Source organism: Homalodisca vitripennis, chromosome X, assembly GCF_021130785.1.
Source record: "Homalodisca vitripennis isolate AUS2020 chromosome X, UT_GWSS_2.1, whole genome shotgun sequence".
Classification (NCBI taxonomy): domain Eukaryota; kingdom Metazoa; phylum Arthropoda; class Insecta; order Hemiptera; family Cicadellidae; genus Homalodisca; species Homalodisca vitripennis.
This window is the reverse complement of record NC_060215.1, coordinates 145653259-145797437: the sequence shown is the minus strand read 5'-3', so window position 1 is coordinate 145797437 and position 144179 is coordinate 145653259. Positions and strand designations below refer to the sequence as shown.

General features: G+C 33.2%; 2 protein-coding genes and 1 pseudogene across 2 annotated transcripts; 1 reads left to right on the top strand and 2 right to left on the bottom strand.

Moving 5' to 3' along the window:
• Positions 1 to 12660: 12660 nt before the first annotated feature.
• LOC124369657 lies at positions 12661 to 27843 on the bottom strand (annotated as a pseudogene).
• A 27589-nt stretch (positions 27844 to 55432) lies between these two features.
• On the bottom strand, positions 55433 to 57803 carry LOC124369977 (putative GATA zinc finger domain-containing protein 25). Its single transcript, XM_046828214.1, has 3 exons — positions 57577 to 57803; positions 57028 to 57261; positions 55433 to 55631 (listed from the first exon to the last, which is right to left on the bottom strand). The coding sequence occupies exons 1-3, from the start codon at positions 57602 to 57604 to the stop codon at positions 55624 to 55626; spliced, it is 270 nt and encodes an 89-aa protein (XP_046684170.1). The 5' UTR covers positions 57605 to 57803; the 3' UTR covers positions 55433 to 55623.
• Positions 57804 to 90978: 33175 nt separating this feature from the next.
• LOC124369976 lies at positions 90979 to 134414 on the top strand. The gene is made up of 6 exons (XM_046828213.1): positions 90979 to 91053; positions 105332 to 105450; positions 109471 to 109607; positions 123179 to 123249; positions 130827 to 130910; positions 132325 to 134414. Exons 2-6 carry the CDS (start codon positions 105334 to 105336, stop codon positions 132561 to 132563), a joined length of 648 nt encoding a protein of 215 aa, XP_046684169.1. The 5' UTR covers positions 90979 to 91053; positions 105332 to 105333; the 3' UTR covers positions 132564 to 134414.
• The last annotated feature ends 9765 nt before the right edge of the window (positions 134415 to 144179 follow it).

Sequence of the window (144179 nt, the reverse complement as noted above, 5' to 3'; positions counted from 1 at the left end):
CTGTCGGGAGGCAGGTCGTATCGAGGTGGTAGAGGCGACACTAGGATATTAGAGGAGATCCTGCAACTCTTGATTACCTCCTCCATATGCTGGAACACGATGTCCTGTCTTCCGGCAGCCAAATCGTTGGTTCCGGCGACGAGGACGTAGCAGTGGTTCTCTGGAGGGGCGTGGGAAGGTGCGATCTGGAGGAGTCCAGCGCCGGGCTTGCAGACTCCGATGATGTTGGTGTGGCCGGCTGTCTGTGATCTCATAATGGCAGAGAGGGACGGCTGTGGCTATCGCCTAAAACAGTCACATTTTTGAACGGGAGGATAGTTTTTTTAAGTTTTGGGTGTTTTTTTTTTCCTTTTTGTATCGTGATCATGTTTTTTTGAAGATATGTGTTTTTGTTTTTTATTTGTTGTTTTTTTCCTGGCGTTTTTCTTCTTCCTACTCACTACTGTGAAGCTTGCCGTATCCTCATTCGTTTAGGTCTGATAGGGCCATGAATCTGTTTCCTACAGTTATTTGAGGAGCATGAGCAGGTGACGTATGTGGCTGTTTCGCTGTCCCGTCCGGTACTGTACTTACTTTAGCTAGCTTAGAACATCCCAGCACCATATGCAGGGCCATCAGCATGCTCCTGATCCTCCTCTAGAACCAGTCTTCTCTTTCTTCTAGCTGTTCTGGCTTCCTTGGTCATTAGTTGTGCAGCTTTGTCGGCTTTCTTGAGTCGCAAAACATCAAAACCACGAAGCACGAGCAGTGAGTTTTTACTCAAAGTTAGGCCTAATTCATTGTAGATATCCAACTTACTGGAAAATCCATCATTTAAACTTAGCACTGCATCCAGTACACCTAACTTCAAAGTGTTCAGTCTCACAAACACATTTTTGGGGACTTTATTCCACACTACGTTATTAAAACTTTCGTTAGGATTTTGAGTTTTTTGGTGAAGGCCCTTTTTAGAAGTTTGGGGTTTGCTAAATCCTTATAAATTTGTTTAATTGTGGCCATTATGTCACTTGGTAAAAATTGCTTATGTTTGTAGGGCTGATTTAGAGCTAACCCTTTGTTATAACCGCACCAAGAGTCGGCACCCTTTGGTGGAGTAAAATTTCATGCCAAAAGCGCCTGTAGTTACTTCGTAAATAATTTTTTTTGCGTACTTAGGATAATCTTGCAACAAAAAGTGTTATATTTTCTGAAACTGTACAAGTCTGAGTAAAATGAAAAAAAACAGAAAACTAAAAAAAATTCGATTTTTTGCCTTTTTCGCTCCCCTTAAGATGGTGGATTGTGACATGTATTTTTAGGTCTGAATTTCTATGCATATTTGCATTCCAAAACTCTTTAATTATACACTGTAAACTGCAAACTCCGCTTGACAATATATTATACATACAAAAGATGGACAGGAGAATTGCATCTAAGAAAAGTATGGTAAGATAGAATCGGATATAAAATCGCTGATATGTTTGAACATTTGGCGATCAAACTTTTATCTACGACAAATGCTAATAACAGTATTTTATTTTAAAATTTAAATACAATATTTTACGTAAGTCTTTGAACAGTTAAACTAATTTACTATTTTGTATAATTAACAAAGAAGTACTATTAAAATTGAAAGTACAAATACAGGAATCGCTGACAGAGACACTTAAGTTTTAAAACGTTAGAGATAAAACCTTTAGGTATAAACAAAGACTAAAACAATTGACCACAAAAGCAGTACTACATGTGAATAAATTATATTCAGTTCTTTATTTCAAGAGAAAAATAATATACTTAAAACACAACCAACTTATTAGTAAAACAAAAAAAGGAAAAGTTATTAATACAATCAATTACTCTCAATACATAATACAAAGCGTGCATTTAATATTATATCACTGGAATACCTACTTAAATCTTTACTATTACTAGATCACACCTCTGCCACTTTGAAACAATGTTAACACAATTAAAATATTAAGACATTTCAATCTCGCCATGTTCAGTTAAAGCATGTTAAAACAAAACTCACACCTGGTTTGGCAAATACTCACAAAACATCGCACTCGGAGTGTATGGTATCCCTACGGAAAAAATGAAGATATAGTAAGTGCAGTGAAAGAGGCAAGAAGGCACTGGATTTGAACATTTCTGACTCGATGGTGGACGCTTGACAGAGATTGGGAAATAAGCTAAAATGAGGCAATCCATCCAGAACAATAGTACAGTTCGTGAGGCATGCGGCAAAAGAGGAATTCATCCAAAACTGCTAAGGAACGTACTCCGGGTATGGGCCACATACGAGAACAACTCGCTGTCGGAGAATTCTCGCCATGACAAGGGCAGTCTGCAAAGAAAAAAATACAAGTTTCATTAGGTCCGGAGTGCACAAATCTTCTTTCGGAGAAAATGCAGCCGTATAACTAGTACATGATCAAGCTGATTTCAGTAAACTTTAAACCCCACAAGGTTAACAATAATCTATGTTTGAATTCACTGTATTGTTTAGATTTTGGTTTTTTCATGTAAATAGATATAATTAACATGTATATATGTTTAGTTAAAACTAGATTACTTTATCTTTTATTGTGCTTAAACGTTTTACGTGATATAAACAAAAACACTGAGAAAATAGTAAATAATTAAATAATCATGATAATTTCAATATGATACGTCAAAACATAAGAAGAATAAGAAAAGATTTCTATATTTTTTTAGCTGAAATATTCAAGGCAAATTTAACTCGAGCAATAATAGTTATAAGGGAAATATGGATTATGCAAAATGAAAAATAGTTCTTTTGAATACCGAACTGTGTAAGTTTGATACAGTGTTAATAAGGTTTATAAGGCTGGGGATCATTTTATAATATGTGAAAACAAATATTACGAAATCAAATCAAATTAGTGTTAGTAAACGGTATCTTTCAATTGCTTAAGTTTTTATTTAATTCGTTTCTAAAACGTATGTAATATTCCTTTGGATATTTTTATTTCGGTAATTAAATAATTAGAAAATGTTTTTTGTTTTCAATTTTGGAAGAAGTATAATAATTGGCCCACAGATAAATTATCTTCAAACATATATCTTCTACACTAATTACCTTTTTACTTTATTGTCATAAATTCATTTTGTGATAAAGTTAGTAAAATTATTTAAACTAGGAAATTGATTAAACGCATTCATACCGATTTTGAAATAAGAAACCGAAACTGAAATAAAACATGAACAATTATACAAGCCTTTTCGACTTAAAAAATCCAAATTTAAACAGCCGTACGCACTATTACAATGACTAGTCACCTGAATCGTCATCTTTTGGTAGGAAGATCTTTCCCCTCAACCCCACTGGTACCGGTCATCACTGTCACCCTTTAGCAGCCTCCCCGTCCCCAAGAGCCGCCTCCTCGCTGGTGTTAGGTCCTCGTTCACGTAGATATAGTTGTGAGCCGTCCTGTTACCCATCCGATGATACGCATCAAACATAGAGTCCACGACGTCCATGCCCAAGGCCTTCCTAACCTCCTTAACTGCACTCAATACGTCCTCCTGAAGTTGCATAGGGACACCATATATTTCCACGAAATTCACTCTCGAGTACTTTCCATTCCCTTTACTCGTTTTTCCAAGAAACCCACCCTATTGCTCAGCTTTATATTACGTTTCAGAAGAATATCAGTGTATTCAAAAATCCCATTGAGCGCGTCATTTTCTACTTTGATCAACCTTGTATTGCTATCTAGATTTTCATTTAACAAGTCAATTTTTCTGTTAAAACTTTCTTCCTGACTTTTCTGATTTGCTTCAATTTTGAATACTTTCTTAGTGATGTCTTCCAGGGAAAGCTTACCTTCCTGGCCATCTACATCGACTCGCCGGCGCTTCCTTTTCTGCTCAGGACAGTTTATACATTTCCAAGTACCAGCCGTTATACGCTCCATTTTGGCTTTGTTTAAATCTAGACAATTGCAATGAAACTCCTTACCGCACTTACAGCATGCCAATGTCTTCTTTTGTTTAAGGGGCTTCATACAAATTCCACAACTGGCCATTTTTCTAAAAGGAGATGAAAGTGAAAAGGTTTCAAAACCCACCACTTAATATTTCACCTGATCGCAAAAACTAAAGGCTTTATAAGTTCAAGACAGGAGCACGATCTCACGACTATTCTTATCTGAACGCCGCCGACACAGCACTGTAACTAGATACATAACCGATATAGGTAATGGGAATTTCATTACAGTTTTACTTCTTCTGCCGATAGTGGAGTATTGTGTTTTACCGACGATGCATGGAATTAATTAACTCACCTCTTGAACGAAGATTTATGTGCCATTCAATGGTGATAACGAACCATATGCTATTGTATCCAGAAGAAACTAAATTTATCTACTTAAAAATGGACGTACATGTTTTAAATAATATCCTACAAAAATGTGCTGATTGTTGCTTTAACAGACACATTGTGCTCAGTATGGTTATATTAACAATACTAAATAATTATGAATTATTATTGATCAAAAAATAAATGAGAAAATCATGTAAGAAAAATCAAATAGCCATAAGACATGATTTTATAAAATTATTGTACAATGCAACAAAGCAGACTATTTGATTATGGACTGTTTTACTGGTGTAGAACTAACTAGACTAATATGAATCCAATATTCATTCAAACTAAAGATATTTATGTATATTCTAAAGACTTTTTCCATAATTTTCATGTATGTTTTATGACCAAGAGCATTTATCTGTTCCAAAACTACACCTAACTTTTCATAAAATTTTGTTTTTGTTTTTGTTTGTTTTTTTGGGACAAACATATTATTAATCGGATTCTAACAGATGTAAAATTAAATTTATCTATTTATGAAAAGAATTCACTTTTCGTTTAAAATATTAGTAATGCTCATTTTCACATTAATTACAACGCATGGAATCTCTAAATAGGCATTTCTTTTCTAGCTGCCCTTATAATTTTCTAACATTGTCATAATTTAATATAATAGCAATTTATAACTAAAATTATGAATATCGTCTAGGAAATTACGGTTCAGATATCAAACCTTAATTTTGGTTTGACGTCTGACAATAGATTTAATACAATTTTTTTTATTTCGGGCTTATTGTAGAGGGTCAACTTAAATGAGAGTCAAGACAATAGCCGCATGAGCCTAAAATATAAGATTATTCGAATTGGGTTTAATAGTCACGTGACTTTACTAATTACAAAAAATCCTACAAAAACAAACAATCCTGCAAACAAAGTTCAACGATTAAAATCTAATTCATATATTTGGCAGGGTTTATTGTATTGCTAAACAACATGCTTCATGAGAAAACAATAATCGAGAATTCCAATTATATGTTGCTCCTCCTGCTTGCAAAACTTTGCTACAATAATCTGGTGATTACAAATATTATTATTTAAGTATTAACCTACATACTTAAGGTGTCGAGCACATATTTACAATTGTAATTGTACATTTGCCTAATCCATAGTTTTCTCAACGCTATTAATTATTATCGTTTAATTTTATTACATTCTAATTTTATTAACAAAATATAATACAATCTTTCGTTAAGTTTAGATCATAGGTAAAGATATAGTGTGTTGCTTGATCCCCTCCACACCCCACACACACACACGCACGGACACGCACTCACATACACACAAAAGTTTTTGATGTCGTCATTCAATAGTTATAGAAATTATTTTTAAATCATTCTATTATTACCATGTACGATGTATCCTTTAAAAACAATGAAATTTGTGTTTATTAAAGTAATAACATTGATATTCCTACATAACGTAATATTTTTATACCTTATAACAGAAAATAAATATTTAGTTGGGATATTTTTCTTGATGAAAGCAAGCTTCATTACTAAAAGGAAAAATTTTCATTTATAAATAATATATAGAACTGTTATAATAATTAAATAGATGGAAAACTAAACGATTAATACGACAGTAAACAGCAATAAAATACTTAGTTATATTTTTTAAAGCGCAAAACTACATTTATTTCATAGACATTAATTCTTAGCAATAAAAAATAGAAAATATTGAAAGCATATAAATAAGCTTCACAGACCTAAGATGTCTGCCTTGTCTTTGTCTCTTAAAAATATCATACACGTTAAAGTTCGCCCTGACTAGGCTAGACAAGTTTAAAGTGAAGCACAGCAAATTAAATTTCAACATATAGTGTTGGCTTCCGTATGAATTGAAATGAAGTCACACATCGGAAACCTCATCTCTTTAAAACGAATATGAACCAATAATAAAGAGGCTCATTCCCGTTTCCTGTGTTGCCCCCAACTTCTGCCTTGACGGTTGTCGTTTACAATTGACCTCTGGTCAGTTCCCAGTGGTTCAGTCGCAGACCTGTTGTGAGCGATATACTTCAGTTTGATATTAATAGCTTTTTTATTAAGTTCATGTTTTATAGATTAGTGTGTTTGGAGTTTACAATTGACCTCTGGTCAGTTCCCAGTGGTTCAGTCGCAGACCTGTTGTGAGCGATATACTTCAGTTTGATTTTAATAGCTTTTTTATTAAGTTCATGTTTTACAGATTAGTGTGCTTGGAGTTTACAATTGACCTCTGGTCAGTTCCCAATGGTTCAGTCTCAGACCTGTTGTGAGCGATATACTTCAGTTTGATTTTAATAGCTTTTTTATTAATTTCATGTTTTACAGATTAGTGTGCTTGGAGTTGGCTAAAGTTTTGGTATGATTTACTTATTTTAAAGTACATTGCAATTATTTGTTAGGTTAGTTGTTTACCTGAGCAAGAGATTATATTTCAGATATCATAACTTATTTTTACTGATTTATTATATCACTGAATGATGGCAAATGTCTGACAATTGTTATTACACAACAAATACACATACAATTTAAAACGCTCATCCATTCCTAAATGAAGCTTCAGTTTGAACTTTCAGGACATCCGGTATTAATAAAATGGAGTCGTACAAAAATATTCTGGCTTATGTCCGTGATATATAACACAATAAACTGTACCACTCTAGAATCACACCTTACTCAAAACGGTTCTGCTGTAGAGGAAGTTCTTCGTATATTTACATAAAAGGGTCCACAGAATAATTTAAACTATGCATGGAGACTAGAAGTGTCTCCTCACTTTAACGTATTCGGTACATAAGGCTTTGTTTATTGTTTAAATATTCCGCAGTGGAGGGAGAGTTAACTCACCCTAAACCGGATATCTCATTATCAAAAGTCAATCAGTAAATCTAATCATATTAATAATGTAACTCGATTGTGATTCCCTTGTGTTATCTCCTGTAATGTATTTAATCAATGATTTGATTATCATAACTAGATAAACACTCCCTACCAGTTAAAAAAAATAATAGTTTGTAGAGTAAAACTCGTCATATCCGATCTTGACGGCTCCGAGCTGTGCTCGGAACAAAAAAAATCGGATAACTCTAGGAGCGAAACGTCATATTTTAAGAAATTTCGTGTATATATTTGACGCAGTCGATGCTTATATTAATGCACAAAAGTGCATACATTATTGCAGTTCTAGATTGTTTCTGATTTCTTCTACCTTGGAAAATGCCCAGATAATTTGGTTTCCTTCATAATGTCAGAATTTTTATTTATCATCCGTATACAGGTTGAAAATGGGACTCGTCACGCCATTGCAGAATTAATCAATTGCGGAGCGCGGCGTAATTGCATGAACTAAAGAGTACGCGATGGGCTTGGATGTTAAGAAATTGGCCCGTTATCGTACTAGAACTAGACAGCGCCGTTATCATCCATCAAAAGAAGCCGTTAAGGTTCTGAGCTAAGTTTCTCTGAGACTGCGTGAGCTGAAAACTGGAGATTGTCGTTTGTCACTCTCTTGTCTTCTCCTCTCTGATTGACAACTGAGGTGAGCAAAGTGAAATATTATCTTTATTACCACTTCACTATATTAATAGTAAATACATTTCATTTGAAATGTAGATCAACTTAATTTGAAGGTTTAATATGTGGCTATTACGCTTAAAGCTATACAGAAAATCAATTTAGTTTGGAGTCTTTAATTGAATAAAATCCTAGTTTTATCAAGAGTGTATTATGATACGTAACTAATTATTTACTAGGAGTTAAATTTAATCTAAGTAGATTAAGCATGATTTAATTTAATTTAATTGATATTAACGTCTTTTCTTTGTTTGAAGGTTATTTTTGACGATGGAAGGATTGTGAAGGAAACAGGATTTTTCCGGACATTTGCCATCGTTCAGTGAAACAAGCTTGCTGTTTCCTTAACGTCTTTTACTTTCGAATACTATGCTGTTTAATAGCAGCTGTTTAATAACATAATTAATAAAATTCGCGAGCTTAATAATGCACTGTTGTTAAGTCGTGCTTTGAAACTGAATCTGGAAATACATTTCTTGAAACTGTGCTTTCACCCTAAGAAAAGGTATGTTCTTTTTTTTAAACTTTAAGTTAAAACTAATTGTTTTTGTATTATTGTACTACTTATTACTATAAAGCTAGTTGTGTACAAAGATATTTTAATGTTCATTATTAAAAGTGTAATAACCTATCTTATTAACTCTTCTAATGATAATTAATTTGTTAAAATAAGCGAATGTTCATAATCTGTTATCATGAAATATGTGGCTCTGTGGTAATTATAAATTAACTTTTAAGCGTTCTGGAGTTTTGGTACACTTATAATTGTACCGCTATCATCCTCACAGTTACAATTAATGAGTGATGTAGGTGTACCGCTATCGCTGTATCGACCTTATCATACAACAACCGATAAGTCTATTAAAGTAACGCAACATATTATATGATTACGATTATTATCTATGATTAAATGAATGTTCAAAAATCGCGAGTATCCGTTTAAAACTTATAATTGTTTCTAGAGGGAGTTTGGGAACCTGTCACTGAACTGACAACTGTCAACCCTACGGCTTCTTTTATTGTGCAGCTTACGGTTAGAATGTTTAGGTATTTATACAATTTATTTGTTAGTGAATGTTATTGCAGTATTTATTCTGTTTTGGTGGCCACCTAGTAGATATATTAAACTGAAAAATTTAATATTTATTGAGATATTTAATCTTTACAAGACCTAACGATCGCAATTCATTACAATCTAAGGAATTTTGCCTATTTAAACAACTATAAGATTTTTTATCTTTTGGCTGGAACAATTTTTTAAGTCTTAACTCTGCTTTAAACCTCTGTCTATTGTTATTATTGATTTTACATCTGTATAGGTCAGTTATATAATTGATAATTATTCGACTATCAGCAAAGCTCAATTTAATCCAATTATTTCATAACCATAAAACGATAAAATAATCAAACAGATTGCAGTTCCCGTGGGTCTAAATTAATTTATAAAATCTACGGACGTCCGTATTCATTAAACATTCACATTCAAGACACATAAAAACATATACTGAAAAGCCGATCTAAACCGAAATCAATCTTTACGAAAGTCCTTTTACATCGCCGGCTACAATAAGCTACTGTAAACTAACTATAGACAGGCGGAGACAATTTCTTCATTCTCACCACGAATCATACTGCAAATGAGGTGGCGCGCTTTTTATAAACAGCTATAAATACTTACAAAAATTCTAACAGCTGTCTCTTTATTGTAGCCTCTAGCAAAGAGTACAATATTCTCACAATACGGTTCAGTAATAAATGTGTAAATCTTAGACCAATTCATGCGTTTACTGATATTAAAAACACGAAGAAAACCTGAGGACACGGCCTTAACCATAAGGGTAATGTCGAATGATTCGAGATGTATAGTTCTACAGTTTTTGCGATTTATAGAAATACATCATTTCATTTTTCACTCATCTCAAACATAGTTAATTATTTTTCGTTTATACGGATATTGTGCCTTTTTATTAATCTTGATAGAAAGGTTTGAGATTCTAAATGTAGGGAAATACACCACGCACAATAAAATCCACATATACTGCAGTAATTAAAATTCATATTTTCTATCGCTAATCAGTTTTAAACTTTTATTTCGGTCACAAGCATATTTCTAATTATTGACATTTGTAAAGTTTGAAGGTTAAACTAAAACAAATTCTGAGGTAAATTAATAACTCTGTATAATACTACTACTTACCTTCTACGAACAGAAAGAATCCTCTGGGGTGCTTCATGCATACAGAAAGGGCGGTCCTTGTCATGTCTGCAAATGAAGGGTCGCCCTCGGCCGTTCTGTCTCGATCGGCCTCGAACTCCATGTGTGAGAATGAGAACAAACCTGGAAAAAATAAGAAAAGGTTTACCAACACAGCAGTGTTATTTACTCCCTCTTGTTCACTTCATTGGAATTTAAATTTACTACAATCATCATGTATGTGCAGTAAGCGGCCTGAGTGGATGTATTTGTTCAGCGGGGGCGGGATTGGTGAGGGGTGAAGTGGAGGAACGTAAGTAATAGCAAAAATTATTGACTCAATTCTCAGTTGTTTATTACTCACAATTTCCGCGTTTTTTATTGTAAATTGTAAAAGATCGTCTCTGTAATGATGAAATATTCCTTACTGTTTGTAGTTGACACGATTATATTTTCTCACACATAGCGTAGGTGTGAAGGGTTCATTCAATGTGAATGTTGAGTTAAGCTCCTTTTCACCTTCCACTTAGCGCAGCGTCTGGAATCTGACGCTGTGAAAGTATTGATTCTTGGAACCGAAGACATCCAAAACAATTTGGTGACCAAGAAGCTTAAGACGAACTTTTTACATCTTTCCTACACAGATAGTACCAAATAATATGTAATCTAGATAGAGGTTACAATTATACTTTATTAATTTTTTTAGAAATCGGGTTTTTCATTTATTTTCTTTATGTGGACAACTTTATGGTGATATTGAAAATATGTAAACAAATTAAATAATAACATGATAAAGCAACATTGCAATTTGAAGACTTCTTGTTTTTTGTTTTGAAGATATTATATATAGTATCAACGCAAAATAAATAAGAACAATCTATATAGAACAATGCTAACTTAAAAAGTCCCAAAATCGTTTCTTTTTAATTCAGATCCGTTTAAAGATGATATTTTCTAGTTGTTTTTGATCATTTAAAAGTAAAATAATTGTTTTTTTTATGATGAATTATGGAATATTTTTAAGAAAATAGTTTTTTTATGAATTATTTATTATTATTGATAACGTATTACCAAACGTTAGTTTTATAACATTTGTATTTTCATTTAGAATTAAAAAACATTGAGTATCATATTCAGTTTTTTAATGACGATAAACACAAGCAATACGACGGTAAAATACATCTCATTAAAAAAATACAAAACGTGTACGCACACACACTTAATACACGTCACGTTTTCTTAACGTAATTCCTATTCAAACTGGACACAATAGGATTAAATATTTATGCTAAACATTTTTGTTTATCTCTTTGTTTAAACGTTTTTCGAGGCCATAAATTGCATTACCAAAGAATAATAAACTTCCCCATAGAGTTCCTTTTTCATTTCAGCATTGAACTAAACTATAGCTACAGGAATGGGTTTTTTATATCTAAATTACCTTTTTTTGATATTTTAAATATATTTTTATGTTAATTTTTTTATTTTATTCTGTTATTCGGTTTAAACATTACGTATGAAACAAATATATATGTCAAATACAATTATCATTTCTTTCTAATCCTATTTAGACATTTAATTGCTGTCGTACATGCACACCAATTCAGACTAATTCTTTATAATTCGTACCACATAATATAATGTAAAATACGTTTAAAAGTACAAACATTCTTCAAGTAAAAGATTTCTAACCTATCACATAAGTTTTTAAAATCCATTGAGGTCACGCAGATTTTACACGATATACAGTATTTTAAATACTTCAGTTATATTCTTGTGGCTATTGTTATGCCCCGAGTAATCTACAAATTCTTTATATTCCTTAAACTTAGCTTCTACCCAGAATGAAAATTAAACTAGTTAATTTAGTAATAAACTTTTAAACCACCGGTTAATTTCTAGCCCGAACAGAATTTGTTCATATATTTGGGTATTAAATCATCTTATAGAATAACTAACTTGCACTTATTTTATGTTCAAATATTCGTGTGGTAAAGTATTAACGTTTATTTTTTTATTATAGGATCTCCGATTTTTTATCGTTTATATTTACACTCATGAACATTTCTGTCCCCCATCCACGTGTGTAGTCTTTGTGGGGGAAACATTCTCTAGTTAAGAATGTTTATAGCGTTTAAAACTTTTGTTCTTAAATAATTTGTTTATATTAAATTAAAACAAATTATGTTATTTAAAAACTAACTGACATAACCAGTCTTAACTGATAGCTTACATACTGAAGTTTTAATAGTGTTTCTCAACGATTACAAATAAAATACATTATAGATATGAAGAACGTTAAACGGACATGGTTCAAAGGTTCCGTCCTAAAAATGTAAGAAAATTCTTTTTTGGTGCATTACAATTACAATGTGTTCTACAACATAGGTTCTGTATGGTTTCTTAAGCCTTGGTATAAGGGATAAATGAGAAAACTATTTATAACCCTAACATGAATGTTAATTATTAATTATGTTTATAATACACCAGTATTAGGTCTTTAAGTTACGTATAGTCTGTTTCACCTTCCTGTTGAACCCACTCAATGAGGGACTCCACCCTCAGTGCAGTTTCCGGACTTCCCTCTGATGTCCAGGCCGACAGTCTCGAAGTTCGCCTTTACACCGCAGAGGTGTGCCGTAGCGCAGGCGGACGACTCGCCGATCTGAGCGTCGAGATGTTACGTCTAAAAATAGAGTAGTATAAATAAAGTCTTATAATGCAATTACCGGGAAGAGTTTTAATTTCGCTCTTATCGTTATCCTCCTCCTTAGAATATAATACATCCCAGAACCTAAGATGAAGTAAAGTAGGACCCCTCATATCCGACCACACGGCGTGACCGACTCCTCGGGATATCCGACCGAATCCGATTGTTCCCGGTATCAGGCGATAACTTTATTCATTAGTCCAATTAAAAGTATCACATTGCGTTTTATTTATTTTCATAGAGATAATATGAAGCTAATATAAAACTAATATGAATTGTAATTAAAATCTAGTTCACCCCTCAAATAAAAAGGAATATAAATAAAAATTGAATTTCCAAATATCATACAACATCATGTAAAAAAATATTTCAACAAATTAAATATTCTTTCACGAAATGGTATACTTGGTTTATAAGGTACAACGTTAGGCATTGTTAAAGGATTTTATCGAACATCAATTTTTTAAGGTGTCTGTGCATTTATTTTTAAATTATAATGCAGAATAATACATTAGCTGATCCACAAGCTACTGTAGTGCATAATCTATTGTGTTGTAGGAGTGACGTAGTTCATTTTTATGGAACTGCTCACTATTGATAATAAATATTAACTTCATACTTCAAAGGTGTATTGGGATAGAAGAATAAATTTACTTTTATGTATGAAAATTGAATTATACAGTATGTCTCTCAGGATCGGAGTTTAAACATTATTTTCTGTAAGCATAACTTTTGTGATTTTCATCAATTAATACTTTATACAGTACGCTGTATAATTTTATTTTAGCTGAAATCATTGCACTAATGATGAATATACTGTTACATACATTACTGTATGAGTGTTTATCTTTAAATATATGCACGATTTTGCTAGGGTTTCGCTCATAAGGTTTCTCTCCGACTCATGTGACGTCAAGATCGAATATTACAACTTTTACTCAACAAACTGTTAGGTTTTTTTGGCTGGTAGGGAGTGTTTATCCAGCTATAATAATCAAAACGCTGATTAATTACAATTATAGTGGAGATAACACGAGGAAATAAATATCGAGTTACATTATTAATCTTATTTTATCTATTGATTGACTTTTGATAATGAGATATCCGGTTTAGGGTGGGTTTACTTTGACCCCCACTGCGGAATATTTAAGCAATAAACAAAGCCTTGTGTACCGAGTACGTTAAAGTGAGGAGACACTTCTAGTCTCCATGCACAGTTTAAATTATTCTGTGCACCCTTGTATGTAAATAAATGAAGATCTTCCTCTACAGCAGAACCGTTCTCAGTAAGTTGGTGTTTCTAGAGTGTTACAGTTTATTGTGTTAAATATCACGGGCATTAGCAATACTCTCTTTCTACTACTGCGGTTTATGTATAATGGATGCGCTGAACGTTCCAACTGAGTATTATTTTGTGAAAGGTTGGGATTTTTTAATTTTATTGTGAAGACGTGTAGAGACACATTAATTATTTTTTCCGGACATTTTCCATCGTTTAGTGATATACAAAGGTAGGAGATCGCCACACCAAGTGTCGTAACAGACTTCGCTAAGGTTACATGCATTAATTCAAACCTGTAGTTTATTTTAATCCCGAGATGTTCGGCGGACATATTAATACATAGAAGATGTTGACAAAACATGACGCACCACAGAATTTATTCTTATAGAACTGTATGTTCATACAATAGTTAGAGTCTACATAGGAAAGTTGTACTGGCATATCTTGCTACAAGATTCATTAAGATTTTTGTTCAATAAATTGTGTTTTATATAAGTTGTTTAAATGATAGATGTATAAAACTCTAAACACAAATTCACTATAAAATAATTCTGTATGTGTTAGAATAGTTAGGCTGCAAGTGTTAATATGTCTAATGTTTGAATCTCTTATGTTTTATTGAGTTTGTTTACACATATATTTATTTTGCTATTTTCTCGTTGCAATCAGCATTACCCATTAGACAAATGTAAAAATATTTGCCAACGCCCAGCAAAATCCCACGGAGTGACATGCACCATCACCGAATACAGTTTTCCACATGTAGAAGTGAAGCTTCATACAAAATTGTAAGTCTATAGGTCAGTTCGTGTATGAGATATCGTGTGGGCAGAACCACGAGTGATAGGCTACGCTAAGGCTCAGCAAAATCCCACGGAGTGACATGCACCATCACCGATTACAGTTTTCCACATGTAGAGGTGAAGCTTCATACAAAATTGTAAGTCTATAGATCAGTTCGTGTATGAGATATCGTGTGGGCAGAACCACGAGTGATAGGCTACGCTAAGGCTCAGCAAAATCCCACGGAGTGACATGCACCATCACCGAATACAGTTTTCCACATGTAGAAATGAAGCTTCATACAAAATTGTAAGTCTATAGATCAGTTCGTGTATGAGATATCGTGTGGGCAGAACCACGAGTGATAGGCTACGCTAAGGCCCAGCAAAATCCCATTGAGTGACATGCACCATCACCGAATACAGTTTTCCACATGTAGAGGTGAAGCTTCATACAAAATTGTAAGTCTATAGGTCAGTTCGTGTATGAGATATCGTGTGGGCAGAACCACGAGTGATAGGCTACGCTAAGGCTCAGCAAAATCCCACGGAGTGACATGCACCATCACCGAATACAGTTTTCCACATGTAGAGGTGAAGCTTCATACAAAATTGTAAGTCTATAGGTCAGTTCGTGTATGAGGTATCGTGTGGGCAGAACCACGATTGATAGACTTCACTAAGGCCCAGCAAAATCCCATTGAGTGACATGCACCATCACCGAATACAGTTTTCCACATGTAGAGGTGAAGCTTCATACAAAATTGTAAGTCTATAGGTCAGTTCGTGTATGAGATATCGTGTGGGCAGAACCACGATTGATAGACTTCACTAAGGCTCAGCAAAATCCCATTGAGTGACATGCACCATCACCGAATACAGTTTTCCACATGTAGAGGTGAAGCTTCATACAAAATTGTAAGTCTATAGGTCAGTTCGTGTATGAGATATCGTGTGGGCAGAACCACGATTGATAGACTTCACTAAGGCTCAGCAAAATCCCATTGAGTGACATGCACCATCACCGAATACAGTTTTCCACTTGTAGAAATGAAGCTTCATACAAAATCTTGTCTATAGGTCAGTTCGTGTATGAGATATCGTGTGGGCAGAACCACGATTGATAGACTTCACTAAGGCTCAGCAAAATCCCATTGAGTGACATGCACCATCACCGAATACAGTTTTCCACATGTAGAGGTGAAGCTTCATACAAAATTGTAAGTCTATAGGTCAGTTCGTGTATGAGATATCGTGTGGGCAGAACCACGAGTGATAGGCTACGCTAAGGCTCAGCAAATAAATCACCAACACTAAGTTACGATATCTGACATAAGATATCTTGCTCAGGTGGGTAACTAACCTAACACATAATTACAATCTAGCATAAAATAAACAGAGATTTGTTATACGCATAAGGTAAAAATGGCAACACATATATTATTATTACTCTATTTCATACACACTACCTATAAACCTGTACTTAATAAAACACATTATTTTTTATATATATATATATATATATATATATATATATATATATATATTATACTATGTTATTAAACGAACTGAAATACAACCGCAAACAGAAAAATCCGAACTTCTGTTATGTTATGTTGTGAACAGTCAACCTGGAACTTAAACTTCCACCAGTCTTTTTATTTTTTTGTTCTTAACATTTTTTACTAAAACTCTTGTCGAGCCAAACGACAATCACCAACAACCGCAATATATGCTGACTTGTCCAAAATATATTGCTTTAACACAGTCAACCAATAACATAATTTCTGTTGACGCTATATTGAATTTCAATGAATAGTCAAGAGAAAACCATTGTTCACCGATCTCTTCCTTTTATTGAGACCTTAAAAATTGGTGTCATACAATGGCATATTTCCGTAATCAAGTTAAATAATACAAAACGTCGGGTTAAAAATTCTTAGACAGCCTAAGATCTATTTACTGTACGCTGTAAAAAATTTTAGTTAAATGTTTCCTTCATTCATTATGAACATTCTTAGAGGAGAATATTCTTTTTATTCGTATTTCTACTTTTTTTAATCTTGTAGTCTGAGTATAAAATACACTTCATGTACGTGTAAATGAAGTATTAGTTGACTTTGTTAACTTCTCAATATTTTATAAAGGGGAAAATAACCAACATTCATTGTACATAATTAGAGCTTTAGTCTAAAGTACGATTAATTTCCTGTATTCTACGCTTTGTTCATTGATAGTTTAGGTTGTTCTGTATTCCTTCTAAAATACTTGTACAAGTACATAAAAAAATACTTTATAGACATTTGATGACCTGAAGACTGATAAAAGGTCCATTTAATGACTATCTGTAACGAATCATTTGTTTGTTGCGTACTTTGTTAATCCTAAAATTTTGTTTAAGGAAAGAATAGACAGCCATGTTTTATATCGATAGCTATAAGTTTAGTGCAGTATTCATTATATACGCTGTAAATGCATTAATTGAGGTATTATCGTAGTCCTCAATGCTTTGGAAGGATAAATAGTTTAGACTGAGCTTAATGTACATTTTATGCACGTCCATAGCATACATTTGATGACGCTTTTACATTTCTTCCCAAATGCTATTAAAGGGACAATATTTATTTCCTAGTGCTTGGGATATACGTTAGCGTAAGATGCATGTTAAGTAAATCTCATACAAACTTACTTTCTGGTTGGTCTGTATTCATTCCAAAATTCTTTTAGAGATAACATACATAGGATATTTTACCTATTTCTTGGACGTTTGTTTACGTTATTCTGTATATTTTCTCAGAATGTAATAACAGAGGTAAAATACACAACATTGCTTTCACACTATATTGTTTCAGACTATATTGGACATTTTACGTGCACCACCGTTACAAACACTGTTTAAGATTGTCTTAAATTCCTTCTAAAATTTTCAACTGAGGAAAATGCCTAAACTTTGTTACTATGTGCTGGCGTAAATTTCACGTAAACCCTTTAAGATTTGTCTTCATTCCTTCTCTTAAAGATGTCCAATACAGACATTACGATGATATGTGCTTATAAAACTCATAATACTATACCCAGCCAATAAGCTGGCGTTGTTTGGAATTACACATATATTTAAAGATATAAACCAAAATTTACCAGGTGAGATCCAACGTTCTGATGAATATTAATAAAATGTTCATGATTATAGGTTCAACGTATGATCTAATTTATATACAATATTTTAATGTCAGATTACAATTTTACAATATAATATTATAGTATTGATCTTCCAACGAAGATAATCTGGACAATGTATTCATATTACGGTGCGTTCATATTATGATCCTGTTCAAAGCTTTTGACCAAAATCAGATTTCTGACAGTGAAACAAAAAAGGGGTTAGTTCATTACACAGGTTCGTGGACAGTTTATTAAACCCCACGATATTTCCGCCAAACTATGATGTACATGACAACAGATGATTACGTAGCGTGATTGGACTGACAGCAGCCTTTTCACCATTTAAATGACTCTATCGTTACCCATGACTTGTGTGGTTAAAAACGTTATCTTCTTTTAAAGGGTGGCCAACTGCCAAGAATGTAGACTTTCAAGGTTAAAGCCCTTAAATTTTCAGTTTGAACAATAACATTGCTTAACCTGGATAGTGGATTGCTTCTAGATATGTGAAGGCCTTTCCTGAGATATATATGCTCTTTGATTACATCCACTATCTTAAAAGACAAAGATTACCTCACAACTAACAAAATCAGATACCTTCCTATGGGAAAGCTGTCTAATCCATCCTTAAGCACAACAATGTTTTTTCTCTTCTTTTGTGTTCAGAATTACACAACTGAGGACTCCTCAGAATGGTTGACGTTCTGTCACTGTTCACTGCTTTAAGCTTAAAAATGCACCAGAGCTGTTATATCCCTAAATTCCGTCATAATATATAACTGAACAAATAGTAACTGTGTTGATCCTACCTCTCTCGTACACACTATCTAATAAAATAACTCATACAAATCCTGGACATCTTTTTATTAGAAATACAGTACTTCGACGCTTTAAAATTTGCGTTGATTTATTGTCTTGCCTTGACACCGCAGATAAAGATTCCCACAAGTAAACTACACAGTTTGGAAAACTGCAGAAGCTCGTTGGGCTCATCAGATAACTAACGGGCTCGACGCTTGCAATTGTCCCCATATTCGTCTTTGACCCATTATTGTAAATTATTAAAGTGGAGGGTTGTTGGAAGGGAGTCTCTTCATGATCACTAGCATGAAGGAAGTTGGTAAAGAAGAGGTTTAGGATTGATATCAGATTAGAGGCCATATATCTCTGCGTTGTTGTGCTAAGTAGCAGTGTCAACTACTGAGCCAGAGACGTACTAGTGTCCTTCCTGGGCTAAGACAGCACTCCAAGGCAGTGACTGAAGAACTTTGTAAAGTTCCAGTGACAGCAGACATTAACCAAGTTAGTTACCCAGTACGACGTATTAGTTAAGGGAACGCGCTTAGCTCAAGTAACAACCACACAACTATTCCTGTGTTCATACGATAGTACTATACGTATCTAGTCCAAGAAACATTTATCATACCATTACATCATCGCCATCATATAACCTGCAGACATATAAATACGATACATATGAAGTTCGTACAGACAACACAACTGTCATAAGAAACAATTACTATTCACATATCATATCGAAACACAATATCGAATGACTTACTCAAATAACATTGAGTAAATATTGCCAACCCAATCTCCGAAAGTGCTCACTGTTTGTCCTGGTGTATCCAAGCCATTGTCAATTTACATTTTCTGTAGATACCTGTCGCATTCTTCATAAACAGGCAAATTTTGAAAATTAATAAAATAAAATAATTAAAAACCACTCCCTTTCTTAAATGTATCGGATGAATTTAACGTTCCTAATAGGAACCCAATATTGAGTTTTGTTTTGTTATTTATAAGTATAAGAGATTCTGAACAGAGTGGAGTTTACAATGGTTTTCAAACAACTTCACCGCTTTTATTCACTAGCATAATTTTAAGAATAATTACCGATTTTTACCAGTTTTCATGACATACCTTTGCTAACGCGACTGCAAAGAACTTCTCCCATGCCAGGTGGCTGCTTTCCCTATGTTGTCCCTGCCGCTGCCCCTTAAAGTTCCTCGCTGCCGTGAGTTTAGCCAGACCCAGTCCTTCCCCAACTAGGAGTACCACATTTTTCGCCGATTGACGGCGGATCTGCAGCGACAAGCGCAGCTTTAGCTTCTTCGAACCAGAAGTCTCGGTCTGAGTCGACAAGCGTTTTTGTTTATTTACAACTTAGCGATATTTTTTTGTTCAACCGTACAACTGTTCTGTTTATAACTCATCATTACAAAGTAACTGTTACATTGCTTGATAAAAATGCTTCCCATACTGTCAGCTAGTGAGTGATCAATACAAACCATCAACATTTACAAATAACTTAAACTATACACTTGAGCTACTCGTTTTTATAATAAGAGTAAACACGAATTTCACATTTTTAGTCTTGTATCACATCACTGTTTACAAATTTATTACTGATGATATAATAATGTATATATATTTGATGAAGATTAATTGACCTTAATATTTAGTTTGGCATTTTTAAACCTCCAAATGATCTCAATATATTGGCTCCAGTTATCGTGTAAATAGTTCAAGCGAACAAGATATTCGGAAAATTTGTTAAAAGTCAATTCTTATATTTGAATAGTAAAAGTGTACAGTATATATATATATATATATATATATATATATATATATATATATATATATATATAAGGATATTTAGCCACTACTTATGGAAACATGGTAAAATTTCAAACATGTTAAGATTTAAACATAGTTTGATCAGTAATTGCATCAACATACATTTTCGGTACTTCTTTTACGACTTTTTAAATACACGGTTTGTCTTTATTTTTAGACAAAAACTATTAATACCTACAAAGAGAGAACTTAGAATTTGTGAACAAGGTTTTACGATTCCGCTGGACAAGTATGCAAGTGTTCCATCTACACTTTTCTACAGCTTTTAAATTATCACTGAAACCTACAAAACCCCATGATTTGAATCATATGGTTTACATTATAAGAGGCCTTTTAAATAATTGAATTATAATGGAAGAAAATAGTAAAAGTTGAATGATGCCGATTAAATTTTGGATATATAGTCTTTAGAGTTGATTGATTTAAATTTCTTTTGTTATTTCTCTTTTGTATATGGCATGCGTCATTTACATATACCTACAAGAAAACGAGTAATATTAAAGTACAATATACATCATAATACAGAATACCCTGTACAACATTGTAGATATTGATTGCCAACATGAGATACTCAACTAATCACTTTGTGCCACCTTATTTAACCACAGTTAGGGGGGTTTGAAATAAGACACGTATACAATCCGAGAACATTTAATACGTATAAAACATTATAATTCTGAACAGGTACATATATACCTAAATATATATAAGTCACCGATGATTAATTGCTTCCGAGGAGGAACTTGTTTTGGAAATAAACTTTCCGTATCGGAGAAGATGGAATCTAAGTTGAAGTTGGGAATTGCAGAGTTTATAGCAATGAGAATGTCTTCGCCATCAGTCTTTTTATTTGTTGCAGTATATCTATCGCATATTTGAAATGATTGTTTATAGAAACCAAGTTTACTATCATAAATGTCGGTTAGTAACTAATGTACATTGAATTAACAAGTTTAATGATATATTGTTCATTGTTGCACCAAGTAATATAAAATAATAACAATAACAAGATCCCGGTAATCATTGATTACCCAATTCACTTTAGAAAAATCTCACTAACAGCTTCATTTTAACAATTTTACTAAACTATTTCTGAAATGTAATGGTAATACCATATTGTATTGAGTTTATACAAAAAACATTACTGTATCAGAAGACAAAAACGCTAAAAAGAATAAACTACAACAGTAAGCACTTCATGGAATGTTTGAAATGATTATTTGAAATAAATGGCTTTCAGTAAAACATGGAAGAGAACGCATTCCATTCTACATTAGTTTTCAAATTAAAAAATTCCTTTCAAGTATTAAAGTTTATTTTGGTAATCAAATGCAATTTTTTCTCTCGAGAGTGTTAATAAGCACTCTTTATATATCTTATCAGGTAGGGACCTGACTTTCCGAAAGCATATGTCCGTCACCAAGGTGTTAGCAAGAGCATTGCCTATTATTCCTATTAATAATATATTATTCTGTGCAAGTTACGTGTCCTAAAGCGCCTCTATCAAGTCTACTCAAGAGGTATGTCAAGTTCGATAGTTCACGTCCACGCTGTGTATTATAGCTGTCGTAAAGCGCCTCTATCAAGTCTACTCAAGAGGTATGTCAAGTTCGATAGTTCACGTCCACGCTGTGTATTATAGCTGTCGTAAAGCGCCTCTATCAAGTCTACTCAAGAGGTATGTCAAGTTCGATAGTTCACGTCCACGCTGTGTATTATAGCTGTCGTAAAGCGCCTCTATCAAGTCTACTCAAGAGGTATGTCAAGTTCGATAGTTCACGTCCACGCTGTGTATTATAGCTGTCGTAAAGCGCCTCTATCAAGTCTACTCAAGAGGTATGTCAAGTTCGATAGTTCACGTCCACGCTGTGTATTATAGCTGTCGTAAAGCGCCTCTATCAAGTCTACTCAAGAGGTATGTCAAGTTCGATAGTTCACGTCCACGCTGTGTATTATAGCTGTCGTAAAGCGCCTCTATCAAGTCTACTCAAGAGGTATGTCAAGTTCGATAGTTCACGTCCACGCTGTGTATTATAGCTGTCGTAAAGCGCCTCTATCAAGTCTACTCAAGAGGTATGTCAAGTTCGATAGTTCACGTCCACGCTGTGTATTATAGCTGTCCTAAAGCACCTCTATCAAGTCTACTCAACAGTATGTCAAGTTCGATAGTTCACGTCCACGCTGTGTATTATAGCTGTCGTAAAGTGTCAGCACATATGTAATTTCCACGCCAACTTATTAACTATCTACAGATTAGTTGTAAGGGGAAGCTTTAACTCATTGTGGTACAGGTATGTTAAATACACCCGTTAAAATTTGTGTACGAATTAACTATTAACTCGCACACGGTGATTTTAGAGTACAATAACATTACATACAAAGATTATACAGATTGCATACATATCATTTATAGTATTTTCATTAATTAATCACAAAATCGGTAATTATAAAATATCCCTTACCGCGAAACCTATGAGCGGCAGATTCAGCAGGCCTTGTTGCGAACTTTAACATGTTAGTACGCAGTCAGCCTCATAGAAATATATCAGATAGTAATTACATTTGCAATTTATTCTAAATGTGCAGTTGATAACCTTCTTCAGTCTATGCCGTCAATTAGAATATCTAATAATAAGATTAATGTTATTTATTTATTATTTATCATCAAAATGTTACGGCAGTACCCATATTAATTCATAGTTCATAGGATATACCAGGTACATTTTATAAAGTACAGTTGCGTAATACAGTAGTGTTAAATCAAAGCTGATTCACTCACCAGCTGATGGCTAAAGTAAGAGTACCTGTTTCCTGCTAATCTCCCTGCATTTGTCTTTTGACTCTCGTTTTGGGGGAAATAGTGTTTAGACTTTTATATAAGAATTATCTAACTGGAGCCTTAAATTGAAGTTTAAATAATTCATAGTCCAACCTAGACCTCACATAGCAAACAGGACATGAGTTTGACAGTATTACAGGAAACAGCTGATCAGTCAGCGGACGGATGAGGTAGCACAATGTGTTTCCAGCTAATCTTCTCAAACGTCTCTTTTCTTATCTGTATTTATTAAAAATAATAGAAAGTCGGTAAAGTCCAGGTCATGTCATCATCGCACCTAAAGAAATAGGATAACAATGATTTGGATAATAAGCAAACATTTGAGAAACCCTATGGTTTTGGTCCTTGAACTTAAAATCCCTAATTTTTTACAGTAATGACGCCTGAAAAGAGGACAATTCCAGCTTTTTGTATTTTATTTTATTTTTGTAACGTATAACTATGGCAAATGTCTGAAGTCCTTGTATACTTTCAAATCTATCAACAATAATGAGTGTTTAAACAATAATCAGATTATATTATATTCAGACACAATTAGTAACAAATAAATAACTGAGTGGAACAGGACTGCAAGAATCTGAGTCATATCTTAATAGCAAAAATCATGGATTCTACCCTTATCTTATAACCAATCTTAATTGTTGCAAATATTATTATTTAAAATTAGAAACATTGGTATATACTGTGCTTCAAAAGTACAAATTCTACTCATATTTTGTTGAAGTAAAATTAGTTTACTTCTAATGTATAAAACTTTAAAATAAATATTAGTATATATTTATATTCCTTGTAGATCGCTCTCATTTTATATATACGAACATACTCGTACATACTCAGTCCTTCTCCGGAAGTCATGACATTAAAAAGCCTATAGTTACTTTATTTTACGAATAGTAAAATAATTCTTATGTTTAACTTATTAATTAAGCTACTGGTTACTTTGTTAGTAGATCAAACTTTAAAATTTTCTGTTTGCCTCAATTTGATGACTTATATGAAGGCTAGTAACGAGATGAGCTTGGAATCATTGACCTTATCTTTCCAATATATTCTTGAGATACCCATGTACTGCAGGTTCTGATGCCATTTACTCTTATTGTCCACTGGTACGTTAATAGTGGTAGGGACAACTTTATGGGTTCAGCAACATCGAACAACTGTCTTTGAGAAACTTCCTTCTCAGGTTGTTGTCGCACTGGCTCCCTGAGAATATGAAACTGCAAAATTATTTCAACGCTCTATCAAAACACTTCTTGGTGTCAAACACATTTTATTCACTTCGGGAGTTTACGAGTGCACTGGAAGATTGATTCACTGGCTCTGTTGTTTTGTTTGCTAAGTGTGAAAGAAGTGAATATACGATATGTCTTTCCCGAGTTAGTGGCAGCTCGCTGCTCTTTGACATTTTAACTTCAAAATCAATTTTTGGGCCAAGATAAATCTATGTTATAAGGTTAAAGTCTCTATAAACCTTTCTCTCAAGAGTTATCACATATATGAACAGGCCGACTCCGATTTTAAGAAGATCCTGTTTCCTCCTTTATATCTTATATTTCTCTGAAAGACAACAAACAATAAACCCTCCGAGTTCTACCACAACACTTTTGTTTCCTTGACTATTGTGTTTCAAAAATGACACAATAATGGTTAAATTGTTAATATTTTGAGTTATGATCAATACATCTTGAGAAGCAGTCCTGTCAAATTAATTAATCTAAAAAAAATTAGGTTTTGATGAACAAAAAATATTTCAGCAGATGATTTAATCTGCAATAATTACAAATATAATAAACATTATGTTCACTCTCAAAATAATTTATTTTTCTATAAAAAATTATTCAATAGTTCAATATATAGCCTGAATAATTATTTTCACTTCCCGTTTGTTTCCAGTGTTTTGGAAAAAACAAAATATAACACTTAAATCCAAGGATCGTAAGTAAAAGCTAATGCAGGGGTTTCATTTTTGGGGTGAAGCTGCAAAACATCGGTAGAAGTGTAAGTTTAACAAATAAAATTTGCCACCATCTCACTGAAATAACAATGCTAGCTCCTTTTACCTCAGGTTTTGTTTCCAATTTCATTATAGCTTAACATATTTGTTATTAATAGAGTGTAAAATGTTATTCTTATGAAAACATTGTTTCTACCTTTATGATATAATCTATTATACTAACATTTGCTTTCAAATTGGCTCAAACACAATAATGATTATAATATGAGACCTTAAGTAAATATGTAGACCCATTTTTCCCTCTAGCAAGCTGTATTCTACCGATGGAGGATCCCTTATGATCATTTAGTGACCCTAAATCTCATATTAATTATACTTCATTCAAAATAACCTACTTCATTAATTTATAACGGCTACTAAGCAGCTTAATAAATCTAATAACCACTTTAGTACATGTTATAATTTACACTTTTTTATGTGTATTTTTTACATGTTTAATTGATTTATGTACAAACACTTATATATATATATATATATATATATATATATATATATATATATAGATGGAAATAATTATTTATCTTGTTTATTTGATTTTATAGTTATGGTCATAAAAAGTGGTGTTTTTCTGTGATGTTCTGTTTTGTAAACTTTAATTATTATTCAGTTAACGCTTGAAGAATATACATTACATATAAGTATGTATGAGTGAATACTCAATCCAGTCATCATATAATTTAAAATGGCCGAATACTCTAATCAATTTTTAATTTTAAAATCAATGTTTTCTTTATATATTTCTCAGATGTTCATGCTTTATTTCCTTGAGCTTTCTTTTATGTAAATATAATATAGAAAATTCTAAAAAATATGTAAAATTATGGGTTATTACATGTAAAATATTTATTGATATATATAATGTTTGTTTTATTTGCTTATCGAGTTTGTTATCAGGTTGTTTATTAATTGATACAATGTATTTTTGAATTTAAATTTAGAATACGATTTCCATCTCCAAGTTGGTATTTTAAATAATAGTTGTAGTATGTGTTTACGTATTTTTTCTTAGATTTTCCTCTCAAATAGCTTAGGCTAGAGAGGATGAAAAATAACTGGAATGTAAAAAAATTGTTATTCTTGAATAAAAAAAGTTTGAATTTTAATTTCAATTATATAAGGAAACTACTGCGTCAAATCTAATATAACGCAAATGACACTGGATATCTGTACATTTAGACTAAATTTTACTAAGTTTAGATGTAACTTAATAACATCGTAATAATCATGATACACATCATAATACTGTGTTTAAGCAATTGCACCGTGATCCCCATTCCCTTACAGTGACAGGACCTGCGCAGCTCAATATCGCCAGGTTTCCTCGTAAAATTTATTTTTCATGTATATTCACACACACACACACACACACACACACCACGAATTTTCTTAAATACTACGTATTAATACAAAAAAAACAAACAAACATAAATTTGGAAGTTAAAAGATATGTTTAAGAACATTTATCGTAATAGCAATATATTTCACAAATAATTTAACATATCACTCATTTTAAAAGTTCTAGTTAAACCACATATTCCAAATTACAAATAATACGTCAACTCAGATCTCGGATACCTAAGGATAAATTGTATAGAAGAGAACAGTAACATAACAGTGTTAGTAGCAGACTCAGGCGCTGGCTGACAGCTGAGTTAACATTATGAGTTCCCGGCTAATCTCCTTGTGTTTGTCTTTTGACAAACTAATCTTATTCCGTCTACTCTTTTGTGAATCAAAGTTTAGTCTTTTCATAGCTAAGTATCTAACGGGAACTCAATTTTAATTAGCTTGTCTAAAATACGCTGTCGTAAATAAGTATGTACTATTAATTTAGAAACTACTTCTTATGTTAATTGGAGTCTTTAACCTACAATAGTAATTTTGAGGAAAATTTACTATTTCCTCGTTGAGACTAAAGAACCTTGATGTTGTAACGACCCTAATTCGTCCCCGTCCTTAATCCTCGCCCGCTCTAATTGAAACCCTGTTTGCCGGGGTTCTGATTCCCTTATTGCCCGCGACATTTTTATTTTCCGCCTTTACTATTACCAAAGTACCGTTGTTCCTAGCCTATCTTAATCTTAGCGTCCGTTCACACGGTCCTACGTCTAGATCTACACCCTTAATTTTCTTTCCACCAATAAATCCGTATTTCCGCTTCACCTAATACATCTCCTCTACTCTCCTCCTATCCGTAAACAACCACTGTCATCCTAATTACCCCTGCGTCGTGTACTAGTTCCACGTACCTCTTGTACCCTGACCTTTGCCCGAACCCAGCGGTTAACCATGTTTCCGCTTACGATTACACATTTCCTCTCTTCGTGTCCTACTAATTCGCTTTGGGCGTCGCCTTCAGGTAGTCGGCATCGTCCTATACACACCTCGTCTTACAATTCATTTGTCCTTCGCTTTCCGACGTTACAATAAGCCCTGTCCTATTTTCCCACGTTCAGTCCGCACCTCAGTCTCTTGACTTGACCCTGCGCCACCGATGAAACTTCCCGTTACCCTACCGCCTTCCGCTTCTTTCCCCATAGACCTTACCCTCTCCTAAACACCCCTACACGACCACCTAATTCCTACGTCCCATACGTCCTGCAACGCCGCTTTACACAAGTCAGCACATTTTTCCCTATGCCGACGGACCCCTAACGACCCCATCCGGGCAATAAAGAATACGGTCGAGTATTCAGAAACAGCAGCGCCGCCGTTTCAAACAGGTTGGAACAAGCAGACCATATAACCCTACGGAAATATGTTGCCGGCACCACAGCTAGGCAATAGACAATATTGAGGGTCCTGCGCATGCGCCAATCCGGCTGCTATATAAGGGAGACCATCATAGCCACAGCTCTCATTCGTTTCTGGAAGTGCACCACGTGTACAGTTCTCATTGTTTCCTGGGAGACCACGACAGGAAGCTCTCCGTTCCTCTGAGACCGACCACGTTTCGCGACTATCTAGTAAGAAAATCACCCTGCGCTAGAGCAATCCAATCGTCTGTCCCCGCTAGAACAATCAAAGCGGAACGTTTCGTCCTGCGCTATAGAAATCCGAGCACCTCTTCGTCTTTACCCGCTAGAGCAATCCAAGCGGAACCTATCATCCTCCGCTAGAGAAACCCGAGCGTCTCTATCCCCTTGCCCGCAAAAACAATCCAAATGGAACATTTCGCCCTGCGTTTGAGCAATCCGAGCGCCTCTTCGTCTTTCCCCGCTAGAGCAATCCAAGCGGAACCTATCATCCTGCGCTAGAGACATCCGAGTGCCTCTATCCCCTCGCCCGCTAGAGAAATCCAAGCGGAACCTTTCGCCCTGCGCTAGAGTAATCCGAGCATCTCTTTCTCTTTTCCCCGCTAGAGAAATGCGATCGGAACCTTAGTTCTTTTGCTACACTCTTTCCCAACGCTTTTGTTTCCAAATTGCTATTGTCCATAATCCTCCTCATACCGTACTTGGAGCCTGGGCTGTGATGATACCGAGCGTTCGTATTGAGTCCCCTTAGGTTGACTCTGCTCTCAATCTGAGCCTTTCGTTTCACCATTCTAACTACCTTCTCCCGACCCCTGGAATACTTTACCCCATTTCACGACTGAGACTTTCTGGGTCAGTTGCGATACGTTCGTTACAATGTTCACACACCTCCTCAGAGATTTTAGGTTGATAAGAATATGAATCGTGGTTTGAGTTGAAATGCGGGATGTTGTTAGTTGAAGCCTTAGAATCGGGATGTAATACATGGAAAATATATATTCACGTTACAAAACATCTTCAAAATTCCTAATCGGTAGTATTTAATCATAATTGTGGATCTTTTTATTTTATCATAATTGTGTTTGTCACGATATAGGGCGAATAAAAGACTCCTATTTCTATTACGCGATTGTTAAAGTTGTTCATTAAAGATTCCTAAACAGCAATAATTAGTTAGCATTGGGCATGTATATTGTGCTTTCGTATTAAACGTATTTGTCTCTCTCTTAGTTGATTTTTAAAATATAATAAGAGAGTTTCCAAAAATACATACTTACGAACAGAAATGCATTTATTTAGAACTAAATTACAGCATTTGAAGCTTAAAGGAAATAGTAGTATTACATGTGATAACAATAAAATTATAAAAATAATGGCCAATCCAGGCAGCATTGACAGGTCTCTTAGGATGAACAAACTTACTCGACTACTGGTTATAGGTAAATTGTAGTGACGACAGTTTTATTTTTGCTCGGTTTATTGAGGAGGGCGGTTACAGAATTAATTTAAATGAATTATAAAAATGTAATAAAAAAGAATCATCATATCATAATAATAAATCATATTATGCACTTTGCCTTGATCATACACAGTAAAACACTAAGTCTCCTTCTTTATAATTATGTAAGAAGATTAGTAGGGAAAGTATGAATCCATTATCGCTCAATCTTTCTTGTTACATTTTAGAATAAACGAATTCGGGGAAATCTTTCTTCCAAATTTGATACCAGCAGAATTCTTTTAAGTCTATTCTCGTAGAAAAATTTAAATACATTATAGTCATAGCTAGAGAGAAAATGCATTTCTAATATATTAACTAATTGAACTGCCGTGTATTTGTGCTTTCGTGCTTACTACATTTCCCTAATATTTAGTAAGTGGATTGGATTTTATAACTTTTTCAATAATTATGTTAATAGTTGGATTATACTTCAGTAATTATTTAAGTAATTTATAAGTAAAAGTGTACTAGTTACTATATGTCGAAAGTATTTCCTACATAATTTTTAATAAATTTGAAACAGATAGTGTCACATCCAAGGCATCCATACTCATCGTTCCTGCATGCCATTAACATGGCATAAACCCGGTATTCATTTATGCCGGAAATCATACATTGAACGTCACACATTACAGCGATATTTTATGTTGTCAGCTGAAGTTATTGGAAAGTACTTAACCCCAAACCAGCAAAGAGGCAGAATCAGAAGAAGCTATAAACGACCCAAATTAGGAAATAACCAATCACGTATCTAGAAACAGGTGATTTGCCTATCACAGATAGCGGTGAGCGTGGGCAGCTGCAGCCGTCAGCACTTGGGGACAGATGGGAGGTTCCTGGAGGACTGACACCCGGGATTTGGTGGAAGATTGGCAGCAGAAAGGATAATACACGTCGAGGACAAGTGCGGAGTGCGAAGGGGATCGTGTGCCAGTAAAACCAATTGTCCCGGGACGGTAGTCCATACTTTGTACTTAATGTAAATAGATAAAATTTATGTATACATAGTCGCTTTACAATTTGTTACAATTTTAATTATCTACCAGTATAAAATATAAGATATACAGTTTTGTATGGAGAATAGTTTCAATTTGTGTTTTATTTAAATTAAGTTTTATTATTGATTTTCATATTGTAACATAATATAAACTAATTAAATATGATATATAGCTGGATGTTTTATAATTGTGTTATTGCCTATTTAGTTGTGTACAAAAATCATCATGGTCTTATTTTTATTGGTAAAACTGCTATTAGAAATATGTCTAAAGGAGTTCAATAATATCCAATATTTTCCTAGATGTATGATAAGATTTTCATATTTTGAATTAACATATAAAATTAATGCAATATTAAAATATATAGTTTCATTTGTGAACAGTATGTTTAGTTTGCCTCTCAGTAACGTATACTTCTAGAGTTGAAGATTTATTTTCAATTGTAACATGGTAAAATCATAATAACTCTTGATTTAATTGCTATTAATATCTGGGACAACCTTACCTTATTGTAATTTACATTTATCCTTCAATACAAATGCTATTAACAGCCGATATGTAGAATATTACAAGTATATCCGAATATCGAAGGACATTTCTGATAATTTATAAACTATCGCTGGACAATATTGAGATACAAATAGATCAAGTAAGGATATGACAACTGCAATGACGATGTTATTACAGTCTAAAGTCTAATACAACGCAATATCATCAATTAACCATGTATAAATACAAACGTTTATCAAAATTTCGATTCGTTCTATATTCAAAAACAATAATAAATATATAATTTATGTACAATAGCAATTATAAATACTTTACGCATGTTATGGTTATAACCAGAAATGCATTAAACCCACTACCAGAAACTATTCAGCATCAGCATTAAGGCAGGCCCGTTTTACACCTTGCCAGCGCCCTAGGCACAACGAAGAGCAGCGCCCCTTTTTATAACCTTGCCAGCTGATTTTAAAGTAATGTCGTTTTTAGTGCACATCAACAATAAGCCAGTAAGCTTTTCATCGACCATCCACTATCTAATTTCTGACTTCCTCCCTTCTTCTGTTGAGCTGCGAAGCTATGTTGTCAACAATGTCAATAAACAGCCCAGTACGAAATATTGCTCGAGGAGATGTTTCTTCCATGCTTCTGTCCTTCTTTTCATCGGGCAATAATTTTCTCTTTCTTACTTTGTCGTATACAGCTTTTTCTTTTTCTAAAAGTTTTCAATGCTTTGGACTCGAATTCATCAAATAAATCTCTCTTTTCACTCAAAAACGAGGATAGTGCTTCAAGTTTCTTTGTATCATCAAATAGGTGTACATTTTTATTTTGAAGAGTCTTAATTGTTTTATCAACTCTTTTGATAATTTCGTCCAAGATCACAGTTAATAATGTAGTTCGGAAATTTTCAAGTGTTTTTAAAAACCCAGAGGCAGTGCATTGTGGTTCTGATGTCTGAGTATCGTCTTTATTTAGCTCTCCAAGAGCATCTTTTAATTCATGTCGACTTATTTTTAAAGCTCGATGGGCGTCTGCACTAGCAGATAATGTTTTGTCACTCAGGGGTTTACCATTAGCTTTCTCTGATCTTTCTTTGATTTTCCTTCGTTTCTCTTTTCAATACGACATTTTAGGAGGTTCCACCTGTAAGTGGATGCCGTGAAAAAGCCATACAGCCCTTGTACGAATGTAAAAATTATTGTGGCTTCTGGACACGCATTCTCGGCATCAAAACACCCAGCAAGGGACTAAACGGAACTATCAGCTGTTTTTGTGGCAATCCGTAATAAATGAGTATATATAGTTCATTTTCACTCATTACTTTCAAGAATGACAAGTCAAGCCGTATGTTGTAATTGTTTAAAGAAAGCATATTTCTTATAATTGAACTTTTATTTTAGAGGAAATTGTAAATAGAATGTTTACATTTGAAAATTAAATATCTTGCTTTTTAAAATTTGTTAATTTCAATTCCTTTGTCATCTACCACCGTACGCTGTAACGTTGGTTGAACAATGTTATGTAGAGTGTCCAAACGCTGGCTGACACTCCACCTTAGAGTGTGTCAATCTTCACATTGTCAAAGATGAAGAGGATGGTCCAGATTCATTGTTATTACTGATGATCGAAGGCTCTAATAATAAAACTCACAAGATTAGAATCCACTAAACCAGTTAAACGTAGAAATTTAGTATACGAAAGTACCAGGATTCTGCCTGCATATCTGTATAAGGAAATAGTATGTTCCAGATATTACCGCTAGACATGTGATAAAGTTGAGTAGTTGCCTTGTGTGCCATTCTAATCAGACACGTAATAGTTCAGTGGCAGAGGAGCATATTTCCAGGTGGATCAGGGTCTCCATCTTCTCGCTCGTGATCCTCAGAGTGTCCTCTGGGTAGGCTAGGGTGTATGCCAAGGTAGACGGGGCTGAGATACGCGAGTATTTTGTGTTATAGAAGATCGCATGTTCACCAGAGTGTCAATCAGACTGCTGGGAGTGTCACGGAGATATCTGATAGCTGCTACTGCTATCAGTTCCACATCTGTTTGGAACACGACAGAGCATGTTAGCACATTAAATTACTTAATAGACAGTGCAAACTAACCTGGAATGTCTGGTTATGACAAACCACTTGCTTAAGTTTATTAACGCGTATTCTAGAGGAAACAAAGATCCGTAGTGAACTTATCAAGAAGGTAAAAAAGATTGAACTTAATTATAATGAACAATTCAGAATTATATTTTTCCATTGTCTTAAAATGAAGTATTAGGATAAGTAGAACATTTACTTATCCTGTGTGAAGTATTTTTATTGTAATACGTATACTTGTACCATGCAACTTAAACAATATAGCACAAAGTATATTTGAAACAATTAAATTTGAAAGTACGCTCAAAGTGTAACCAAGAATAAAAATATGAACAGGTAAGTATAAATTTTTATTATTTCAGTTGCATGTTACTTAGCTTATATATTTAATGTCCCATAGTAAATCAAATCAAATCAAATCAAAATCAATTTTATTTCAAAATTTGCAAACAAGCACAGTACACATAATATAAATGAAATTAGTCCCACATGGGCCATAGAGGCTTGTGCGTGGTGACGAGTCTGTTTCTAGTTGCTATGCACAGCGGTATCATACATAATAGTTATCCTTAATAACAATAAATTATTTTACATCTATTTTCAAAACAATTATTAAGTATGAAATCTGAAATAATCTGTGTAATTTATAGGCCACAGACAACATTAATTATGCCACAATACCCAATAGTCTAATTATTTGATATAAAAGATCATATAAAAATAAGGTATGTTATTTGCTATAGTGCAAATAATTAAAATGGAACAAAATTAATTACTAACGATACTTATGTTAAATTTGGTTTATTAGAGGTGTTCAAATCCATCGGAGAGGCGAAACGGCGCAAGACGGCCATCGTAAAAATAGTGAAAAACAGTTTGTTGCGTGTAGTAAAGTAAGTTAGTCCAGTAAATAAACGTGATCATATATTTTAGTCTAGTATATAGATGAGTAGGAGCTGTTAATAAGACGATAGGTCATGTAGAACTGTTGTAGAACCTTTATAACTCATGTCTTATTTGTTGCGCTTATCTTACAGTAGAGAAATGTAGTTTACACTCTGATGAGTAGTTCTAGGTTCAAAAGATAACTTAGAATAGTATAATCCCCTATTAAGTGTCCCGTAATCATTACGTAGGAAGTTCTGTAGTATATAATATTAACTTACGGTTTATTGAAGGCAATTATTTCTCGTCTCAATACTTCTATTGTCTTGATAACTTTACTTTAATCGACTATCAAGCGTCCCGTATTCGTTAAAGTAGAAAGTTCCATAGTATATAATATTAACTTACGGTTTATTAAAGCCAATTATATCTCGTCTCAGTACTTCTATTGTCTTGATAACTTTACTTTAATCGACTATCAAACGTTCCGTAATCGTTAAAGTAGAAAGTTCCATAGTATATAATATTAACTTACGGTTTATTAAAGGCAATTATATCTCGTCTCACTACTTCTATTGTCTTGATAACTTTACTTTAATCGACTATCAAACGTTCCGTAATCGTTAAAGTAGAAAGTTCCATAGTATATAATATTAACTTACGGTTTATTAAAGGCAATTATATCTCGTCTCAGTACTTCTATTGTCTTGATAACTTTACTTTAATCGACTATCAAGCGTCCCCCAATCATTGAAGTACAATGAGAACTTAGCTGTGATAAATGCCAGTTAATATTCTGTTCAGTACTTCTGTACGGCCAACTCCATTAAAGCGTTGGGTCACGTCCTTCGTATTGGGTTTAAATTTCAGTCACACTCGATTTCTTTGCTCTCACAATCCGACCTATTCCAACTAAGGAGATTCTTTTATTCTGTATTTTACTGCTCAGCCATTAGCAACTTAATGTTTTTGCGAGGAAGACGATCGATATAATCAGATATTGCTGGACGGTTTTAAAGCCTTAACAGACTTGTACTACGAGAGTTGCCCAAATAAATAACTTGCTCGGTCCGAGAATGGAATTCAATTCACATTACATTTAAAGAGTATCAGGCAACTAAAGTGGCCAATAGGAAAATACTGATCGAGTGGCTAATCCTCTAAACCGGTGTTCGTGGCCTTTAATTCACATTTAAATATATTTCCACGCTTGAAAAAGAAACCTTAGGACATCATTAGCTAACACAAAAGTATGAGTAACGATAATCAAGACGAGATCGGAACACTTTAATTATTCTGGCTGTGTAATGTAAATTTAAATTTTTTAGCCATCGTAACGTATAAATATGTTATATAAGAACCAAGAAACACAAAAAACAGCTTTATACGAACGTAAATAGTGCCATATTTTATAGTTGCTTATTTTTGAAAGTTAACAAGAATGTCAAACCTTGACATCCAGTTTAAAGAAATTAATATTACTTGGAGTATACGATTGAATACTAGTTGTAGCATGGAATTAACCAAATTAGACACTTACTAATATTGGGGTTTTAATATAATTTATAACTACAACAAAATAAGTATTTGGCATTACCTATAATGAGTTATACTAGCAAATTTTTTTGTTAGGACAAGGAGCTTATAAATTGCACTTAGTCCTGTAATAATCTTTGCAATGTTTCCGGAGTGACAGGATATTTAGGATAGGTAAGGTGAGGGAGTAGGGGCCACCTTCTATCGAGATCCATGAGGAAGAGTTAGGGCACTACATCTCAAAGTCATGTCTTCCCAGAAGAAGGGGAGCTCCCCACAATCGACTATACCTATTGAATTGCCCATGAACCCCAGAATCTCGACGTTTGCGGTTAGTGGTGTGCCGCTCCTGGACATCCATAAGGTTGCCCAGATTTAAGTGACACATCGGTTTTTGCTGTGCCCAGTAGTGGGTTCAATAGGTATAAACCAACCAAAGTGAATCCTGGTAATATTACCAACATACGGAAGAATAGAGTTGAATTGCTTCTAGTAAGGCGAATGCTTATAATCTGGAAAACGGTTTATTTCAATATGGCCTTTAGTCTTTTAAATACTTAATTATGGTTGAATTGTATTTATTTCTGATCCATCCTTGAGGCTGTAAGGTAATAGATGGTGTATTCCCGACAATATTAAGATATAAGTCTGCTGATGAAGACATTGTATTTTCAGACTTGAAAAAAGAAGGCGAGCCTCATACAGAGGATAGCGCGGAATAAACAAAATGTGTTCTGCTCATGTCTGTGCTGCATAGCCCGGACTGCTTTTGGCATTGTTCCCCTCAACTGTAACAGTTATGGTACAGAAGCAATATGTACCTCATACAGATGTTATCGCACATTAAACACAATGTATTCTACTCATGTCTGTGCTGCATAGCCCGGACTGCCTTTGGCACTGTTCCCCTCAACTGTAACAGTTATGGTACAGAAGCAATATCTACCTCATACAGATGTTATCGCAGATTAAACACAATGTAATCTATTCATGTCTGCCCGGACTGTATTTGGAACTGTTCCCCTTACAATACAGCATCATATACCTCATATATAAATACAAAGCTAATAATATCGATTGCTTTACAGCATTTGAGAGTGTTGTACATAAATTAAGGAATGTTTGTATATAATAATAATCATTGTGTAACATTTATTAGACAGATTAAATAAAAAAAAAAACAAATAAATTATTAAAAGAATCCAGTCGCATACACATTATTTAGCCTCATGACAATTTGCCACATAGCTAAGACATAGTGTAACCACAAATCACCTTCCATCTTCTTATATAACAGGATAGTAATATACCAACTATTTACTCGGCAACTTACCCCAAGCTAAGACGCGATGTTACTTTATATTGCCTTCTAATATTTTGTATTAAAGATATAGCACATAGTTATTCTATAGCTCCTACAAATAATGAAAAATAATACGAGAATGTATAAGTAAAAGGAACATTTCTGAAGAGAAGATTGGTCTTGTTGTCAAATTATCTGTCAATAAGTTCTTAAGACGGATGGAAAAACTGTGTAAAGACCGACAGAGTGGTAGAGTCAAGATCTAGCTGTATCATGTGAGATGTTACGTGTATCTTAGGTTTGATGCACAGGTTACCTGAATCCCCATATCTCATCAGTGTTTTACAGTAGAACAAAACTATTTTTTTACGGACCAACTCTTGAAAGCTATGAGACTCGTTAGCACATTTCGTTGGCAATGACGGGTAAGCACAATCTCCTAAGGAAGATTTGGTTCTTAGCGTTTCAGATAATCCATCATTCAAGTATCGGAGGACATTCTCCTGGGACTTTACCTTCCACCAGCAATCTATGGTTGATAGTAAGAACCACTTACGGCCTAAAAGTGGCTTTTACAAGTGAAGAGGGATATTTTTCTCAATTTTAAATTCATCCAATGGGAGAAATATGTGTTAAGGGACATTGGACATAGGTTTGGACACCACTAGTGCAAAGACGAACTATCTCTGTTCAAACTTAAAGCTCAGATAAGAAGAGATTTTGGGTTTCCATAGTCATATCCTACCACACGCTAGACATACGTCGGGTGAAAGAGAACTGTTAGGCCAAAGATTTTCATTTGAGAGAAAAAAGAGAGAATGAGAGGGAGGAGTGATAAATGAGATGTCAAGTAATTTTGTATGAAAAAGCCAGGAACATAAATTACTCCTGAAGTAATTAAACATCTGAGCGGAATGCCTAATGTGGCCTTAGCAATAAATGGGACAAATAACATTTTTCCAATTATATATTCACTACATTATATCCATTCAACTATAATTGAACCTCGGTTTCTATTTTTGAAAAACCTATTTATTTTTCAATTCATTGAAGTATAATATATCTTAATTCATTTATTGGTATAGTAAAAATAACTAAACACAATCTTTATGACTATGAGAAACCCATTACTTTCAACCATCAATGTTAAAATTTTGTTGTTATTGCTTTTTTACAGTTACCCCACGCTCTCATGTTGGTACCTAAACAGAACAATTCGTTACGGTGGACTAACCTACATCACGATCTTATGTTAGCAATACTCTATAGGCTGATGTGAGGTAAGATTACTTGTAACTTAAGTTTAATTCAACGAAACTATTTAATTTTTAACATATTGTCCAAGTCTAGCAAAATTTGGAAACTTCGTTCATGTTTTGATCGGTTTTATCACTAAAAAATTTAATACAAAATGTTATAAGCTTTCATTTTTAAATCGAAAATCTTTAACTAACTAGGGTATTATAATAATAGTTCCTTTTTGAAATTATAATGTAGTAACTCCAATTTCCATAAATGGGTTTTAATACTAGAAACCACATTATAAGTAACTTAAAGTGAGTAAGATACGACAGTCATGTTAAGTTGACCTTACTGCTCTTATTCACCCTGATAACCCTGATCACTGACAAGTTTCAAAGATTTCTACAAACACACTATATTACACATATACACATAGTCTTTATCCCACAGATCTGTGAATCCAGGATAAAATTACTAAGAAATTAACAATTATTTTTATCGTGATTTCTTCAGAGAAAGTCAACGTAAAACAATTAAACGTAAAAAATTAAATAAATTTAAAATAATAAAAAGCAAGGACTTTAAAATAAAAATTGTTTCAAATTATAACGACAACTACAAGCTGAGACAATAATTTGTACTTCATTCTTCTGTTTCAAATTGTGTATTATATTGTTTAGAACATTATTATACTTCACGTGCAAATAAAGACTTCTTAAATCCACCGACTAATCATGCACAACTTTGACATTCATACTGCAATCAGCTCATACTTTCTCTTTAAAAACTTGAAAGATTATATCGATAAACTGATCATCCAAGCAACCTCGAGGAGTATGATTGTAATAAAAATTCCCCACCATAGAAATACTCAAGAAACCTTTATTTATATTCCCCGTGACATTTATTGGCATATACTGATTACACCAGCAACACAAGCAGATGTTACAAATTCAAAACATTTCCTGGAATATCTATATTGCTTTACTCCACCTTATCAATCTCAAAGCCGATCAGCTGGTTCGCCAGCATATATATCCCACCAGTCTTCTTACTTTTTCAATCACACATCTCATCAACAGGTTCACCAGCAAATCTGTCTCGCTAAACTCCTTACCTTATCAATCTCAAAGCCGATCAGCTGGTTCGCCAGCATATATATCCCACTAGTCTACTTACTTTTTCAATCCCACATCTCATCAACAGGTTCACCAGCAAATTTGTCTCGCTAAACTCCTTACCTTATCAATCTCATACCTGTTTAGCTGGTTCACCAGCAAATATATCTTGCTAAACTTCTTATCTTATCAATCTCATAGCTGATCAGCAGGTTCACCAGCAAATCTCTCTCGCTAAAGTCCTTATCTTATCAATCTCATAGCTGCTCAACTGGTTCACCAGCAAATCTATCTCGCTAAACTTCTTATCTTATCAATCTCATAGCTGATCACAAGCAAATATATCACGCTAGACTTCTTACCTTATTAATATCAAATATGATCAGCATGTTCAGCAGCAGATCTATCTCGACATCCTTATATTGTGATGGAGAATCCACCGGCGAAACTGCGAACTGTATTTGGAAAGGATAAAACGATTCTTACAATGGAGTCGGACACGTTACGACGATTTGAAACTGTGCTTTTTCTCAGATTTAAACAAAGTTAAGCAATAAAAGATTCAGCAATAATGTCTATGATTATTTCGAACGTTTTTCTCGCAAAATGCAACATTAAGCTGCTATTGGCTGAGCTGTAAAATATAGGATAAAAGAATCTCCTTAGTAGGAACAGGCCGGATTGTTGGAGCAAAGATATCGAGTGTGACTAAAATTTCAAACCCAATACGAAGGACGTGACGCAACGCTCTAATGGGGTTGGCCGTACAGAAGTACTGAACAGAGTATTAACTGCAATTTATCACAGCTAAGTTCTCATTACACGGGATAGTGGCGAACGTTCTACTGTAATGATTACGGGACAGTTGATAGCGGATTATACTATTCTACTTTATCTTTGGACAATAGAAGTACTGAACAGAATATTAACTGGCATTTATCACAGCTAAGTTGATAGCGAATTAAACTAATCACTGTTATCTTTGGGCAATAGAGGTTCTAAGCAGAGTACCATTTCTCTATTGTAAGATGGATGGGTCAAATAAGACTTGACCTATGTTGGTTACAGATATCTACATGAGCTATTGTCGCATTGACAGCTCCTGTAATTGAACATTAAATCTTATCTGAAACAACCAAGATTTATCCTTTATGTGTATTTGCAAATACAACTGTTTTAAATAAATAATGTTTCGTTAGTATAAATACAGAAATATTTCATATTTTACACCAAAGTGGTTAATAAAATAGGAAATATTATGTTTCAAAACACTAAACTTAATATTTTACTGCTCATGTTTCGAAATAAAACTTTTTATTTCAACGTGATTCCGATATTAGTTTTAATTATCTATAAAAAAACAGTCTGGATTCAATGCGACATCTCGAAACGTAGATTCACAGATGGAATTTACATAGAGACAACTTGTATAATAAAATATTGCTCATTAAGATAACATAAATACTCAATAAAAATATTAATGATTTTTATTATCCAGATGAATAACAAAATTTAAACACTTCCGGAGGTCAGTTTAGAATTATGTTATCATATGCAACAAGATTTTTAGAAAGCTTACTGCAAAGATATGGAAATGTTGTCACGCCTCCTGCTCAGCTGGGGCGAAGGGGGTGTACTCAGGAACCAAACGCAGCTCAGATTACAGCAACTTTATTAACTTAAACAACAACACTTCCGAACCCACGGACATCACGACCATCACTAGGCTAAGCCCTACACTAGATCGGCCCTCAGGGAGCTCGGACGTCCGCTCGCGCCGGTGTCCTCTCACGTACACACCGCCTCGGGCGCTCACCTTGCTGACCTCCCCCTCCAGTACTTCCAGACGGCGGGAACATGGGCCCCGACGTCACACACCCCCAGCCAAATTAAGGGTGGTTTTTGGGGTGGATGCCCTCTAGGAGTTCGTCTTCTTCATTCTTCCAGGCCCTGGCAGCTGGTCCCTTGGTTGTGTTCAGCTGGGCGGCTGGGTCACGTGCACAAGTTACCATGGCGTCTACCCTCACGTTTCGCCGCGTATCGCTAACAGTGTGGCTAGCGGTCGGGGTTCTCCAACAGTCAATAGTTGTCTTTAGATGTGGAGGAAACACATGGGGAACAACGACACTGCGGCAGCCACTTCTCAGGGACAGTCATTTACACTGGCACATAAAGTCTCTGGCGTTGGGACGGCTCGATCACACATAAAGTCTCTGGCGTTGGGACGGCCCGATCACGTAGTAAAGAAATGTCTCTTCTACGCCAATCTAGATCACATGACGTCATCACTCAGGAATGCGAGATCACTGACCGCGCAAGGTCGGTCACTGACCTCGCAAGGTCGGTCACTGACCTCGCAAGGCCGGTCACTGACCTTGATGACCTTGGATTTCAAGGTCGCCCGATGACCTCGGCCTTGAGTTGTAAGAACATTTCGTCATAAGACCTGTGAGTCGTGATACGACTGTGACAACACACACGGCTGTGCGAGATCATTTGTATGTAGGTGCAAGACATGCGCAGGAAGTAGTTGTTTGCCTTTTCGGAGTTTTTTGCTTCATTAATATTAATAAAGCGGATGACTAGAGTGATTAAGCAACGTGTGATGCGGCCTTGAGGTTTCTTTATAAGCTGAGGAGGACGTTCTTTTAGCCGGCAGTACAAGGTTGTTTGTTACATCAGCATAGGAAGTACCAGTGTGATTAAGCCATGCGTCCAGAGATATCAGGTGATTAAAAATATGTTATTATTATATAAGTATACATTATTGGCTTGATATGATTGGTTAAAAATAATATAAATCATGATTCATAAGAATACTTTTTTTTATTGACGTCATAATTTTAGTATAAAACGGAGTTATTTGTGACCGAAATCATTAGTAACGAACAACATTTCATATAGTGATTATTTAGTTTTGTGTGTGTGTGTGTGTGTTAATACAGGTAATTAAATATGGAACTTCCTAAAGAAAGGTTATTTCAACTTACCAATGTTTTTAAAGTTTTTGTGCGAGAACGTTTAAATGAAACAAAAGTTGTTTTAGAATTAAACAATCAAACTTTCATATTAGATATTGATAATTGGAAAAAGTTTAAAAAATATTTTTCTGTTATTGATACTGAATTTAGATTGAGACATAATAATTTTGATGATGATGATGATGATGATATAACTGATTGATTTGATTATAGAACAGTATCATTTTCCAATCCTGTGGTTAGTAAATGTTATATGTTAGAAGAGTATGAAGATAGAAAATCCGAATGGGAACAAATTGCAAGAGACAGAGATCGTTTTAGAAAAAGAATAGTTAAATTTGAAAAAGTTTTTAAATCAATTTTGAAAAAGCCAAGTGCAATGTGAGTGGAAAACTTTCATGTGAGTGTGTGTGTGTGTGTGTGTGTGTATTAATAAAAGACAAATTGTGAAACTTATTTAATGACGTCTTAAGGTCGCCAACTTTGTGAATAGTAATGAGTGATTTAATAAACCATTATAGTTCTTCACTTCCACTTGAGATAAAATTTAAAATATTGCTTAATCTTTCATACGAAGATGTTTATTTTATAGAAAACGATTATTTTTGGTATTTGTTTTGTAAAGAACACTGTATTGAAAAAGAACATGCAATATTTTCTTGGAAAAGTAATGTTATTCTTAATAAAACTTTAAATAAAGATTCTACGCATGTAGTTTCTTTTTACGCATCTAGATTGTATTTAGGTCAAATTTATTCGCACGAAATTTCTTCAGATTTTGTAGCTTACGTAGGTAATCATTTATATAAATGGTTACATATATTTTATAAAAAAGGAAATTGTTATGTTGAAGATGGATGTATTACAAATTATGCAATATTTTTAGGTGATACTAAATTTAGTGTTTCTATATTATTAGATATTAATATACTACGAAGTGTTTCAATAGATTTTTTGAGAGTTACTTTTTATGATAATCTTAGAATTATAGACTTTTCAGAACACAATGAATATTGTTATATATCAATATATAAAAATTTTCCAATGAATAATATCATTTTACAAAAATTGAATAATTTAATATGGTTACTTATAGAAAATCAAAACGTAGTTGGTTTTTTAGTTTCAATGAACTGCTATTGTTATTGGTTAAATATGCTTTAGCGATAGTATTTAGCTCATATTCATTCTACTTGTTGAACTGAACAGGTAATATGGAGTATTCTTACAGTAAAACTTTTATTGTTACAGGAGATATGAAAGTAGTTGTTAGTGGCTGGCAAAACCAAGTTCAAATTTGTATTGTAAATAAAGATAATAAAAATAATTTTGCTTATATGGATCTTGATAAATGGACTGAATTTAAAAAAACAAATTAATACTATTGATGGTGAATTTTGGAAGAGATTAAATTATCAATATAGTACTTAAAATATATTATTTTAATTTTTTGTTTTATAGGATGGAGTTTATACTGGACTTTCAAGGATTCAAAAACATTATCAACGACTTTGTCATAAAAGAGCTTGCTCTAATATCAACGAACGAGCAAGTGTACCAACTGCAGTTATTTCAACCACCGTGTAATTTTAATAAACTCCCTACACATTTACAAAAACAAGTTAATTGGCTAGAGAAACAACATCATGGTTTACAATGGAGTTCAGGTATTAAACATTATTCTGAATTGCAAGATGTTTTTAAAAATATAAAAATACAAGGTAAAATTTATGTAAAAGGCAGTGAAAAAGAAACGTTTATAAATAAATTGCTGTCCGAATTCAATGTTGAAGTAATTAATCTTGAAAATCTCAATTGTCCTAGTTTATGTAGTTTAAGAAAACAAATGAATGTAGATATATTGAAGCCATGTGTGTTTGGTCATAATTCATCGAATTGCGCATATATAAATGTACATGCAATTTTAAATTGGTGGAAGAATACAAAATATGTTAAAGAACATTTGGAAAAAATAAATACAGCAATTAAACTTTGTTCCACAATTGGTTACACAAATTTGTCAAAAGATCAATTAGAATATCTACCAAAAGAATATATCTTAAATCACATTGTTAATATTGATTGTATTAATGATAAATTACCAGTTTATTTGAAAAATGACAAGGACATATTACAATCACAACGTTGTCAAAAGCATTTTTTCCCAAAAATTTGTGAAATTGATGGTCCACAACCGAAAATAAAGGACTGTTACTTTTGTAACTATGGTGAAAATTGTATATAGTAAATAAATAAATGTGTGTGTTTTTGAAAAAAATGTGTTTGCTTTGTATTTATCCTGCAATTATCCTTTATAAATACTGAGAGAGCATACAAATATAAACTAGTGTTATCTACTTTTTCATATCAGCTATGAGTGTAAAAGAGGAAATAGCAAGAGAACTGCACAGACAAGCACGTAAAAATTTTCCTCGACGATATGTAGAATTGAAGGGATTAAAAGATTTATATCAAGCGGATTTAGTTGAAATGATACCTTATTCTAAATGTAATAAAGGTTATAAATATATAATGACAATGATTAATTGTTTTTCCAAATTTGCAATAGCTGTTCCATTAAAATCAAAAAGCGCTACTGATGTTGCGCTAGCATTAGATCCAATTTTATCCAAATTTCCAATGAAACATATTCAAACTGATGCAGGAAAAGAATGGTTTAATGTGAAAGTTCAATCTTTATTCAATAAATATAATATTAATCATTATAAATCTTTTTCTGATTTAAAAGCAAGTATCGTAGAACGTTGGAATCGCACATTGAAAAATAAAATGTGGATTTCGTTTAGCATCCAAGGTAACTATTGTTGGCTAAGTATTTTACCTAATTTGGTAAAACAATATAATAATACTGTACACCGTACAATAGGAATGAAACCAATTGAAGTTAATAGTAAAAATGAAAGAAAGGTATTAACTAGAATTATAAATGCAAGAAAAAAATTTTACTTAAAACAAACATTTAAGGTTGGTGATCGAGTCAGGATAAGCAGAGTTCGTAATATTTTTGCAAAAGGTTATTTACCAAAATGGAGCAATGAAATTTATACAATATGGAAAGTACAATCTACATTTCCTGTTACTTACACTTTGAAAGATGATAGAGGAGAAATAGTACAAGGCGGATTTTATCAACAAGAATTAAGTAAAACTAAATTTAACGATATTTATTTAGTAGAAAAGATAATAAGACGTAAAGGTGATAAAGTTTTAGTACGCTGGTTAGGATTTGATGAATCACACGACAGTTGGATTAATAAAAAAGAATTATTAAAATGAAATTTATTAAACAAACTGTTCAGTTACCTATATTGAATTTGGATAAGTTAGTAGAAGGAAATTCTGGTGAAATGCAAAAAAGTAAACGACACGGTGATTTACTACCTGATACAATAAGATGTATAATATGCGGACCTTCTAACTGTGGTAAAACTAATTTAGTTTTAAACTTATTATTTTCGTCAAAAGGATTATTTTTTTCTAATGTTTATATTTTTTCAAAATCTTTATTTCAACAAAAGTATAAATTTTTACAATGTGTATTGGACAATATAAGCGAAATAGGATATTTTTCTTTCTCTGATAAAGATGAAGTTCCATTTCCTAGTGAAATTAAACCGTATTCAATTATGATTTTTGACGATGTTATTTGCGATAGTCAAAAAAACATAAAAAATTATTTTGCAATGGGACGTCATTGTAAGATTGACACTTTTTATATTTGTCAAACATATAGCTTTATACCAAAACAATTAGTACGAGATAATGCAAACTTGATAACACTATTTAAACAAGATGATAAAAATTTACACCATATATATAATGATCATGTAAATATAGACATGACATTTGAACAGTTCAAAGAAATGTGTATCAAAGTATGGAATCGAGGAAAAAATAAATTTGTAGTGATTGACAAGGATAGAAGTTTAAATAATGGACGATATCGTTCGGGTTTTGACATTTTTATAACAGGATTTTAATAAAAGCTTCAAACTAGCTACAATTCCATTATTGTAGTCACATGTTTTGTTGAGTTAACGTCATGGAGAAATTTGGTGATTCTTGGTTTCAAAACAAAACAAAAGACGATGTGGTTAAGGAAATACATAAATTAAGAAAAAATATAAAAAATAAACATAGATCGATTGAACGTAAACAACTTGACACGGAAGAATTGTGGGAAAAACAATTGAAACCTGTATCAGAACCATTAAAACAACTAATAAAAGAAGAAGAACAACAACAACAAGAAGAGGATAATACTAAAAGAATTGAACGGAAACGAAAATTATTTAAATCCGAAATTGAATCTGATTCAGTTCCTGTAAAAGTACGAGTTGTAAATCCTCCTCAAGGTTTAAAAAGAAAACAAAAAATTAATTTACCAACAAAACATGATTTTGAAAGTGATTATGAATACGATGATGGTACTTTAGACATTCCAAAATCTAAAAAAGGAGCAATTCAAATTCCGGATGATGATGATAACAGTGATATGGAAACAGTTGGAACGGATGAAGAGGAAGAAATGGAAACAACAACATCAACAACAACAACTGCTGTTACTCCAGCAAGATCAGACGTTTTTGAAAAAATATATCAAACCCGGCCTACGGGTGAGGAATTATTAAAAACACCCGAAGGAAAACAACTTGCTAAATATTATATTGAAAAAACTTTTACAGGTAAAATAGCTAAAGAATATTTTTCTAAATTAATAACAGGCACTAAAAATATTGATCATAATTACGGGTTACATGTTGAGGGTGATAATTGGAAAATCGGTGATAAACTTGTAGATATCGACGGTGATGATTTAATTATTGATGGAATACGATATGAAGGAACACGAGGACTTTATGAATTAATATTTATGAACAATCCTAATGCATATATTTATTCTGAAGATGATTTAGAAAACTATTATTTAATTATATTGCAAACCAATGTACATAAATCTAATTATTCGTCTTCAGGAAAAATAAGATCAAATAGAGGCATCAAGTATAAAAATATTATTTCTCGAATATTAAAGAGAAGAAAACCGAAATCAATGAAGACCACTAATACCGATGAAAGTCGCAATCAACAACAACAACAAGCGGCCTCAGGTAGTGGAATAGTATTGACTAATTTTTCTTCTTTAGAAAAAACAAAATCACAGTCAAACAAAGATAATAATTTTCCAATACTTAAGAAAAGAAAAGCAAATTCTGCGATGATGATGAACACTTATACAGATGAAATTAATCACAAGGAAACGGCAGCAGACAGTGGAATAATATTATCTAATTTAAAACCAGATGTAATTTACTATGATGATCCTAACGAACTGGTCGATAGGTTGAGAATGTTATTGGCTTCTCAAAAGGCGGGGAATACAGCACATTCAAATGAAATAAATTCAATATTAGAAGAGTTGTATGAATTAAGAGATAAATTATTTTAATAAATAATGATTACAATACTTGAATTTTTCATTTTTATTTCAACCTTTGTATCTGATAGTAGCTATGAGTGTTGATAAGTTTGGTCACTTTTCGAATGGTATTGGTAGTAGTTCTAGTAGTAATCTGAGAGGACCTAAGGGTGATGGATTCCATATCGACGGTGATGGAAACTATGATGTATTAAATAAGAGAATTTGTAATCTAGGTGATGCGGCAAAACCTAATGATGCAATAAATTTTAGTATTTTCAGCGATGCTATTCAAAATTGTCTTACAATAATAAATGATAAAGTTGAAGAATTAAAAACTGATTTTCGAGGAAAAGTTAGCGATTTAATTAAACATCTTGAAACTAAATTGAAAAATGAAATAAAAAATGGAGAGCAATCGATTTTCAATATACAAAATTATTACATTGCGCTGGTTAAAAAAAGAAGGATCGTCAATGTTAGTGCCAGTATTAATGATAACGATGTTGTGATAAGACAAGAACTAAACTCAACTAGAGAAAAATTAGAGCAAACCGATAGTGAAATAAAAATAAACACTTTAGATTTAAAAAACTATTTTGAAAATTTTATTAAAAACGATTTTATAGCTTTAAAAAATGATTATTATAATTTTAAATCACATGTTCGTGATACGATTCAAGAAATAGTAGAAGAACTGGAAGACAACGATAAATAAGTTTAGTACAATTATATATATTATGGCTAGGAAAAAAAACAGTTGTGCTAGTAGTTATCAAGGCTCGGGACTGATAACATCACTTGCCAATGCAGCAGGTTCAGTTTTAAATAAAGCAATCGATATTTTACCGGCGGAAATACACTTACCAAATTACCAATTTTGTGGTCCAGGAACTAATTTGAATAAGAGACTTGCATTAGGTCAAAAAGGAATTAATAAACTTGATTCATTGTGCCGTGAACACGATATAGCGTATGCAAAGTATAGTGACAATAAACATAGATCTATTGCAGATCGTATATTAGCTGAAGGCGCTTGGGAAAGAGTTAAAGCATCTGATTCAAGTTTAGGTGAAAAAGCAGCCGCATGGGCAGTTACTAATATCATGAAAGCAAAAACCAAACTAGGAGGAGGAAGAAGAGGAGGTGGAAAAAAGAAAAAGTCAAACAATTGTTCTAAATGTAAGAAAAAATAAAAAGGAAAGTTAATAAAAAGAAAACGGTTAAAAAAGGCAAAGGTCTATATTTAAGACCGTATAAAGGTTCTGGTCATTCAAAAAAAAAAATCACAATGTACTCGTCAAAAATAATCGATCGTTTAGGTAATAGACCATTAACGAATAAAGATATAATAAAATGTGCAAAAAAACTTAAACTACCACATTTCAGAGGAGTTTTTATGCGCGATTTATTACCAATTAGAATACGCAATAAAGAATCCGCAATTATAAATTTAGACAGTTATGCAGGACAAGGTACACACTGGGTATGTTTTCACAAAATAGGTTTAAATGTTGAATATTTCGATAGTTTCGGGAATTTACGTCCACCAATTGAAATTCAAAAATATTTAAAAAGTGTTGACGGTAACAAAGTGAATATAAAATATAATTATTTTCCTAGACAACGAGCCGGCACAGTGAATTGTGGTCATTTGTGTTTAGACTTTCTAGCCGTGCGAAGATGATTTGTGTTACTGGAAAATATTCAAATTTAAAATGTTCTCTTTTTCCACCACTGGATTTGAGTTCGTCCGATGAATGGGAAATGGGATTTTTAGATTTAATGACATATAATTCAATTCCAAATATTGAAGAAGATATAAATAATAAAATCAAGATTGGTACAGACGTGCTGAGTTTACCAACTGGTGCATACGAGATAGAAGATATTAAGAAGTATATTACAAAAGATTTAGAAGAAAAAAATCTTCTACCACTTTTAATCTTGTTGCGAATAATAACACACTTAATTGTGAAATATTATGTAATCAAGTTGTAGACTTTACAGTTCCAAATTCTATAGCGAATCTATTAGGATTTACAAATAGTCAAAAATTAGAAGCAAATAAATGGCATATATCACCTAATCAGGTCGCCATTAATAAAGTGGATATCATTCGAATCACTTGTAATATTGTTAAAGGATCTTATAGAAACGGAATAGAAGGCCATGTGCTTCATGAGTTTTATCCTGCTGTAGCACCCGGTTATAAAATTGTTGAAAAACCAAATATTGTTAAATACTTACCAATTACAAAACAATCAACATTAGATGAATTTTATATAACATTAGAGGATCAAGAAGGTAATTTAGTGAATTTTAGAAACGAAGAAATTAATTTAAGAGTTGATATAAGAAAAAAATAATGGGTATTGTATTTCCGATCAGAGAAAATAATAATAACAGTATTACAACTGGCGTTTCTAGTATAAGAAATAATAAATTTAAAAAAAGATATTAGTCATGTTCGATCTTTGAAACCGTTAACATTGAAAAATTTAATTTTTCTACAAAATCTTCCGGAATTTAAACGAATTAAAAATGAGTAATATATTAAACGTTAATGAAAATATAGAAATTGATGAATCGCTTATAGAATGGGAATGGCATTCTCACAATCCATACACATCTAATTCTTTTAAAAATAGCGATGAAATTCGTATTCCTGTTCATCAACAAGATGCATATACGTGTCCTAATAAAAGTTTTTTACTAATTGAAGGGAAAATTATTAAATCTGCTGATTTAAAAGATGATACTACTTCAAGTCTAGTTAATAACTGTATGGCTTTCTTATTTGATGAAATTAGATATGAAATTTGTGGAACGGAAATTGATCGTGTAAAAAATGTTGGTATAACTAGTACTATGAAAAATATACTTACACTGAAACCGGGAGATGAAAACTGGATTAAAAATGCAGGCTGGAATCTACCTTCGATGGACGTTCTTGCAGATAAAACTAATTTTTCATTTTGTGTACCGCTCCAATTATTATTGGGTTTTGCAGAAGATTATAAAAAAATACTTTTGAATGTAAAACAAGAATTAGTGCTGATACGCGCTTCAACTGATAAGAATGCAATTTTTCAAGCTACACCAAGTCTTCACGAGTGTTCATTTCAAATAAATAAAATTGTTTGGAAAGTTCCTTATGTTCGTGTTGATGATAATATAAGATTGTTATTACTAAAAATTACTGACTCTGATCAGCCAATAACAATGGCGTTTAGAAGATGGCAAATACATGAATATCCTTCACTTCCTGTTTCTAAAGCTCAGACTTGGACTGTTAAAACTACATCTTTGGTGGAAAAACCTCGATATGTAATAATAGGCTTTCAAACAAGTAGAAAAGATAAAAATGATAAAATTTCATCATATTTTGATTTTTGTAATTTGGAAAATGTAAAACTTTATTTGAATAGCAAGTATTATCCTTATGATAATTTCAATGGATGCAAAGCACTGATGTATGAATTGTATTCAAGATTTCAGTCTTCATATTATGTAGGAAGTGATAACCAACCTTGTCTGAGTAAAAATGAATTTCTACAAAAATTTCCACTTTTTGTTATTGATTGTTCAAAGCAAGTTGATACAATAAAAACTGGAGCATTGGATATAAGAGTTGAATTACAAGCGAACGAAGACTTTCCAACTGGAACTGCAGTTTATTGTTTAATTATAAATGATGCAATTGTACAATACACACCATTATCAGGAATTGTAAAAAAGATTATGTAAAAATAAATGAAATTTTTTTTTAATAAATATTTGATGTTGTTATTTTTTGCCATTGGGTTGCAAATAAAAACAATAGTAAATGGTTACATAGAAATAATTTATTTAATAAAAACATAACTTGATAAGGTTAGTACATTATACATAATATATATACACATACAGATATGATGTTGTTATTTTACCCTTGGAATACAAATAAAAAACAATAATAAATGGTTACATAACACGATAAGGTTAGTACATTATACATAATATATATATATATACATACAATAATGAACAAGAAAACAATTGTTAACAACTATTTTTTAACTTTAATAATTTATGGCCATACGCTAATGTGTGAATACAGTCGTCTGATATAAATCTTTTGTCATCATTTCCATTTAACGCTATTTTGTTTATTGTAATTGTTCTTAAAATATGTTTTCTTGATTGAAATATTCTCATTTTTTTTCTTAAATTACAAGACATAAATAAACAATTTTTGTAGTCGTAGAAATTAATATGTTTTTTTTACTACTGATTTAGTTACACCTTTCGCTTTTTTAAATTCAATTTTTTACAATTTTCTAAATAATTATCGTTCATCGTTCTATACGTGTACAATTTGCTTCTTAATCCTACGAATTCAACTATTGGAACACTCATGCACTCGTCTTTAAAACAACCTAATTTTTTCTTGTTGTGTTCAAAAAAACATTTATGTTCTTTTGGATAGTCTGACATATCAAAATAATTTTTAATTTCTAAATTAGTCAAATCTTCATAAAAATCAGTAGTAAAAATTTCGTAAAAAAAAGAATCAGTATCTATATAGAGTAAATTAATTCTATTAGGATAAAAAGGTTTCATTATATTATAATGAAAATTATACATGTGATATTTGCTTAACTCTAACACAGTGAAACCTATATAAATGGGTTTATTAAACAATACAGTATCTTTAACACATTCTACAGCACTTAAATTTTCAGAATAGATTATTCGGTTCTTAAAACTCGGTTTGGATATCAGTTTTGTTAGTCTTTTTTCGTTATTCACTAATTCTAGATTTAATCTATCACGTACATTTTCAATAGATTTTCCAAACATAGCGTTATTGAGTAATTTATAAAAGTCTTTTTCAAATTCATTTTTACTCTGTTTCCTTTTGTCAGTATTAAACATTATGTATGGTTTTAACCATTCACTTTGATTGAATTTTAAAACTCTGTGTATTCGTTTTAATACTAATCCGTTTTCTATTGCTTGTTTCAAATTAATATAATGGCAAACATAGTAATCTTTATCTAAAAGCGTTGACAATAATTTAGGTTGTTTAGATTTTGGAGGTGGTTTTTTTTTTCTGGTAAAAACGGTAAATCATTATGTTCTTCGTGCAAATAAGAAGGGTAACCGATACTGCACTCAACAATATAACCTACTGGGCTATCGTCTGAAACTGATTGCACATCAAATTGAATGATCTCTTCCGTTGTTAACCATTGAAATCCGTCTTTTGGAATATGTCTAATCATAGCCCAACCATATAAGTTATTTGCATCAATGTATGTTAAATAACTAGAAGGTGTATTAACATCATAGAGAATATCATTTAAATATTTGTTATTTGCTTTAGCATATCTTTTCACACAACTCGTTTATTCCACCTCGTATACCTTTCTCAATAAACATATACATATCATAAGTAGGAAGCAATTGTAATTCAACTTTTGTAAATTTTAACATTGCGTCGAATGTTAAACTGGGAAGCGTTAAGTAATTAGCAGGATCTAAATCGTAATTATTACAGCATATGGTTCTAAAATTTTCAAAAAACATCTGCTAATAAAAGTACATCTGTACGTAAATATATATCTGAATAGTCGCCTAATGTTGTACAATTAAATTTTGACCAAACTTCTTTGGCATGATCAAACTCTTCATCTGAAATATGTTCTTCTGTTATTTTATTGAAAAAACATTCTTTTGGTGGCAATTGTGTTTCTTCTAATTTAGTCCATGAATCAGTGTAATCATAAGGATATACCCCTTTTCTAGTAACAAGAGGCATATCATCATGATTAAAAAACAATTGAGTATGGTAAAAGTGATCTTTAGGTAAATTATTTGCTAATTGTGATAAACTGGTATTTAAAAATCGAAAACTATCTAAAAAACGTAATTTAATTTTACCAATAGTTGATTTGGAAAAAGTAACATATTTTTCAGAAGAATTTGGAATAACACTAATTTTTTGTTGATCACAACCTAATTGCTTTACAATAAAATGTGTATCGTAATTGGAACTTCCATGTAAAAATACAGGTAAAAAAGTTTGACTTTTTCTTTTCAGATTACATTTACTACAAACAATGTTTCTAAAACGACCAGTAAAATGACAGTGGTCTCTAACAGGTTTATCTAACATTGAAAATTCTAAATTACATAATTCACAGTGAGTAATTGATTGAATTCGATTGAGTTCATCAATTGTAAGCGATGTCATTGGATTATTAACATCAATTAAATCAGCAATTAGGTTTGCAATTGATATGAGATAATCCATAAATTTTAAAGCAGCGTCTGGTCCTCTATAAAGATAAGGATCATTTGGCAACTGAGACGATATCGGTTCTGGTAAATCTTTGTCTACAACTAAATAGACACAAAAACTCATAGGTTCATGAATTTCATTGACTAATGTATATTGCGACTGTTGTTCATTAACTTTTTTTAAAATACATTCAAAGTCGCAATATGCAACAACAGGAACTTTGTATTTAAAGTGAAAATTTTGAAATTTTAAAATTGAAGGATTATCTTCATTGTCAACAAAAGGCATTTTTGCATTTAACGGTTTATTAATTTTACAATCTTTTATATGAACTTTTAATCTGTTAACCTTATCATTTCCACAATAATGGGTAAAACAACGTTTACAGAATACCATTTTTTTTGTCGATTTAGAAATTTGCGATCGAACTAATCTTGAAAAATCTTTAATATAACAGTAATGGTTATTCCCCTGATTATTTGATATCAACAACAAATCGAAATGATTTTCAGACTCCGTTTCACAAACTTTAAGCGGATAAATTTCTAAATTGTTATTAATACCGTAAACATTTATACTAATTCCTATGTTATTCTTCTCAAACTTTTTAATCTATCTCAAAGGACATGGAAAATCTAAATCATTAAAATTAAATTTATTAATAATAGATGTGTACCTTTCATCAATGCGGTCTTTATGGTCACCTTGTATGTACCGAGCTAAAATTGACCATTGAAAACATTTGTTGTCATTAATATTTTTCGGATTAATAATAGCTTTTTTGTCTTTAATAGTTTTTGGAAGAACAATATACGAAGAGCCTCCTAACGGTCTGTATCTACTAAACCGCAAGAGAATTCCGTCTACTGATCTAAGTGTCCATCCACTACCTTTACCTAAGTATTCGCTTTCCTCATTACAAATTTTGGAAATCATATTGCGTAGTATATTGTTTAGAGAGTCACTTTGAAACACTGTAAAATTTGATGTTTTAAAAGCGGTTTCTTGAATTTCGCCTGTAAACGGTTTAACATAAGTACATTCAACTAGAATATTAAATTTTAAAGCTCCATATTCATTTAACAAATTTTCAATAACTTTTTTCATTTCATCTTTTGAAACTTGTAATATTATACAAATATCTTTTATATTAGAATCATCATTTTTTAAATAATAGGTTTTTAATATTCCTTTAAACGCGTTTTTTAAGTTCTAAAAATTTATTGTTAGTACAAACTAAATCTAATCGATCTTTTTTTAGTTTTAAATTTGGAAAATTTAACGTATCGTTATTGTCAGTAGTAAACAATTCTGATGACGATGATGATGATGATGAAGACGAATTCTCCTCCTCCTCCTCTTGATCTACTTCCATTTCATAGTCACTGTCTATTTCCATAGCTTGACTAAAAGATGAATCCATTATCTATCTGTAAAACAATTTGATAAACTAATTTAGTCCTGTTGAGCCAAATCCTTTAGCTCCTCTAACTGTGCAATTTAATTTGTCAATTGTAATTTCCTCAACTTCGGGATAGAATATGCGTTCACATATTAATTGTGCAATTCTGTCCCCAATATTTACTTTAAACTCGGTACTCGATAAATTAAACAATAATACACCAATATTTCCTCTATAATCTTTATCAATAACTCCGGCTCCTACGTGAATCCCATATTTTAATGATAACCCTGATCTGGGCGCTATCCGTCCATAGCAACCGTCTGGTAACACCACGGCTATGTTAGTGTTTATTAATTCACGTTCCCACGCTTTAATAACTACAGTTTCACCACTTCTTAAATCAAAGCCGGCAGCACAAGACGAATAACGTTCAGGTGGAAATCCGTTTTCTGACAGCCGTGTAAATTTTAAGTTTGTATTTTCTGAAAAAAATAAAACTAACTATATTATTTAATTAAACCCATTTACTACTTACACTATGCCTTATCTTTTTTATCATAAGTGACAGTTTCTTGTTTTACGTTTTCAAGTCTTAACATATTTTGTCCTACTGTTGTTAATACATTATTAATTGTATCAAAAATATTCTTATCTTCTACATTTTGTTTAATATCTAACAAGAAATAACCTTTTCTGGAAACTTTTTGCCAGTAAAACTTTTCGTTTTTACATTTTTTTAGATCTCGAACATCAGTTATTTCAATCTTGATTAAATGTGTTCCTGACTCGCCAGGTGTGGAAATTTTCTTTTTCTTATCCCCACATTGGTATTGTAAATGTTGAGAAATGAACAACGATCTACTTTTCTTTTGATTAAATAATTTGACAAATTTATCACCTTCATCATCATCATAATCAGCATTGTTATCACAATCAGTATCAGATGATGATGATGATGATGATGACGATGCTTCATTTTTAGATCTTTTAATTCCTTTTTTGATTTGTTTTTTAGCAGAAGTTTTTTTTCTCATAACCTGTTTCAAGTGAAATTAATTTATTTCTTCCAATATCTTGAATTTTTTTAATAATATTTAATGGAAATGAAAGATTTATATTTTTTTCAACAACACCGGAAAAGATTGATAACAATTCATCACAAGGCTGATCTTGTAACATGTAATACAATTGTTTGTCTTGTGAAAGATCACCAGACATCATATAATGTTTTGAAAGCACATCGCACAAATTTTGAAAAATAAAAAGTAGTTGTACAGCAACGGGATTCATGTAAACCTCCTTTGATCTTTGAAGTTCTGCAACTAACTGTTGCCATGTGTCCAAATTTCTAAATCCTATCATCCAAAGATTTTCTATTATTTGCATTAAAGTTAGAAACCTTATGTGTGATGTTGACCTACCAGTATTTGATGTAGTAGGAGTCTGTCCTTGTTGCTGCTGTTGTTGTTGTTGAGGTTGTTGCGGTTGTTGTTGCGGTTGTTGGTGCGGCTGCTGCTGCAGCTGCTGTTGATGATGTTGATAATGTTTGTTGATAAAAGTAGTAGTTGGCAGTTTAGGTAATTTTTTAGAAGAAGCGGCTGATGATGGTTCTTCTTCAACTCGCAGAGTCAAGTCAATTGTTTCCGAGTTCATTTCTAAAATATAAAATACAAAATAATTAATAAACAGTATAATCAGTACAATTGAAATTAATTTCAACAGTAATAATTGTTACCTTGATGATTTGATATCATCAACAAATCAAAATGATTTTCATTTTCCAATTAACAAACTTTAAGTGGATAAATATCTAAATTGTTAATTATCGAACTAAAATTAACCATTAGAAACATTTATTTTCGTTAAAATAATAGCTTTCTTTATCGTTAATATATTTTTGGAAAAACAATATAGGCCTAGGAAAAAAGCCTCCTAACAAAAAATGAAATTAAATTGAAACAAATACACACCTGTATGTTGGAGTGTCTTGGTGAACATTCAGAGACCACTGTTGACTGAAAGTTTCTCCTCGGCTTATAAAGGAAGCTTCAAGGCTGACGCGTACTTAATCTACACAGTTTGTAATAATATTTCAAATCAATTCCTTTTCAAACAACAATCACCAATATGCGGTATAACACAACTTATAAATTTATTATTAAAATAACAGATTAATAATTATTTGGTTAAAAAATACTTTGTTCTGAGGTATGTACTTATATATTAAAATATATTGACAATATAAAATTATTTCGTATAAATGTTACTGCATTTAAATTTCAATTTGTTTAATACTTAATGTTAACACATTTGGTTACAGAATATTTTGAATCTCCAATAAAAATTATATATCGTTGTCTGCACATTTAACACTATCAAACGGTAAGTAAATAAAAATCTTACATTTAATTTCAACAGTCAAATCAACTATTATATATATAATAAAATCGTAATAGAAACTGTTATTAGTTTCTACATTGTCAAATAGTCAAATCATAATTTTGATATCAGTTGATGAAGCTAGTATTTGATGCAACAAAGTTACGAGGCTATGACTTTCACTTGTCCTAGCACGTGGAATAATTATACGCGCTATATCCTGGTCACATCAATACGCTCTTGCAAGTGGAATTAATTAAACAAGTTCTGTAAACAACTACCTTCCAAAGAACACTTATACTATAACGCGTTTCTGATCTTCTAATATCAATAGTATCACCACTCCACTGTAAAATTTTCTTCAGTTTATACACATCACAAGTAAACTACGTATAGTCATGTGTTGTTCTATTAACAATTTTATCATGAAACAAATCATGTAGTGTAATATTTTAAATAAAAACCTTTCCAAAAACATTGACAACTATGAGGAATAATACATCCTATACAATTGTTACTTTTTTGTACTAAAACAAGTGATTCATCACTAATTTGTTGAAACCGAATGTCATACTGAGGCAAATATTTGTGTATTGAAATATAATTAAAATTATGAATATTACTGTAATACTGTTTAATTGGTAATATAAAATTAATTTTACTAGATTTCGCTCCGTTACAATTGAAGTCCGACACAAACTTTATACTAATACATCTGTTAATAGACTGTTTTGAATATGCAAAAAAAATTACATACCGTTGCCTACACTTCTTAAAACAAAACCTATCTTCAGATTGTAAATATTTAAAACGAAATATATGATACCAATAGTTACAATTTCTTATATCATTATCATTTGAAATATAATCAGCAATAAGAAAAGAAGAAGTCAATTTATTAATACAAAAATGTCCAAAATATAAACTTCTGCTATACAAAGATATTATATGTTCTAAATTATCATTATACATATAATGTAAAATATAACTAGCTTTCCAATCGAAATCCAATATTTTATTGTTTAAATTGATTCTTCTACAATACATTTGCCAAAAATAAGAGCATTCAATTAGTTTAACATTATCAAATGGTAAATTAAGGAAAATCAATAGTTGAATCTCTCTTGGTAAGTCCACTATCTGTTGCAATAATGTCATGACTCATCAATAATACATCACACGCTGTTTGATAAATCTACTAACTATTTCAACAAATGTCTTGAATTATACAACACACGCACTGCTGTCTAAAAAAGAATTTCCTCCTCAGCTTATAAAGAAACCTCAAGGCCGCATCACACGTTGCTTAATCACTCTAGTCATCCGCTTTATTAATATTAATGAAGCAAAAAACTCCGAAAAGGCAAACAACTACATACAAATGATCTCGCACAGCCGTGTGTGTTGTCACAGTCGTATCACGACTCACAGGTCTTATGACGAAAAGTTCTTACAACTCAAGGCCGAGGTCATCGGGCGACCTTGAAATCCAAGGTCATCAAGGTCAGTGACCGGCCTTGCGAGGTCAGTGACCGACCTTGCGAGGTCAGTGATCTTGCATTCCTGAGTGATGACGTCATGTGATCTAGATTGGCGTAGAAGAGACATTTCTTTACTACTCACGAGCTTCAGTCGTTCGCTCCCATCGGTACCGCTTCACTAATACATTTCCAGGGAAAGTTTATTAACTTTAATGTTATTCCAGCAACAGGCAATGAATCGTTCCTCACAAAGGTTTGCCTTCTACAAAAACATGTTGTCCTACGAGAGCCTATCTACCTACTCTAGTTAGCAATGTTTGCTATTGGTGTAATCGCATTTATTTGACAGAAACATTAGTTCATAGAAACTTACTCTTAAATACCCGCGGTGGTGTCCATTCCCTTATATTATACATCTATCCTTACATGTAGGTATATTCGACATTTTATATTAAAAGTACATTAATCTACTTTATATGTCTTTATAATTACTTGAAGCGAGCAATTATAATTGCATATGAATAAATGAGTTCATGACACATTCCGGAACCATTCAGCTGTTCTGTGCGAGTCATACAAAACAAAATATATTAAACATATATCTCTATATTGCCCTTTCTTATGATCTAGTACAATGACGATATTCCAATTCAAACATGATAATATTATTATTAGAACTATTTACCAAATTACTAACTAGTACATTAATCCTTATTATCTACCCATACTATAACTTACTATTGCAAAAACACTTTTTTTATAGATAATAACCTTACAAAGTGGATATTATTATAGGGACCCGAACTAAATAATTGTAATTATAAATCCACGACAAGGCTATTCTAGATATTTGACATCTTCCTACTCATTAACATAGACAAGTGAAACAAACTATAGTAGGACATTATAAGCGTAACCATGTACTACAGGATACAGATATTTTACAGTGCAAGAGGTGGTACAAAGTTTTGTAACTGAAGTTGTGCACAGCGGCAGTGTCTACGTGACAAAAGTAGCTGTGGTCAGCATTAGCCGTCCGGCCTCTCTGGTCACCTGACCTCTCGGGTCACCGGCCTGGCTCTGAGCTACTGGACTTTCCACCGGTGCTCTAAAACTTAGCATGAAATGACTTCGTTTTTCAACAAAGCTCTTATCTCTTAAATTTTATTCTTTACATACATCTAACTACCTTTTAACATAACTACCTCAATACCACACAAGAATATGTTAATAGCTAACTATACCCGAACAACTTATAAGTTACTTTGTATGCATTGACAAGTTAATACTTGATTATTTTTATTCTCCAAATTACAAACAAATTACAAAAGTAATTACTTAGTTCTTAACATTGGTTAGCATAACCATATACAACATTTGGTTTCGTATACGGTGTTACAATCTTAGAAACTAACTTGTCAACGCTTAATTCATAATTACGTTAATTATGTTAGTTAGCCACAGCTAACTTATCCGCTTCCTGTCTACACGGATAGCTTTCTGAAACCAAAATGTGGGAGTCAGCGACTAAGCTACAATCACACGGCACTCTCACGTGTAGTGCACCCAGGCTCTTACGCTCTGTTATCTTAACTGTAGTGTTCGAAGTGTATCTGCACACAAACTCTAAATGTTCAACAATATGGGTTAGTACATAGGTGAAGTCGTCTATCTGGGTGATAAGTGGCACGTCACCTGACACACATGAAAATACACATAGTGAGCTCAGCTCTTGTATGGTCGCACTCATAAATGTTTTTCTAGGGCAACGTGAACCGGACACAGCGTCACCGGCGTATCTAGGGACATAGCATAGTGGATTAATATTCGGCTGACAGTGCTGCAAGGCTGCTCCCTGTATCACCACCATACTGTCTTCACTGTTAACCAAAAATGACGTTTCCTGCTTAATGGTACAAGTCTGGTTATTCCACGCGAAAGGTATTATTAAAGGGGTATACAATCTCCATTGGGACGTAAGTTTCTTGATTGGAATCTGCAAATTTATTAAGATTGAGTTACCAGAAATTACACAATCAGCTATTTCTAACTTGAGGTATTTAGACACTTCCTCCACTGGTATCGCTAGGTCATAGCTGTCCGCTTTTAATGCAACTGTTAATTTTGTTAAATCCTCTCTTAGCTTATCTGCAGTTATTATAGAATTCGGGATCTTCCCCTCTCGACATTGACTCAATATCTCTAGGCGTGTAACAAGTTGTAACAATTGTAACTGACGTACTGTATGGTGCGCGCTCACCTGTAACAAACTACTTCATTGAATTAAATCGACTTCAGCTACGGTTCCTACTTCCTCAAGATGTCTTTGGGGTTGTCCTGGGTCTTCGGGAACCTCACTAACTGATATCAGCCTTGACTGACTTCTTGTTTTTACACCAAACTTGATGTTTGGGGACGACATACGATTGCTCCACCCTATCACGAATTAAGATTTAAATAAAAACAAAATCAGAACAAAATTAAATCAAAACAAAATTGAATCAAAACAAAATTAAAATCACAATCACAATCCAAATCAAATCAACAATTTAAGTATACATATTCCCCTGAACACAAGGGTTATTCAAAACACCACAACATTTCAATGCCGCGACAGTCGTCGTACCAATTGGGTTTGACCTGGCCTACCCATGGACAAGCTCTCTTTTTTTTTTTAAACCACTTTATAAAAACACAAACTATTTCTCAAAATTATTCTATTCACCAATAAAAAGAAACAGCTTTGTTTACATCACGGGTAGGTTGTCTCCCTTACCGGTACCTTGGTTCGACGCACTGTGGCTGCTAAGTAGGCTACTCTTACAACAACTACAAAATTATGTTCAGCTTACAAGCTACGAGAAAACAAATAAAATTATTTACTCCAAATTACACTTTGCTTTCAAAAGGTAACTACAATTATTTGGATCAAAAACTAACTTTCTCTCTTGTTCTTTCAATCTACATTTTTTTTCAACTTAATTTACTTAAAAAAACAATCCGAATTTTAAAAAGAAATATTCACTATTATATTATATTACTATTAAATATTATATTACTAACCTGGGATCGTTAATCCGTCTTTGGTTCTGGATCACCTCAGGATACCCGGCTGCCTCCACCAATTTGTCACGCCTCCTGCTCAGCTGGGGCGAAGGGGGTGTACTCAGGAACCAAACGCAGCTCAGATTACAGCAACTTTATTAACTTAAACAACAACACTTTCTGAACCCACGGACACCACGCGTCACGACCATCACTAGGCTAAGCCCTACACTAGATCGGCCCTCAGGGAGCTCGGACGTCCGCTCGCGCCGGAGTCCTCTCACGTACGCACCGCCTCGGGCGCTCACCTTGCTGACCTCCCCCTCCAGTACTTCCAGACGGCGGGAACATGGGCCCCGACGTCACAATGTATTACAATGAAAAATATGTTATAGAAAATAGACCAATTTATGCTAGTGATACAATAAAATGTTTGAGGAATATTTTTTGTGAATATTTTTAGTATCTAAGTTCTACATTAGATACTTAGTTTTTTAATTTAAAAATAAATGTGGATAGTTCAGATTTACGCTTACCACTGTAGCTCCCAAATATAAATTCGGAGAGGCCTGTATTTTTAGAAGTGGTAGCAGACAGCTGTTGACATTTTTAAACACTCAACATTAAACGATGTTGAAGCTGTTACTGAACACATTACTGCATATCCTCTACGTCTTGCAAGCCATCTTACGTGACTAAACCCCGTTTACCCAGACGTGTATACGTAATGTGTGAAGTCGCTAAAGAGAGAGTACCCAGGCCAGGAGTAGAGCGGCTTATAATACACACAACGGTTGTTGTTGTGGACATAACAGTTACAACGTTGAAGCAGAGGACGAAGAATCAGACCATATTTCCAATTCACAATACTCTAACAACAGTTATAACGCTTCGCTGTTACTACAATACATTGAAGTTAAATATACGCTATTATCTATTTGAAATAAAATAGAGAAAAAAATTTTTCTTTCATTATTTTTGCTGAGTACTATCTTTAGACTTTTGAAATTAAAAACTCTTTTAACTAAATAAATTACCTTAGTATTTAGTCATTATTATTATAAATCAATCTCTTACAAACAAAACATATTATTTCATTACGATACTAATATATAGTTTATAGTTAGGTTTAATATGTAGTTAACATATTTACTATTTCAAAACTAACAGGTAATGTGTTTTAGAAAATAGACTGCTTTAACTTCTGTTGTTAAAGTTGTACCGAGGTATATGAAACATAAACACATAAAAGAATTACACATAATGAAGAAGATGCCTATTAAAATTATTTGAAGTAAAACAATAAAGTCTAAATTTTAAATTTAACCCTTTAGGGTAAAGCTAATATCAAATGCATTTGAAACTGCCTTAAGGTCATTCAGTATTATGGGGTTTAATAATAATAGCAGTTTGTAGTACATGCAATTTACAACTAAAGCACTATACAGTTTATGTACGCGTTGTGTCTACATTATTCCTTATCGTATTAGAATTGCGAGAACTTGGATAGTGTGGCCATTTGTATTTAAAAGCTCAGGACAGTTTTAAATGTGTTGTAATTCTTGATTATTGTAATGAAAATAATTTAAAAAACACTATAAACCTGTTTATATTGCTTGCAGTAGCCAGAATTTGCAATTGAAAATGTTAAATAACGGAATGTGGTTTGAAATAATTATTTCTAAATACCGTATCATAAAATTACAAAACTAATGAATATGAAGTGTATCTAAACAGAGTTTTGAGGTTACACCAGGAATAAACTACGTTGGTGTTCCGCTAGCAGGTTTACAATCAACATTGGACTTGGTAAATAAAGATTTCCAAGGCCAGCCACAGTGGAGGAGGTTGGATTGTCTGCAAGCTGGCTTGTCTGATGTCTGGCGCTGAACTGAAACACCGTCAGTTCTTCAGTAGAAACTCGTAAAATAATGTTTAGATATCTCGGTGAAATATTTAATTTATTTGGCTCATAATGAAATGTGGAAAGTGATCGTGAGAAACTAAATAACACCTAATGTATTTTATCAGTGATTACTTCATATTATACAGGGAGCGGCAAAATGAGCTGACGGTTTTATAATGTAAACAACTCAAACGTTTAAAGTGGTACAAAGTGTTTTATTGCAGATTTCAGATTGGTATTTATGAACATTTATAAAAATAACCAAAAAAGGGCGAGTTGATCCGTTTAAGATTTGAATATAACGTCTTTCAAATGATGTCCGTCTTTGGCGATGCATTCTTCCAATCTTGCACTGAAATTGTCAAACACTTTCCCTAACATTTCAGGAGAGAGGTTCGCTATTTCTTAGCGTATGGTTTCCTTCAGTTCATCCAATGTGCGGGGTTTGTTTGTGTATACTCTAGATTTCAGCAGTCCCCACAAGAAGAAGTCACAGATGCTGAGATCCGGGGAGCGAGGTGGCCACGCAATGTCCCCGAAACGCGAGATGACTCGGCCACGAAACTTGCCTCTTAAGAAGTTGATTACCACATTGGCTGTGTGGGCAGTTGCCCCATCCTGCTGAAACCAAATTCTGTGGCGGTTGAAACGATTTATGCGTATTTCGGGGATCAGGAAGTTTTTCAACATAGTCAGGTATCGTTGTGAATTGACGGTTACAGTTAGACCGTTCTCTTCAAAAAAGTATGGGCCTATAACACAATTTTTTTGTTACGCCACACCACACAGTGACCTTGGAACTGTGAAGAGGTCGTTCATGCAGTTCTTCTGGATTGTTTTCTGACCAATATCGTAAATTCTGCTTATTAACATAACCATTCAAATGAAAATGAGCTTCGTCGCTCATAATGAGAATTTTTTCATCTGTTGTCGATGTGATCATTCCATGTAAACCCTCGATTTAGGTGTATTACAAGGAATTTACTTCTGTAGATTTCTTCCAGACTTAAATCTACCAACATAACAGCAGGACCAAATTCTGAGTCTGCCGTCCGCAGAGCAAAATTCATGACATTTGACTTTAGTGTTTGTTTTGAGAACGAGGCTGTTAAAATATTGATTTCAATTGTTGATCTCAACAAAAGTCTGTTTTTCCAAAAGAGATTTTGATTTTCCACTGAAACAGAGAGTTGTGTCATCAGCATACTGTACAACTTTCCGTGCATTAGTGATGACCCAATGTCATTCATATAATTGAGAAGCAAAGTTGGACTGAGAATTGGGTTTACGTTTTCGCTTATGGATAGATCGTACTCGAAACGCACACACTACATTTGTTACACTATTAATTACACTTTCACGCAATAGTTTAATCGGATCATTATGTAATTGAAAAACACAATTATTATACAGTAATAGTCCGCTTTTTGTCACGCCTTGTGCCTGATGGTCCATGTTCTTATGCTCTCAAAATCGTCATTAGGTCTTCGATATTGTACCATTTTACTGGCACATAAAGGGTTAGCTTTGACATTTAAATTTTTCTGAAGGTTCAAAAAGAAAAAGAAAATCTTCTGAAATAAATAAAGTTCAAACTAAAATAAAACTTATTTTTGAAAATAATTACTGGTTTTAAAATTAAAATAAAAACTTCTTGATGACTTTTAAATTCAAACTTGTAATATATTCGTCACTCCAAAAATGTAGAAAGTTCTTACAGCTTGTCTTTTATTCAATTTTCAAAATTCAAAACTTTCACACTCTAATCTGATCTGGCAATTCTTCACTTTAATTTATCTTCAAAATTCAATTTTATTTTGTTACTAATTTTCTTTACTTTACTATATTACTTCTTTTCAGTGTTAGTATTTTTTACATTGCTGAAAGCATGTGTAACAACCACAAAACTCTTTTAGTATTTTTACATAAAATTTTATATACATGTGCTCACTGCACAAAAAAGTTTTATATAAAATGTAATTTAATTTTTACAATATTTCTTTCCCTACAATTATTCAAAATAACTAAGAATGAATATTGACTGGACTCCAGTTAATAAGTTCACTTACCCGCAGGTTCGAAGACGATTAGGAAAAATATAACTCTAAGCACTTTCACTACTCGTTACTATTACTTCCGATCAACTGAGATGGGAGGTACGGCACGTCTACCTCATCTCACCTCTCAATTTCGTTATCAAACACTGCCAACTGCGATGCCCGACTCGCTGATAGAAGCCTCTTTTGTACTGTCCAGTCCTTATCATTATTATGGGCCTACTCCTTCACAATTACCTTCGCTTTACAATTTAATACAATCGGTACAATATCATTTATGGTTATCTCTGCATCATAGGATAGATTCAGCTGAACGTCATCAGCATTGATACACATAATCCAATTGCAAAAATGATGTTTTTTTAGCAAATTAATTCTGTATGAATATGCCAATCCCTGTAGCCATATTTAATATACTAACTGTAACATAACTATATTAATATGTTTCACAATAGCTTCAATGGTTTTCCTTTGGGCCTGATTATAATGTAATAATCTCTAAATTGTAATTCAAATGCGTAAACATCCTGGAGGAATGTTGAAAAAGACTTTTATCCATTTTCCGATCTTGGGGGTAACGGCTGTAACTGAAGTTTTTTTATTAAAAAATATCACAATCTAAAATCCATTTAGCCACCAAAAGGACGAAAACCCAAAGTACTAAGCATGACAAACGACATGTACAAAATTAATTTTTTGCTATAGCTAAAATGTATTAACAATACAGGACAGTCAAAGAGATGCTCGAGGTGAGAAGTCATGGTTCACTGCCATTATCTGGTGATTAATGCAGTGTTTCCAAACAACAACAGAACATTGTTTACAAAGTATCCCGCAAGGCAAAGCTTCGACATAGCTCGTGTTTGTTATGGTAGTTAATACTCAGAGATAAACACGCATTGTTTACAAACTCATTTTTGAATGGTTTTATGAACTTACAACGTTAATGGTTGTTCAGGTGTTAGCCATACTAAACTATGGATAATAGTAACAAACAAACAAACATAAATACAAAATAGGGTGATATAAATTTCACAATTTACTAAACAATTTTGTAAATTTATGAATGTATCTGAAGTGATCTACTAATATGTATCTATTGAAAGTTACTCCGAAACTATGCAAACACGATTAAATTCTGTAAATATTTCCGCTAAAATATATACTACTTGTAATGAAAGAAACAGCAGGCAACCATAAATCGAAAGCTTCTTAAATCTTAAACGTGGATACCGAAGTTATAATTGTTTTCCACATTTCAATTAAGCCGGAAACAATAATGGCTTTTGTAAAGAATCGATTCATGTATCAGTTCTTTCCTCCAAAATATATATTCAATATTGCTTCCTTCTCTCCGAATGATTAACACACGTAACATGTATATAACGAGAATCTGTATTTTCCGTCATAATTATACCAGAAAATATAATGTAGGTATAGGTATTATAGGCATTCTCAAAACACCTTGTCCATATTTAAAAGAATAAATATATTACCAATAAATATGGTGCTTACGATGTCTCTTGAAATTTAAATTAATCAAATCAATATTTAAGCTAACTAAAGCATTTAAAACAAAAGGAAATGACAAATATATAGATATTTCGTGGCCCAACCTCTGCTGCTTACATGTTTATTGCACACGCTGTCATAACTTCAGTATCGTAGTGTGAGATAAGAACACAACATGTCACATTTGTGATACTGAGGGTGGTTTCATCTTAATACAAAATTCTGGAGATATTCCGTTTAATAATACATATATCATAAAAAATGTTTCGTATGTCTACCAATTAAATTTCACCAGTGTTACCGATTACGACTTATTAATATTAAAAAGATTATTAAGCTATTTAGTATTTTACAATTATTACTTCAACTCCACTATATAAACTTTACACACATTTATAACTATTAATACTGTAAGAGTAGTTAGCTCCCATTTGTTATTAAGTAAAATAATAAACACAGACTGTACTATGATGTAATCAGATTAATTATAACGTTGGATTAATTATCTGTACTGATCGGAGTTGAATACGGTCGTCACAGATAAATCCTGTTATGCCTTAGGTAATTACTTTCATACATAATAACCACATGTTCACTATAACGCCCTATTATAACCCTACAAAGTATGGGCTTGCCTCAGTGCTAACAACTGGAGTAAGCTGACTGTTATTATATAACAGCATTACTAATTAAACTATATTGTAAATAAAACATAACCTGGAACATCACACATGCTCACGTAATATGGCTCTAGATGCAGATTGATATTGGTTAAACATGTAAATGTTAGTTGGGCCGCAATTGCGGTCGATAGTGACTGCGGTCCGCCGAATATAGCCTCTTACAATATTTAGAGATTGTCTGAGCTGCCTTAGTGCTAACATACTGTTGGCAAGTTTGGATAACACACACACGGAGAAGCTACTGTACAAGACTCTTACAATATTTAGAGATTGTCTGAGCTTCCTCAGTGCTAACATACTGTTGGCAAGTTTGGATAACACACACACACACGGTGAAGCTACTGTACCAGACTCTTACAATATTTAGAGATTGCCTGAGCTGCCTCAGTGCTAACATACTGTTGGCAAGTTTGGATAAAACACACACGGTGAAGCTACAGTACCAGACTCTTACAATATTTAGAGATTGCCTGAGCTGCCTCAGTGCTAACATACTGTTGGCAAGTTTGGATAACACACACACGGTGAAGTTACTGTACCAGACTCTTACAATATTTAGAGATTGCCTGAGCTGCCTCAGTGCTAACATACTGTTGGCAAGTTTGGATAACACACATACGGTGAAGCTACTGTACCAGACTCTTACAATATTTAGAGATTGCCTGAGCTGCCTCAGTGCTAACATACTGTTGGCAAGTTTGGATAACACACATACGGTGAAGCTACTGTACCAGACTCTTACAATATTTAGAGATTGCCTGAGCTGCCTCAGTGCTAATATACTGTTGGCAAGTTTGGATAACACACATACGGTGAAGCTACTGTACCAGACTCTTACAATATTTAGAGATTGCCTGAGCTGCCTCAGTGCTAACATACTGTTGGCAAGTTTGGATAACACACATACGGTGAAGCTACTGTACCAGACTCTTACAATATTTAGAGATTGCCTGAGCTTCCTCAGTGCTAACATACTGTTGGCAAGTTTGGATAACACACATACGGTGAAGCTACTGTACCAGACTCTTACAATATTTAGAGATTGCCTGAGCTGCCTCAGTGCTAACATACTGTTGGCAAGTTTGGATAACACACATACGGTGAAGCTACTGTACCAGACTCTTACAATATTTAGAGATTGCCTGAGCTGCCTCAGTGCTAACATACTGTTGGCAAGTTTGGATAACACACACACGGAGAAGCTACTGTACAAGACTCTTACAATATTTAGAGATTGTCTGAGCTTCCTCAGTGCTAACATATTGTTGGCAAGTTTGGATAACACACATACGGTGAAGCTACTGTACCAGACTCTTACAATATTTAGAGACTGTCTGAGCTGCCTCAGTGCTAACATACTGTTGGCAAGTTTGGATAACACACATACAGTGAAGCTACTGTACCGCGATCCGCTTATTAGTTTATAATAATCTAAACACTCGGTTACGAGTATTTAGTTGTTGTATAACCTACAAGTATAAAAGTTAGAGAAAATTAAGTAAATCATTTTTTAACGCCTAAATACAACTTCTCTCTATTATTTTATTACTTCTAAACACATCTGACCTTAGAACTGTAATTAGTATTGACAAAAGACTAAGTGGGAGTTTTTTATTTACCACCCAATTTTATCCTAACATAACCTAACCTAAGGTTACATAACATAACCTTGCTCATTAATGCAGATAAACAGAGTTGCTCCAAAATATCAATGTTTTGGTGTCAAAGTAATTACAGAATACGTGGTTATTTCAAAATTGGGTTGTAAATATTGTGAAATATATTTATTAATTGATATTAACTACTGGTAATCCAATACTGAAGGAGAACTATGACAATACACGAAGAGAATATCAGGGCGTAAATCGGAATTCCCATGTACATATTTTAAGTATATTTAATAAATCAGGACTACACACAAAGTATGTCTATTGGTCCATATTTCACTTAAAAGATTGATTACTTTCATTCCAATGGGTTTTATTGATTTACTTACTTACATTACCAACAGCAATGCCTTTTAAGGAATATTATATGGTTATCTTGATAAGGTCTCCAAACAACGCTGCCATATTCCAAGACTTGAAGTACGAAGAATTTATACAGCAGGACGATAGATCATGCAGACAACCCACTTTTCGATACTCTGACAATGAGATCAAGAACTCTACTAGATCTACCACAGATAACTTCCACGTGTAATTGACAAGACAAAGTAGAAGTAAGATGGATACCAAGGTCCCTTATGTCACCACATCTTTCCAGAAAGACTCCATTCGAAGTGTAGTTGTTAAAAATGTGTGGTTACTTCTGTTGAACGTTATTACTATACATTTACCAATATTTAGAGACATTTAGCTGATTTAATACCAATGTGCAACATGATCAAAACACTGTTGAAAAAAACCACAGCTGAAGGTGATTGTATTGGGGAGAACAGTTTCTTCTCGTTATTAAAACCACACAAACTAATCTAACTGTTAAAGACCTTTTCTGCTAATTGCACCGAAAACAAAAATGTGTATTTGTGTACTAGTTAAGGTAACCAAACACTATCAGTATCACAATCCTAGCCCAACTCACACGATATATGGTAAACGTGTCAACATACAGAGTGTCAACAGGTCAACAGATGACTGCGGGATGTGGCGTATACAATAAACATGTTCACAGCAGACCTTACACTCGGCGAGTAATCATGCTTGTGTCGGTTTTGTTGCTACGGGAGGGTAAGTAATGCAATAGTTCTGCTTTTATTTTATTATTTTATAACCTGGTTTATATATCTGTAATTTGCAGTCACCTGCAATTGTCTAACTCGTGTTGCTTTTTATATTTATATTTTTCTGATTGCTTCTGTACCGCTGTTAATTGAGTGAAAGATATTAATCATGTTTGAATTATAGTATTATTGTGATCCTTATGGTGATTGCTTTATTTGTTTATCGAACAAAATGTTGATTTTCTTTTTAAAGGTGGAAAAGTTTACAATAGTTCTTAGAATAAATTATATTGTTTTTATATTATTAATAAAATTGCTGTAGTTCAAATGCTTTCATCGTTCACATGTATACAAATTTTATTTATATACTGTGTACGTATTAAACAAAATAGTATTTAGTTTTTTGTATGTTGAACTTGATTATTGTAATTAGTACTATTTTTAGTAAATACAAAAAGGTAAAATATTTTGTTTTGTTTTGTTTTTAAGCTTTTTAATTTGTTTAGTTTGAAGATTATTACATTGAAATGTATAAGGTTTGGCATAAAAGCACATTTTTTGTTTTTATTTTTTGTTTGATATATCACAGTAACGTTAATTATAAACTAATTCTCCTGAACTCATTTAATTTTTAATAGTTACAAGTAATATGATGGAACCCATACATAGGCTAAGTAGTAGCCTTAGGGGCCCTATTATTTTCCTTTTGGGGTCAGCCTGGATCTTAGAATATGTATAATTAATTTTACTATTCCATTGTTTTGAGATTTAAAAATTTTAAATATGTGTTGTAAAGTACGACTTCATGAGGAGAATAAAGATATTTATTTATTTTTTATTTATTTTCTAATGTATATGTATCTAACATTATATATATATTAAATTTTATATTGTATTTAATTTATTTCTTATTATTGCGTTCTTCTTTATTATTGTAATGAATTTCTGCCATAAAAAAACATGACAATTAAATTAAATATATTTTGATCATAAGGATTATTAGACTTTCCAAGTATACTTTTTACTTCTCTACGCCAATAATTCCAAAAAACAAATCTTAGCTAAACCATTGCTTTTTAAATATTAAAAGCTACACGCACAGATTCAGAGGCCTATAATTTACAAAAGCTCTGAATGTTTCCAACTTAACTAGGGAATGTGGAAAATCAATCGAAACTTCGGCACTTTGCGCTAAAAGCTTTTCCAAGCCTTCTATTTGTGAAACTTGTGATTTTAGCTTCTCTGTTTCCACCTTTAATACGAACAGTATGAAATGGCCAGTGAATGATATTTAATGATGATCACAAAGTAAAATATTTCAACCCAACTCTTTCCTGGCATATCTATTTTATAAGAAAGTATGCATTACGTAGTATATTAGTTGACTTAAAAGCTACAACACTAAGATACAACAATTATACGGTAATTTTTTCGAAAGCCTTAAAATGCTGAATAATCATAAACTAATAAATCTTAAGTGAGGCATAAATTAAACCGTAGTTCCAAGACAGTACATCATACAATTTAAGCACTGTTGGGAAACAATAAAATAGTCTTAATTCAGGAATATATATTGAATATGAGGTTATAATTTTGATCCCAGGCTATGCGGAAAGTGAACACTAAAATTTGGGGAAAAACCTAAAGATATCTATGTATTTATTGTAAGTACAAATAATTTTCACTGCGTAAAAATAAATTACATATTACTTTAATTATTATTCCCTTATAAATAACCGAGGAGATGCAATGATTAACCATATATATATATATATATATATATATATATATATATATATATATATATATTGTATATTCTTGCATACGAGTTAGATATGAGCGGTATTGTTTATGAAATATTATTTTCAAACACATTTGGATAGCTCTAATATTAAATAATTAACTATAGTATATAATTATGTCTCAGTTCGTGTGCGTGCGCGTGCGCGAGCGCGCGATATGACTTGTTCTGGTCCTTCAGCTATATTCTCCAGTTGATAGCAGTTAAGTATTGGTTTAAGATTCCTTAATAGCTGTCAGTTGTTATCTGTCTCTTATCTCTAGTCTCCACGATAATCTAAATACGGGTTCAAACTTGTCCAGTACAGTATAGACGTGCCTTGGCTGTGGGTGTTTTATGAGTTGTAATATTATTTTGAGGCTCCATCGTAAAGGAACCATTTTAATCTATAAATATACACGAATATGTTCAATTTTGGAAAGTTCATTGTCAAGTTCCGAATTGGAACTCTACACTTAACTTAAAATTTGCTGGACTGCAATCTTATATTATATCCGGCTTGTCCACGCGCGGGTGTGGCACATTTTACGAAAACATAAATAAAATGTTGGAAATGTGATACGTGCAAAAATTAATTAGCTTCCGTACAAAGCAATGAAGATAAGGGGGGAAATGCGCAAGAAGGAATATCTAAAATGATGGTCTTTAATCTACAATAAGGAGGAGTGCTAGCGTTAATATCAGTCATGACACCCCGAGGGACTGACAAAGATAATGTTAAAAAGTTTAATATATATATTAATTTTGAGTTTACTTTATTATCCTATTATCACGCCCTATATCTCTTCCGCAGTATAATAAAAGTTGCGTAGTTCCAGGTTGTATCTGTACGAGTGCGTAGTTTGACCTTGCTCACAAGTCCTGTTGTACTATTATTATATTACGGTTAAACTGTAGAGGACTTTGACAGTGTTTCTGACAATAGTAACTGTAGAGGAGGACTTTATACGTATTAATGCCGATTGTCGTCGAGGGTCATTAAAAAGAAGGTTAAGAATATCGTTTGTTATCCGTATTTAATTTTCTGACAGCACGTTGTCAGGAAGGACAGCACGGCGACGCTAACCAGAATACTAAAACCAGTTATTTGTTTGATCGATAAATACATTTTATTTTATTGTTTGAATCTATTTATCCCCTAATACTCCAATTTATAGTAAAAATATTGGATACCATGTTCTTGTTGTACTTAAAATATATGTACTCACATTTTATTTAAATTATTTAAGTAACTTTTTAGGAAATGTTCACAAAAGCTACATGCTCAAATGTATGAAGTATTTAGCACCCTTAAAAGACCTTACCTTTAGTTACATCAAAATGTAAACCCTTAAATCAAATTATTTAACAAAATGTATAATTTTAAACATAAATCTTACAAGCACAATTTATTCCTTTAAGGTTTCTTCTGTAAAGTACGCATAGTTTATTTATAGTAGAAGTTCTACTTTCTTCAAGTCCTTATTGTTTTTTTTATGTTATGTAACTAGCAATCATACTGAGAAAAGTAAATGAGTCTTAGGTCTACATTGTAACTTAAATTTCGATATATCGAAACACTTCAAGAACAAAATGAACCGAACGAAATTATTTAATATTTGCTTATTTAATAAATTCAAGATGAACTTTCCCAGGACAGCCACCTATCAGGACCTTATGCTAAAGGTGATGATTTAATTATGACCACCACACTACATCACTTACTGGTAAATATGCATATGTATAGCCAACCTTTCATAAACACTTTATACGCTAAAGGAATGATCCCGAACACTGAATCATCCTATGATATGTACTGTGTACTGTATTATTTAATGTTTCCTTATGTGATAACGTCAAGATGAAAGTGGCCAGGACAGCAAAACCTATCAGGACCTTTATGCTAAAGTTGGTGATTTAATTATAACCACTACATTACATAACTTACTGGAAAATATCCATATGTATAGCCAACCTGTCATAAACACTTTCTTACGCTAAAGGAATAATCCCGAACACTGAATCATCCTATGATATGTACTGTACTGTATATGTATACTGTAATGCCGCATATCTATACAGTGTTTTTGTATTTTCAGTTTTCTTGAGTTCATTTCATAGAATTTGAATTTAATCTGTTATTTAAGTGTCCCGTAATCATTACAGTAGAACGTTCGCCATTATCACGTGTAATGAGATCTTAGCTGTGATAAATGCCAGTTAATATTCTGTTCAGTACTTCTGTACGGCCAACCCCATTAAAGCGTTGGGTCACGTCTTTTGTATTGGGTTTGAAATTTCAGTCGCACTCGATATCTTTGCTCTTAGAACCCTACTTTGCTCTTAGAGTTTCTTTATTCTGAATTAGTTGTTTCCCACAGCTTCACACGCTTTTCTTAAGTTTTCCCGTGTATGAGCACTTCTGGTTCAATTGAATTATATTTCGCCGATGTAGAGTTTACTTTGTTGCAACGATCAAGAAAATCTGTCAAAAGTGTATGTTTATGGCCATTGTACAAGTACATGCACTTTATTATGAAGTGTTCTACCACTCAAGCTTTAAGTTCAACGAGAAATTTATTTTAAAGACAAATATATACATAAAAGCTTAGCGCCTTTAAAAATTGTTTGGATATTTGATATACGTAACTGTCTCGTAATTACAGTTTATAATGTGCAGGCGCTTCGATAACTTTTATATTTTGCAGCGCCGCCTTGTAGTGAGTTATATAAATCGTCATAGCATATAGGCTACACCTTCTACGTAGGAAAATGCATATACATAAAATACCATATCGAAACACTTCAGGAAGAAAATTAACCGAATGAAATTATTTAATGTTTGCGGGTAAAGTCATGTAATATTTTACAAGTAATGTGTACTTTATTATAAAGTGGTCTCACACTCAAGCTCTAAGTTCAACCAAAAATTTATTTTAAAGAAAAATATACATTAAAACATAGCACCTTCAAATAGTGTTTGGCTATTTAGTGTACGTAACCGTCTCGTAATTGCAGTTTATATTCTGGAGGGGCTTTAATAACTTTTATATTTTGCAGCGCCTCCTTGTATTGAGTTACATAAATGGGCATCGCATATAAGCCTTCTACGTGGAAACATACAATACATACAAAACAACATGTTTCCTTTTTAGCCTTATGATCACTTTTCATAAATTTAAGCATTGTCAAGTTAACATTTGTTTTCTCTCAAAATGTACTTTTGCTGATTATTTTGCAAGTACCCATAAATTGTAATCAGGAATAAATTGTGTATGTAATTGTAAATAGTAGATGAATGGAAACGTTGTAAAACAAACATAGATCCTGTCTTAATTGTCGCACTTATCTTACAATAGAGAAATATAGTTTATAGTATGCTATTACCTCTAGCTTCCAAAGATAATTTAGAAAAGTTTAACAAATAATAATTCCGAGTTTACTTTATTATCCTATTATCACACCCTATATCTCTTCCGCAGTATAATTAAAGTTGCGTAGTTCCAGGTTGTATCTGTACGAGTGCGTAGTTTGACCTTGCTCACAAGTCCTGTTGTACTATTCTTATATTACGGTTAAACTGTAAAGGACTTTGACTTTGACTGTGACTTGCAACGATTAAATAAATGAATATTCAGAGCTTTTTTTGAAAAAAATATCATAAAACTAAAAGCATTTAGATACGAAATCACATATGTAAAATTAGACACCTCCCATTATTCTACGGGTCGTAAATGTGTTTGAAGTTTGACATTGTTCTTATAGGACTGAAATCAAAAGGACACATTTCAGCCGGATTTAAATGTAGCGGAAAAAATTAAAAATATAACCATTTTAAGATATTATGGTTGTTCATATTTTTTTATATTAACATGTGTATATAATGGTGTGTTATAGAAAGATTATTATTAAAATAAATTAGTCAATAAAAAATCCTTTACAAGATAAAAGTTTATACATTTGGAACTCTAATTACAATGTTGTACATTATTTCTACTTAATAATTACACTGTACGTATTAAATGTTTAAAATAATAATTTGTACAGTTTCAGCCAATCCCATCTATCAAATAAAGTATTTAAACATATATTTCTATAACTCTTAACAGCAAACTTTTTTTCGAATACATACTGATTTAAAGTTATATATTTATATTATGTATTTTGTAATCACTATTTTGATGTCCTACGTTCATTCGCAAAACTCTCGTAAAACATTTAACCTAAAAGTTACACTGAAATAGATTTCTTCAGGCGAATATGTGTTTCAAATTATTTTTAATCTCATTAGAGACAATCTTAGTGGCTTGACAACTACGGATTGTAAATACATAACCTTAAATCAACTTCAAGGATGACTATCAGCTGTTCAAATAACGCAGCTACGGCCGGAAGGGTTGATTCAAAGGAAAGAAACTAAACTGATGAAACTAACAACAGGGAAGGAATGTTTTGGTGATTATCGGTTTTCTAAAGTTACATGGGCAACTTTATTTAAGACCGTGCAATCGATTATGGGTTCGAAAAGTATTTTTTAACGTTAATTAAATTTATAGTTTTTTAAGGTAAGTTCATTGAGTACATATAGAGTACAAGCATTATTTTATCATTGCACGTTAAAGTACATACATTTAAAAGTGTGGAATTTAGGCACTTCTATAAACAGGACCAAATAAAAACGGCTGTATGTAAAAACGTGACAATTTTGTAGTATTTACATGAGTAAAGATTATTCCAAAAATTAAAATTAGTTGGAATAAAAGATCATTAATTTAGTTGGAAACGTTACCTCGAAAAACGTGGAGATATAACCACAATTAACACAGTTAATAGTTCTGTGACGTCAGTAAATTGTGGGGTAATCCAGGATAGCACTTTGGGACCTATCCTGTTTATGTACATAAATCCTTTTTCTAAAATTAGAAATTTACTTTTTTTCCGATAGAACGTGTGTATTTTTTGAGGATCCAGTTGGAACAAAGTTTTCCAAAATGCGCATAATGATATTTCTCAAAGTAATAAATGGTTTGATAAAAATGTGCTTTCCTTTAATATTTGTCTATATTTGTAATATAAGTCTAACCTTATGCCCATTAACCTGAGAGACAGCAGTGACACTTGTATTAATTTAATTAAACTACATAGTAACTTGGTACTGTGAATTTTAGTTTCTTGTAATGTAAACACTACATTTTAAGATCGTCGTTACATAAATCCATGTCTTACAAAAGGAGGCCGTCCATAAACCTGTATGCTTAAAGTGAGATATTCCTTAGCATCCCTGGAGTAATATTGATGCAGGTGCTGATATTAATATTCTAAATCGAAATGTGTTTGATGTTCTCTGTACTGCTGCCAAACTAGCCAACACTGATGTTAGGCTAACCCTTTATACTGGACAGAGGTCAAATATTTCAGGTAAAAGTACTTTAAATGTAATTTCTAAAAAAAAGAATCATTGTTTAGAATTGTATGTAATAAACACCAGGACGGCTTCATGCAGTTTAGGTTTTTCAGAATCAGCTGAACTTAACTTGATTAAGAGAGTAAACTTCTAAAGAAACTCTGATAAAGGCTTTGGGTTTCAATCAGATCAGAATGAAAGTGCTTGGCTTAGTCATAGATTATGTAAATGGTGGTTCTAACATTAATGGTATTTATATTATATAATGATAATATCATCATTTAATGTCTGGAATGGGTTTTATTAGAGGCTATCACAAAATAATCTTGAAAAAGATGTCGTACCAGTAGTTCATGCATCTAGGCAGGTACCTGTTACTATTAAGCCTAAACTTAAAAGTAAACTTGAGTCACTACAAAGACTTGACATTATCGAAAGGGTGCACTAGTCACAAGTAACTACGTTTTCGATTAGATTCCATAGAGTTCAATGCTGGTGTAAATAGACCTCATTGTCAAATACCGACCTTTGGAGAAATCTCAATCAAGATGGCAGGTTGCAAGTATTTCAGCACCTTACGTAGTAAAAATGGGTTTTAGCACATTAATCTAGACTTCAGATCTGACTACCCTTATCAAACCCTTTGGTAGATTTAAATTTCTTATGCTGCTAATGGGATATATTCCACATCTGAAGAGTTTCACCAAAGAATGAAACAGATTTTGATAGTTTAGGGTGAGTAGAGATTTATTTGCATCACTTAATAGTCTGGGGTCGTGATAAATCTCAATATTTTTGGGGTTGAGTTATTGATAAAATGAGGCCAGAAAACATAAAACTTGTTAAAGGGAAGTGTAACATTGTCATACATGAGTTTTCATAGCTGGGATTTAAATTTAATGAGAATGGTATTGACTTGGATAATAGTAAGGTGCGGCCACCTTAGTGATAAGAAGTCACAGGGATATTCAGGTTTAGTTACTCATATAAGTCCTGTTAGTTTAACTAGAGTAAAGAATATTGTAATTAGAGATAGTAAAGTATACTGTAAAATTTATTGTTGGAAATTAATGGTCTAGTAAATAAATACCATTAAATATTTGGCAACAATGGTGTGTAACGATTAATTACCCTATTGTATTGGTTTGAATTTAAATGGAACTGCTATTGTAATTCCTAGTTGTGTAATAAGTGAAATGTTACATGTTGAGAAGAATGCTTGCACCAACACTCTGCAAAGAGTATTGAAAAGTTGTCTGCGTCATAAAATGGCAAGTTGCTTTAACAACTTTACTAAAGAAAATTCAAACATTAATTAGATCTATAAAGCAAAACTTAGGATACTTGGGGCGAGTTTGGAATACAAGGTGAGTTTAGATACTCCTTTCAATAGTGTGAAGGAGGAAGAAGGTTGTGAGGTTTAGGCAAGTAAGAAGCCATCAACATGACCGGTTATCACGTACAGAAATATCGATCCACGCGTGAATGTCTCAAAGTTCGCCAAGGTACCGAATCCCATAGAAAGATACTTAAAGGTGTTCAAAGAAACAGACTACTTAAATGTAAATGCGGTTCAACCCCACTGTGAAGTTGGGCGATGAGACTAACTTCAGTCATTCTGAGATAATAGGTTAGGTCATGCTAATTTCCCTCTTTAAAGTAAAATAGTACAATGTATTGTAGTGGATGACACTTTTTTGCAGATTCACAAGTCACTGATACTCTATTTTATTCCTCAAGGAGATATCTACAAATGAATCTTGTGAGTAAGCTTTAAAAACTAAACGAAGGCTTAAGAAGCTATAATGATAGCATAAACCAGAGAAAGCGTCTCCCAGTATGTTCATGCATAAACTTTCCGCGGTAATTAAATTGTGGATTGTGTCTCCCTTGTGTCGTTCGGCATTTGTGGAAGTGGGTTAAGATTGGCGAACGATGAATCAGATTTGAATGTAGTAATGTGGTGTGAGAGTTTAAAATTTAGAATAAAATATGACGTTTGCCATACAATGGTGCAATTGTTAGGAGCAATAAAATATTTGACTTGATATTCTACAGTTATTGCACAATTTGAACTTTATTCTACTCAGCACATTTTATTGATTCAGTACATTTTAAATGTAACACACCAACAAAACTCCCTACGTCTATTTAAAATGTATATAAAGTATTATTAAAACTTGTGATTGCATTTTTATCGCCGTGAATGCGCAAGTAAATTTTATGCCTCAATCTAAAGTGCGGTAAATACATATATACGTTTATATTACCACAATTACACATGTACACATATAAAGTACGAAAATTGACAGCACAAAGAACCAAAAAATTATAGTATATTCGAAAAACACGAAACATAAAGGATCTAAAAAACAGTTTTCTTTTTCTATTCACAAAAATTGGAGTGCTGACGCAATAGTGTTGCGTCTTCACTCCACATGAAAACTAATTAATTCCTTTGTATATATTGGTCTACCAAACGTATAAACGTTAGCGTATTTCATGTTTAATGTCGCGGTTAAAATGGTTAAATAACTAAATACAAGTAATATTTTCAATATATATTGGTTGTTTTCTATATGATAATAAATTGAAGTCTTATATAGTACAGCTAGTAAATATTTAGTTATAAAGATAAGTTAGATTTATAAATAGTTTTGTCTCTACCTCTCACACAAAATCGGAAAGAGAGGATAGGGCCTTTCACCTGGTGGCCGTGTTCTGTACTACGCGTGATCTGTTCCTAGCGACAGCACGTTGTCAGGAAGAACGTCACGGAATACTAAAACAATTATCTGTTTTACCGCTGAATAAATTTTTATTTTACTGTTCAAATCTATGTTATTACAAAAAAAGTATTTAACAACTAAAACAAAATATGGAGAAAACTAGAGAGGAATTTGATAATAAACAACATAACACATAACAGAGGTGAATAAAGACATAATGGAAGATGAAAACAAAGATTTACATAGTCTTAATGAAGGATTAAAGAAATTGGAAGAGGAGGTTAAGGCTGAACTAGGTGAACAGGCAGAGATAAATACAAATTATAGAATAATTCAAAAGTCAGGTGAGGGGAGATTACATTACAAATAAAGCAAAAATAAAAAGGAAGAAGATATGTTAGAAATAGAGGAAAATTTGTACAAGTTGAGGGTGGTTATAAAAATGAGACCATAGGTTATACAAATTAAAAAAATTAAAATAGGGATAGATGGTCTGTAGCAAAGTATATGAGGATAGAGAGAAAATATCAAAGACAGGCAGTAGCCTGCACGAAATAGAGAAAATAGGAAATAAGGTTGAACAATCTTTTAATTAAACAAAATGGATGAAAACCAGGTACGAGTAGATTGGTAAGGAAACTTGTAAATTATTGAAACAATTTTGAACAGTTTTATAGAAGTTTTATCGAGTCAGTTCTATATTATACTATAATTATGTCAAGAAATTAATACTTAAATATATTTTATGAAAATCTAATAAGAAAAAGCTTTGATACAATTTTAAGTGACAGTGAATTAGAATTCTTTTGGCCAAAATGAAATGCAATAGTGTAATGTATCTGCCTGCTCCTAACTGCTTGTGCAAAACACATTTAAAATCCCAAATTTGGAAATTTTGCTTATTGAAGACGTAATATTTTACAGTTTATTAGCCTAGATTTGTCAGTTTTCTGTAAATAAAACATCTGCTTGTACAAAGGTGAACGTGTATTACCATTGTGTTTAATGTAGTTTATGTATTGTGCAACTTAGTACGGATTTCTTAAATCTGTATTAACTTATTTTTTTAGGAGGGACCGATACACTTTGAAGCCTTATTCTGTCCGTCCTCATGGGCCACTGGCCTGTGCGAGGATCTTATCAAACAGAATTAGGGGGAGAGTCAATACAGCACGAGCGAGATTGATGGTACTGATAAAAAGTGCAGGGGTCACAGACAGGATTTTAACCTGCGCTATCTCTAACTCAGACCCAAAATTCAACGACTCAGACCGCTCGGGGTCAGATTCCGTTATATGCTCCAACGCTTAAACTTTTTTCAATGAACTTAGAACGTTATAAAACGATGTAGTTGAGTAACAGAACTAACATTCCATCAATCAACAAGCATTTAGCAAGGTATTGCGATCGGTATTGTTGTCGCTGTTATCTTATCTTTCTCGAGAATCCCGATTACGGCAGGCCGCGCGGCATCACATGATTATTTAAGTTTTTTACGCTGTACATAATTGCCTTTCCATTACAATTCAATTTATATTTCTGATCAGCCCCTCTAGAATTTGATATTTTACTGATGGGTACTATCTCGGAGGGATGTTTTTCTTTCGTTTCCTTCGGTGCTGCCCCGCGCTGATGGCCGGAGGCACTCGCATTTTGGGTGGCGGAGTGTGATCAAGAATAGAAACAAGTTTTGTGTATTTTTTCAATAAAGAGTTTAGTTTTTCTTTGGTAATGTTTGTTACCATATAACGGAATCTGACCCCGCTCGGCCATCGTCACTCCCATGGCTGATTGTACTGCATTCTTCCACTGCAATTACTTCATGCAGTTTTTATCAGTAAACCATTTTTAAAGTACTTCAAAGTAAGCAAGAAAATCTGTAATCTATAAATAAAAACTGTAGCAAACATTTATTTAAATCATTATGAGCGTGATAATGTATATTGTTAATATTCATGTGGGGGCTCTTAATTTATACGACCCGGAGCAAAAATGTGATTATTATATTATTTTCGAAAAAGATTTGCAGAAAAATGTACTCGGATTCGAAAAGGAATAAAAGTAACTATGTTAGGGGTCCATCTGCTGTAGCAGATTTAATGTGTACTAATCTAAAACATAAAATTTCCAGTCACATCTACACATATGCGTACACTCGTGTGTCTGTGATTGTATATATTTTAATGTGTTAAAACAGAGTTGTATTAATTCCAGATCTTAAATAATGTCAATAAAATTTTGTGACGTACAATTGTATTTGATGAAATACAATATTTGATCTACGTATATAAACAGTTGTACAACTATATTTACACTACTCACACAAATTCAATCTAATCTTAAATTATATTTACAACATTAAATAAAGCAGATTCGAACAAACCTGTATAAAACGACATTTCAATTTTAGTACATTGTGCGGCAGCCTAAATATATCGTTATGGTGATAGCATGTAAAAACAAAATGTTATCTTAACTTCTTTCATAAAACACTGGTCTAATACTTATTATTAAGTATTAGACCAGTGTTAGTATTAAGTATTATTTATTCGCCACTCGTATAAGTAGTTACATTACGCTATTATGTATAAATTGTTCTAAAAATAAATTTAAATACTGTAGGTTAGGGTAATTTGAACTTGGTTAGGGTGTAGGCTATGTCTATTATATTTATATTGAAAGAAATAGTAAGCACTTTTGTGTAACCCTCCAAGATTCGAATACCATATTAATATGTTTAACATAAGTATTTAAACAAGTCTCATTTACCTAGTTTATTAAGAAAGTAAATTAAAATATGTGCAACTCAGCAATAGAACTTGAAAGCTAAGTTCAAACTATAAATAAAAATTATGAAATAGAAAATTAACATCAAGAAAATATAAATATTTAACGAAGTAATAAAAACACAAACATGGTTTTAGTGTATCATAATGACACGTTAATTTTTAATCTCACGCCTTGGCTCTCGTTGTGAAGATTTTTTAGTGCACTATATATTTTTAAAAATGCTGTAGTTGATTTAAATTATCTTTTTTTAATATATTTTATGTACAACTTTTGGAAACGACAATTTTATCTCGTTAGAAACATTGTTTTCGAAAGCTTTGAACCATTAATCCTTAAATTAGTTTAAGTTGTATTTACACCATTTCAACAATTTGATAGGAGTAATTCTTGGTTGCAATTTATAAGTTAGTTTGTATAAAACCAATTCCAATATTTCCTTATTGTTTAAAATGTAAATAAGCTATATGAGAGTGCAAGAATCTTTCAACCCCGTAAAATTAATTATACCATTTTACCTAATATCTCATATTATACGATAATGTAAATTTTAAGCTTGAATAAAAAGCTTAATTGTAAAATTGAAAAAATGTTTTCTGCTTAGAAAGCAACGCTAAGCATATTAGATTGACAAACAAAACATTTTCATTTTTCATCGTTTTCAAACCGCTTATATAAAAACTAAAACTATCATACTTCATTCGTTCGTTAAATTTTCAACAGGTATCATACTCGTAATTAAAAATATAATCTCAAACGTTACATATTTAATATTTTTTAGATTCGCTGTTAAAGTTATGTCACATCTCGAAAGATAAAGAATTATCTTAGCCTTTCTTAGTGGCTGGATACAATGGGGTTTTATTTTAATCGTATAACAATCATCTGCAAATGAAACCCTTTTCAATAGCTGGCCCACTTCCAAGGGAACGTTGACATATTGCACAGCCGTACTCTCAATATCATTGTTCACTCAGAAAGTATCTCGAATTGTTCTTACTGAATAAAAACAAATATTATCCTTCAGAACAATTGTTTTTCTCTAAAAAGGTTAATTGAGGATTTGTACTCGTATTACAACGCTATAGTAAATTGAAACAAAATATTTCAATTCGAAATCAGAAGTGCCCACACTTTTAATAATTATATGTTTGTCATGCTAACGATATTGTAAACAGAATCTGCATAGTACTGGAATAACTAACAATGCAGTAGCAAAATATATTTCTATGGTTATACGAGGAATATTAATTGAGAATTTGTATTAAAATACTCATAGTAAATGAAAACACAATATTTAAATTATAACTCAGAAGTGCACACACGTTTAATAATATATGGTTGTCATGGTAACGACAAATGTAAATATAAGCTTCATATTATTTGAATAACTAACAATGCAGTAGCGAAATATATTTCTATGGTTATACGAGGAATATTAATTGAGAATTTGTATTAAAATACTCATAGTAAATGAAAACACAATATTTAAATTATAACTCAGAAGTGCACACACGTTTAATAATATATGGTTGTCATGGTAACGACAAATGTAAATATAAGCTTCATATTATTTGAATAACTAACAATGCAGTAGCGAAATATATTTCTATGGATATAAATGTTTTTACGTAATCAATGAATGGTCTTTTACTTTAAAAGGCGTAACTTATAGTTTTCCTGCATGTTATTAGCTAAAACTACCGCTAAAGTTAAGGTTAATTATTTTAAGTGATATAACAACAATCCTGCATGCACCTTTTTGAATTCTCAAACTAATAATTTTGACTACATTACGTTCGCTATTCAAGAACGTAGGATTAAATTCTGGTATTTCAGCATGTCTTAAGAACATTCTCTGTAATGTTGTGATCTCGTAAAAAATATTTATTCTAAAACATCTTCTGAAGAGTTAATGAGTTAATAAATACTTCGTAAGTGTGACTTGGAAAATATAATTTCCACACAATTTTGCTTTTATCGGGTTCACTGCATCTCGTACTACATTGGGCCCTAAGTTATACGGCAGGTAATTTTTGTTTTGTTTAGTTGGCACTACGCTTGCTAGTAATCTCCTGAATTCGAATATTAAGATGTTTCTTTATCTATCTTGGCGGTAAATATTGATATATCTATGTTGCTATTATTGTTTTTCGTGTATGAGATTTTTCGTTATAATAAACAATTTTGTATGACTGTTTATTACTTTATACCAAGAGCTTCGACTGTAATTTGTAAACACGTACAGGTAAGAATCAGTGTGATGCTAAACTAAAACTTTTGAAGTATAATAAAAAGTGGTTGAAGTACATTCTAGAAAAGAAACACAATGTACAGTAGTCCTAGCACCCCACAATCTAATATGAACCATCCAATGTTTAAAATTGAAAATATTCATAAAAAGGAAGATAGGAACCAGCTTATCTAATTATGACTTAATTATTACGGTTTAAAGCCCAAAAATATTAATAACATATACGTATTACGGCAATGCAACATTACTAAGATACAGCAGCTGAATGTTTTACTTTAGATCAGGCTTATGTAAATTGCATTAATTTATTTTTATTCCATACCCCGTGGCGTGGTGTGATCTTCAATCAGATTCACCCCCCACGAAACCAAGTTCTAGTTACGCCACTGTGTGTATCTCTAGTCACATTAGAGCCATCTTATTCTTAGATCTATCATCGAGGAAGTTTAATGGTATGTGCATTATCTCTAACTCTGTTGAAGATCATTTATTACTTCTACCAGTCACTGAGACGAATATGAATTACCTCGTCTGGGCGGATGTGATGTTTATAGATCAGGAATGGAAAATCTTGTTTTCTTCGAATTTAAGTTCCTATGATAGCAAAGATATTTCCTTAGAAAAGTATACTTTGGTACATTTTTATGTGTTTGTCACAAACCATTTAGCGTATTTCATATTATACCCACAACTAGTAAATTCTTCAACAGTTCCAGTGGAATATTTTGTTTGATAAAGTATTTTCAATGAGTAACTATCTGCATGTAGTTTGTGTAATAGCATAAACTTGTTTAAAACCTTTTTATTTTGTAATTTCACCATCTATACTGCACATCTTAATTGATTCAATATGAACTCAATATAATCTTTTAGGGAAACCAATTTTTACAGCGTCTGCTTTCTTCTTTGTTGTTTCAGCCAACTGCCAACATTTTGGTCCCTATGATAATATTGGCTCTACTATTATTCTCTAGATTGTCCGTTTTGTTTTGGGGAGATTCTATTGGAGCAAAGAAACATATTTAAAAAACTCGTATGCTCTTTTTCTTTGTTGTAAGTCTGTATCGTATGTTCAATTCGGATAACACTTTGTTATGTTATTACCTAAATATTATTATTTACTACATGTATCTATATTAATTGCAAATAAGGATCATATTCATTTTTAAGTAAGATTGTTAATATGTAACCTATAGCTTCTGTACAGTTAAAAAGTATTTATTTAGTATTAAAATAGTTATTCTTTCGCTTTTTACTGATCCAAAAGTCCTGGACGGTTGTTTGCTATCTTTGGAAAAGTATCCTGACGTTTTACTGTTCCAATGGCAGACAAACACTTTAAATTAAATAATTTCTTATTTAAATTGTTTAAGTTACCACCATATTCCAAAACGCGCTGGCCAAATAGGGTGAAGCGGGTAGAACCAAATTGGCGGGTAAATACTAAGTTATATAGAATACAAAGTAAGTGGATAATGTATTGGTCTGAGCATTAGTTCGCTAATAGTAAACTTATTCTGTATATGCTTTAAAAATTATACAATAATATCAATTTCAAGTAAACAAGAACTATAATATTTATTCCCAAAGCAAATTCCGCCCCAGACGTTTATGTCGTTTTACAAGTTAAATTAACATCATTCGTGTTAATCTTCAAGTAGGAATGAAAATGTTAATATTGTGTACTTTAGCTAGTCCAGTATTGTTACATAACCTATTCAGTCCCCGATGTCTGTGTTGCTCTACAGTAACTGTAAACACCATTTGTGTTCATGTAAAAGTGGGAATGATAATATGAAGATCGTGTACTTTAGCTAGTCCAGTATAGCTACATAACACATTCAGTCCCACATATCTATTGTTGCCCTCCAGTAACTATAAACACCATTAGTTTTAATGTTAAAGTAGGAATGAGAATGTTAGTATTGTGTACTTTAGCTAGTCCAGTATAGCTACATAACACATTCAGTCCCACATATCTATTGTTGCCCTCCAGTAACTATAAACACCATTAGTTTTAATGTTAAAGTAGGAATGAGAATGTTAATATTGTGTACTTTAGCTAGTCCAGTATAGCTACATAACACATTCAGTCCCACATATCTATTGTTGCCCTCCAGTAACTATAAACACCATTAGTTTTAATGTTAAAGTAGGAATGAGAATGTTAATATTGTGTACTTTAGCTAGTCCAGTATAGCTACATAACACATTCAGTCCCACATATCTATTGTTGCCCTCCAGTAACTATAAACACCATTAGTTTTAATGTTAAAGTAGGAATGAGAATGTTAATATTGTGTACTTTAGCTAGTCCAGTATAGCTACATAACACATTCAGTCCCACATATCTATTGTTGCCCTCCAGTAACTATAAACACCATTAGTTTTAATGTTAAAGTAGCAATGAGAATGTTAATATTGTGTACTTTAGCTAGTCCAGTATAGCTACATAACACATTCAGTCCCACATATCTATTGTTGCCCTCCAGTAACTATAAACACCATTAGTGTTAATGTTCATGTGGGAATGAGAATGTTAATATTGTGTACTTTAGCTAGTCCAGTATAGCTACATAACACATTCAGTCCCACATATCTATGTTGCTCTACAGTAACTGTAAACACCATTAGTGTTAATGTTCAAGTGGGAATGAGAATGTTAATATTGTGTACTTTAGCTAGTCCAGTATAGCTACATAACACATTCAGTCCCACATATCTATGTTGCTCTACAGTAACTGTAAACACCATTAGTGTTAATGTTCATGTGGGAATGAGAATGTTAATATTGTGTACTTTAGCTAGTCCAGTATAGCTACATAACTCATTCAGTCCCACATATCTATGTTGCTCTACAGTAACTGTAAACACCATTAGTGTTAATGTTCAAGTGGGAATGAGAATGTTGATATTGTGTACAAGTATATACTTGACAAGTATATTGTGTAAGACAACATAAAATACCCAAGTTAAACCTTAAACCTTCATATTTGCAATATTTAGTCGCCATGAGCACGTTACAATATTTTCACCAGTTTTAAATCATAACATTTCATCTCCTATGATTCCTCCACATGCTTACTATTCTCCACGTAAACATAACAAGCGAATATTCTATTTCCCTGTCCTATCAGTTCAACTTTACCTCTGATTTTGGTGAACTATTTATATATAATGTACTTTTGACGCAAAGGCCACAATATTTAAATCGTAGCTAATTCATAGAAGTTCTTAAATTATATTTACATTTATATTAAATAAAGCAGATTCGAACAAACCTGTTAAATTACTCCGGTAAAATGTAGTAGACTAGAAATACATATGTACATGGGCTCGGAGAATAATATGAAAATTATAAAACAAAGGACTGATTACCTTGTTTACACAAAGGTTTTGTTTAACGCAACAAATATAGATTTAAAAAAAAAACTAAAAAATGAACATTACAATAAACACTTTGTCTTTTGCAGCACCGCACCCATGCTCCTCTCGAACACTGTGCTGTGGCAATGAAATTTCAATATAACAGTCTACAAATGTAATAACGCATCCATTACCTGTGAGTGGTTGATTGTCCGAGCTGTTAATTAAATGACACCATGTATCTAGCTATACATTTACCTTTGAAATTATAAAGTAAGGTGTCAAATGTTCTACTATCGTTTCGTTGTCACTAAGCTTACCGTTTGATATAAAACACCGGAAAGCTAAGGACAATGCCGTAGCCGATTACTTCATCGGATTTTTGAAAACGATAGTAACAATGGTGCTTGGGAACTAAACTAGTTTCAATACGATGGAAGAGCAGCAATGTAAACAACAACAATCCGGAGTATGAGATAAGGAATAATAGTACAGATAAGATAAGGCAGTATTTTCTCCTTGTATAACATCTCTCCGACCTAAATATCCGACGTTTTATCTTTATTAGCTTTAGGAAGGAACTGTCAATCTGCAAATTCTTATTCTTATTGTACCGCTTTATATTCTCAATCAGTGCCTGAAAATTCTCGATTCAAAGTACTGTTTTCTGTCACTCGTGTTGAAAGAACAGAATATTCATTCTGCTCTTGGATGTTTTTTGGACTTCTTAATTTATTTCTGAATTCATACACACCACAATATGCATATGTCAAAATTCTTATTCCTAGTATTTTTCGGTATTATAGCAATTTTAAATTCGTTCTTGTATTATCTTAATAGATATTTCGGTTACTTTCAGTCCTAAAATATTAATTCTAAATGTAACAAACTATTGGGGACCTTTTTTTTTTGTAACTTGCACCCCAATCTACACCAAAATGCTAAATGTGGTACGTGTAACTTAAAATTATGTAGTGAAGTAGGTCTAGCTAGCTAACTGTGTTCTGCCAGAGTAAAGTAATTAGGTCCTACCACAACGATAAATGGTAAAGCAGAGGATATAAGTAATAAATATGTGGATTTTTCCTTACATTTTTAGGACGACACAGTTCTTATTGATAATATTGATTGAGTTCGGTAACATCAAGTGTTGGAAAACGTTCCCGACCCTCATAACCTACTGCACTGCCATAAAGCAATATTTCAATTCAAACAAGATAACAAAGTAAAATCAGTTCAAAACAAACATTTTCCAGTGTACATTTGCTTGTATTGCCTTGTGGAGATAGCAGCCTATGTGAAAAACACAAGTGTAAAACATATCTCTTTAATTTCGACTCAGGCAAGTTGTATTTGTATTATTATTGTCGATTGTTATATTATTGTAGTAGCGTTTCATAAATTAAATTGTTAAGTTCAGACATAAAACGTGCAGATCTCGTTAATTTAAATAAACTGTTGATTAACACAACATGAAAACTATAAAATGTAGAACGTTTTTCTCGCTCGAATATAATCGTTTATTAATTTAACTGTGTTAAATATTTATTTTAATAATTATATACTTTAGTTACATCTATTGTAATTGTTTCGAGGACCAATGTATGTTTAAAGGGTCAAGCAATGTGTGTATACATATTAAGTACAAAATTGAGTTCTTTTTATAAACAATCATATGCAATAGTTTTGCACATTACATAAGTACTGAAAGGCTTTCAAATAGTGGTTCTGATAAAACCAAACGGTTATATTATTAGTTTTCTGTTTCTAAGAAGTAAACCGGTTCTAGAGCCGAATCCTGTGAATTTTCTGTTGAGAATTGAATAACCGAGACTGAAATTCCATAAATATACACCCTACTGAAAAGTAATTTTGTAGTGAGTTTTATATGAGTGACCGTTATGTAACATCGTGTGACGATATAACGTCAAAATGAGTAACTTTAAGAGAACGATTGTAAAATGTGAGGAATTATACAAAAGCATTGTGAATCTCGGTTTAGATTCTAGCACGTGCCTTTCTTCTTATATATACATTATACAAGAAAATTCAGATTGTACTTCACGTTTTTGTTATGTCTTTTAAATTTCAAATATTATATAAAATTCTTGTTTAACCAGGAAAGAGTTTATTGTCTAACATTTGTTTATTTTTGTGGATACTTTCAAATAAAGACCACAGATAATACAAAGAAATTTGGAGTGTATTCGGTTATTTAAAAATTTAAATAACCATTTATAGATACAAAAACTCAATTAGCTAATGGTGTAAATTAAGCCCCATTGTAGTTTTTATAGTATAATATTCGTATTACAAGACAATAAGTTACGCTCAGACTAACACATTCAACTTTAAAAAATCAGTTACAGTTTTTATAGTATAATATTCGTATTACAAGACATTACGTTACGCTCAGACGAACACATTCAACTTTAAAAAATCAATTGCAGTTTTTATAGTATAATATTCGTATTACAAGACATTACGTTACGCTCAGACGAACACATTCAACTTTAAAAAATCAATTGCAGTTTTTATAGTATAATATTCGTATTACAAGACATTACGTTACGCTCAGACGAACACATTCAACTTTAAAAAATCAATTGCAGTTTTTATAGTATAATATTCGTATTACAAGACATTACGTTACGCTCAGACGAACACATTCAACTTTAAAAAATCAATTGCAGTTTTTATAGTATAATATTCGTATTACAAGACATTACGTTACGCTCAGACGAACACATTCAACTTTAAAAAATCAATTGCAGTTTTTATAGTATAATATTCGTATTACAAGACATTACGTTACGCTCAGACGAACACATTCAACTTTAAAAAATCAATTGCAGTTTTTATAGTATAATATTCGTATTACAAGACATTACGTTACGCTCAGACGAACACATTCAACTTTAAAAAATCAATTGCAGTTTTTATAGTGTAATATTCGTATTACAAGACATTACGTTACGCTCAGACGAACACATTCAACTTTAAAAAATCAATTGCAGTTTTTATAGTATAATATTCGTATTACAAGACATTACGTTACGCTCAGACGAACACATTCAACTTTAAAAAATCAATTGCAGTTTTTATAGTATAATATTCGTATTACAAGACATTACGTTACGCTCAGACGAACACATTCAACTTTAAAAAGTCAATTGCAGTTTTTATAGTTTAATATTCGTATTACAAGACATTACGTTACGCTCAGACGAACACATTCAACTTTAAAAAATCAATCGCAGTTTTTATAGTATAATATTCGTATTACAAGACATTACGTTACGCTCAGACGAACACATTCAACTTTAAAAAATCAATTGCAGTTTTTATAGTGCAATATTCGTATTACAAGACATTACGTTACGCTCAGACGAACACATTCAACTTTAAAAAATCAATTGCAGTTTTTATAGTGTAATATTCGTATTACAAGACATTACGTTACGCTCAGACGAACACATTCAACTTTAAAAAATCAATTGCAGTTTTTATAGTATAATATTCGTATTACAAGACATTACGTTACGCTCAGACGAACACATTCAACTTTAAAAAATCAATTGCAGTTTTTATAGTATAATATTCGTATTACAAGACATTACGTTACGCTCAGACGAACACATTCAACTTTAAAAAATCAATTGCAGTTTTTATAGTATAATATTCGTATTACAAGACATTACGTTACGCTCAGACGAACACATTCAACTTTAAAAAATCAATTGCAGTTTTTATAGTATAATATTCGTATTACAAGACATTACGTTACGCTCAGACGAACACATTCAACTTTAAAAAATCAATTGCAGTTTTTATAGTTTAATATTCGTATTACAAGACATTACGTTACGCTCAGACGAACACATTCAACTTTAAAAAATCAATTGCAGTTTTTATAGTGTAATATTCGTATTACAAGACATTACGTTACGCTCAGACGAACACATTCAACTTTAAAAAATCAATTGCAGTTTTTATAGTATAATATTCGTATTACAAGACATTACGTTACGCTCAGACGAACACATTCAACTTTAAAAAATCAATTGCAGTTTTTATAGTATAATATTCGTATTACAAGACATTACGTTACGCTCAGACGAACACATTCAACTTTAAAAAATCAATTGCAGTTTTTATAGTGTAATATTCGTATTACAAGACATTACGTTACGCTCAGACGAACACATTCAACTTTAAAAAATCAATTGCAGTTTTTATAGTGTAATATTCGTATTACAAGACATTACGTTACGCTCAGACGAACACATTCAACTTTAAAAAATCAATTGCAGTTTTTATAGTATAATATTCGTATTACAAGACATTACGTTACGCTCAGACGAACACATTCAACTTTAAAAAGTCAATTGCAGTTTTTATAGTTTAATATTCGTATTACAAGACATTACGTTACGCTCAGACGAACACATTCAACTTTAAAAAATCAATCGCAGTTTTTATAGTATAATATTCGTATTACAAGACATTACGTTACGCTCAGACGAACACATTCAACTTTAAAAAATCAATTACAGTTTTTATAGTGCAATATTCGTATTACAAGACATTACGTTACGCTCAGACGAACACATTCAACTTTAAAAAATCAATTGCAGTTTTTATAGTGTAATACTCGTATTACAAGACATTACGTTACGCTCAGACGAACACATTCAACTTTAAAAAATCAATTGCAGTTTTTATAGTATAATATTCGTATTACAAGACATTACGTTACGCTCAGACGAACACATTCAACTTTAAAAAATCAATTGCAGTTTTTATAGTGTAATATTCGTATTACAAGACATTACGTTACGCTCAGACGAACACATTCAACTTTAAAAAAATCAATTGCAGTTTTTATAGTGTAATATTCGTATTACAAGACATTACGTTACGCTCAGACGAACACATTCAACTTTAAAAAATCAATTGCAGTTTTTATAGTATAATATTCCTATTACAAGACATTACGTTACGCTCAGACGAACATATTCAACTTTTAAAAATCAGCAACTAAGAGATAAAAATTTATAATGGCTTAGACACATTACCAAACATTTAACATTTTAAAACAAATCTATTTATGATACTCTAAAACTAAATTCTTCGAAGTTTTCAATCAATTATACTAATAGTTCAGACAATTTAGTTAACATAATAGTTATAAAATAAAACAGCGCTGTTACAAAAAACAGGAGAGATGTTGAGAAAATATTATATCACAATATATTCATGACTGTATAAATTACCCTACGATGACTGATTATTGTATCAGTATTGTAATTTCCACATCGTTCAGACGTAAATATACAAATATAATTAACATTACTATTGTAAACATAGTTATTAAATATAATAAAGCTGCTGTAATAAACAGAAAATATTTTGAGGAAAGGACGAGTCCCAATAGATCTATAACCATATAAATTACGACAACCTATTGTTGGCACCGCTATAATACACACTATTCTCGACTACGTCACTTTTGTGATGTTTTCAGTATAGGACATTATACAGAGTGTTCAGTAAAAGTGTTCCAATACTTTTGGGATTTTGTTCTACACATAAAAACTAGCAAAAAAAATTCATATTAAGGTATGTTCTAAGACCTTAAGTTTTCCGTCTATCTGTCTATATGTGTTTTTTTTTATCAAAAAATGTATATTTGTATACTAAATGTTAATATACAAAATTTTTGTTTTTATTATGATGACCCTAAATAGTCTCGAACTCATAAGATTTAAGTAGATACTGGTGGAAATTAAAACTGCACCTTTTTAGAAATATTCAGGTTTATTAAATCAATTCAAACGTCAATTATTAACCTTGTATTCCACCAATGAAATGTTTTGCACAATAGTTTAAAATTACTACTTCCTTAGGCAAGGCACTTTCGATTTAATATTGGCTCACTGTCCTCTAAATACGTGAGTATAAAATATATAAAATAAAATAATAATCTTGAATAAATTTGTATGAAATAAAATAAATAGGCTTCTTCTCAAAACTAATAAAATAAAAATTATAAACTTCTTTAAAATAAAATTCTCAAACAAAACTAAACAGTTCTCAACAGGAATTTTTCACAAGTTCCTACAGGATATGGTGCAGCACCTGCAGCTCTTAATTTTTACTACAATCCCTATAATTTCAATTACATTTTACGTTCGACTTTAAATAAATTACTCCTTTTACAATTTATATATATATTAGTTCACTCTCAACAGAATTTGATCGTTAATTTCAAATTTCAATTCCAATTTCAAATTAATTCACTTCTTAAATTTTCAAATTTCAAATTTAGAAAAATTTAATAATTCAGTCAAAAGTACTTAGCTCTTTGGTCGTGAAGGTCTTGGAGTTCGGTATTAAAATAATCTATACCGACGGATCCTACGCCCGACACTACTTTTAAACTCGCACTAAAGACTTTACTCTATCGCTTCTCAACTCGGAATGGAAGCAGAGCGTGTTTTCTCGGCCTGCACCGACTACGCTCCTGTTCCTGCAGGCCTGTTTGAATCTCTCTCAACGCAGGTTCGCCGCCTAACAAAAGATTGAGTCCACTGTAGACTATTGTTTGGCAATCACTGCCATCAAGTCAGGTCTAGACCAGATTCCAAGCGCGTCGTGCCTGCCGCTGGATTACAATATAAATTTACTATTTTTTATTCCCTATCCATTTACAATTCTAAAATAAAATTTTATTTATTAATTTTTTTTATTTTTATCTAAAGTATACCATGTAATTGGTATACACACCCCCCCTTAAAGCGCTTGGTATCTGCCAAGTTTAATACTTAAGTCTAAAAAATTTATCTCACATCCTTTAGAAATTGTATTTCCACCTAGCCTTAACATGCATCATAAAATCTACAAAAACCCTTTTTTTATTTATACTATTTGTTTTAATTTATTTTTTATAATAGTTGTAAGAAGTGGCAGCATACAAGTTGTCAAGTTATTTTAACCAAGCGTTAATTATTATAAATTCTTTTTAAAAGAGTCCATACATTATTAGATTGTTTTTGAAAACTTAAACAATTAAGTTTCCCCAATAGAAACCTTGACCTAAACTACGGCAAGTATTAAGAGTCCAATTGCCACCTACCTTTTTACAATTCTAAGTCCTACCATAAAGATAGTCCATCCAGATAATCCTTCACAATGGGTCGAACGAGGAAGACGGTGATTGTTGTTGTGGGATGTTTATAGCAGGTCCGGTCTGTTATCAGTTGGGTCGTCCCTGGAACCTTTGCCCTGCACGGCTGTGTGTGTTGGCTCGCCCATTCACTGGTTGATGCAGCTTCATATAGAATTAAAACATATCCCCAGACGGGGGTGTCAGTTCTTATTTTATTATTTTTACCTATACCATTCTTTATCATAGAAATAACAGTCTTTTTTCTTCTGTTCCCCTCTTCCTTGGCATAAATTTTATCAAACTAACAAGTTTAAATTAATATTCCAACATTCGTGTTAATTATTAATTTACATACAAACATAAATAACACATGTTAATAAGATTAATTACGGACCATGAGTTTCGGATTTGTGCATTATTCAGAAAAATAAATACTGAATTGTTTTAATACACTCCTCCTCTCCCAAACCATGTAGTTATCGCAACTGTTTACTTCACCTGTGCCCTTTTATCTAAATCATAAACTTTTTTATTCCTCTTGAGGTTTCTTCAAGTTTAAAATACATTTTTACAACATTACAATTCAAGTTAATATTTACAATTTAACAGGGCTGTAGAATTTCCTCAATTGTTCAATATATTTTAATTTAATCTTCCTTGTCACTGAAATTTCTCAAATCAAACATACATATATACAGCGTACATCCAATATAGTTTTTCTTCATTCTTACAACTAATTTAATTCGTCATAATTTTTAATCAGTTCTTTTTTTTTATTTTGTAATTCAAATTATTTACCCCTCGGTAATTATATTGTTTTTGTTATATTTAAATATGCATTCTTCTTTCCCCAGTGGGTTTCACATCCTGCAAGTGTATTCTACGGAATTCATTCAATTCTTTTAAATTTTGAACCACATATGAGTTGGAGCTAATAATTGAAATTATTCTGAATGGTCCTTCATATTTCAGATCTAGCTTATATCGCTGATTTGTAATTCTACAATAGACTACATCATACATTTTTAATTGCCTGTGATTTCGGTTGTATCGGTTTCTTCTCGAATTCAGCTCATTTTGTCTTTTTAAATTTTGAATAGCTTCAACCATCTTTGCATTCTTATCTTTGCTCCATTTTTCATCACAAATATCTTTAATTTGCCATTTTAGTGACAAACCATCATTTGCTTTGAAACTGAACATCAATTCAAATGCAGACGACTTTATGCTTTCATTGTGACAAGTATTTAGGGCCATTTGCACATGGTACAAATCCTTGTCCCAATTCTTTTTACAGTCATGATAATAAGCTGTCAGAATTTGATTTAAATTTCGAATTTGCCTTTCACTTTTATTTCCTTGAGGAGTATAAGGTATAATGGTCCTTTGTTTTATGCCCAAATTAAACAAATAATTTTTGAACTCCTCGCTGACAAAATATGTTCCATTATCCGTCACGAATTCTTCAGGCAAAGAAAAATTTTTGAAAATATTATTTTCTAATGCATTAATTACATTACCTGAGGTGCATTTCCTGAGTGGCATTATCCAATTATATTTGGTGAAGTCATCTACAGCTATCAGGATGTATTGCATTCGATTGGAAGACGCAGGTAATGGCCCATAAATATCCATATATAACTTCTGCATTGGACGACTGCTCAGATTGCTGTTCAAAGGTCCTTGGTCCCTCCAGTTGCTACTTTTTGCTTTCAAACACACTTCACAACATTTTACATTATTTTTCACATAATCATTTAGTTTAGGGTGATAAAGCCTTTCATTTATTTTCTGTTGTGTTTTTAAAATGCCGAAGTGACAGCCAGACAATGAGTTGTGATAATACTTGTATACGACCTTGAATAAGTGCTCAGGTAAATAGATCCTTTTAGAATTGTTTTTATTGTTCACATAAAATAACACCCCTTTTTCCACACTGTAAACATCACTATTGGTATAGTTCAATACACCCTCCATAATTTTAGTTATATTTACATCCTGCTTCTGATGCGTTTTTAAGTCCATAAAGCTAAAAGGCATCGTACTTATACTATTTATAGACACTGTTTCCTCTCTTATTACTAAGTCCTTATTATTTACAGTTTCATTGTTCATTTTTATAGAGTTATCATTCATCTTGTCCTTATTCACTAATTTTTCTAGTTCATGTAACACATTGTGGTCAACTTCACTATCTTGAAATAATCTAGATAAATAGTCCGCTACTGGGTTCTGATTACCTTTAACATGCGTAATTTTAAATGGTAGAGACAATATAACCTCCACCCAGCGCCCTAATTTTCCTAACTTACGAAAGTGGGACAATACCCAAGCCAATGCTGAGTTGTCGGTCACTAAGTTGAATGGTCTCATTTCTAGGAAATTACGGAATTTATTTATTGAACAGACAACTGCCAAAGCTTCCTTTTGATAGGTAGTAAGTTTCACCTCACTTTCGTTAAATTTTCTCGAATAATAGGCCACCGGTTTTAAATGTCCATTGTCCGCTTCCTGTAATAAACAGGAACCGAGGGCCTTATCACTCGCGTCGCATTGGACTGTGAACTCCTTGTTGAAGTCAGGGATGGCTAACACGGGGGGACGGGTAACCGCTCGTTTCAGTTTATCGAACGATTCCTGACATTTTTGGTCCCACACAAATTTGGACGACTTCTTCCTCATTTCATTGAGTGGATGAGCTATTTCCGCATAATTTGGAATAAATTTAGAGAAATAACTAGTCATCCCTATGAATCTCGCAATACCTTTCTTGTCCCGGGGCCTCGGAGATTCTAATAACGTCCGTGTACGGTCAGGGTCCATTCTTATAGTGTCTTTGGAAACCAAATGTCCCAGAAATTTAATTTCATTATAACAAAATTTTACTTTCTCCGGATTCACAGTAAGATTATTTTTCTTTAAACACTCTAACACTTGTTTCAAATGCATATAATGTTCCTCCAATGTCTTCGAATACACAATAATATCGTCCAAAAAGGCGAGAGTGCAAGTAAATCTCAATTCTCCTAAGATTTTATTCATATATGACGACAATACCCCACTTCCAATTAATAATCCAAAAGGAATTCGTTTAAAGCTGTAACTTCCGAAAGGTACCGAGAACGTAGTTAACTCCTGGCTTTCCTTCGCTAAACTTATTTGATAAAAACTTTTGGTTAAGTCTATTACTGAGTAATAATTGTTTCCCTTCAAATGGTAATATAGTTCGTGCATGTCGCCTATAGGATAACTCACTCCTTCCAACTTCTTGTTTAACTCCTTGTAATTAACTACTAATCTTTCCGATTTTCCATCTTCCTTACCTACTAAAAAGGCTGGACTCGAGTACTGACTCACACTTGGTTGAATAATGTCCTGTTCCAATAATTCGTCAATAATTTTTTTTATTTTTAATTGTTTAGGTGGATTCAATGGATATGGTCTAAGTTTTACGGGTTCATGATCTTTAACTTTTAATTTATACTCATAATCTAGAGTTTTACCAATTTTGTCGGTAAATACCGTTGGAAATTCCTTTATAATTTTTATTATTTCATTACTGGCCTCTTCGCATCCTATTTTATAAGTGTGATTGGTGTTCATACACGCTACTGTAATATTTTGCACAAATTTTATAGACTTTTCTATATTAAAGTCAAATCGACAACAATTATTTTTCAAGTCTATTAACAAACCAGAATGTTTTATAAAGTTCGCTCCTAAAATTGCCTTTTGAGCTAAGTCCTTCACTATAACAAATTCCACTTTCCAGGTGAACATATCTATTTTTATTTTTATATTTACACTGCCGATTACGGACATTTTTTTATTTTCAGCACTCATACATGTCAGGTTAGATAACTGGTAACACTTTACAATCTTATTCTCTAATAATAGTTTATACAGTCTATCACTTATTATATTTATACTACTACCAGTATCTAATAATACATTTAATGATATATTCTTGCCAAAATCTATTTCTAAGCTGGGCAATGAACTGATATTTTCCGAATTTTTCTTTTGCCAAGTATGATTTAATTTAGCAGATAATTCATGTGAATTTTTGTTGGACACAATTTTAGGTAACCGGGAAAGTTCGCCCTTCCTTAACTCATTGTTCGAACTTTCCCTACTAACTAGTTTTTTGACTCCTGTACATTACGACCTACATTTTCGGGGTTTATAGCTGGAGTGTGGTTTACAATAGGTCTCCGCTGGTTTACAACAGGTTTCCTGTTTACCTCCCGGCACTGATAAGCATAATGACCAGGTCTATTACATTTATAACAAGTTATTGTTTCTTGCCTCGCCTTGATGCTGTTAACCGGTACATTATACTTCCTATTCACATTCAAATTATTCCCTGTTTTCCTCACGTTGTCAGCATAACCTACATTATTCGCCCTTATACACATCTCATCCAGTTCGGAATATGTGCTCGGATTTCCCATAAACACTAGTTTATTTCTGGTTTCAGGATTAATTCCCACCTTAATTAATTCCACAACATCCCTTTCATTTATATTACAACAAAGTACTTCTACTGATTCCTTAATGTCTATAATGTAGTTGGATAAGCTTTCATTATATCTTTGGGGACGGTGCACCTTTTCAAATTTCAAAAGTTCACGCTGATGATATGGCACGAAATAATTCAATAATATTTCAAGCATTAATTTGACCGTGACATTGTCCTGTTTTATTTCTAATAGTTTCGACAAAAGAGCTCCCTGACTATGTGAAATCGCAATCTCCATAATATCCTCTTCCGTACATCTAGTTTCCTTTTTAAGTTTCAAGATTATTTTAAAGAATTCTAATAATTCTTGAACATTTAATCCATCGCAGATTTTTAACTCTTTCAAATAACGCTCAATGGGGTTCGGTAGTTTATTATAACTTAAATGTGGCCGTCCCGAAACAAACACCTCATCTCTCATATTTAGACCAGACTTATCTTTCACTTCCGGTTTACTAGCCTCTTCCAGCTCACCTTCTATTTCCAGATTGGAATCAGATAACTTACGCACCAAGTTATCAGATGTTTCCTTGTCAATTTTTAGGTTCTTTATTTTTAACAACAATTCACTTAATATACTATTCCGGTTTTCAACATGTTTAGCTATATCCTTTTCTTCGATTTTAAACAATTTACTTAAGTTAGTTAGTCGGCGCTGCCAATGATTTATTTTTGTTTCACACCTAACTATGTCCAATGTTAGTCCCTGTTCAATGGATTCCTCCAGTCTACTTCCTAATACTTGGGTTTCTAACTTAATTTTATCCCATTCCTCCTTGAAAGCGACCTTTCCACTCAGGTTCAAATAATTACTATTTACATCAAGACTTATTAACTGCCGTAACTTTTTCCTTAAATCTATCACTTTAAGACTAGGAGACACTTCCACACCTCTTAACCTAATTTCATAGTCCAATTCCTCCTTGGTTAACAAGTCCACCTTAAGTGCCATTTTAAAAGTTTAATATTAAACACTTTATAAATTTCCAGTATCCAAGCCACTTATTAATGAACAACCACTAAGTTCAATTTTATTAAGGTTCACCAGAATAAAGCAGAGTGGCGCACTTATTTGTATACTAAATGTTAATATACAAAATTTTTGTTTTTATTATGATGACCCTAAATAGTCTCGAACTCATAAGATTTAAGTAGATACTGGTGGAAATTAAAACTGCACCTTTTTAGAAATATTCAGGTTTATTAAATCAATTCAAACGTCAATTATTAACCTTGTATTCCACCAATGAAACGTTTTGCACAATAGTTTAAAATTACTACTTCCTTAGGCAAGGCACTTTCGATTTAATATTGGCTCACTGTCCTCTAAATACGTGAGTATAAAATATATAAAATAAAATAATAATCTTGAATAAATTTGTATGAAATAAAATAAATAGGCTTCTTCTCAAAACTAATAAAATAAAAATTATAAACTTCTTTAAAATAAAATTCTCAAACAAAACTAAACAGTTCTCAACAGGAATTTTTCACAAGTTCCTACAGGATATGGTGCAGCACCTGCAGCTCTTAATTTTTACTATAATCCCTATAATTTCAATTACATTTTACGTTCGACTTTAAATAAATTACTCCTTTTACAATTTATATATATATATTAGTTCACTCTCAACAGAATTTGATCGTTAATTTCAAATTTCAATTCCAATTTCAAATTAATTCACTTCTTAAATTTTCAAATTTCAAATTTAGAAAAATTTAATAATTCAGTCAAAAGTACTTAGCTCTTTGGTCGTGAAGGTCTTGGAGTTCGGTATTAAAATAATCTATACCGACGGATCCTACGCCCGACACTACTTTTAAACTCGCACTAAAGACTTTACTCTATCGCTTCTCAACTCGGAATGGAAGCAGAGCGTGTTTTCTCGGCCTGCACCGACTACGCTCCTGTTCCTGCAGGCCTGTTTGAATCTCTCTCAACGCAGGTTCGCCGCCTAACAAAAGATTGAGTCCACTGTAGACTATTGTTTGGCAATCACTGCCATCAAGTCAGGTCTAGACCAGATTCCAAGCGCGTCGTGCCTGCCGCTGGATTACAGTATAAATTTACTATTTTTTATTCCCTATCCATTTACAATTCTAAAATAAAATTTTATTTATTAATTTTTTTATTTTTATCTAAAGTATACCATGTAATTGGTATAATTTTTTAAATCAGTTAAGATAAAGTTATGAAACTTGAGAATTGTTTATGAAACTTGAGAATTGTGTTAACCTTTGGTAGACCTTTATGAAAATAAAATATTAAAAAAATCCTTTTCCCCGTGTAAATATGGCGGACGCTAGTTTGAAACTGGTAAAAGGTTTTGTTAATACTTTTATTTTCAAAAAGTCTACTAAATGTTAATACAATTTTCAAGTTTCATAACTTTATTTTAACTGGTTCAATTTTTTGATGGAAAAACACATATAGACAGTTAGACGGAAAACTAGAGGTTTTAGGACTACCTTCATATGAACCTTTTTGCTCATTTATGTGTGGAACAAAATCCGAAGATATAGGAACACCTTTGCTGAACATCCTGTGTACAACTTAGATATTTATACAACTAATTTACGTCAATACAATACACATAGTTATCAATTCTAAATGCACTATTGCACTACACGGGAGATACTTGCAGGAAATGTGTATACTATTAGCTTCGTAATATATTAATAATTAATATTATTAATATTATTAATAATAATTAATATACACATTGTATATTATACAATTATTGTATAATATACAATGTGTATATTTCCAGGTAGAAAGTGTCAGCAATTTCACATCATTCAGGGAGTTATTCCACTATAGTTAACGTTATTAACTACAAAATACCAATTTTATCAAATAGAACATTCGACGGAAGAATGTGTCCCCTCAACATCATGCTATACTGCGTATGAACTACAATGTCTACATTAGTGGTATCAGTATCAACAATTCACACCACTCAGAGAGCTATAAAACAAAAGTTAACAATGATAGTTTACATAACTATACTACACATAATTTTATCAACTAGATCGCACTGTTGTATCAAACAAGATATATTGGAAGGGGAAAGTTTGTGCACATAGCAACAAAAATTTTTAAGTACGATGCTTTATTTTGTGAAAATGTCAATATTAAGCATTTAAAATATCACAAATAATTATACAATACAAGTTACATTACTATAATACGTGTATTTGTAAGTTCAACCTCACTTTTTTACCAAACAGGAAATATTAGGAAGGAAAATAGAGTGATTACTAATAATCTAGCGCTTAACATAAATACGATCTATGTGTTCCTGTTATATGTTTAGTGGTGCCCATAAATTGTGCTGTTGTCTGACTATCAAGCTCTAAACATAATGATGATCTGCGTTCCTGTCATATCTTTGGTGGTGCCCATAGATTGTGCTGTAGTCAGAACATCGAGCGCTGAACACAATGATGATATGTGGTTTCCTGTCATATCTTTGATGGTACCCATAGATTGTGCTGTAGTCAAAGCATCGATCGCCGAACATATAATGATGATATGTGTATTCCTGTCATATCTTTGGTGGTGCCAATAGATTTTCCATAAATGTCCATTGATTGTGCTGTGGTCTGAATATAGAACACTGAACATGATCATATGTGTGTTCCTGATATATGTTTCTTGGTACCCAGGGATTGTGCTGTAGTCTGTACAACGAGTTATGAACATAATGATGATATGTGTTTTCCCGTCATATCTTTGGTTATGTCGATAGACTTTGCTGTAGCCAGAATATAGAACGCTGAACATAATGATGATATGTGTGACCCTGTCATAACTTTGGTGGTATCCATAGATTGTGCTGTAGTCTGAACATTGAGTGCTGACATAATGATGATATGCAGTCAGAACATCGAGCGCTGATCATAATTATGATTTGTGTGTTCCAGGCATGTATGTGGTGGCAATATGTATGACGGCGCTCATAGTTTGTGCTGCTGCTAAGAAAAAGGGAGGCGGCAGCAGCTATGCCCAGGGCTTGGACACTATTGACTACAGTTTACGAGACGTAAGTTATTACCTACCCAGTGTAAATGTTTGAAAACAACGCGCGTTATTGACGTGGTACTACTTGAAAACGGCATTTGAATACACCCTAAAACTCTACAACACGGTAGTATTTTAGGTGGGAACAAACCACATATGTGTAGCCTGTAATGTAGATCCTTATCTTATACTTATCATTTTTCACACCTCTTATTACCAAAGCACATTTCTTTGTATTATTGTTTTAAATCAAATCAGTAGATAATTTTTATAATCCTTATTCCATCGAATCACATTTAGGAAATTTATGGCATTGCTTTTTAAGTCTTGAAATATAGTTATTCCAAGTTCGTTTTGAATCGCGAAGTTGAAATGCCATTTTTAAAGGCAACAACAATTATATCGGTAGGCTTTTAGCCTACCAATGCGATATTTTTTCAAACTCTTTGGATGGATAAAATTTTGCAAATTTCAAAAATTGTCAGTAGAATTTAATCTTGATCTATGAGCACAAAGCCGCGTCACTGCATTAAAAATGTAATGAAGAATCTTGAATGAAAATATTGAAAAAGACTGTTAGGCATGCAATTCTCCCTGTAATAACATGTCGAGTCTCTATTATAATTACTTTATAAAATATGTATACGTTTTAAGCCAGACTACAGCTGTTGGGGGATTTGGCAGTGAACTGGCATACAAGCCTGGTGTGTATTCGTAAACGATTTCGAGTAAAAAGAATGAACTAAAGTGTGAGATAAAATGTATATTTTTTGTACATAAGCAGGCTCGGGGTTAACGCGTGACGCACTATGGGCTCAAGAGATATTCGCGCTCCCTTCCCTTTCACCAAAATTGTCTAAACAATAACTATTCCAAAGGACATTAGATGAACACTTCACGCTCACATTCGTAGCGTAAACAATGACAATTCTAGTTTAACTGTGTTCACTTCTTATCGAAAATCAAAGTAGCTACATTTTAAAGTAAACATACAGGTAATATTTCCTTACTTTAATATGTAACACGTATCCTAAGAGAGTTCCGTGATTACTCAAAGTTTACCTACGCCCGCTTCCCAATATCATGGTCAATAGGCGGCGTCAAGAAGAACAGTTTTAAGGTGTATGCTTTAATCGCGTTCGAATTCAAATTTATTACTTTATTTAGAGTATAGGGCGTAATTGTATTTCTTGTTCTTTATAATATAGCGTATTACAACTACGCTATATTAATACCATGTGTACTTTTAGTCTTTAAAACAACTTAGAGCTACCATGCGGGTCGAGTTTACCATAATAAAGAAGATATCAGACTATTGTAGTTCTTTCTTACTGTAAAGTGACAGAATTGTCACTAAAGCTTAAAAGAATGTAATTGATAAATAAAAATTAAACGATAAGGACATTTTTCAAAATTTAATTATGTAGTTTTAGCATATTTTTAATGTTTGCAAATTTTGTTATTACATGTTGAAAAAATATTTAACTTAATAGGGGTATTTACATAAGTTCATAATTTATCCACTTTAATCTAAAATGAGGTTTATAAAATACTAACATTTTCTTTGGTAACAGAAATATATTCATATTATAAGGGTGAGCTCAGAATGGAAGGGCATAATATCAACATATTTATTTAGTGGATATGACTATAAAGAAAATTGTATTTATTTCATTTAAATATTATATATTTAATAACTACGTGTATTTATTTATAATAACTATGATGTGCATTAGTAATTGTACAATCGTTTAAAATTGTGTATATTTCAAATTGGAGAGTAAACATATACAACACATTCTACTTGTTAATTTTTAAATTAAAAAACTTATAATATATCAGAATAATACACTTTGGGAAAACTACGCTTCCCGAGATGTGTAATTTATTAAGATTCACTTTTTACGAAATCGCCACCCACTTTTCACTCGTCTTTTCTCTTTTTAACACGCTTTTATTAGCTTCGGTTGTATCTATGTAACGGAATCTTTGAGCATAATTTTCACCAATTTCCAGAAGTCTGATTAATTTGAAACTTTGCATACATATCAAGGACCGATGACAATGCAATAATTTGATCATAGTTTTCCATTATCCTTATAAGGACCGCCAGGATTAATAAATTCTTTTATAGATCCTCTGCGATAAAGCTAGCGCGCGATCTGCGCTAACCCAGCGTTCAAGTCTCCATTCGTATCGGTATTCTCGGATGTGCTTGACTCTCTTAATATAGTAATATTATAGTAGTCATCCAGTCTCTGCCATTTCCAGTGATTTCCTTGACAGCCATATCTCTAAGTACACGATCCATGCATGTTCTTTGTTTAGTATACATTACATAATACTAATTTGAGTTGTTTCTTTACAGAAACATACATAGTATTTTTATCAGACAAAGCCTTTAGTGTTTTTTTAACTAATTCCATTTCAACAATATTCCAAATTTTTCTTGCATTTTCAATTTTATTTACTATAAATAAAGTTGAACAAATACAGTTTAGTTATTTTACACATTCCGAAGATTTATAGCTAATAAATTAAATAATAAATGTACCAAAATATGGGTATATTCAATTCTGAACTACAAATACCATTAGTTTTATTATGTATGTGTATGTTTGAATCGCAAAAAGTACTTACTCCGCCGGGACTCGAACCCGGATCTCTAACTTGCCGGGTGAATGTGCTACCATTACACCACAGAGCCCTCACTTTTAGATATCAAAGAAAAAGTGAGGGCTCTGTGGTGTAATGGTAGCACATTCACCCGGCAAGTGAGAGATCCGGGTTCAAGTCCCGGTGGAGCAAGTAATTTTTGCGATTCAATGTTTATTGAAATGATATATATCAGAATATAGCAATTATATGATACAAATATAAAATGATTTACGATACGAAAAATTCAACTTAGTTAAGGGTGTAACATTTTATAATAATATATCTCAAATAAGTAATAGTTTTAATACAGCTCAGTAAGAATGATAAATGGTATATATTAGCCAACATTACGTTTATTAAATACTTCACATACCTAACCCTCAAGTCCGGCAAAGGTGTTTCAAATAGCCACAGTTCCTTGGTAGCTTAGATGCCAGCCTTCGATTTTTACGACAATAATTAATCTAAAGAGAAGCTCCGAGTCTCCAGGGATCAGAGCCGACATCTTAAGTGCAAGCTCGAGGAGTCATATTGAGGCAATGTAGGTTGCTATTTCCCCGTTGGTAGCTATTAATAGGACAGAACCTTTAATGAGGCACCGATGACAGAAACGCACCAAGCGGGCAAAAACCTGTCCGACCCGACATCCTTGATCTAGGCTCGCGATAGTTTTCTGCTGGACAAGCCTATGTAGCACTTAGTTGAGTAAGATCTTTAGACGGTATTCGGATTGAAGAACTTGATTGCCCTAAGTTAACAGGAAATACCCCATACAATAGTGAAGCTTTAAATGAAATGATGAGATTGCGGAATAATTCGTAAGAAATACCACATTATTCCACAAGAAACTAATTGATTAATCGAATTAAAAAATGAAAAATAAATAATAGTTTAAAAAACTAAAAACACGCTTTTAAAACTATTAAAACAACCAAACTAAAAAATAGAAAATAATTTTTAATTGCAAAGAGTTTATATTATGGTAGTAGAAGGCAAAACAATCATTCATAGTCAATCACCTCAAAATAAAATTTAAGTTATTAACAGAATAAATTAATTCAGAGTAAAAAGCGTGGGGTGCATTTTACTACATTTCATAAGTCTCCTCTCAAAGATAATTACCGAATGAATGTAATATTTAATATATCAAGCACCCCACGCTTTTTACTCTGAATTAATTTATTCTGTTAATAACTTAAATTTTATTTTGAGATGATTGACTATGAATGATTGTTTTGCCTTCTACTACCATAATATAGACTCTTTGCAATTAAAAATTATTTTCTATTTTTTTAGTTTGGTTAGCTATAAAAGCGTGTTTTTAGTTTTTAAACTATTATTTATTTTTTTGTTAGTAATTCTAATAAGTTTGTTTTGCTTATAGATGGATTGTGACCAGCCGTTGTTCGTGAATTTTGCCCCAAAGACCGAAGAAATCCAGCTGGTAGATAATGCCTGCTACACTTACTTCCCTCTGCCAGACGACCCGAACACATACCAAGTTTACTATTCCAGGGTCTTGTAAGTCTTGCAGCTATTAACATTTTAAATTAAGAACAGTCTAAAACCAGAATAAACTAATTGTTATTATATTACTCCTCGATGAACAGCCATATTACTATTTTTGTGACAATGTGGGTGGGAATTAACAAGACGCTTGATCAGTCCAAAAATGATAAAAAGATTAAGCTTCAATCATCAGCATTAAGATTCGATAAGGAAATTTCTTGACTAAACCTAAACTCAATATTTAACTAATAACAAAGTGTCTAAACTTTGTGTGTTCTGTTATAAGTATTTAGTAAACACCAGTCTATTGGTTTTGTAAGAATATTATAAAGTTTGTCTATATGTTGCTGCCTTGTAAGCTAATTGATTTATTTTGAATATAGGCACAAAATTAAAGAAGAAAAATATTAGACAAAATGTTGATCGAATTTTAAAATGTATCTATATTATATTTGAGACAGTATAAGAATGTTCACATAACACTTTTGACATTCTAACAATTCTAAATTACTTTATAAATCCAGTAGACAAAATATTGAATAAATAACTGCCAAATAAACAAAGGGTACAAAGATCTCTATGCTATCCTCATATTAGTCATATTCTACTCAAGACGCCAGGCAAATACTGGGTTACATGACTGTTATATGTCTTAAACAGCTATAAGACAGTTATAACAGTTATCGACTGCATAATAAAGTATGAAAAGAACATGTATACTTCCCTCATATTCTACTCATGGCGCTAGACAAATAGTCAGTTACAGAATGTATTCTGAAAAATTCTTCGAGACAAAATATATATGAACTACACTAACAATATAGTCTGTTCATTGCTCATCACAATTTGTCAATTATATGTAAATTGATAGTCTCACGGTGGCCAATACACTAAAAATGTCACTTTTTAACTATTATTTTGTTCTACTCTTGCTGTGAATAATTCAGTGAAATTTGTCAGAAAATGTCTCATTTTATAACGACATTACATTAAAAATAGTAAAAGGATGGTCACACATTTCCTGCAATATAAAGCGATTGCTCTTGTGCATCTATCCATTCTCCGTTACAGTGTACATTTCTTATATCAACATTGATTTCTGCATACTCTTTGGCCTACCCATGTACGAATATTAGTTCATCAGGTCGGCAGTCCACTGACCACCGTGAAGTTAACGTCACTTTATCGTCCGTCTGTATTCCATGCATCAATCTTGTAGTCACCAATCTGAAGGCGCTAACAAAAATTCAAAAACTGAAATAATTGTATAAAACTAATTATTAAAAAACGATCTTTCACAAAATCTACACAGTTTTTCGTATATATTATTTTCCACAAAGGTTTCCCGTTAAATGTATAATAAATAAAAATCCCAAATATAATAACTCAACTGTAGAAATATATCCTTAAAAGGGCGTTCTCTACTAAAAACCACTCCTGAGACTAAACCAAACAAGTGCCCGCAATGAAAATTTGTACACAGGAGCTCAATAACCTGAACTTTAATATATCAACGTCAAAAATGTGGTGTCGGTAAAGTTTCATTGCGGGCACTTCTTTGGTTTAGTTTCAGTTCAGGAGTGACTTTTATTTGAAAACGACCGTCTAACGGTGCATTTAATTTAGACGATAGGACCTCTGACGGTCGATATCACATTTTTGACGTTGTTATATCAAAATTCAGGTTATTGAGCACCTGTGTACAAAGTTTCATTGCGGGCACTTGTTTGATTTACTCCTCAGGAGGGTCTTTTATTTGAGAACGCCCGTCTAACGGTGCATTTAATTTAGACGAGAGGACCTCTGACGGCCGACACTACCTTTTTGACGTTGGTATATTAAAATTCAGCATACCGAGCATCTGTGTACAAAGTTTAATTGTGGGCACTTCTTTGGTTTAGTTTCAGTTCAGGAGTGACTTTTATACGAGAACGCCCGTCTTACGGTGCATTTAATTTAGACGATAGGATCTCTGACGACCGACACCACATTTTTGACGTTGGTATATTAAAGTTCAGGTTATTGAGCTCCTGTGTACAAATTTTCATTGCGGGCACTTGTTTGGTTTAGTCTCAGGAGTGGTTTTTAGTAGAGAATGCCCTTTTAAGGATACATTTCTACAGTTGAGTTATTATATTTGGGATTTTTATTTATTATACATTTAACGGGAAACCTTTTTGGGAAATAATAAATACGAAAAACTGTGTAGATTTTGTGAAAGATTGTTTTTATAATTAGTTTTATACAATTTATCTGTTTTTGAATTGTTTTCAGCGCCTTCAGATTGATGACTGCAACATTGATGCACTTGACGGTCTGGACGATAAAGTGACGTTAACTTCACGATGGTAGTCCACTGTCATCTGCATTGTTATTGTTTATTGTTGTGTTTGAATTCAGTTTTGTGAAATATATTTTTCTTCGTTAACTGTATTGGTAATAAAGGTAGTTATAAGTAAAATAAGAGGAACTCTGCTAGCAATAGATTTACAAATGTCCAGACAGGATCCATATCATCATCAAGTAAGAAATCCTCTCAGAAGGACTACAACTTATAAAAAAAGACCTGGAATTGGTGACCTCCAAATTACTGGAACTTGAGCCTCGCTTGGCCTATGTTGAATCTGAAATAAGCACTATCAAGGATAAAACAGGTAGCGGGTTGTGATCAGCTTTTTGAAGATGTTTTATCCGAATGCAACGATCGTAGTTCGACGTGCCAAAAATGTTTATTATACATAACATCCCCGATTCAAACACAATCTCAAAAACTGCGGATGCCGTTTTTGTCCAGGATTTTCTTGCTCATTTGAAATCTAATGTTCAGTATTCAGATGTTCGTCATTTTTAGATTGGGGAAAAAAAGGACAAATCGTCCTCTCATGCTTTGTATGCCGTCTGAAGGCACTGCTATTCACATTTTCAAAAACTTCAAGGAAAATGATGTTCCTAATAGCATGCGTGGAATATCAATCTCTCATGACCGCACTCCTCGAGAGAAAAGACATCTGGAGACTCTTCGTGCCACCTTAAAGTCCAAACAGGATGCTGGTGATACTTCCCTAACGATTAGATATAAGAATGGAACGCCTTCTATTGTGCCAAAAAAACGAATAAATTCCAACGGTAAGCAGCAGCATGTTTCTCTGAATGTTTACTGCCAAAATGTAAATGGTCTTCGTTCGAAGCTTATTGAGTTAAAAAAGAGTTTATCTGCATGCCTTGATGATGTTATTCTACTATGTGAAACAAATCTCTCTTCCTGATATCCCCGACTCCCGAAGTTGTTGGTGATACTGACTTCATTGTTCATAGATGTGATAGGTCTGCTGCTACAAGTCACAAAAGTTCTGGTGGAGGAACCCTACTTGCAGTTCGTAAGAAGCTTTTGTCTAAGCGACTATACCTGGATTCAACATCGAAAGCGTCTTTGCCCTTGTGAAATCAGGATTTGGTTTTGATCTTCTTCTGGCCTGTGTCTACATCCCCCCTTCAAGTCCTCTTTCTGTTTACCGTGAATTCTGTGATGCGGTTACTGAGGACAGTCGAAATTGGCAAATTTCCCAAAGAAGACACTCATTTTTGGAGACTTCAACTTGCCTCACTTCGATGTCAATTTACCTGTATCTGGCCTCCCTCAACATTGCAGCGAATACCTCCGTGACATGTCTTCTCTGCACTCTCTCTTCCAGATAAATCATGTTCAAAACCATAGAGGAGTAACATTGGACTTGGTCTTTCATTCTGATAGTGAGGTGCAAGTTAGCAGGGCTAATGATTGGTTGATTAAACCTGAAATTCATCATCCTCCTCTGTCCCTTACTCTTGAGTGCTATATGCCCTCTACTTATGACAACAGCTACAGCGGCTACAACTTGGGGAAATGTGACCTCCCAGCTGCTTTTACAGCCCTACAGGAGGCAGATATGGGATTTATTCACCAGCCGATCTCAGTTGATGAAAAGTTCGACATTCTGGAAAGTTCCTTAGAGAAAATCGTCAAAAATGCAAGTCCGTTGAAGAAATTTGGTATCTCACGCTTCCCTAGGTGGTTTAATAATGACCTAAAAAATGCATTATCGAAAAGAAAGCTGCGCATGCACGTTTCAAGAGAAGTTTCAATCTTGCCCATTATTATGAGTTCTCGAGGCTGAGAGATGCTTGTAGGTCGCTGTCTCGTGAATGCCACATTCGATATTTGTCCAATGTTCAATCAAACATATCTTCTAATCCACGAGCTTTCTGGGGGACTAGTTAAAGCTCAAAGAAATACTCCTGATATGCCATCTAGTCTGCATTTAGATGATGAAGTGGCCAGTGACACAACAAGCATTTGTCAGCTGTTCTCCAGTTATTTCAACTCAGTCTACTCTCCCTCGTTACGAGTTTCACCTAGCTTTAGCTATCCCGTCTTCGATTCTCTTTGTGTCATAACAACCTCAACAGAAGAAGTTCTCAGCAAGCTTAAGAACCTGGACACCTAACAAAGGGGAGCTGGAATTGACAATATACCGCCATCTATGCTTCATCACTGCCGATCTCTCTTAGCTGAACCCCTCACAGTGTTGTTCAATGAATCACTTAACAAAGGGAATCTTCCCTAGCTCTTTAAAGTTGGGCTTCATCATTCCTTTACATAAAGCAAAAGATCCCAGCGACATACGGAACTACCGTCCAAATCACTATTCTGCCGGCAAATTGGCAAAGTTTTTTGAAAGTATCGTGGTAGATAGACTGAATCCTTTTCTATCCAAAATAATCCATCCTTCCCAACATGGTTTTATGAAGGGCAAGTCTACTGTCTCCAACCTCCTGCTCTTTCAAGAATATGTTTTGTCTGCTTTTCGCAAGAACTACCAAGTTGATACAGCCTACATCGATATGGCAAAAGCCTTCGACAAGGTCGACCACACAATTCTTGTGTCTAAGTTGCTGGGTTACGGAGTGGCTGAACCTCTTTTGTCATGGATTTCTAGTTATCTTCAAAAACGTTCTCTGGTCGTGAGGATTGGTTCCGCCACTTCCACTCAGTTCTCACCTTCTTCAGGAGTTCCACAAGGTTCTTTGCTGGGACCTTTGCCTCTTCAATGTCTTTGTCAATGACCTACTAGACAAATTAACTGTAAAGGCCTTACAATTTGCTGACGACCTGAAGATTTTCATCGCTGTGTCTACACCAGAAGACTCTCAAGAAATTCAAAATAGCCTTTCCGGAATTGAGGATTGGTGTGTCAGGAATAACATGTCTGTAAATCCCAGTAAGTGCTCTTGTATAACTTATCACCGCATCAAATATCCAGTCATATACGTATACTCCATTTTTTGGTACATCCATTCCACGGTCCCAGTGTATAAAAGACCTAGGCGTTATATTTGCCAGCGACATGGGATTTTCTGGACATATAGACCACATCAGTAGCAAAGCAAACAAGATGCTTGGTTTCATAGCAAGATTCTCCAGAGGCATCGACAACCCTTCTGCTCTTCGCTCTCTGTATTGTTCCCTTGTGAGACAGCTTGTGGAATATGCAAGTCCCGTGTGGTCGCCTTACACTGTTGGCAATAGGACAAGACTGGAGGCTCTACAAAGGCGTTTTCTTCGCTTGATTGGTGTCCGGCTGGGCTTTGCCTATCTTGATGTGCCTGTGGAGGAACTGTCCGGCAATCTGAACTTGTCACCTCTTGCCCTGCGACGTGACGTGGCTGATGTTGTCCTTCTCTGGAAGATAGTAAATGGTCGCATGAACTCTCCAGATCTCCTAGCTGAAATCGACCTCAGAGTTCCGGCAAACACAAGATCTCGAGATCTGCTGGGTCGAAGATACCACTCAACTAACTTCGACTTCAACAGTCCTTTCGCAAGGTTTATTCGCCTGGGAAATCAGGTTTGCGTCTGGGTGTGACCTGTTCTTCGATGGACTTCACCAGGTTCGCCGGCAGGCCTTCTCTCTTCTTTCTGTGAGGGACTAGTGATTAAGACCTACAGTAGTTAGCTTTAAATCTGTGTTTAAGTGCATGTTCATTGTATTATTTATGTTGTATTTATTTAATTTCACTGTTATTTGTTAAATGTTATATATTATATTTTAATTTATTAGCACAATTTATCTATGTTCGCTCCATACTTGAATAATTATTGTTGTTTGTTAATCTATTTTTATTTTTGTTATGTTTTGGATATTTATAACTGTTACATCTTTGAATACTAATTATTTATTATCAAATTTTGTATGATACCTATTTTATTACTTTTATGTAGATTTTTCATCTGTTCGTATTAATTTTTATTTCCGCTGTATCTACTATCTATGTTTGTATTTGTAAATTGGCTGCTGCCGTTGGAAATAAATAAAAAAAAAAATTAAAACTAGATACTACTATTTCACCTAGGCCTAACCTCAAACATCCCTCTAAGCCACTAGTGTAATGCTATTTTGAAGAATACTGTAGGCTATAGATTGATGATTATAGCTATATTATATGAAGGTTTGAATAGATATTTATCATGTAAATCTTGTAATGGAAATTTTTTGGCTGAGACAAACGTCAAAGGTATGGGTTCTAAAATGTTGATACTGTGTGAATCCTGTGAACCAAGAACTGTATGCTACTTTACTACCAATAAAATGTTTGATTATAGATAAATAGATATCTTTATTGATCTTTAAACATTTACATGCAATGGATCTTGTCACAAAAGGATGCAATTACAATTTGAAAGTTAAAACAGATCATGAATTACATTCAAATATATACATTATATATAAACAATGATCAATCGATCATGCAGTAAGTGCATGGTTAAACCACGGGCATAATGCAGTTGAATCAAAGTATAGGTAAAAGCAATAGTTAATAAGTTAAAACTGGGTTTTAAAAAGCATGTTAAAATATAAGTAAAGTTTAAGTAGGCTAGTAAAAATGTAAAAAAAAAATCTGCCACCTAGTGCAAGGCATTCTTTTTAAACTAAAATGCGAACGTAACATTGAAATGTAATACTTTTAAAATGGTAACATATGAAAAATATGGTAAAAAGTAAGCTATAGTATAGGTAAAAATTAAAATACACATGCAACTTATAACTCCTCAAACTTTAACATGCTAGTGTCAGAACTGCAAAATTCATCGAGTTTGTGAAAGGGTCTTTCAATAAGCCAGTCATGCATGACTTTCTTAAATTGCTTTACAATGACATTCTGAGCATTTAAATGTAGTTTTTTTTTAAATTGGAGGATATACCTTACTTGAATACTGCATCTTTGTCCGGACTAGCTGGATAGATTGCATCATAGTACTTAAAATTAATAAATACTATATAAAATAAAACTCTAGGCAAGATGGCGGTACTACACGAGATTGGAGTCCATTCCTCCACCTAAATAGCAAAAAAAACCATCAAGAGAGTAAAATGATTTGGAGAGTAACCATAATTGTATCATTTTTCTCCAAACATTGAACAGCCTCAGGGAGTTTATTAAACATGCTGAGTGGCAGCACTGGGAAACAGTCCCTTGTCTTACTTAGCCGGCAGTAGGGTAAGTCCCTATTGTTTAAACCACAGAGATTGTAAGAGTGTGTGTCCGCTCTAGATTGGAAAGAGTCCCTCCAGTTTCCTTGGAAGTTGCAAGTACTTTAGAGTAAGTTTGCTTTTCAACAACAGGGTTTGGTTTAAGTACATTTATCACATTAGCTTTGGTAGGTCTGTTGTTCATTGAGGTTTGGATTTGGTTGGTATGCTACATTGGTTTCAATTTGGTCACTATCAATAAGTAACGATGCATGTACACGCCTAATATAATCAGAATGAGAGTTTAATACTGTTCTTACCTCAATTTGCTCGTCTCGCATTGTGATCATATTACAGGACATTTCCTTGTCATTTTTTGATAACACTGAGATTTGATCTGTTAAGATCTGTAATCAAAACATTAACAAAAAACCAATTTATCCGCATTGTTAGGTTTTTATCATCTTTGCGGTACACAGCTTTCATAGAGGTTAACCAGTACTGGCATGATGCACATAACTACAAACTCAAATTATTGTAATCCATGTCAGATATTTTTACACAAGACGTGTGATACATGTTTCCACACTCTCCAGAACAAGTAACTGCTTTACTTAGCATGGTTACTTTTCTTTTATAGCAACACAACTGTTCGCCTAATGTACCATATTATGAAGTTAACAGGAGATCTATTTATGCAATGAGATCAATAGGTCAAGGCTTTACTGGACTGAAAAAATTCTGTGGGATTGTGAATATGCCACCACCAGTTGCTGAGAGTACTTATAACATGGTAGTTGGTCAGTTACTCGAGGCAACTAAGGAGGTAGCTTGTGAAGTTATGAAACTAGCTGTTTTATATGAGATAAATGAAACAGAAGAAACTGAAACTCAAGAAAAAACTGACATAACAGTATCTGGAGATGGCATCTGGATTAGGAGAGGTCATTATAATAGAGGAGAAGTTTATAATAAATGGCTTGAAAAGCATAAAGAAATCTGTACCAGAAACCACTTTGAATCAGCTTGAAACATGGAAGTTGAAGGGATTTCAAAAATATTTAATTGCTCCGAGCAAAAAAAGTGTGTAAGGTATTGTAGCTATATATAGGAGCTATGTATTGTTTTTTTTTTTTTTTTTTTTTTTTTTATAGGAGATGGTGATACAGCAACCCATTCAGTTGTATGTGACACCTGATATGAACATTGTAAAAGAAGAACGTGTCTGACACGTTCAAAAGAGAATGTACAGTTGATTAAAACAATTGAAAGAAAAAATAAATCAACAGTTCTAAGTAATGAAAAATAATTGGAGTAAAAATTACTTCCAGATTAGTTTATCAAAAAAATTAAGAAAATAGTTCATATTGTACTATGAATAGCCAGGAACAAGAATATATACAGATCTATCACGTAGTACAAGGGTTTATAAAATTATCTAGAAAACCAGAACTATTTTACTAAATTAAAAACTTGTTTTAAATTTTTTTAAATAAAGTATTATTTTGATTTCTTCCAAACTATTTTTTAAAATAACTAGGACCTATATTGAGCATAACTTCAAAGTTTCATTGAATTTGGTTTTTATTTGAGGTCACAGTAAAATATTTTATCATGCCTTGCAAAATGATTGCGACTAACTGTATATATATATATATATATCGTATGGGGGACAAAGGCAGCTATCCATAAATAAATAAATTAAAAATTACAATTATTAAAAAGTACAATTATTAACAAAGTTCTTGAGTCATAAATTAAAAATAATATTAAAATCTCCCATCACAAAGCTAAATCCAAATTACTGAGCCAGTTTAGAGACCCATCCTCTAAACCACTCAGACCAGCCAGACCACCAGAAAACAATCGCAAAGGGCAGTCGTTTACAATGTGCTCAATTGTCTGAGAGTTTGCGCCACAATCACACGTCTGGTCGTCAGTAATACCCCACTTGAATTTCCAGTGATTGCTTCTCCCAACCCCAGTTCGAAAACGATTCAATAAAACCCATTCCTTTCGAGGAATTTCCAAGCCACCCGCTGCTTTCGTAGGATCGGATATCAAGAACTTGTTCCGTCCATCGAATGATTCCCAGGATGACGCCCAGTTAGCATTAGGCGTAAAGTTCTCCTCTATCAACTGGGATGCTGTTCGTAGTGATGGCTTGCGTGATTTGAGCCGGCTATCTTGCTGAGGAAGGTCGCGCGTAACGGCAACTTAACAGGCAACTTAAAAACGGCCTTCCACAGGGCTCAGTACTTGCTCCTTTGTTGTTCAACGTGTACTCTGCCGACATCCCAACAACGTTATCCAGAAAGTTTATTTATGCGGATGATATTGCCTTAGCCTACCAACATAATGACATAAAGAAAACAGAACAGGCACTCACTGATGATCTTTCAGTCCTCGCAGATTATTTTAGAGCCTGGAAGCTAAATCCAAATCCTAATAAAACTGAAGTATCATGTTTCCACCTAAATAACAGACTGGCGAACTACAAGTTAAATATAACTCTTGATGGTGTCAAATTGAAACATAATGAACATCGGCGACTAACTGTATACACCCCCTTAACATGAATAAATCTTGGTACAAAAACGAGACAAAATATTGAGTTACAATGAATTCAACACTCATAATATTGAAGGTGCTGGGTAATTTTTGTAATTATAAGTGTAAAATTCTAAACACTTATAAATCCTTTTAAAGATCCACGAGACAAAATATTGAAGAAAATTTAATAAACACACATTGTTTACTTAAATAGCTAGTGAAATATTTTATTATATTGTATATACATCAATAGTTACAAAAGGTACAAATCTCTGTAAAATCTACGAAACATTATATTGACACACGCATTTGTTCAGTTATGTCTTAAATCAGAAATAATCTGTAATATGACCTATTTTATGATAGTCTTAGACAGGTATAAATCTCTTTACATATCTACAGGACAAAACTTTAAGGAACTTGAAATCTACACTCATAGTGTACATTCAGCAGGGCTTAGTCAAATATTCAGTTATTTGTACACTGATAGTCTTAAATAAGTATAAATATCTAAAATCTATTACACAAAATATTGAGGGAAGTTGAATCCTTCTGTAATAGTGTACCTACTCAATGTGCTAGAACAATGTTCAGTCATAAATGTGTCAATAGTCTGAAACAGTTATAAATCTATAAAATCTATGAGATAGTATTGATGAATTCAAAACTTGTATTGTAAGCTTACTCATTTTGTAGACAATCATTCACTTACATTTATAAATCTAAAAAAACTATAGTAGATGGTGCGTAATGAAGCTATTGCCCTTTTTGAGTACATCGATTGGGAGAGGGTCATGTGACTAAAAGTTCACTCATCTCCCTTTTATTAGCAGTTACTGCGACTTTGACGTCTCCACCGGTGAACAACGTGAGGGCTCGTTCCTTGACCAAGCAAATTTAGTGTTGAGACAAAGTTGTCAACTTTCGAATGATTATAGTATATAATCCATCCCGATCGTTTATGTGGACAGTCACAGATTAGAAAATGTTAACTCAGATCTTGACTTTTATCACTCTTTGAAAATCTTTTGGTCTCAAACTTAAGAGGAAAAATCTGAGATAATGGACTAAATTTACGATTTCTTAGAAATATTAGTTTTCACTGAACAATTCTTTGCTTCAGCAACTGTTTTACTGTATTGCTTCAGTACAAGCCATTGTTACTAGGGTGTAGTAAATAGATGTAAACCATTTGAATACATTTAAAAGTACATGATTGAAAACGTTATCTTACTTTACAATTTTTATTATTTACTACTGTATTTTAATAATCTTTAACACATTATAAAAATTACAAGTGCATATTTCCAACATTATGGCATGTCAGGCACCATGGTTAGCGTGTATTGTACTGAACATAAATTTCAAGTGCTCTTCATAAAAAATGTTTGTACCTAGAACATGTACTTGCCTTTAGATTGTGACTTTTTATTATCAGTTCATATGAACTGTAATACTAACACTGACAAAAACTCAAATAAATATAAGATTATAATTTTTGTTTTAAAACCACTTATCGAATAAGATTTTAGATCACAACATATCATTTCTAGGATTGTTACTAAACGTTTAAATTATAAAACGAAAAGAAACATTGTTTATTTCTGTTATGATTTTTTTAAATATACATTTTAAGTTGGTTTGATTTTGTACGATATGTACAGACGTACGCATACGTTAATAGTGAATCATTTAAAACATGTAAACATGTGATTCGGTAATCTATTTGTAAATCATATTGTTTATTTTTAATTTTTAACTTAAGACTTAGAATTTCAATTAAAATCTAAATTATGGTAAACAAGAAAGCAGCTGAGAAAATAAACTGAATGCAGGGCATAACACAGCAAAGACAACACGTGTCGTACTTGTCCCACCATTGCTTGTTTGTAGTAAAACTGTACAGACACTCTAAAGAAAAAGTTCAAAATATAACATTTCCGCTGACAAAAGTTGACTTACCAAAAATAGAATACCTCCTCGTCAAGTAACATTTTAATACCATCTATACAATTATCTAGTATGTATTATTGTATAACAATAATTTCTTTTATAGTTCCGATTTAACTTCACTGTAATCACATACACTTCTTATTCAGTTTTTTGGAAAGTATCTAACTTGTAACTCGACATTTACTGAAGTAAATAATACTGCAATATAATACTGAAGTACACATGGTCTATTAACGTTGTATTTTTAAGGTTGTCTTAAAAGTCAAGCGTAGTACAGTTTGTATTCATATGTCAGGTGCATCCATTTACACTGTCTACTGTCCATACAAATGACTGAAAGATACTGAATATTTGAACATCAGTGTATAATAATAGTCTTAAACTGTCCTAAATATCTTTAAAAACTGATATGTGCATTTTTAACAAAACAGAATTCAATTTTCATATTGTACTTGTATTGTATTGTACACTGTATTGTATTGCTACTTCCTTATTTAACTACACATAAGTCTCTTACTTGCTCAATATCTCATACACAACAGTTTATATTTGTGAAGCAGGCCACAATATAATGTATGCTGACGACACAGTACTCACTCTCGCCGACAGAACAACAGAAAGGCTAGAACTAACAACCAGCATGCACTTCCACAGAACAAAACTCTACTGCTCCTCCAATGATCTGGTCCTAAATGAGAACAAAACCGTACAAATGACATTCACCACTAAGCGCAACAACATAAATGTATCACTACCCGGACTACAGACACAAACCTCTACAAAATACCTAGGCATCATAATTGACTCCAAACTATCCTGGAAACTCCACGTCGATCAGCTTAACAAGAAATTATCCACTAGCCTGTACACCATAAGAAGAATTAAGCAAGTATGCAGTCCAGACGTGGCCAGAGTTGCTTACTATGCCCTTTTTTAATCTTACCTCAGATATGGTATTGCAGCATGGGGAGGGGCTTCAAAGGGCAATTTAGATAAATTACTTGTAAAGCAAAAAAGAGCAATTAGATGCCTAGCCAACTTAAACTACAGGGACAGCTGCAGGGAGTCATTTAAGGACCTAAAAATACTCACAATAGTATCACTTTATATAAGGGAAGTCATCATTCACACAATTACAACAACACAGCCACGACACCGAGACCTACATCAGCACAACACCAGACACGCAGCAAACTTCACCATTCCGACGCATCGCCTGAGCCTGTTCGAGCAAAAACCATCTTACGAAGGTGCCCTCTATTACAACAACCTTCCAGAGCACCTCAAGAGAGAACAGCCAAAAAACTTCAAGAGGCAACTCACAGCATGGCTTCTGGAACGGCCGTTCTACTCAGAGGATGAGTTTATGGACTTGATCCAGTGAATTGCTGAAATTTATTATAATTTTATTTATTGACCATTTGACATGTAACTGTTCTCAAAGAATATGTTAATAAAGAAATTGTCTAATTGTCTAATTTGTATACATTATTCCTGTTAGTTAACAGTTATGTTTTGTATGAAAACATGAAGTGGTTATTTATTATAATTCAATCAATTATTTTACAGCTGTGATGGTTCCAGTGACGTAATATCCTACATATCCACAGACATCGAGCGGGGAATCACTAGAGATGCGAGTAAGTGAAACGAAGATAACATCACTAAAAACTAAATATTAGTGTCTTTGTGCTGGTTTCCTTTATGTAACGTAGAAATGTTTCTAAGATATCCTTAAAAATTCACTGTCTCGAATCGATCGTCAACAATGTGATCTTGTAACCTACCTATCGACAAGTACCTCAAACACAAATCAGTAAAATAAAGTAGAAAGTTGCTGAATAAAAATCCTGTTCTAGTGCACATTCAACTTGTAAAAACAACGGAAGATTCTATTATTCTTTTAATAACTAGGATTAGACGCTTAAATGGTCAACAAGAAACCTAAAAATCATTTTGTGATATTATCGAGGTACCGGTATATATTAATCAAGTCAGTGTCATGTCCCATGAAAAGAGGGTCACATTCTTAGATTAAGCTAGGTAAAATGACACTAAAAGTTATTGGAGAGATTAAACAACAAAAGAAAATTTTTTTGATTGCAGGTCACACTACAGAATACCCCTCAACTGAGACACAGACCTTCTTGCCAAACCCAGCGTTTCAACATTTCAGACCAGTACCCAATATTTAAGTACACAATGCGACATTTATGGGCACATCGGTACAGCTAGATTTTTGCTTTCATCAAGTTCTTTGTAAGGCGATGCCCTGCGTTTCAATGCCTGAGACCAGTACCCAACTGGATATATGTTACCACATTTATGGCCTCACCGGTACGGTTCTTTTTTTGTCCTGAGGGAAAAGGACAGTTTGTCCCCGCGCTTAGTCCTAAAAGGACCTTTGCGCCTCCCTTACTTAAATTTGTGTCCTTAAAGTCCGAGGCTTTTGCAAAAGCCTATCAGATTTGAGGGCTCCTGTTCTCTGATATCCTTGGGGCTAAGGAGATATGGATATGCTCCCAGGAATATTTTCCAAATTTCTAAGATGGTAGGACAATCTAACCAAATATGCTCTGCTATTCCTCCTCTTCTCCACAGAGTCTACATTCGTCAGTCTGGCCAAGGCCCACCCTCATAAGATGTTTCCTTGGGGGACCATGTCCTGTCAACATCCCTAATATCAGTCTAATATCCTCCTTACTCTGATCTAAAAGAGCTGCGCACCCTTTAGCATAAGGAGAGATAAACATTTTGGATAGTGTTAATCCTGAGGCTCAACTCTAATTCATGTTTCTTATCCTCTTTACCCAATCTTTAACAAGAGCTTTGCTGTTGGAGAAAGCTATCCCGCAACCTGGCTCAGGCCCCTCCATTGTGGACTCTGCTCCCTTTTTGGCGAGGATGTCTGCTTTTTCATTTCCATGAATGACCTCTTGACCCGGCACCCAACCGAGTGTTACTCTGTTATTTGTTGCCAGCTCAGCTAGAACATTCTTACATTCCCACACCAGTAGGGTTAAATTTTCGGTTTTCAAAGGATTTCAGTCTGACAAAGGAAGACACCATAAAATGTTCATTAAGACATGCAGTAATGTTTTTACTTGATACGCCCATGTGATTCACCACGTAAATTTTGATCTGTCTGTTTCAATCACCCATTCTTCTTTCATTTTAACACTGGAAGATTGTGTCGTATCTATGGTAAGGGGAGAAGTAGTTCTAAATTAGAACTAAATTTAGATGGCAGCATTCCTGCAGAACGCGTCTTGCCATCAGATGTTTTACATGTCTTTGATGGTGTCCCACTTTGTAAGTTACGTGTGATGTTGAAATCCACAAAAGTCTCAGCTTCCTTTTAATTTTGAAGTGCGGTAAGGAATATTCAAGAATCACTAGATCATTGTTGTAGATTTTTTTGGCTTGGAACATGTGTAATGTTTGTTGTCTGAATCATCCACTGGTCACCTTCAACATATATGTAAAAGAGTGATTTTGGAAATACTTCTAATCTGAGTATCAGGTTGGTTTGAGAGGTGCTTGAAGAAGTTCAGGGGAAGAGACAACAGACTTTTAAATTAGCCTTATAACTATTTCCAGCATTTTTACTAAAATAATGGAGATACCATTCAACAAAACACAATTGAACATTCTTAGAAATACAGAATAAACTTGAGGTTTACTATAAAGTTCAATCCACATTTGAATCCATTGAACTGCTGACTACAAGGCATATCTATACAGTCAGACTAATTGATCCCCAACTTGGCAGATATTACCTAAGCATATGCTGTGTTTATATTTTTGCTACAGTCTAACTGGTAAGATATTTTTAGTTTTGTTGTTCACAAAGAGTATACTACAGTGTAAGGTATTGACCAGTGTGTATAAATTAAAATGTGTGTTTTGTTAGTGAATGAGAGTGGGCCAAGTTGAGTACCGATGTCACAAGTTTTACAAAATGGGATACTGAGGGGTCAATTATCAAGCCATGTATTCTTATGCCAATCATTACTTTTTACATTCAATGACTACATTATTTATTAGATTATTTTTGCAGCTGGTGAAGTCAGTTGTCTCAATTTTTAACATTTCCAATTGTGCTTCTAGAGAACAGATATGCACACTGTACACACAGTTATCGAGCTTAAGATTTATTTACTTGACTGTCTCAGTTTATCATTTAATCTACTTATATTATTTTTGAAAGCGTTATTTTCATTTTGAGATTCCTCAAGTTCACACAAGCTGTGTTCTTTTTCAGACAACAGTTTATATTTTAGAAGTGTAAGTTCGTTTTTTCTTTCCTGGAATGAGATGTACTCATCAACCAAAATATTATATGCTCTAATCAGAGCACCTAAAGTTGACAAAATTGTACAAACGCTAACATTTGAGTGGTTAGCTGTTATAACTTTTATTTCAGAAAATACGGATACAATTAATGCCATGGATCGAAGAGCTCGTTTCTGGAGCACCAGCACTCGTTTCAAGTTTTCTTGCTTTGCCCCACCCCAGAACATTATACCATATCTGAGGTGAGACTCGAAGAGGGCATGATAGCATGTTCTTGTTACTTCAGCCGTGCTGATGGCTCGAATACGCTTCAAGGCGAAAATTGAAGAGCTCAGCTTCATGCAAAGAGAGTCAACATGGTAGTTCCAAGACAGCTCATCATCAAGAACTATACCTAAGTGTTTTGTTGAAGTTAGGGTTTGAATGTTAGGAGGACCAGTGACCTTATTTTTGAGCTTTCCCATAATCAACTGTGTAGTTTTTTCTTCATTGAAGACCAGATCGTTGTTGATGCAGTAGTCTTGTGCTGAGCTCACAGCAATGAAGTTGTTCACTTCCAGTGCTTCTGCCGCCTTGTCGCTAGTCAGGAGCATGGTGTCATCGGCAAACATGATGGCCTTGCTATACCGGCTGACATGGTTTGGAAGATCGGCTGTGAACAAGGCAAATAGCACTGGACCCAAGACCGAGCCCTGGGGGACTCCTCTCTTAACATTCAGTGGCTTTGATCTGATCAAAGTTGTAATACCATTGGCGGTTCCTTTCAGCTCCACAAGCTGCATTCGACTGCTTAGGTAGCTTTTAAACCAAGAGTGTGCTATTCCGACAACTCCAAGATGTTCGAGTTTGCCTAGAGTCATCTTGTGGTCAAGGCAGTCGAATGCCTTGCTTAAGTCAAGTGATGTACTAATAATTGTTTTCCCAGCATCCAAATCGTTAATCATACATTCAATGATATCTCCAAGAGCTGTTGCTGTCGAGCGGCCCGGAACGAAGCCATGCTGTCCTTCAAGGTTCATGTTGTTCCGCTGAAGATGAGCTCTGAGTCTACTTAAGACAACTCTCTCCAGGACTTTTGAGAAGGTGGAAACCAACGAGATAGGTCTGTAATTCTTGATTTCATCTTTTCGCCCTTTTTTATGGAGGGGATATACTTTTGAGGTCTTCATTTTAGATGGAAACACACCTTGTGCCAGAGACTTATTTATTACGTCAGTCAAAGGAACCAGCAGTTCCTCCCCGCAAGATTTCATGAGCCTTGAAGACATATCATCCACACCAGCTGAAGAAGATGATTTAGTTGCTCTGATGATTGTCCGGATTTCGTTCATCGTAGTTGGAGCGAAGACCCTGAGATGATCGTCAACAGTAAAAGTATTATCAATAGGTGTATGCCTTTTTGGGGGATTATTTTTTATCAGGGTTTCTTCGGCGACATTGATGAAGTAGTTGTTTAAATGTTCAGAAATGGTGTGTAAATTGCAAGTAGTTCCATTGGCTATTTTTAGTGAAGATATTGAGTCAGTTAAGTTTTTTAATGTTTTTCTTTCAGCATCTATTATTGTCCAGATGGCTTTATTCTTGTTTGCAGATTCAGAGATGAATTTCTCGCTGGCTGACTGCCTCAATGATCTAAGCTTGAGGTCGTAAAGTTTTTTCTTATGAGCCGCATCTGCTTTGTCTTCCGGTCTTCCATTCAGAATAAATCTGTCACGTGCTACAATATAGGCGTTCTTCTTTTCGCTCACCTCTCTGTCATAGGCAATTATTTTATGTTTTACAGATTTATTGCGATATGTCTTGTATGGACAAGCAAAATCCAAATTGGAGACCATCAGAGTGATGAATTTGGAGTAAGCAATGTCTGCATTCTCCTCCGTAAGCACTCCATCCCAGGACTGATAAGTGATCGTCTCTTTAAAGGTGAACATTGTATTGCAGTTGAACTGGCGTCGAGTAGAGACAGTCGATGTACTTTTCAACGATGGTACATTTATAGTACATATTTGACCAGTATGGTCGGACAGGTGTTCATCAACTATATCCACTTTTACCAGATCTTGGTCGAGACTTGAGCACACTAGGTCGATGGAAGACTGTGACGTACTTGTTATTCTAGTGGCGGAGAGAGGTAACCTATGTATACCAAAGGAAGCTAAAAGCTCATTTAAGGATGATTTATCTCTTGAATCTTTCAGGTGATCAACATTTAAGTCTCCCACTATGCAGATCCCACTGTTGTTACAAGGTAGTGTCTCAAGCACATCCGACAGTAGCGCCAGTGCATCTTCGAGGGGGGCATCTGGTGGTCGATAGGCACCCAAAATGAGAAGATTTCCTCCATTAGTTAGGGAGATATTTATGCCTGACAACTCCAAAAGGAGTTCTCTGCTAGACTGTTCAATGTGTAGACTCTCCAGGGGGTTAACAATTGAGTCGTGGCTGTAAATGGCGACGCCGCCTTTTTTGTGATTGGTCCTGCTGAAAGCTACTATTAGCTTATAGCTTATAAGATGAACATTTGAGATGGAGTCGCAGTCTAGCCCATGTTCTGTGATAACGAGAATGTCAGGTTTATGACTATCAACCTGGCTTGAAGACAGTTCAAGCGTTCTATCTTGTTTCCAATGCGGTCTACATTCTGGTGAAGTATAGTTGTCTTTTCAGAGACAAGTTGATTATTATTCTTCCCTTTGTTTCTTGCTTCCACCTGTCTTTGTAAGGGGGGCCTAATGCTAAAAAACGTTTGTTGCCTTGCTTCCTCTGAGATGAGTATTCTGATGTAAAGAAACCTTGAAAAATGGCATTATCTGCATCAGTGGTTGAGTCTATGGATGGGTTGCTTTTGTTCTGAATGTCATTGTCCTGCTCTGTGGGGTTGTTTATGTATCTGGAGAGAAAATCTTCCATGCTCTCTCCTTGGTCCCGTATTACAGCAAGCATTGGAGGCCTTCTGCGCCGGACTGTAGGTCGAGGAATAGATAGACTCGTCTCTGTCTCAAGGGTAAAATTCTCTCGAGTTGTGTCCGTAGATGCAGGTGAAAGAGAATCTCCAAGTCTCAAATGGCGTGGGACAGTGTTCATGTTGCCAGCATTGTTGTCAACATCCGGTACATTGACAGTGGCTTCTTCTGTTCTGGGGTGGGGGCGGGTCAGATTTAATTTTATATTTTTAAGTTTTTCACCCAGGAGCTCTTTTTGCTTTGCTACCTGTAGTGATAAACTGAAAAAAGATTTCTGTTCTTTTTTCCTCTTTTCTTCGTAGATGGGGGGTGAGGTTTGGAGGATGGCAGTGGTATTCCGTTTGATGTCTCGATTAGAGGTCCAGTAGGTTCAGAGTTTCCTCGGTTGTATAGGCAGTCTTGGATTATCCTTAACTGCTGCTCTACGTGGTCTTGACGCTTGTTTAGATTATCCAGGTGTAGGGTGACAGATGTGCAATTTTGAACAGGTTCAGTTGTTTTTCTTTTCATCTCGTCCAGACGAACTCTCAATTCCACCAACTGAAGCAGAAGTGATCCCTGTGAAGGTAAGGAGTCTATGTTGGTTTGTGTTTCTGCATCATTTGTCGCACATTCCGCTGTTGAACTTGAGTTCCTATCACTTATTTTATTTTCATTTGGTGTTTTAATTTGTTTTATTACTTCTTTTAGTCTAGCAATTTCCATATTATTACTAGATATTATATGTTCTTTTTCTTTATCATGTTCTTCGAATATACATTCAAGTTTTGAACGGAGCTCCTTTTCCTTGGCAAGTTGGGCTTCAATTTGATTTATTGTATCCACTAGTACAGAATTTCTATTTAGTAGGACTTCTTTTTCCTCTTTAAGTTTTTCAATTTCTGCTTGGTGTATATTTAAGCCAGAAATACCAGAGTCCGAAATTCTTCTTGCCAGTTGGGAGTTTTTAATTGTCATTATGTAGAGGTCTTCCTTTAACTTACTATTTTCTGAAAGGAGAGCGTTTCCAACTTCTGCCGCAAGACTAAGCGAAGTCTCTAAGTCATGATCATTCAGCATTTCATGTTCCTGTATTTTAGACTCTGCCACTTCTAGGGCCGACAGCTGTCTTTTTTGGTATGCGGTATCGCTTTCAGCTGATTTATGTTTGGGGCAGTTGTTTGATTTGTCATTGTAGGCTAATTCAGCCTCTTTCAAGGCGGCGTTAAATTTTTTATTTTTATGATTATCTGCCTTAAACTTACCGTAGGCTTCTAGATTTTCCCAGTATGGGTAAATGTCATTTTCCTTTACATTGGCAGTTTTTTTATCGCCAAAAAATATAACATTATAATATACTGATTTTTGGGGATCCTTGATTAAGATTTTCTCAATCACTGCTGGCCAATGGCAGCTATCTTGTAAAAGTGAACCTTTAAAAGAAGTACAAGTACTGTCAAGAAAAGATATAGAAAATACAAACTAAATAATTCCTGCAAATCTGGCATTTTTATAATTACCAATTAATTACTTGAACCTTATCAAAAAGCAGTACATTAATGACATTTTGGCCTCTACATGGTCTAATTTTTATTTTATTAATGACTATTACAAACACAAAGCTCCTTATAAGAAAGGAAACATACACTTAATTTAGTATAGTTCTTTTAAAATTGTCTCTTTCAAAATTAAAATAGATCACTTAAACCCGTATTAGGTTTCTAGATACTGTTACAAATTAATACTATATTGCAGGTAAAAAATTAAAATGGTTCAAGAGAGACTAGTATTCTTTGGTTTAAAATTAAATGTAGTAGAATGAAAAGATTTATTTTAATAAACAGGTAATTACATTTTTGCTATGTAACTTAATAATAATAATAGTTCCTGAAAAAATCTTTATTTAGTGTTAGAACGTGCTATATAAACATCTCATTCCAGGGAAACTGTTTATTATATATGAATGATGATGTTTTCAGATCCATACGTGACACTTACCAACGTAATTTTTGGATACGCCGGCTGTGATACATATCTGGTCATGAAGTACGATAACTTTGGAGGTAAGTAATATGGTAGATCTCAATAATTTTTTATTTATTCATACTATTGTTTATTTGTTTAATACATTTTGAATGTTTTATCGAGTGCTTGAAGAATTATAGTTTGATAAATTAATTAATTTTTTATGTGACCGTTTCCGTAAGGGATTTTATGATGCCTAAACCTGAGAGTGATTTTACATTTTTATACAGTTTATTCCTTATTTATACTTTTTAATTGTATTATATTCTGTCATTTCCACACAACGAATGATTTCTGGAAAAGTCTATATAAAGTGTGGGTGTTATCCAATCCCTATGGTTTCATTAGTTTTTTGTGAAATCATAGTTTTGCTCAAGAAATTGTATAAAGCTGATGTTTATGACATTTCTTGAACTGTCTAATAGCCTAGCAGATATTGAATTTTAATAAGAACTTTACAACTTTAACACTTGATTTGTCTACAATCGTTAGATAAAAATAATTTAAAATAAAATATTTCAAAAACATCAATGTGTCCAGAAGCATTAGTAAACTACAAAGAACATTTCTAAAAGCAAATGAGATCAGTAACAAACCTTGTACGTCCTTTTACATGAGTACTACAAAACAATACACATGCTTATGCACACCCAAGATTTCTTATGAAAAGTACGTACATTTTGGTACTATTTAGGAAAGAAACGTATATTTAAAATAACTTCTATTTTTCTTATACTCTTTTATTTTAGAGTTGTATAAAAATAACTATATTGTTCCTTTTGGAATTCTGTCATCTTCAGTAACAATAACCATTCGTTATCTGTTATGATGTTGATTTAAGGGGAGTCGGATAATCTTTTCTCAATGCTAAATTGACCAACTTAAGGAACATTTTTTTCATGAACTATATGAAATGTAACTTTTTTCTAAATTTGTGTTTCTTATTTAAGTGACAACAAAATAAATTGAAGATTTTCCAATATACCAAAACACCCAAATTTGTAACAACTTTCTAAAATATACATAAAATATCCAAAAAATTTATATGTTTAAGCTCTGTGTAATTTTTTATACAAAATACATTTTACCTCAGTTCATTTTAAAGAGCTGTTAGTAAGAAATGAAACCTGCGGATATTTTTGGTGATTAATGAGAAAAATGTTTTTAAGGTTAATAAACACTATTTTTCAGGAAAACGCATTAAAGATAAAATGCAGATATTGTTCATACTGAACTTACCTTTTAAAATATTCTATGCAGTGCTTTGCTTATAAAATAAAACCTAATCAGAATTTAATAATATTTGTCTTGTTAAAGATGCATGGAACAAAAAAATTACAAAAACCAAAAATTGAATTTTTGACCCAAACAACAAACCGGCTCCCTTTAAGAAGGATGTAGTATAAGGATACTTCAGCAGATTCTTCAGAAATGTATTTTTTCGTGTTCTAGATAGTGGTGATCCAAGCCCATACGTCTACGGGTTGTCGCCGAACTGCCACCCCCTCGGTCTGTCCTGTCTCCGCAAGGTAGAGGAGATCGTGGGGTCCAGTTCTCTGCCAGATATAGATTACTACGTGCTACCGCAGAAGCTACAGAACCGCTGTGTCACACAACAGCTCTGCATCAACCCCACAACCAACAATCAGTTCTACAAGATTCTTGGCTTAGCCAAGCCGCTGTACTACTAACAGAACCACTGTGTCACACAACAGCTCTGCGTCAACCCCACAACCAACAATCAGTTCTACAAGATTCTTGGCTTAGCCAAGCCGCTGTACTACTAACAGAACCACTGTGTCACACAACAGCTCTGCGTCAACCCCACAACCAACAATCAGTTCTACAAGACTCTTGGCTTAGCCAAGCCGCTGTACTACTAACAGAACCGCTGTGTCACACAACAGCTCTGTGTCAACCCCACAACCAACAATCAGTTCTACAAGACTCTTGGCTTAGCCAAGCCGCTGTACTACTAACAGAACCACTGCTGTGTCACACAACAGCTCTGTGTCAACCTCACAACCAACAATCAGTTCTACAAGACTTGGCTTAGCCAAGCCGCTGTACTACTAACAGAACCGCTGTGTCACACAACAGCTCTGCGTCAACCCCACAACCAACAATCAGTTGTACAAGACTCTTGGCTTAGCCAAGCCGCTGTACTACTAACAGAACCGCTGTGTCACACATCAGCTCTGCATCAACCCCACAACCAACAATCAGTTCTACAAGACTCTTGGCTTAGCCAAGCCGCTGTACTACTAACAGAACCGCTGTGTCACACAACAGCTCTGCGTCAACCCCACAACCAACAATCAGTTCTACAAGACTCTTGGCTTAGCCAAGCCGCTGTACTACTAACAGAACCGCTGTGTCACACAACAGCTCTGTGTCAACCCCACAACCAACAATCAGTTCTACAAGACTCTTGGCTTAGCCAAGCCGCTGTACTACTAACAGAACCGCTGTGTCACACAGCAGCTCTGCATCAACCCCACAACCAACAATCAGTTCTACAAGACTCTTGGCTTAGCCAAGCCGCTGTACTACTAACAGAACCGCTGTGTCACACAACAGCTCTGTGTCAACCCCACAACCAACAATCAGTAGTACAAGACTCTTGGCTTAGCCAAGCCGCTGTACTACTAACAACAGAAACGTTGGTTCCACATCAGCTCTGCGTCAACCCCACAACCAACAATCAGTTCTACAAGACTCTTGGCTTAGCCAAGCCGCTGTACTACTAACAGAACCGCTGTGTCACACAGCAGCTCTGCATCAACCCCACAACCAACAATCAGTTCTACAAGACTCTTGGCTTAGCCAAGCCGCTGTACTACTAACAGAACCGCTGTGTCACACAACAGCTCTGCGTCAACCCCACAACCAACAATCAGTTCTACAAGACTCTTGGCTTAGCCAAGCCGCTGTACTACTAACAACAGAAACGCTGGTTCACACATCAGCTCTGCGTCAACCCCACAACCAACAATCAGTTCTACAAGACTCTTGGCTTAGCCAAGCCGCTGTACTACTAACAGAACCGCTGTGTCACACAACAGCTCTGCGTCAACCCCACAACCAACAATCAGTTCTACAAGACTCTTAGCTTAGCCAAGCCGCTGTACTACTAACAGAACCGCTGTGTCACACAACAGCTCTGTGTCAACCCCACAACCAACAATCAGTAGTACAAGACTCTTGGCTTAGCCAAGCCGCTGTACTACTAACAAAATGTTGGTTCCACATCAGAACATCCTGTTTGTGGGACTTTTCCTAAAACCCCCAGTATTTGAAGACAACTGAAACCGACACAAAATTACAGGCCTACTTCATCTACTTAGTTATAGAAGCACATTCAGTCCTTAAATCAAGTTGTGTAAACAGAGATGCTCTGTACCTTGCATCATGATGGTCGTATCTGTATTTATTTTTCTCAAATGTTAACTGTTCCAACCCCCAATTACACAAAAAGCTGGTGTGAAATATTTTATAATGAATATTTTATTTTATTTTATTAAAATATTTTATAAAGTTTATATGAATTCCCAATAGAACTATGGAATACATTGGTATTGGTAAATTGAGTGGCCCATGTTTTATAATTTTGAACAAAACGTGCATTCAATTCTACTTTGGCAGTCCTAAGAATGTAACAGTATATATATTGTAGAAGAATATAGTTATAAATGTTCCCGCTGATGAGTATAATTGTAAGTGTATTGTGTGTGAATGAATTGAATTTATTCAAGAAATAATAACATTACTGAGGCCCCGCCAAGTACAGTACTTGTCAGCAGGAACCTTTATAACTATATTCTACTACAATTAAGACACTTATTTACATTCAATTATCTTTCAAATACATAGTGTAGTATTTTTTTATTTATTGTGGTGAACATTGGTGTATCATATACATACACCATTGAATTATTAATTTGGAGTGATTTAAAAATATTCAGTCTATTCTTACTATAATTAAATGTAATACATCATTTTCATAATATTATCAAATATTTAGAAAATTCTATAAATTCATTTTTAAGATAAACCTGAAAAGTTGAAAAAAGTGAATAAACTGGGTGAATAGTTCAGTGGTATTGACTATGGTGAATAGTCAAAGGACTCGGTCAACTAAGTGACTCATTAGTCTTATAAGTTATTACCCATTTCTATCCGTTTGTGTAATAATCAATAAAGATGTTGAGTTATCGGAAGAGGTAGACAAACATTACATACAATTCAAACAAATTTTGAAATACGATTCATTTCCGTGCATTGGGCAACAACCAACAGTTATGTCGTGCACATAAAGATGGGTCGGGGTGAATTGAGATGGTATAAATGTGTCCATTACACTTGTTGTAACTATTCTAATTTATTTATTTTCTAGAAATTATTTATATCAAATGTAGTCATTCTTACTTTATAACTTAGTTTCCCATACACATGAATCACATGCTGGCTAATTGTGTGTCTTTGTTATATCTTTGTTAAGTGTTAATGTCATTGGAAGTATTCAACTGTTTATGTGGGAATTTGGATATTCAATTTTCTGGGTAAATAACATTATCTTGATAACTACAGTACTGCCCTTAATAACATATATTAATATTAAATATCATACAAATTAGGTTATTATGTTGTAAAGCTATACTTTTAGTTATGTTTATATTCAGTGCAGAGAATAAAAGATACAAATACAACAACTCTCAATCTGACAGTTCTTAGCAAATTTTCCATAATAGTCATGCATAACAACAAAGTAACTGAGTAAATAAGTTCATTTCTAATTTCAACTCAGATAATTAAACACAACCAAATGTTCTTTTCATTAGTAGACATAGTGTGCCAGATATACTAGATCGTCGTATTTACATCGTTGTGTTGTTGGTGTTTACAGTTCATCAATTGTGTTTTTTATGTCCACTATTTTCATTTATTGAACGAGTTATAAATTAATCCATATAGTATAATGGAGATTACTACTAGAACCAGTAAAATATGTATTACTATTAAATTGGTAAGCATTGTATGAGTACTTAACTGAGTGCTTAACTTGATGTATTATCAATGAGTTATACTGGCACAGTATTAATGCAACACCAGTAACAAGAATGCAGTCGTCGGTTTTATGTAAAGTTCAGATTACCTTCAACCAATTAATTACTTAATATTTAATATATGCATTAAAGTGTGAACTAATCAAAAATATATTATTGAAGGAGTTTTAAACTGAACAAAAAATTGTCCCTGATGATAACAAAAGTCTAGAGAAGTACGCTTGATTTAATTAGTAAATAAATAACGATATCTTAGTAAACTGTACAAATAACAATAAATTAACGAGAAATATTTCTCTGACATATGTGTCTTGTCTTATGTAGATATTTTATACAATGAGTAAAATTAGGCATAAATAATACTTAGTTAACAGAACAGTTATAAATATTATAACAATGAGCTAAACTAATCGACATAGACAAACATGCAATACAACAATTACAGGAATAATGTCTTTGGTATTAACAGTTCATACCATAGTAAAAAATATAATTTTTGTTATTGTTCCTTTTTACTGAATTTACATCAGTGAGTATTATATGAATGTGCCTATGGAATACAATAGCATGTGACTAAACCCCACCAATATGTTTTTGAAGTGAAGGTTTACCTAAAAGTGGTTAACATTTTAAATCAACTCAAGTCCATGTAGTGTTTGAAGTTTTAACAGCTTTAGAAATTAATTCCTATATCAGTAACAAACAAAACAAACAATGTGTGTGTTTTTGTTGTTTAAATAACAATGAAAATACATTATTTTTTTCTATTCAATTTTTAACTACCAATGACTTAAATAATGAAGGTTTACAACATGTAGTTACATTTAGTAGAATTTTTCAGTTGAAAAAGTGTTTGACAATGTATAAAGAAGCTGAAGGTTCATGCCGTGAAAAAAGAACCTTTTGTACGCTTCCAATAGTAAAACTGAAAAATACGCTATAAAAGTTTTGTACTCACAAAAATAATCATGGTCGTAAAGAAAATGTATTAAAAGTTGCATGTAAACAAAATATGGAAGTATTGTTGAACGAACTTTTCGACAGTAAAAGCTTTACACAACACATTTATGTGTAGTTTTTTCAACAGTAAAACTGATGTGTTGTCAGGCTCTCATATTAAGGTCATGAAGATATTTCAGACAATTGTAAATTTTAAAAGATGATCAGCCTGAACTGAACAAATGGATAATTGGATATTACATGAAATGGCCAATCTATCTTGAGCCCCATGACTACAGAAAACCATAATACTTTTCTATTATCGTTGGCAAGACATGAAATATCTAACCGAGAACAACTTTTTGTTCGAACAGTGAATGGCAATGTAAGTGTGTTGCAAGGTTTCTTAGTGAGAGTTTATACATTGGTAAATACCGAAGGTAAACCCCTCTCCATTATTGTAAAAGCTTATTGCTCATCGTGGTCTGTCACTTCCTCAGAGGTCAGTGTTTTACTGGCTTAACACAAATTTGAGAGATAAATTTAAAGGTCTGCAAAAATTGATCAATCAATCAATCAATTCTTTATTGTCATTAAACAACATACAACATTGTAAACATTGTATTGTCAAATAGGAACATAAAATATACTCTATGCTAAAAATTTAAATATAAATATAAATATAAAAGGCCTACAACATAAAACATATAAAATATTAGACTAGAATGGTAGGCTATGTACAATTGTTAAAACTTAAGGTCACTCATGTCAGCAGTTTCCCAGTCCTCAACACAATAAAAGGCTTTAATTTTTAACCAATTTTGTAAAACTTTTTTAAAATTATGTACAGTAACATTCCTAGCAGCTAATGGTAACTTATTAAACAGTTTGACCCCAATGTAACCATAACTGTGTTGTGTTTTACTTAGTCTAACATATTTACAATCAATTAGGCCCTTATTTCTAGTGTTATGCTCATGGCAACTACCTCTTAGGTTATATTCATCCAAATGTTCTTTAACATAGATCAGACATTGGAGAATATACATTGAGGGAACAGTAAGTATGCCTAGCTCTGTAAAATGTGATCTACAGCTATCCAGAAAGCCAATACCTGAAACACATCTGATTGCTCGCTTTTGCCATTTAAAAACCTCCTTTGCACCAGGGGCGTTTCCCCACAGGATTAGGCCATACAATATGTGCGAGTGGAAAAAGGCATAGTATGCATTTATGACTAAACTGTCATTTGTGTACTGTTTTAGCTTACTTAGTAGGAACACTACTCTAGATAAGCGAGTACACAAGTTACTTGTGTGATGATGCCAGCCCAATTTACAGTCTAATGTAATTCCTAACAATTTCACAGTCTTATCATCTAAGTTACATAAACTAAATACAATTTCCTCTGTTTTACTACTATTTACAGACAATTCATTGGCACAGAACCATAGGTTAGATCTCTCAACCATATAGTTTTTAACAATACAGTTAGTTTCAGAATTAGTGCTTGAAGTTAACAGTGTTGTGTCATCTGCATAAAAAATACATTTATCAGGGATAAAAGCAGGTAGATCATTGACAAATATCACAAACAGAAAAGGGCCTAGGACAGAGCCCTGAGGTACCCCACTTAAAACTCTTAAAATATCAGATTTTTCTTCAGAAATTTTTACAAATTGATATCTATCAGTCAGATATGTCTCCATTAACAATAATTCTTTTCCCTTAATGTTATAAGATTGTAGTTTTTTAATAAGAACATTATGAGGAACAACATCAAAAGCTTTACTTAGGTCTAATAGCACAGCAGATGTTTCTTTTTTGGCCTCAAAACCACTCATTACATGTGATACAACATCTTCCACAGCCTTAATAGTTTTTTTCCTAAACCCATATTGAGATGGGGATAACATTTTGTTAGCTTCAAAATAACACTCTAGTTGACTTTTTATTGCACTTTCAATCACCTTAGATATTACAGGAATGAGCGAAATAGGTCGATAGCTATTAGCATCCTGCCTATCACCTTTCTTATAAACTGGTACCTACTGTAACTGTTATTGGTCTGATCACAGACATCAGCCACTAACAGTTTACACTATGCAGCCTTCAGCTTGAATTTAATTCTAGAGGACAGTTTGTTCCCCTTTACTTTCTTGAGAGGTATAGTGAATCTGTAACCGTAAAGGGTCTTATTGGTACAATAAAAAATTTAGAAAGAAAATAAATGCCTATCAAGGGGTTCTTGCAACTTAAAAGTGTTGCAGCTGGATTTCGCCCACTTTGCCCTACGAGGTGGACAATACAGCCATAATATATAAACCATATTTTGAGCAACTAATCAGACCTCAGTGACTTTTTGTTATTTTCATAACATGACAATTCTGACAATGCTACATGCTTATTTGACATCTAGAGTGAATAACTCAATTCAAAATGTTTGTGTTGTCATCTATGCAACTTTACTATGAGTTGACATAGTAAATACAATTCAAAGTTCACACATATAAATCGAAGCAGGGGAGGTTAAAGCTATGCTACCATGTTTCATTGATGTTCTAGAAAACAAGTAGGTGTACATAGGTGTATCTAGGGTGATCAAAAGAGAGAGTTACCACTACAAATCTTCTGCACCTTCCTGTCAATCTGGGGTATGGGAACACCCCCTAGAATATGTTAGATGCTGACAATATTAAAAATTATAAGCTTGAGAGCCGGCTGACAACTCTTTTCTTTTTTGTTCTCTTAGGACAAGAAGCTTATAAATTGCACCTAGTCCTATAAGGACCTTTGCACTGCTTCCAGAGTGACAGGATATTCTGGATGGGTAAGGTTGGGGGTAGGGGCCGCCTCTTATCGAGATCCATGAGGAAGAATTTAAGGGCACTAATCTCAGTCATCTTCTCCCAGAAGAAGGGAAGGCCAGCTCTGAACCAGCCTCTCCAGTCAAAGCAGGCAAGGGGTGGCACACCCCTGTTGAGGCTAGCAAGAACCTCTGAGGTTAGGGAACAAACCCCACCAACTCCAACAGTCATCTCCCATAGTAGACTCGAGTTGCCCTTGCACACCAGAATCTCAACATTTGCGGTTAGTGATGTGCCGCTCCTGGACATCCATAGGGTTGCTCAGATTTAAGTGACACATCGGTTTTTGCTGTGCCCAGTGGTAGGTTCAACTAGAAGGTATAAACCAGCCAGAAGTGATCCATGCTGGGTAACTTCTGCTGAAAACTCTTGTTATATGCTCTGCGAAAACAGTTAAAGCTTGTGCGAAAATATAAACTATTAGAGACCGCCTGATAACACAAAAGAATTTCAAGGAAACAACGCTATGATAAAGATAATAACAGATGCTCAGAACATGGCTATATACTAAGAACTGAGATATTTCATATCTTACTTTGTTTCTAATCTATATAAACAATATTGGTATAATTGGACCTACTAGCTGTCCAGATCTTTCTATATGCAGATGACACAGCCTTGTTGTTCGAGGGATCCAGCTGAAGGGAAACATATGGAGCGGGGGCTGCTCACTGTTAAGCGATGGTTTGACCAAAATCAGCTCACAGTTAATTTACATAAAACCAGGTGCATGACAATATCACTGAGAGCTGACGAGATCCTGTGAACCTTACTCTGAAACTCCATACTTGTGCAGGCCAGAATGATTGTGGCTGCGACACTGTTGAAAGAGTGTCAGATTACAAGTACCCTGGTGTAATATTTGATAGTAGACTTAAGTGGACAGCTCATGTGCAATTGTTAAAGAACAGATTGAGAAAGTTTATTTATATATTTTCAGTTCTTCATAAAATATTAACACAAGTTTTAATGTAAACAGTTTATCACGCATATGTACAATCATTATTACAATTTGGTATTATTACTTGGGGCGCAGTATATAAAACTATTCTTCTACCATTACATACTTCACAGAAAGCCATTATGAAAGCGGTATTACAAAAACCAAGTAGTTGCCCACCTGAACAATTATTAAATGAGTTCAAGGTTTTTAATATAACTCAGTTATATGCAAGAACAATAATCTTATATATTTTTAAAAATCAAGAACACAGATTAACTCGGGTATTATAACACCAATAATCTATAAATTTTACAGACACTTTTTATATAGATAATATTGTTTTCTCAAAACTACCCCACCAAATGAAAGCTCCTGGTCCATGTAATTAATATTCATTTAAGACAGCAGTTAATAATTGGCTGGTAAAATTAGGTCAGAACATGGATTGAGAATGTCTTTAAGTCCACTTACAGGCCAACCTAACTGCTGGGATATTTACGTACGGTATCTCAGTAGTTTGTGTCTGTGTGTAGGTGGGGGGTGTATGTAGGCATGTGTGGGATATGAAGGATGGATATACCGTAAATTAGGTGGTACTAGATAAACTTTGCGATTGTGCCTGTTTTGAAATCAACATGCGTGGAATGTTTGCTATTTGGAAATGCAGGGCAAAACTATTTAGGCACTTAATGGATTATAATTTTACTACATTTTTGTACCTTGCTATAGGTAGAGCCACAGTCTGTACAGCCAGATATATTGCTTCTGTTAATTCCATTTTAAAAACAAAGAATGTTTAAACTTATTAATTATTTTTTATATAGTCTATCAATTAATTAACTGAACGTTGACTGATCGGACTCATTTCTCGTGCATAGGTTATGACCCATGCAAAGATTGTTTCTAGACGTAGATAATATGGATTTTGATGTGTCTTTTTTGGCTAGAAATAAATATATTTTCTTTCTTTCAAAACTATAAAACACATCCTCCACCTTTTACCTAGAATTTATAAACTTCAAACAACTTCAAAAACTTAAAATAAACTTCAAACAAAGAATAGTTATACATGGTAAAATGGGCTTCCAGGATAAATATTTTGCAAATATAGATGCATATTTGTATTACTTAAATAATATACACTTTACATTGAAATTTTTTAAATTTCAAACCATGCCATCCCTGATAAAAACATTGGGATATAAATTGACATGTATGGAGGATTTTATAGAGGATATATTCACTGCTATACAATTTCATAAATGTTGAGGCATGAAATTAGTTATTGTTTGTTGTGCATTGTGCATAGACGCTCGGCGATGAACAAATAGACGTAGAAAATATGAACTTCAAATTAAATATTATTTACAAAGCACATTATTTTCTTACTTTCATCATCCAGATTTTTTATTCATATATAAAGTAAGACAGAACCTATCATTAAATAACTATCATAATAATTAATGAATATACACAAATATAGATTAACAAAAAGAACTTATATGTTGGTGATTTTTATATCATGTTTTAGTAATAACAAAGACTCTAATGCCATATTATATATTCTGTTTGGTTACAGTTTTAGACAAACTAACACAGGCATCAACTTGAGATCTATCAGGAGAGGCACGGTATAAACAACATTGTTTACATCATTCACATAACAAATTAGCCTTTTCTTTGGCAGTTTCTTAAAAGCAAGTACTGTAAACCTGAAAAATGTGATAGTTTTACTAAGAAAACTATTTAAAAATACTGTATATGAAAATTTGAATTAAGTATTTAATAAAAGAGATGTTGTAAGGCAGTTCGTTTATTTTGGATTACTCTAAGAGACTATTGAAGCAAAGTGTTCCCTCTTATTCACAAATCAATATCAGTGTACAAGAAGTCTAAGTTATTTAATCATAAAATTAGACTAACAGACAAGAACTTCGAGATGCTTATATTTTAAAGATCAATGGCACGCCAGAATTAAATAGTTATTATAAACAAAAAAAGATTGAACATGAAACTTATTGCTGCAGTAACAGTCGACCATGTAAGAGGCTTGATTGTTGCCGGCAGCAACCCTTTTGGGCTACCTGGAATATTATCACCAATTTTAATTTATAAACTTTATCTTCTAAATGTGAGATGAGTGGTTTGAAACTCAATGAGATTATCACATGTGATCTCCAAGAAATTTCTATAGTTTTAAATACTAACGTTATCGACAACTCTGCTATATTAAAATATAAATCCTTTTTTTCCAGTAAGCAGACCAACCTTACCACTGCTCATTCCAAATCTTTAAACTTCCCCATTATAAATATATTTAATTCAATTTTCCTTCCACAAAATCCAGTTATTTTCATCTCTGGATACATTTAGCTCTCTCAGTGAAGGTAGTACAACTGATTTATTTTATCTTCCTACTTAGACAAATAATGTATTTGAGTTATTCCCTTACTTGACTGTTTTGTTCAAATCATCAAACACTCAGGATGTTTTCCCAACTGATTTGGAGATTAGTCAGGGCCATACTCAGCTTTGGCGTTTCCCTTCATATCCCACCACCGCTCGTCTGTTGACGCGGTCCCTTCAAATGAATATGTGGTGGGCCCGGTAAAATTGTCTGAAAAACTGGTCTGAGTACAGGCTTGAGATCAATAAAGCTACAGGGTGACGCATATTTCAGTTTCACCATAAATTGGGATAATTTTGTTTCGATAGGTTGGTAAGAATGGTGAAGTTGGCAGCAACACGGAGTAAGTTCATTGTTGTCTGTTCCAGTGGCTAGTGTAAAGTAATGACAATAATTATATGCCCAGAGGCTGATCCAAATTTCTTGCGATCAATTTTGTGTTGTGATGAGGTATGTTTCAAATAAATCGACTCATTAATCGGCATAACTGTGTATACTGGTCGGATGTTAATCCTCATAACGTAATCCAAGCAGAACTCAATGTGTCTGGTGTTATGGTATGGGGAGGTATTTCGAGTACTGCACTGATTGATCCTTATTTTCTTCAAGGAAATGTTAACTCAGAAAGTTACTTACGGTTGCTGCAAGAAGTAGTAGTTCCCAAGCTCAGAAACAATCCTGTTTTCAATATTCATTCGCTCATCTGGCAACAAGATGGTGCCCAGCACATTTCTGTATCCAAGTTCGAGATTTTTAAATAACACATTTAATTAATGGATTGGTCACCGCGGTGCAATTGATTGGCCTGCGCGCTCGCCAGACTTTACCCCATGTGATTTTTCACTGTGGGGTATTATGAAGGAGACTGTGTATGCTTCAAAACCCCAAAATCTTGAAGGACTCAGAAACCTAATTAGAAATGCATTTTAACTTGTTAATAACCATAAACCTTTATTGCTAAAAATGTTTGATTCTGTTCTCAGTCGTTGTATGAAGTGTATACAAAATCAAGGTGGACATTTCGAACAACTGCTATAACATAGTATGGTAATATGTAAGTAATTTCATATAATGAATTTGTTTTC

Excerpts from the sequence above, each read along its gene's own strand:
- LOC124369977 (XM_046828214.1), bottom strand. The coding sequence starts at position 57,604 with ATGTTCACCAAGACACTCCAACATACAG. Across the intron at positions 57,262-57,576 it reads CAAGACACTCCAACATACAG|AAATGAACTCGGAAACAATT; the intron begins GTGTGTATTTGT and ends TTTATATTTTAG.
- LOC124369976 (XM_046828213.1), top strand. The coding sequence starts at position 105,334 with ATGTATGTGGTGGCAATATGTATGACGGCGCTCATAGTTTGTGCTGCT. Across the intron at positions 105,451-109,470 it reads TTGACTACAGTTTACGAGAC|ATGGATTGTGACCAGCCGTT; the intron begins GTAAGTTATTAC and ends TTTTGCTTATAG. Across the intron at positions 109,608-123,178 it reads GTTTACTATTCCAGGGTCTT|CTGTGATGGTTCCAGTGACG; the intron begins GTAAGTCTTGCA and ends ATTATTTTACAG.